At 34.9% G+C, this 144179-nt stretch overlaps 1 protein-coding gene across 1 annotated transcript; it reads left to right on the top strand.

Annotated features, from left to right (window-relative positions):
* Positions 1–84356: 84356 nt before the first annotated feature.
* On the top strand, positions 84357–142327 carry LOC149564901 (transferases/nucleotidyltransferase). The gene is made up of 13 exons (XM_089818440.1): positions 84357–84667; positions 84811–84906; positions 85529–85606; positions 106603–106683; positions 106816–107038; positions 107125–107174; positions 140433–140482; positions 140673–140760; positions 140888–141142; positions 141404–141496; positions 141607–141711; positions 141829–141945; positions 142026–142327. The coding sequence occupies exons 1-13, from the start codon at positions 84590–84592 to the stop codon at positions 142089–142091; spliced, it is 1380 nt and encodes a 459-aa protein (XP_089674566.1). The 5' UTR covers positions 84357–84589; the 3' UTR covers positions 142092–142327.
* Positions 142328–144179: the final 1852 nt, after the last annotated feature.

Here is a 144179-nt window from a genome sequence, read left to right as displayed (position 1 = left end):
CTTTTGGTTGGTCGTAGTACTATGGCTGGGCTTTTGTGCTTCTTATCAACCTTTTGATATGTTTAGACTATGTTTGGGCCTTTGTTGCTTATTATCAACCTTTTTATATGTATTAACTTTTGGGTTTCAAGATCCCTATAAAACCTATTTTTCTAATAAAAAAACATACATCCATCTAATCAACATCATCAATATACAAAACAAGAATAAACAACATTGTAGTGAAGGGAATGCAAAAGAAGAAGAATCGAGAAAATTAAAACAATTGTTCTCATTTCCTCCCAACCTTAATAGAATCAAGGGTCCTAACCATACCCCCAAGCTTGAACTCTTATTTCACCAACAAGATGGTTGGAATTTCCTCATGAGATATTTCTTACCGATAAACCATACACAACATCACATGAAATAAGAGACACCTAAGTTGCTAATGTACCAATAGGATCACTAATCCAAAGACGTGGTATGGAACCTCAACTAAGCAATAAGATATGTTGTGACTTCACAATATGCACCCCTTTTTAACCTAAAAATGGTGATCCTTCTCTTTGCTCTTAGGATCAGGGAATCTATTCTCAAAAATAGGGCATCATTCTAGGTGCCTCAGAGAATGAGGCTCCTTTAGGTTTGGGTCAATTCATCTAATCATTCAAAATTGTTCAAGGTCAAGAAGTTAGGAAACCACTTTTCTTTAAGGTCATTCATGCACTTGTGCAATAGTGAAGATGCAAACCTTTTAGTGGTAGGCTAAGTCCATGTAGCACCATGGTCCTAAGGAGTACACAAGTGCACATGCACACTATGAGCTCCCTTAGGGTGCACTAGGTGGGAACCTACAAGGCTATGCATCTATAAATAGGAGGTAAACCCCCTCCCCATCATTCTCAAGTAGAGATCACCTAAGTGTCACCCCTACCAACCTACATCACACTTTTTCACCTACCAATCTACTCCAACTTTGCTCAAGCACCCAAGGTAAACTTGGGGTATACATGTGCACCCTCACAGGTGTGCATGGTGTAGATGTTGACATTCAGTTGAGTTTTTTTTATTAGTGACACACATAATTATTTAGATAGTAAGTATCTATCAATGTTATCGTATAGTTAACAGTGTTAACTAAGTAATTCAAGCTCTATTAGGTTGTACAGTTGCTGCCAAGTACCAAGAATAGCATACAATTTATGCCAAACATTTTCTATTTGGTTGGTGATTATCAGTGTAAACTAAGCTTCTTAGTGTTTACCAACTTTCTCTGTGCAAACCAAGTTCTACAGTGGTTACTGAGTTCACAATTTCAATGACATGAATCCAGTGTTAACTGAGCCACTCAGCATCAACCAAGTGATTCAATTTATATCAAGCTCGTAGTGATAGCATTGATCGAGCCATGTAGCATGAATCAAGTGATTCAGTTTATATGTCAAGTTTTATAGTGTTTACCAAGTCACTATTGTAGACCGAGTTCAAACTACTAGGAAGTGATTAATATGGACTAAGATTCTATGTCTACTAAGTGCATGATGATGTTGAGCATTGACAGTGGATGTCAAGTATTAGAACCTCACCGAGTTAGTCTTCAAAACCTGAGTTCTTGTAGTTGGGCCAACTTTGTGTGTTTTGTGTAAACTTCTATTGTAGCCAACTTTGATGAATTATAAATTGGATTGGTATATATGTAATGTATTATATCACATCCAAATAAGAAAAAATAGATGTAACAAGAAGATGCAGAGAAAAAGTGCAAAGTAAAAGGCTACAACAGTATAAGGAGCAACAAAGATTTATCTATCACAATAAGGTGATCATTACACTCAAGGTATCTCATTCAGAAAACCAAGTTATAGATCAGAGATCAGCCACTCTTTCATCCTAACAAGTGGATTAGTTAAATCCTCTCACAAGGTAGACTTAACAATCTTTTTTAAATCTCTTTATCGAGTGCATACTTCATTGTATGTTTTTAAATCCTTTTGCAAGGTGGACCTAGCAGTCCTTATCGCTCCTAATAGGGCAGATCATTAGAAGTGATCATTGTAAGCCTTAACAAGCCAAAATTATACTACAATACTAAAGTTTGTGGGTATCATCCCCACCTCAGTTTAACTTTCTATTTGGAAGGTTTCTAGGTCACCATATTGTGTGTCAAAGTGTTATGAATGTTTTAATGGTTTTAGTTTTTCACATATGAAATTAGATCAGATTACACATGAAGGATTAATTGGTAAATAAAGACTGGTTACTAATTCACCCCTCCCCTCTTAGTAACTTAGCATGTCATATATTTCCAACAATTGGTATCAAAGCTTTTTGGTTCTTAGAAAAGAAGTTTAACAACTTGAGCAAAGATCAAAGGAAATGGATGTATTCAGACTTGATAAGGCTATTGACAATGCAAAGTTAGATTTGGAATTGGTTATTGGGAAACTTAAACTCTCTCAATCCTTGAAAAGAAGAAAAGATCTTGCAATAAAGATGAATGACAAAATCTACATTGAAGAAAGAATTGAAGACATCCATTCAGAAAGTAATTCAGATGAAGCCAATGAAGCAATCAGAGAACTATTAGAAAAGAATGGTAACCTTCAAGAAGAAGTTAGAAAACTAAAAAGAGAACAAGAAATTCAATCAGTAAGATTGTGTGAAGTCATGGAAGAGGAAAATAAGATAAAAGAAGAGATGGAAGGAAAGAACAATAAAATTCAACATCTATCCCTTCAATAGGAAGACTATATTGATCATCTCACTAATGCAAATGAAGCAATCATGAATTTAAGATAAGAGAATGAAAGATTACAGGGTGATCTAAACACTAAAAAGCAAACCATTGAGAGGATGATGAAATCTCAAGTAGACACGAATCAATTGAATGATCAAATCCAACATAGACAAAAGGGGAAAGCAAGAAGTGGATATACAGAAGAAGGTGAATCATCCAAGCAAGGAGCTCAAAAAAATCAAAGACCTACTTGCAGTCACTATGGTAAGTTAGGTCATACATCAAACAAATATTGGACAAATGGAAAAACTAAGTTCAATGGAAAATGTTTCAATTTTAATTAGCATGGTCATAGAGCTAATGAATGTAAAGAGAAACCTAAATTTGAAGGCAAATGTCACAAATGAAAGAAGTATGGGAACAAATCTTCTAAATGCAAAACCAAGATATTGAATCTAGCAGAATAGATTGTAAATTCTATATTTGGTTGGGACTACAACACTTGGTGTAGATGTCACTATTGTGGAGAATTTGGACACATTGGAATGAATTGTGAGAAACATCACATAAGGACAAGAGACACCACTAGAAGATGTTTTATTTGTACAGAACTTGGTCATCTTGCCAAGAACTATATGAATACTAGAAGAATTGAAGATGAAAAGAAATCCAAGACTAACAACATCAAAAATTAGATGAGACAGTAATGGATTTCAAAATCTTTTGAGAATGCAAGTTTGAGCAATGAAGCACATGTCACTCAAGAAATGGGTGACTCAAGCATCTCTACTTGATCTCCCACAAGGAGAACTAGAACTAGGATTCTGAAGCAGACATATTACATTAGTTCTAGTTAGCAAAAAGGAAAGATCCATATCAGCATTCAAGATGTAAAAGGATCACCGAGCATTCAAGATGTAAAAGGATCACCGAGCATCCAAGGAAATTCCAGATGTTACTAAGTGAGGTCAGGTTGCAAGACCCTGGTGAGAAAGGTCAAGAGTTACTAAATTGTTCTGTGGACATAGAGTCATGGATGACTTTGTTGAGAAATCAATGCAAGCTGAGTGGAAGATATTCTATCATCAAACAAGTGATTGTACCAAGCATTTATGGTGATTGAAAGGCAAAATTTGATAAAAAGGGAAAATTTGAATTCATTCATCACCATAAATTTTCAAGAGTTATTTGTGCAGAGCAATTTTAGTACATCTAAGCGATCTTTGTGAATTATTGTTGAAGATTTTTGTGTTCTCTCAAACCCTACTAAGTGATGGCATCCTCCAGCAGCAAGACAAAGAAAGGGTCAAAATTTTTGGTTTGAGGCATTGAATGGAAGGCACCTAATTTCAAGCTTAGTCCAGTTGTTGCAGAAACCCTTGATCCCACTAGAGCACAATCTCAATTCCACCAAAGGTACTTCTAATAAATGATATTCATTTGCATTTTCAATGTTCTATCCAAGACATTGAAACCCAAGATATGAATGAATCTTTCAAGAAATTGCATGTGAATGGTGCATTAAAACTAGAGCATCAACATTTGGAAGTAAAGGGTTTAACTCACATTTCACACATGCCACGAGATTTTTAGATTAAGTGTAAAAGATTTATCCTTACCCATGTATATAACAGGTAGTTATGGTTGGAACAACCTATTTTAATAATGAAGAAAATGATCCATTGAAATATAGGGCTTCCAATGCTAGTCAATGTGAAAACCACCAAAATCCTAAGTTGGGTGGAACTGAAGAAGAAAAACATTGTCGAATGGGATGGAAGGGGTATGAAGATCAATTGTGTTACTGATATGGAGCTGAAATTTAGAATACATGTGATTTCACATAAGATATATGGCTCCAATCATCTAAATAGTTTATCTTGTGAAGTAGTGGATCTCACGTTCAAAGTGGTCAAGAAAAACATGTCATTTGACCTTGCCGAGTTGATGTTGAACCAGTTCAACAAAAATATGGAAAGCATCAGAAATTTGAAGAATAACCCTTGTAAGTTCAGTTCATTCTTAACTTGTTTTTATTTTTATTTTTTTTGCACAAAATTTCTTCCCATCAAAAGGTACAGTTGTATGGAGAAAAGATGTACCTGTTGTTTATCAAATCAATGAGTATATGGCAGAAATAGGAGAAAACTATGTTAGTATCATGGAAAACTATTTTGATACATTTAAGGATAAGATGAATAACTGATTCAAGATACCTAAGAAACTTGTAGAAGACTGCAAAGATGATTTTTTTTATGGTTGATTGTGATAAAGTATATATTCAAGCAGTCAGACTAAGAATTGTATGGGTCAAGCCTCTAGGTTATGAGGTTAATATTGATGAAACCAAGGATATTATTGAAGCTTTGTTAAATGAACCTGTTGATCCAAAGGCTACATATTTTTTCACATATGAAGAAGCCAAAGTAAGAATTGAACTAGAGATAAAACTCCCTTAGGCAATCAACAAAGGGAAGAAGAGGATAGAAAAATTGAAACAAACTAGCTCTACTCTCCTGTTGACAGAAGGTAAAGGAGATTACATAGAAGAAGAAGATGCAAAATATGAGGAAAAGTCAGAAGAAGAAGAGCTAGTAAAGAAGAAAGGTAAGGTTATAATAACCAAACCTACAAAGACATCTACTATAGAGTTTACAAGGAGAACATCCAGAAAGAAACTAAAGTTGGGTGAAGAAGCAGAGGATGTGATTTTCAAAAAGCCTCCATCCACCTTCCAAGAAAGATTAAAAGAAATTGATTATGGAGCTAGCATAACAAATTTTAGATCATTAAAGTATGAAATCATAAATGTAGAGGAGAAGTAGCAAGTTGAAGACATGGTCATAGCAAAGCTATGAAAATGGAAATACTCTCCAAACCAACTTGCTTAGTAGATTCCCAATGAATTGATGGAGAAAATTAATCCAAGATGGGAACATGCAAAGAAAAATGCTAAGGACATATATGAGTAGACCCTAAGGCAAATCCTATTGAGCTTGAGTGATAAAGAAGTGAATGAATCTATCAAAAAGAATGAAGAAAAACTTACTTTGAAATTCAACACTATTCTGATATTAATCAATGACATTGAATATGTGGTAAGGAATGCCACCAACACATGGGAGAATATCTACAATCTTCATAAGTAGAGTGATTTTGTTGTCAATGTTAGTGATAAGGAAGATGATGGTAAAAATGACAAGGAAGAGGAAATTTATTATGAAGAAGTGATGAATTATGACAATGATGAGGAAATTGATGATGAAGAAGTGAAAAATTATGACAATTATGAGGAACAAGAATAGGAAGCTACTCAGGAGAATCTCCCTGAGATTCAAAGCATTGAGGAGACTAACCCTAAGAAGATTGTAGCAGCAAATTATAGCCTCACTTCCTCACTCTCCAAGCAAAGCTTCAAAGCCTTCAAGTTCAAAGAAAGCTATTTATGAGTTGGTTGTGTCAAATATTAAAAATCCAAACACTCAACCACTCCTTACACCTGTTCAACTCAGTATTTCATTGACAAAAGTGACTAGCACTTCATCTACCGAGCAGCCAGTACTTCCTCCATCAATTTTGGTCACTCGGTAATAAGGTATTTCTTCAATAAGTGCAATATCTACTTTTACTGTCAGTCCTACTATTTCTACCATTGTTTCCATTCCAAGCATGCATTTAATAAGTACGAAGATAGTTCAGACCAAGTCTCAACCAAGTAAATAGGTTTTCAGCAAAGGCAAAGAAAAGGAAGAAGACATTGATCTTGATGAGGATATAGTTATCCCAAATTGTGATATCACCAATCTAAATCCTAATTAAATGCATACAATAAGAGAGCTATTATAGAAGAAACCTAAGTAGCAGAGGCTTAGACATGAAAGAAATAGAGAGTTTCAAGTGCTTGAAGATGCAAAGAACATTCTTACAGAGGCACTTAGCATAGAGGTTGACACTTCTCAACCAATTTTGGCTCAGTTAGTAGAAGTGGTCTAGAAACTCAATGAAGATTTGAATGGATATGAGAAATTATTGCAGAGAGCAGAGAAGAAATTTGAACATAAAGTATTGGAGCTAATTGCACAAAAGATTGTAATACACCTAGTAGACTTATCTACTATTCAAGGCTCATTGGAAACCTCTTGCAACAATGTAACTTCTCTATTTGGTAAACTCTGTGACACATCTCTTTTCACCAAGGAAATAAAAGAAAAACTTTCTAAGATTGATGAATATTTGAGGCAAGTGCATATTAGTTATCACTTGACTCGAGCTATAGTTATGCTCACTATACAAAGATTAGATTTCTAACTAATATGTAGGAAAAATTGCTAAGGGAAGAAGCCAGGATAAGAGCTATACTTGTAGATATATAGGGCATGATTCTTACTAACATGGATGCATTTTAGAAACATATTACTCATGCTAAAACCCTCATCCATGATAAAAACTTCTCCATTTTTTTATCACATGATAGAATTATCAGTAGAAGTTCAGATTGCATTACACACAAACAAGGTGTTGCAAGAAAACTGGGACAAGACAATGACACTAATTCTAAAGGTACAATCTAATTTCTTGTCACATTTTGGAATAACCATGTAAAATACACCTTTGGCATTTATGTCAAAAAGGGGGAGAAGATATATATAACATGTAGAGCATATTGTAAAAAGGAGAAGATATAATATAAGATGTATTATACAAAGGGGGAGAAGATGTGTTATAAAGATGAAGAAGAAGATAAGACACAAGAAGATGTATATAATGCAATGTAAATTAGATATATATGTATGGGCGAGCACCATTATATACATGTATAGATATTAGACAAATAGAGTACATCTCTTACAAAAGCAATTTTGAAAAATCTCAAAAATAGAGTATGGCACCAAGGTGAAGACACAAGATGGAAACTTAAGATTGTTTGAACTTTTTGAGAATTCAATTTTGATTGGTAGGTGTTTTTGTCACTAATGCCAAAGGGAGAGATTGTTGACATTCAATCAAGTTTGTTTATTAGTAGCACACACACTTATTCAGATAGTAAGTATTTACCAAGCTTATTGTATAGTTAATAGTGTTAATCAAGTAATTTATGCTCTACCAAGTTCTACAGTTGCTACCGAGTACTAGGAATAGTATACAATTTGTGTTGAGTAGTTTCTACCAGGTTGGTGATTATTAATGTAAACTGAGCTTCTTAGTGTTTACCAAATTTCTCTATGCAAATTGATTTCTATAGTGGTTACTAAGTTCACAATTTCAGTGATGTTAATCCAGTGTTGACCAAGCCACTTAGTATCAACCAAGTGATTAAGTTTATACTAAGCTCATAGTAATAGCATTGACTGAGCTATGCAGTTTGAATCAAGTGATTCATTTTATATGCCAAGTTTCATAGTGTTCACCAAGTCACCTGTGCAGACCAAGTTTAGACTACTTGGAATTGATTAGTATGGACTAAGCGTCTACATCTATCGAGTGCATGGTGGGCATTGACAGTGGATGTTGAGTATCAAAACCTCACCGAGTTAGTCTTCAGAACCTGAGTTCCTGCAATTGGGCTAACTTTGTGTATTTTGTGTAAACTTGTATTGTAGCTAACTTTGATGAATTATAAATTGGATAGTATATATGTAATGTATTGTATCACATCCAAATAAGAACAAATAGATGTAACAAGCAGATGCAAAGCAGACGTGAAAAGTAAAAGGCTACAATAGTATAAGGAGTAGTAAATATTTATCTATCATAACAAGGTGATCATTACACTCAAGGTATCTCATTCAACAAACCAAGTTGCAAATAAGAGATCAACCACTATTTCATCCTAATAGGTGGATCAGTTAAATCCTTTCACAAGGTAGACTTAATAGTTATTTGTAAATCTCTTTACTGAATGCATACTTCATTGTATGTTTGTAAATCCTTTTGCAAGGTGGACCTAGCAGTCCTTATTTCTCCTAACAGGTTAGATCATTAGAAGTGATCATTGTAAGCCTTAATAGGCCAACCTTACATTGCAGTACTAAAGCTTGTGGGTATCATCCCTACCCGAGGTTTACTTTCTATTTGGAAGGTTTCTGGGTCTCCATATTGTGTGTCAAAGTGTTATGAATGTTTTAATGGTTTTAGTTTTTCATGCATGCAAATAGATTAGATTACACATGAAGGGTTAATTGGTAAATAAAGATGAAGTTTAATTGGTTACTGATCCACCTTTCCCCTCTCAATAACTTAGCCTATCATATATTTCTAATAGCAGAATGTGCACTACATGCACATTTATAACTTAAGGCACTCCCACTATTACTCGTACCCAAGAAGAAATCACACATGTGCATGTGTGCCTATTGGGCCTTGTTGGGGTTTTTTTGTTAGTTTTTAGCTAGTCAAGTAAAAAAAAAATTATGTCATTTTGGTTTGATAACACCAATAAAATGGCATCTATCTCTTGTAGAGATTAAAATGGCATCCTTATTGTCCCCTATGGCAGAAAATATCACACAAAAACTAGTGACATTCAATTTTTAGGGAACATTGAGGAAGTCATGGTTTGTGGACAAACATTTAGAAATCCATGACATGGAGTTGGGACACATTAACTAGAAAATTTTCATGGTCTTGTGCAACAAACCAGGGGAGAGATCAAAGATGATCTCATCATTGATTCTAAGTGGGTTGGTGAATGCATCTTCTCATCTAGTGTCTATAAATCCTTAGAATTTATCATGGTATTGACCCACCATTATGTGTCAGAGGAGAATTTTTTGAAATGCGTCATTGGGGAGATGGTCCTGGACATATGCCTTAACAACATTGAGAAGGATTTTCGCCTACCTCCTATAGATAAGTTCCATAAAATAACCTACAATATAGAAGATAAGTGGTACTCGAAGCATGAAAAAGAAGAAAAAGGCTTGGTACAAGAGAAATACATTCTTTCTAGACCCTCTGGTAACAAAATAATTAGAAAGGTAAACATGACCTAGGGATATATGATAGATGATGTTAGCTACAATATAGTCCTCCTAAGAAGAATCACAAGACTCCTGACTACAAGTCATATGGAGACATGGATGGTTCACTTTATAGAAACCATAAAGAAGAGGGGTTTATCAATTAACTAGGCTACAATCATCAACAAGAACCTTGATGAGAAACTCACCTTAGTGAAGTCAGACCCTCAGTTCTACATGACTTCATATATTGTGTATCTTTTGGTGGTAAGGCCAATAGACTATCTAAGGTTGGTAAAGAGATAGAGCATGCAAGATGCTAACTCTTGAACATACATAGTGTACCCCTAGTTGGTGTAGAAGAATCTCTCACTCAAGAGCCCATAATACAAACTTGTGAGTGATGGTTTTGGCTTTGTTGTAATCTGGTTCTAAGAAGGGGATTATGCAAAGAGGTTTTCTATTGAAGCTACTACCTGAGTAGCACAAGTGGGTGCTTACTTCATTCAATTCAATACATTCTATTACATCTAGGTGGCTGAAAGTCTCATGTGTCCCAAGAAGCTTCAACAACTATCCCTTACATAGACTTATACTCTTAGAGATTACTAGGTAGTTGGCCTCAGCTTATGACAGAGTGAGGAAGCATCATAAGAAAAAATGGGTGTGTTTGATTACCATTGGAGATTTTAAGGTAAATAAAAAGAAAGATATAGCCACTTATAAAATTTAATGGGATTAGTATCCCTTGGAGATTATCCAATTCCTTGATCCTACTTTGACAATGTTGTTATGGTCTAGCATCTCGTAGGGAAGTAGTTCATAATTGATGCTACTATTGAAGATCATTGGATGAATTACATTGATGACTATGATGTTCAAATTAGGAACTATTGTAGAATGAGTCTACAAATTGTAGAAAGATCCCTCAACTTGAATATACCTTTGAAGGTATAGAACAAGGACAACCCAGATGTGTTGGACCCACTCTACAATAGGGACATAATCATTGAGAGGCCCATAATGAATTTTGAAACAGGCTAGGAAGAGAATTATGATATAGAACATCAGGCCAGGTATGTCATTCAATTAACTAAGGATTTGGCAAAGAAGCCTTTCCACTTGGAGCTAGTTCTCAATACACCAACATTGCAACCTATTGCAAGGTATTGGAAGGGTAAAGGAACTAAGGTTACAATTTTGACATACCAAGAAAAGTCCCTTGTGAGACTAGAGACCATGTACAAGCATGAGTGTGAAGTACCATACTTTTATAGTGATAGGGTCAAGGGGAAGAAGATGAAGAAGGCCATGCAAGAGGAGGAATATCATCTAGAAGAGGGTCAATTTGAAGAATCATAGGCTCAGTCTAAGGAAGTGTATGCTCAACCTAATGAATCCCTAACTCAAATATAAGTCTCCCCATTAGTACAGAAGAGGGATAGAAATTAAATGGTAGTGGTGGGAGTGAAGAGGAAGAAGTTGAAGAAGAAGTGTACTCTATCTCCTCATATTCCAAAAACCATACCTGAAGAGAAGCAAGAAACTATATAAATTACCTTGATAAAGGTATGTCAATCATTCATTTTCAACCTTGGGCCAAATTCATTTTTCTTTCATAAGAGATTTTTTATGTTTGCAAGAAATTATGTGAAATCATATATTTTGCATGGCTTCTTTTATAGCATTTCTTTGTTGCTCCATTAATAACCAAGGAAGGGCACTTATATTAATCTAGTCTCCATGGGTATTTGATTGAATGAGATCTTTCATTGCATGAGTGGATTCATGAATATTAGTACAAATTTTGACAAGTTTTTCTTTGTTACACCTTCCATCCAATATTCTCCATAATATTTCTATTATATTCTTCCCAATATGCATAGCATTAAACAAATGCACAACTTTTAGATCTTCATAATAGGGAAACCTATTTATTATTTGAGATAACCTTTTATTCCATTTGTAAGGTGGTCATTGATGTCTTGACAACCTTCACCATCATCAATTATGTCATCAATAAATAAAACACAATAGAAAAATATAAATTCTAAACATAAACCATTGGGTGGAATGACATTACCTTGACAATTAATCCTATTATATTCCAACTTTTAGATGTGAGGTTTCATCCTTTGTGGTTTTGATGTAGTCTCTTCTTTTGTATTGAAAAGATTTTTTTTGACACTTCAATACTTATGATTCCTAAGGAGGAAGTGCCTACACTCATCAAACACCTTCTTTCCTAAAGCTTTTGAATGGTGAGACTTCATCTTTGGACCACAAATTGGACATGCAAAAAAATTCTTTGTATTAATTCCTATAAGATAATAATGTAATTGTATTAAATATGTTAATTTTTGTAATTATAATTATCATTCACAATTGGAACACTTTAACATACCACTAAAATGTGTTATCCCTATGGCATTATGTATCATCTGTACAAGCATCACATGGAATTGAAATCATCTTTTTCCTACTAGTCTAGAGATGTAATACATAGTAACCATCTTCCATAACCCTAGCAACTTGTGTTGGAAATATTCAAGACTATGCTAACTTACTAAGAGGGGAGGGGTGAATCAGTAACTTCTAAAAACTTTACCAATTTCAATCCAATAAATCAATTAGCATTTAATCCATCACAATTGATCTAATTGCATGCATGAGAAACTAAAAACATGAAACCATCCATAACACTTGAACACAAAGATTTGGTGACCTAGAAACCTTCCCAATAGGAAGTAAAACTGGGGTGGGGATGATACCCACAAACTTTAGTACTACAACATAAAGTTGGCCTATTAAGGCTTATATTGAGCACTTTTGATGATCTGCCCTATTAGGAGCAAATAGGACTACTAGGTCCACCTTGTGAGAGGATTTACAAACACACAATTAAGTATGCACTTGGTAAAGAGATTTTATAGAAGTCTATTAGGTCTACTTTAATAGAGGATTTTGACTAGTTCACTTGTTAGGATGAAATAGTAGATCTTTGATTTGCAACAAAGTTTTCTGATAGAGATTCCTTAGTGTACTGATCACCTTTCTATGATAGATATGTCTCTGCCACTCCTTATACTGTTATGGCCTTTATAATTCTTTATCTGCTTCATTCATAACTTGAACTTTTCACATCCATATTACTATACATATGCTAACATATTTGCATTCACTTTCTTTCTTACATTCACATTGGATATGATACAATACATTACATATATATACCAATCCAAATTACAAAATTACAAAGTTGACCATGATACAAGTTAACACAAATATTACAAAGTCGGCCCACATGAAGATACTCAGGTTCTGAAGACTCACTTTATGAGGTTCTGATACTCAGCATCCACTGCTCAGCATCATTATGCACTTAGTAGATGTAGAAGCTCAGTCCATACTGATCACTTTCAAATAGTCTTGAACTCGATCTGCACTGGTGACTCAGTAGATATTGTGCAACTCAGTAAACACTGAATAACTTGGTTACCATGAAGTAGCTCAGTTAATACTAGCTTCACATAAAATGAAATATGAACTTAGTAGATAATGTAATGCTTGATAAACATTGGCTTCACATCACATGAATTTCAAACTCAGTAACCACTAATAAACTTGGTATACACTGAACTGCATGGTTTGAACTGTTGAACTTCACACTAACTAAATCTTCTTGGTAACTACTAGGATTAGTCCAAAAGACTCGGTAGAAACTGTAGAGCTTGGTGGCTAATGAATTACATGGCAAACACTATAGACTATTCAATGAGCTTGGTAGCTATATCTAATCTTGAATAAGTGTGTATCACTATTAACAAACTTGACTAATATGTCAACAATCTCCCCCTTTGGCATTAGTGACAAAAACACTAATTGGCCCTGTTGGTGTTTTATTTTGATGTTAACAGTGCTAAAACTACTAGGCGACAAAAGGCTTAATACCTAGATATCAGTACATACACAACCTAAAGAATAGCCAATTCTCATTATCACTTGCATATGCAAAGTACTAGGACCCAACTCCAACAAAACCTTAGACGGTTTTCTACTCTTTTGGCTCTATAAAAACCAGGGCGGGTGTACCCAGGGATGGTTCAAAGATGGAACAATTGTATGAGAATTATTCTTAGTTTCATTTTGATTCTCATCTCTAAATCCTCAAACATATACGTAAATCTTACCGAATTGATAAACACATCCCTTGAACAGATATGGCCAAGAAATCTTCTATAGCTCTGCAGATGTTTCCAACAACAATGGCTAAATGAAGCTAAAACAATCCATGCAGGCAAATGCTGGCCAACTTTGAAAATCTTACAGGAAATATAAGTAAAAATTGATTTTATGATGTACTTTGAAAAAGCCAGTCATAATATACTTCTCTTTTGGCTGAAATACTTTCGATCAGTGCCTAATCCATTGGAGATTCAGAGTCAAGTAAATTCTTAGATCTAATTTGTTGCTTTGCAACAAATTTTCATCAGCAATTCTTACCAGAATTTATCATTCAAAAATCCTTATTAACACCCAAGCAACCTCATCACATTCATTAGAGCCTTTATTTAATCCATTGAATCAACAGCAATAACAAATGGATGTACAGCCTTACTATATTGCAATCAATTGCATAAGCTTTTACTCACACAACATCAAGGTAGCTAAGTATTTAAAAGGAGACAAAATTCAGAAAAGAACAGATATGGGGACGGTTCATGATTTGTATTCATTTCCTTTGAAAATGGTATATCCTTTACAATAGACCCAGAAAGACCTTCAGAGAAGAAGCACAGTTCTTTCTACATTCATCTATATCTCAGAAATTTTGACAGAAAAGTATACTATAAATTTCCTTCCCAAAATGTTTGGACCAAAAACAGAACTAAGCACAATACTTAGTAAAAACTAAATTCGGACCATTCTTTAGCCTTGGGATCTCACTTAAATAATGTGAGATGCAACAAGCTTCAGGCTAAAGAAGGTGACAGGTGTCCTTCTTTACAAAAACAAGAATAACAGAAAGGTTAATTACAACAACAATTCTTGGCGGGTCCCTTTTTGTTATGCTTCTTGGTTGTTATGATCTGATCTCACAATCATTCTTCATCTTTAGAGTACATACCCATAAGGTCTGTAAGTGATGTATCATCTTCTGTTACATGCAAACTCACTTTAACCTGGGGATTTTCTATATCATCATTGTTGATTACAAAAGTAACTATTACTCTTACATCTTCTTCGTCATCGTCTCCTGACATCTGCTCACTAAACTGATTTTTCCACCTGTTAAAAGTATCATCATCTGGCCAATCAAAACTTAGGGTTTCTCTTTGTATCTTTATTAAAGAATTGGCATTTTCCTCTAAATCATCGAATTCTTTTCTCATATCATCATAATATAATTGTATTTTTACCAGCTCTTCATTTGTCTTTGCCCAAAACCAATGGCCAGTCTCACTGATGATGTTTGTTATTCTGTTATCGAATAATTCATCCATTTCCTTTTTCCATTTTTCTTTTTCCTTTACCATATCAACAGATTCTAAAACACAAGGAAATAGGGTGAATTTTTTAGCAAGATATTTTGAAAAATAGAGTATCAATTTTCTCTGTAAAGAATCTCTTTTATTCTCAAAATTATCTAATTGATTCAATAAATCAAAAATCCTTTCAACCTGATGATAAGGCATTTGGACTGTAGATATACAAATAATTGTAACATCATTGTTTCTCTGTCTCCATTTCTGTGCAAGAGAATCTAGTCCATCCTTTTCTTTATTTAACTCATCCATGAGGGTTACAATCCTTGTCAACTGATCATAAAAAGTTGACCATTGTATTTTATCCCTCAAATATGTCACACCCTGCCTCCATTTCTCTTCCTGCTGATTTCTAAATTCTATCTACCACTCATGTAATTTGGTTTTTTCTGCTTCAAATTCCTCTGCAGTATAGAATTGGGGTCTTTCAGGGGTGTCAGGTATCTCAATAATAGGGGTCAATCCCACAGATGACTGTGGGGGATATGCAATTCTTAGTGTACTGGATTCTCCCTCTTTCCTCTTTCCAAGTACCTTTTCTAATTGAGATACCCTGTTTTCTAACTCAATTCTCCTTTTTACCTCTTGGTTATAGGCATCCACCACTACTTCATATTTATTATGCATATCAATCATTTCCCTCTCTCCTCTTTCCGCAGTAGCCAAGGCAAATTTAGAATAATCCACATTCATGTGGGCTGCCTGTACATTTGAAGTATCAACTACTCTCCTTACAAAGATACTCCCTGTTAATCCTGAATCATCAGGCTGTGATGAAGTAGTTCTGGATCCTCTTCTCAGGGACCACATAACAAGGGCAGCTTGATCATTGCTGAATGTTGTACCCAAGAATTCCTCTTTATTTGGATCCTGGAGTCCTAAATTATTTGAAACAGAATTAAAAATTAATGCGTCAGCAATGTCCCAATTGGGCAATAATAAAACATTAGCATTTTTTACCATCTGTCTTCCCTCATCAGGGGTTATATTTTGGAACTCTTGCACCATTTGTTCCTTTATTAGATTTTGAATGGAGGTCTCATCCATTTCTGGATGTTCTGTTTTCATATTCTTACACCTTTGCTCAAAAATGTGCATGTTTACCCTCCACGCAAACTGATGGAAAGCCCTAGATCTTACAAAATTGTTATCAGATAAAAAATGCTGACTGGCTTGTTCCAAAATAGGGTCCAATTCCCTTCCTCTGAAATTTGCTATAGTTAATTCAAAACTTGGCACAGGGGGTTCCTGGGGGTTCCCTTCATCAATTTTTGCTTGTGTAACAAAAATTTCTCCTTGTGACCCCATTTGTTCGAATTGTTCATTGGTGAGCTGTTCTTCCTCAATTCTTATTGGGGTTTGAGAAGGTGAGTAACTTTCATCAGGGGATTCTTCCTCCCTTATTATTCTTCTTCTTTTGGGAGAAGGTTCAGGGGGTCTTTCTTCTAGGACAGTGCTGGTGGATTCAACTATCTGTTTTTCTTTATGTACAACGGGCACCTGCTGTCGGACAATAGTATATCCTGTCTTCTTTCATACCACCAGTGGACCTATTCCAATGTTGGGGGTGAAACCCAATTTTCTCATAATTTCTCTGGCTTTATCTGGAAAAGAATTAATAAAATGTTGTTTCTTCTCATTCATTACTTCCATTATCTCAGAGAAAGTACTCATGAGCTTATGTATTTTATCTGCATTGGTTGCAGCATTACTAAGAGGACTGAAATCTTTGTCAAAACAATTAATGAATTCCAAAACTTTCGAATAGACTCTCCATTTTTCTTTCTTTATTTCTTGCTCATGGAGAGAGTATTCATTTCTTATTATATCTTCGGGAAAATAGAATTCATGCTGAACTGGACGAAGCTTGATTCTAAATCTAAGGGCAGAGTTAAAGAAACCTTCTGTATCACAAAAATGAGAGTGAGACACTGCCATCTTATATTGATCCAAAATTTTATGGAGAAAGACCCACCCTTCTTTAGTAATCACAAACTGGTGGGCTATAGTACAAGTAGGAAAGATTGATCCTGTCCCCCTTTTGTGCAAAAAGGCCTCCTCCACTCCTCCCAACTGCCACAAAAATTCAGCTATCCCTACCTTTAAAGGTACCTAATAGGGTAACACATGGGGTGTTCCTTTGAATCCATAGACCCTGATGACAGTTGAGACTGAATATGGGATAATATCTCCCCAATTATGTGAAACTTTTAGATTATGGGTTTTGTCCATAGGCCTAACAAGGTGCATTAATGCCTTAGGGATTCTGGTATTATCACTCAATATGAGGCACCTTAGTTTGGAGGCAAAGTGCCTATCAAATCTAACGAAGCTAGCATTTTTTGCTTCCCAGGTCATGTCTGCACTCCATAATTGGACTGGTAGTGCCTCCCCTTCTTGTTCTCTATTTAAAACCATTTCTTTACCAAAATAAGTGGCCCCTTTAAAAAGAAACATATGCATCAATAAGGAATACTGACCCCAAACCTTTTCCACCTTGCCCTGCGCAATCCCCACCAATCCCTGGTGAATCTCATTTGCCAAGTAAGATGCAAAATCAAAAATTATTTCCACACCAAAAGAGGAGATTTGGGTGATCATATACATGAAGCTCACTGGAATAAAATCTTCTTCGCCCTCTCCGAAGACTCTGCACAGGGTCCTATATATCTCCACTGCCCTGGCATTAAAGCATGATTTCTTGAATGGTTCTTTAGAAGATGATGTTATGGTTGGGAGGCCTCCAATCCGGCCTATGTGGGCTTTCAGTGCACCCTGTCTAACTACATCCCTCTTGGATATATATTCCTTTTCTAAATCTATCAAATTAATGGGCACATGATACATGGTGAGGGGTCCCAGACTGAAAACCTTCCTAATCTCCTCGGGACTGATGGTAACTAAAGCCTCACCATCCATTCTTCTCACTACCTTAGTGGCTTGGTCATAGTTTTTTGCTATCGCTTCAAGCAGGTCAAAATCCATAAACACGCTGGGGACAACAAGCTTCCCAAGATCAAAATTCCATATATTGGCATGAGGGGCATATAACTTCCTTTCCGCAAACCATTTTTTGAATAAACTCAAACCAGTTTAAGAAGTTTGAGCATCCCGGACCCAATTACCCTTATCATACAATCCATCAGCTACCCTTAGCCTAGGGTTGAGTGAGGTTAACCTCTTAACTTGCACCGTTTCTACAGTAGATTCAGGAAGTAACTCAAGCAAATCATCATGCACATTTCTATCCAGGTAGTTTATTGCACCTGTAAATCCCTTCTTAGGAGGCATCTTGGGCTATCTTTTTAAAACTTAAAAGCTCACGAAGATGACGGTAGTTTTACTTACTTGAATTCTATCTCAATTCTCCTCTGTATTCCTGCAGAATTTTCGCGAACAGACAACTTGACAATTTTTTTTTTATCAAACCTTGGCACGCTTTTCTTTCAGTAATGGCTTCTGCACAAGAATGGCTTCAAATCTTTTACTCGCATGAAATGAAACTGATGCAATCTCGCTGTATTATACTCTGTTTTTCCTCACGGACGAAGCTTTCTTGTCTAATTAATATAGAGAGTGGCACTACATTTTTTGTTTAAAACTGCGCCGTCGATCTTCAAAGATCCTACGATCATGCGGTACAAAGAGAACAACTAGGAGTTATATTTGCCATGTCAGTTATTTTACCCAATGAGAACTTGCCATGTACAGAATTTTTTCTTTTGATGGCGCTTATATTTAGACCCACTGACGACGGAGAACACATGTCAGCATGTCGCTACTTCGTTATGCATAAAGAACAAGCACCTTGCCATGGCGAAGCGGCGACAATCGTTGATCAGATCAAGAAATGATCGAAAGATACGCTACAGGGCTTCTTAAGAAAGAAGGTGGCGGGCCCAACTCGCTATGTCGCTATAATTATCTCCCTTGCAACTCTTCATAGCGAGGTAGCGAGCTCCGTTGATCCACTTCAAGCTGACGTTCAAGATTTCTTGTACATTCAGTCAGATAGGTATTAATGAGAATCGGATCTCTGCATAATTGGCACATGTCAAAATTTATCATAGTCATCTGTCATTACACGTCATCAAAGATCTTGCCGATCTTTTGCCATTTTATGGGGCCTCGCTAACTCGCTAACGGTGAAGCACCTGAATTTTTCGATAGCGAGGTAGCAAGCTTCGGCACTTTAAAGGATTCCATGCCGAAAAATGCAAGGGTTACCCAGTAATTACTTCTGTTAATTAAAACTGATTCTGACAACGGTATTTATGACTGGTCATGCCACCTGGTGTAATTATGATACAAGCAAGATGCAATATCATCATTTTCAGATTTTTACGTGGCCTCGCTACTTCGCTAATGGTGAAGTGTCTGAAATTTCCAATAGCGAGGTGGCGGAACGTCAGGAAAAATCAACATTCCGGCTCTGATGTCAGATACTCTAGTGGGTCCCTATCCCCCTTTTTTTTTAATGGTGAATTGCAAAGCGTACCTGCACAATAAAACATTTAATAAGCAAATCTTCGGTCGCCGCATCTTCACTTTATGGTCCCACCGCTTAAAATACTCAATACTCGTTATCTCGCTATACTTAATGAGCATGCAACTCTCAATAGCGAGGTAACGCCAATGGTAGATCTAATCGGATCTGACGGTTGGGAAAAATAGGAAGAAAGGTAACCCGGGAGAAAGGAAAGGAATATGACAGCATATTCGTCTCTTTTGAAAATTCAAAATTTCACGCCCGACAATTTATGAATAGGGATGATATAGGGTTTATATGGCGATTATTTCTTATAGATGGTTTATCCAAAACCCTATGTTTCACTTAGGCATAGAACATTTGACTTTTCTATGATTTAACTAAAAAAAATTTAATACAGAAAAAGTCAGACCAACAGGCCCAAAACTAAATACCTTGTATTCATCACCACATGATACTAGCTCAGTATATTTTTGAGATTTTTCAAAATTGATCTTTGTAAGGTATATACAGAGTAGTTCTCCACCATGGCATATTTCTCCTCCATACTATGTGATCCACTATGTACATATGGCTTTTCTCCCATAAACATGTAACATTTCTTCCATATCTCCCCCTTTTTGACAGTAATTCCAAAGATTTTTTCTAACATATTTACATAGAGACACCAAAATGAGGGTGATTTCCAAGGTTTTATCTCAATTTTCTTGCAAGACTTTGCATGTATGAATTGCAATTTTCACTTATGTTGATAGTTCAATCATGTGGTCTGTAATAGAGAAGTTGTTATCATGGATCAAGGTCTTTGAATATACAATGTGTTTCTACATAGCATCCATGACTGGAAGGATCATATTTTGCATGTCAATTAATGTTGAATGGATCCTTGCTTCTTCTCTTAACAATTCAGCTTGCAAGTCTGACAAACTTATGATCTTCTTAAAATGTGCAGAGCTTGAACTAGGGTCAAGTTGAAGCTATTGAGAACTTACTTTAAGATCTATATCAATTTTGGACAATTTGTCCTTTACTTCCTTTGTATACTCAGTGACATCACATAGTTTCCCAAAAAGTGATGACACATTTGAACCGGACGCCTCAAGATTGACAAAAATTGTTGAAAGCTCAACTTGATAAATGGTTATTTGATGAGCAATGTGCTCCAACACTTTATTGTTGAATTTCTTTTTAGCCTTTTCAACTAGATTTTCTTGACCTTTGGTGTCCTTACTAAATTTTTGGACTACCTCTCCTAGCTGAAACAAAATAGGTTGAGAAGAATCAACCTCAATTCATATTGCATCAGTCAAGATATTCTTGGCATCATCTATTATCTTATACTCTCTGTCTCTCTCCTCTCTTAATCTTTGCTATTTGGCCTTTTTCTGGAGGAGTTCACCAAATATGTACATTTGATCTATTGAAAGATTGTAGATATCCCATTTGGGAATTTTTATTTCCTCATCCAAATCTATATCTTCCTCTATCTCCTTTCCTTTCCCCAAAAATTTTGTACTCAGTTGAGCCTTAGGCTCAACTATCCTTGCACTTATTACCTTTGTACTTAGAATGGAAACAATAGTAGACATACTTAGACTTGCAGTAAAAACTAATACTGTATTGACTAATGGAATACTTATAGAGATGCTTGCAGAATCCAAAATTGATGAAGTCAAAATTGGAGAAATGAAGACTAAAGAACTCAATTCGTTAGATGAAGAAGGAATTTGCAACTTGGTGGATGAAGTGGAAGTCACTTCTGTCAATGATATGTTGAGCTGAGTTGGTGCAAAGAAAACTTGTTGAAGTTGTCTCCATACTTGATGTAGTCAATGGTTTTCTTGGGGAGTGAGGAAGTGAGGCAATGACTACAATAGCTATCTTGACTAGGTAAGTCCTCTCTTCATCTTGCTCTTCTTCCTTGATAGCTTCTAGAGCTTGATCCTCTTCATCTTCTTCATTATCAAAATGAGCCACTTCTTCAACATTTTCCTCCTCATTTTTCTCCTTATCTTCTTCTTCATCAACATCCTTTACTTCAATTCAAAATTCACTTGGTTTATTAAGATGATAAAAAAAATTTCCAAATGTTTGTAGCATTTTTAATGACATGCTCTATGTCCTTGATCAAAACCAAACAAGTATTAAACCTTAGAGTCAATTTTTCTTCATCTTTCTTTAAAGACTCTTTCACCTCAGCATCTGATATGCTTGGTAGTAACTTCCTCAGGGTTTTTGAATAAATTTCTTTGACTACTTGCATAGAAAAATCCCATCTTGGCTTTATCTTCTCTAGCAATTCATTGGAGACTTGAGAAGCAATCTGGTCTGGTGAGTACTTCCACTTACCCATTTTGCTTAGCACCAGTCCCTCAACTTACTTCTGCTCTACCTTTGTTTTAATCTCATATTTCAAATATTTAAATTTTTTTATTCCTACTCCTTCTTCCAATTGCTTCAATCTATCCTAGAAGGTGGGTGGAGGTTTTCTGAATACAATGCCACTTCCTTTCTTCCATGACCTCCTTGTGAAGAGTGCAGTGGATGACTTTGCAGGCTTGGTGATGATTACCTTGCCCTTTTTCTTCAAAGGTTCTTCTTATTTCTTAGATTCTTCCCCATCCTCTTCTTGTTCCTCATCCGCACCTTTTCCCTCGGTTAACAAGAGAGGTGCACTTGATTTCAGTTTGGCTATCCTTCTCTTCCCTTTGTTAACTGCATTCGGGAGCTTTATCTCTAGCTCAATTATGGCCTTAGCTTCATCATAAGTTCCAAAATAAGAGGCCTTAGGATCAATAGGTTCATTGAAAAGGGCTTCAATGATATCCTTGGTCTCATCAATATTCACCTCATAGCAAAGAGGTTTGACCCACGTAACTCTAGGCTTAATGGCCTGGATATATACCTTATCATAGTCCACCATGAAGCACATATCATCATTATAGTCTTCAACTAACTTCTTCAAAATTCTAAATCTATTGTTTATTATCTCTTTGAACACATCGAAGTAGTTATCCATGATGTTGCCATAGTTCTCACCCATTTCTATAATATATTCATTTATTTGGTAAAGCATAGGCACATCTTTTCTCTAGACTACAGTGCCTTTGGAAGGGAAGAACTTGTAGACATAAAAGAATACACAAGTTAATAGTGAACCAAATTTGCACGAGTTATTCTTGGATGTTCTAATACTTTCCATATTTTTGTTGAATTTCCTCAATAATAGGTCAACAAGGTCATAAGATACATTGATCTTCACCACTTTATACACCAAATCCACGGCTTCACATGATACATTGTTAAGACACCTTGAACTATATATCTTATGAGCAATAACATGAATTCCAAATTTCAACTCTGCATCTATAACACTACTTATTTTCATACCTTTGCCATCCCACTCAGCTAGGGTTTTCTTCTCCAACTCTACTTGACCTAGGGTTTTCATTGTTTTGGCTTTGGTAAGCATGGGGAGGCTAGTGATTTGATGAATCATCTTTTTTGTTATCAAAATTGGCTGCTCTAACCATAGTTGTCCATTATGCACTCGGCTAAGGATATACCTAATCCATTTGATTTGAAATTCTTGGGACATATGGGGAATATGTGTTAATCCTTTTTCTTCCAAATGTTGATGCTCGAGTTTTAGGGTTCCATCAATACATAACTAACCTAGGGCATCATCCATCTCTAGAGTACTAATTTCTTGAATCACACATTTAAAATGAGTGCGAATGTCATTAACAAGAAGTACCTTGGAAGGGACTTGGGATTGAGCTCCACTTGGGTCTAGGGTTTCAGCAACCATGGGCATGAAGCTTGAAATCTGGCACTTTCCATTCTATTCATCAAACCAACATGTCAGAACCTTTCTTGACCTTACTGTTACTAGATGCCATTTTCACTTAGTAGCTTGAGAGAACTTTGAAAAAAAATTGCAAGAAATTTTCTCAAGTCTCTTTGATCACACAAAAAATATCTCTTTGTAATAGCACTCTAAAATTCACGGTAAGAAATGAATCTGATTCCATGCCTTTTTTTAAAACTTTTCCATTAATGCTCGGTACAAAGGTTAATAAGTTGACATTATGCTAATAGTCTATCATCCATGATATTATATTGATTACTCGATGACATCTTCATGAATTGGTAACCATACATGCCTTTTTTACTCTCGACCTTGCTCGGTAGAGTCTATGACCTGACCTTACTTGGTAGAGAAGGTAACTTGGTAATAACTAATACTAATCTAGCTCAGTGATCCCTTTGTATCTTGTATATGGATTTGGATCTTTTTCACCTTTCAATTAGAAGTGATTCAGATATCTTCTTTGCTAGCCTAGTTCCAGTTCTTCCTTGATAACTTAATTAGGAATGGTAGAGTTACCAAATTCTTGAGTGACTTGACCATCATTACTCAAACCAATATCCTTGGTAGACTTAGGATTCCATTGTTGTCTCATCTGCTTTTGGATGTTATCAACCTTTACCTTCTTTTCATCTTCAATTTTACCAGTATTCATACAATTTTTGACAAGATGACCAAGTTTTATACAAATGAAACATCTTTTAGTGGTATCACTTTTCCTCATATGATGTTTAACACAATTCATACCAATGTGTCCAAATTCTCAACAATAATGACATCTACACCAGGTATTGTAGTCCCAACCAAATATTTCTTTCACAAATTTCTCTACAGGATTCAATGTCTTTGTTTTACATTCTGATACCTTGTGTCCACATTTCTTAAATTTATGACAATTGCCTTCAAATCTTGGTTTCTCTTTGCATTCATTAGCCCTGTGACCATGTTGATTGCAATTGTAGCATTTTCTATTGAATTTTTCTTTTCCATTACTCCAACATTTGTTTGATGTATGACCTATCTTACCACAATGATTGCAAGTAGGTCTTTGATTCTTTTGAGCACCTTGTTTGGAGCATTCACCTTCTTCTTTGTATCTAATTCCTACTTTTCATTTTTTCCTATAGAGATTTTTCTCATTTAGTTGATCCATGTTTTCTTGAGATTTCATCATTCTTTCATCAATTTTCTTTTCAATGTTTAGGTCATTTCTCAATCTTTCACTGATTTTTTTTTCAGACTTTAGTGTTTGCATTAAGTTAAGTTTGTTATTAGTGACAACACATTTAAATTATGTATGGTTATCAAGCTCTTTGATTAGTCTCTAGTGATTTCTATGTAATTCAATGGTTACCAAGCTTCATAGTTCCTACCGAGCATTTCAGTGGTTACCAAGTGAATGCAAGCAGTGTGAAGTCCAACAGTTCTTACTGAGCAGTTCAGTGGTTACCAATCTTCTTAGTGTCTATCGAGTCATCAGTTCTTGTGAAGTGAAGTTAGTGTTAATTGAGGGATGAGATGATTAGTGTTTACCAAGTGCAGGAATGGTAAACGTGGAATTTAGTTTCTACCAAGTGACATTCTATCTACCGAGTCACCAATGTATACTAAGTTTGAAACTATGTTGAAGTGATCAATATGGATTGAGCTTCTACTTCTACTGAGTGCATGATGATATCAAGTAATGAAAGTGGATGTCATGTATCAAAAAATCACCAAGTTAGTTTTCTAAACCCAAGTTTCTACATTTAGGCCAACTTTGTAATATTGGTGTTAACTTGTGTATTGGTCGACCTTGCAATTATGTGAATTGTGTTGGTATATATGTAATGTATTGTATCATATCCAAGTGTAATAGTTTGATGGAAGAGAATGTGAATGAAATGAAAATCATGCGAATGTGAATCAGTAGTAGAGAAAAGTGTATTGCAAGGCCATATCAGGAGTAGTAGAGTTACGTCTATCACAAAAAGGTGATCAGTATTTCAAGTATCTCAATTAGTAATTTAGTTGTAAGTAAGAGATCTACTGTTTCATCCTAACAAGTGAATCACCTTCAAATTCTTTAACAAGGTAGACTTAATGGTCTTTTCTTTAAATCTCTTTACCGAGTGCATACTTCATTGTATGTTTGTAAAACCTCTAACAAGGTAGACCTAGCAGTCCTAATTGCTCCTAACAGGGTAGATCATCATAAGTGATCATTATAAGCCTTAACAGGCCAACTTTATATTGCAGTATTGAAGTTTTATGGGTATCATCCCCAATCCAGTTTTACTTTCTATTTGGAAGGTTTTTGGGTCACCAAATATTGTGTTCAAAGTGTTATATGTTTTTAGTTTCTCATGCATGAGGTAGGTTAGATCTATTAATGGTAATTGGATTATGCTATTAAGTTCTAAATTTGTTAAAAGTTTTGAGGTTACTAATTCACCCCTCCCCTCTTAGTAACCTAGCTAGTCTTAAATATTTCCAACAATTGGATCAGAGCATTGTGGTTCTCAAGATAAAGTTTGACAACTTGAGCAAAGATCAAGGACAATGGAGATATTCAGACTTGACAAAGCTATTGAAAATGAAAAGCTAGATCTAGAGATGGCCATAGCTCAACTCAAGAAAGCAAAAGAGCATCTTTCTGAATCCCTAAAAAGAAGGAAGGAACTTGCAAATTAGATGAATGACCACCAGTATGTTGAAGAGAAGATTGAAGATTTTCTCCCCTCGAGTAGTTTAGATGAAGCAAATGATGCAATCAAAGAACTCCTAGAAAAGAATGGCTCCCTACAAGAAGAAGTAAGAAAATTGAAAAGAGAACAAGAAATTCAGTCAATAAGATTGTGTGAATTCTCAGAACAGAGAAACAAGGAAAAAGAAGACTTGGAGGTAAGGAACAATGAAATTCAAAATCAATCCCTTTAGCAAGAAAATCTTATCAATCAGCTCTCCAATGCAAATGAAGAAATCATGAGTTTGAGATCTGAAAATGAAAGGTTAAGTAATGACTTAAACATTGAAAAGTAAATCAATGAAAGGATGAAAGTTGATCTAAATTCTGAGAAGCAACTCAATGAAAGAATAATGAAATCCCAAGTAGACATGGATCAATTGATTAGAAAAATGAGCAAAATCTTTATAGGCAAAAGGGTAAGGTAGGACTTAGATACAAAGAAGGTGAATCCTTCAAACAAGTTGCTCAAAGGAATCAAAGACCTACTTTCAATTACTATGGTAAGATAGGTCATACATCAAATAAATGTTGGAGTAATGGAAAGGAAAAATTCAATGGAAAATACTACAATTGTAGTTAGCATGGCCATAAAGCTAATGAATGCAAAGAGAAACCAAAGTTTGAGGGCAAGTGTCACAAATGCAAGAAACAAGGTCACAAGGCATCTGAATGCAGATCTAAACCATTCAATCCAACTGAACAATTTGTAAAGGTAATATTTGGTTGGAACTACAACACTTGGTGTAGATGTCACTACTATGGAGAATATGGACACATTGGCATTAACTGTGTTAGACATCACATGAGAAGAAAGGATACCACCATAAGATGTTACACATGTACTAAACTTGGTTGTATAGCTAAGAATTGCATGAATACAGGTAGAATTGAAGATGAAAAGAAAGAAAAAGCTTATAGCATCAAGAAGCAGATGAGACAGTAGTGGATTCCTAAATCTACTAAGCAAACTAGTTCAAGTGATGATAGTCATGTCACTCAAGAAGTGGGTGACTCCACTATTTCCAATTAAGTTCTTAAGGAATAACTGGAACTATGTTTCCAAGATCACATCTTAAATAGTTCCAATTAAAAGGAAGAAAAGATTCATATTGGTATTCAAGATACAAAAGAATCACCAGTAAGATCAACAATAGATATCAGCAAATTAACTTCTCTAACAAGCAAGGTTAGGGTCATGGACTCTACTGAGCAAAGTTGGGAGTAACATGGTTATGTTTGGTTGTTGAATTACAAGCTTTCACCAATCGATCTATATAGATAGTGGATGATAGGTTGTCACACACTATGTCATTATGGATCTCATCATACCAAGTATTAATGGAAAGCTTTTATCAAAAGGCATGACATCGACTTTATTTTCACTGTGAATTCAGTATATTGAGAACAAAGCAATTTGCAAAGCATCCCAGCGATCTTCAGCAGAATTTGTAGCAAAAGTTTTTTGAAGATTTTTCTCAACTTAACAAGTTATCATGGCATCCAAAAGTAGCAACAAGGTGAATAAAGGATCTAAAATGTTGGCGCAAGGTTTTGAGTGGAAATCTCCTAACTTCAAATGGGTGCCAACAATCACCAAAACCCTCGACCCTAATGGAGCTCAGTTGTAGATACCACCTAAGGTACTTCTTATTAATGACATTCAAACTCATTTTAAATGTGCAGTCCAGGAGATAGGAACCCTTGAAATGGATAATGCCCTAAGTGAACTCTATGTGGATGGAATTCTAAAACCTGAGCATAAACATTTGGAAGAAAAAAGTTTAACTCATATTCCTCACCTACCTCAAAACTTTCAAATCAAATGGATTAGATATATCTTAAGTCAAGTTCATAATGGTCAATTGTGGTTAGAGCAGCCAGTTTTGATTACCAAGAAAATGATTCATTGCATTACTGGTGTCCCTATGCTTACCAAAGCTAAAGTCACTAAAACCCTAGGTCAGGATGAGTTACAAAAGAAAACCCTAGCTGAGTGGGATAGCAAAGGAATGAAAATTAGTAGTGTATCTAACATAGAACTTAAATTTAGCATTCATGTGATAGCACATAAGATTTATAGCTCAAGTCAACTCAATAATGTGTCATGTGAAGCAGTTGACTTAGCTTATAAGGTTGTTAAGAAGAATTTGTCATATGACCTAGTAGATTTGTTGTTAAAGCAACTGAACAAAAATATGGAAAGCATTAGAAATTCAAAGAATAACCCATGTAAATTTGGTTTATCATTGACATGCTTGTTTTTCTATGTTCAAAAGTTTTTCCCCTCTAAAGGCACAATTGTATGGATAAAAAACACACCATTTTTATATCAAATAAATGAGTATATAGTTGAAATGGGTGAAAATTTTGATAGTATCAAGGATAATTATTTTGAAACATTCAAAGAAAAGATGAATAATAGATTCATGATACTAAAGAAGTTGGTTGAAGATTATAAGGATGATGTTTGTTTTATGGTTGATAGTGATAGAGTATACATTTAGGCAGTAAGGCCCAAAATTGTGTGGGTAAAACCTCTTCCATATGAGGTTAACATTGATGAGGCAAAGGAAATCATTGAAGCCTTGGTAAATGAGCCTATAGATCAAAAGGCAGCTCTCTTTGGAACCTATGATGAGGCTAAAGCAAGAATTGAACTTGAGATCAAGCTTCCATAGGCGGTGAACAAAGGAAAGAGGAGGATATCAAAGTTGAAAACAAAAAGTACCCCTCTTATTATTACTAAGGCAAAAGGAAAATATGCAGAGGAATCTAAAAATGAAGAGGAATCAAAAAAGGAAGAACCGGCAAGGAAGAAAGGCAAGGTGATTATCAAAAAGCCACCCAAGCCTTCCACTATAGTATTCACAAGAAGATCCAAGAAGAAAGCAGGAAAAGGTGGTAGTGAAGTTGTGTTTAGTAAGCCTCCTCTCACCTTCTAGGAAAGACTGAAACAAATAGAAGAAGGTGCTGGTATAACCAATTTCAAAGCATTAAAGTATGAGACTAGGTCAAAGGCTAAGAAGAAGCAGATTGAGGAATTGGTACTAACCAAGATGGGAAAATGGAAGTATTCCCTTGATCAAATAGCACCTTAGATTTCTAATGATCTATTAGAAAGATTGAAGCCAAGATGGGACTCAGCCATGCAGATAGCAAAAGACATATATGAACAAACTCTAAGACAGTTGTTACCGAGCATTACCAATGCTGAGGTAAAATAATCTATGAAGAAAAATGAAGACAAGATGACTATTAGATTCCATACTTGTTTAATTTTGGTAAAAGACATAGAGCATGTGGTCAAGGATGTGACAACTATGTGGAAAAATATTTATCACCTACATAAACCAAGTGAAAATCTTATTGAAATCAAAGATGATGATGATGACAGTGACATCGATGAAGAAAATGATGAAGACAATACTCCTTTTGTCACCATTGATGTTAAAGAATATCAAGAGTTGATGATGGATGATGTAGAAGAAAAAGAGGAAGAAGCTAAAGAGGAAGCTAGGCAAGAAGAAGAAGAGAGTGACCCAGTCAAGATAGTTGTGGCTATCATAGCCTCCCTTCCTCACTCTCCAACAAGAATTGCAACATCATCAAGCATGGAGACAGCTTCAACAACTTTGATTGTGACAATCATTGATACATCAAATGTCCAATCACTCCCTACTACCTCTTAGCTCAGCACATCATAGATAGAAGTGTCTACCACTTCATCCACCGAGCTACAAAATCCTTCAATCACTGAGCTAGTCTCAACAATGGATACAGAATGTTCCATGACTTTGAGTTCTTTAGTAGTAAGTATAGTTTTGGATTCTTCAATTTTGGCTACTTCAGTTGTACATGCTTCAATAAGTGCTTCAATTGTAAATACTTATGTCAGTACTTCACTTGTAAATACCTCAATTTTGGGAATTTTTGCAAATACATTAGTTTTGGATTATGCAAGTATTCCAGTAAGTATTCCACTAGTAGGCACTATACAAGTTTTCATTGTTGGCCCTACTATTTCCACTATTGTTTCTATTCCAAAATCTAAAGCATTAATTTCAGAAGTTGAACCAAAGACTCAACCAAGACTTTTGATTAGTGGAAAGGAAATATAGGAAGATATAGATATGGCTGAGTATATTGAAATTCCCAAATTGGATTTTGACAACACCACTATAGATCAAATGAGATTAGTTAGTTAGCTCCTCCAAAAGAAAGCTAAGTAGAAGCAATTAAGAGAAGAGAGAGATAGAGAATTTAGGATTATTGAAAGTGCTAAAAATATTTTAACAGAAGCTATAGGTGTTGATGTTGATTCTTCTCAACACATTTTGTTGCAATTAGAAGAGGCATTCAGAAAATTTAATGAAGATTCTAGTGGCCAAGATAAGTTAATGGAGAAAGCAAAAAATAAGTTTGATAACAAAGTGCTTGAGCACATTGCTCAGCAAATAGCTATCCAACAGGTAGAGCTTTCTTCAATTTTGACAAATCTTGAAACTTCTTAGACAAATGTGACATCTCTTTTTGCTAAGTTATGTGATGTTACCGAGCATACTAAGGAAATTAAGAGAAAATTGGATAAAATTGATGAAGATCTAATGGCTAGTGCAAAGTAGTTGCAACTTGACTCCAATTCAAGCTCTGCACATCATATGAAGATCAGATTCTTATCAGATAAGCAGGCAAAATTATTGAGGGAGGAAGCAAGGATCTGATCTACACTCATAGATATCCAGAACATAATCCTTCTCATCATGGATAATGTAGAAGCACATTGCCTATTCTAAAACATTGATCCATGACAATAATTTTTCAATTGCAGATCATATGATTGAGCTTTCTGCAGATGTACAAGTTGCTCTTCAAACCTGCAAATTTTTGCAAGTAAATTGGGACAAGACCTTAACTCTTATTCTTAAGGTACATTCTAAATTTCTCTCACATTTTGGTGTCTCTATATAAGTAGATTGTGTATAAATCTTTGGCATTATTGTCAAAAAGGGGGAGAGACATGTATATAATCAAAGAGGAGAAATATTTGTATATATCATGAGAGAAAGATTCCATACCAAGAGATAAACTTAGTATGACACAATATGTATATTGTATGGGGGAGATATATGCAAAATGTATATACGTCAGAGTTACAAAGACAAATTTTGAAAAACCTCAAAAATCAACATGCCATACAAAGCTAAGTATCACACTATGTTGTACATAAGTTTTGGCTAATAAGTGTTTTTTTCACTAATGCCAAAGGGGGAGATTTTTGGCACTAAGTTTGTTATTAGTGACAACACTTATTCAAATTATGTATCATTATCGAGCTCTTTGATCAGTCCCCATTGATTTCCATGTAATTGAGTGGTTACCAAGCTTTACAGTTCCTACCAAGCATTTCAGTGGTTACCAAGTGAATTCAGGCAGTGTGAAGTCAAGAAATTCTTACCGAGCAATTCAGTGGTTACCAAGCTTCGTAGTGTCTACCGAGTCATTAGTTCTTGTGAAGTGAAGTTAGTGTTAACTAAGTGATGAGATGATTAGTGTTAACCGAGTGCAGCATGGTAAACATGGAATTTAGTTTCTACCGAGTGATACTGTATCTACTGAGTCACCAATGTATATCAAGTTTGAAACTACATTGAAGTGATTAGTATGGACTGAGCCTCTACTTCTACCGAGTGCATGACGATGTCAAGTAATGATAGTGGATGTCGTGTATCAAAAATTCACCAAGTTAGTTTTTTGAACTCGAGTTTCTACATTTGGGCTGACTTTGTAATATTGGTGTTAACTTGTGTATTGGAGGACCTTGCAATTATGTGAATTGGGTTGGTATATATGTAATGTATTGTATCATACCCATGTGTAATAGTTTGATGGAAGAGAATGTGAATGAAATGAAAAGCATGTGAATGTGAATCAGTAGTAGAGCAAAGTGTATTGCAAGGCCATATCAAGAGTACTAGAGTTACATCTATCACAAAGAGGTGATCAGTATTTCAAGGATCTCAATCAGCAATTCAGTTGTAAGTAAGAGATATATTGTTTCATCCTAACAGGTGAATCAGCTTCAAATCCTTTAATAGGGTAGACATAATGGTCTTTTCTTTAAATCTCTTTACTGAGTGCATACTTCATTGTATGTTTGTAAAACCTCTAACAAGGTGGACCTTAACTACTCCTAATAGGGCAAATCATCAAAAGTGATCATTGTAAGCCTTAACAGGTCAACTTTATGTTGTAATATTGAAGTTTTATGGGTATCATCCCCACTCTAGTTTTACTTTCTATTTGGAAGGTTTTTGGGTCACCAAATATTGTGTTTAAAGTGTTATATGCTTTTAGTTTCTCATGTATGTAGTAGGTTAGATATATTAATGGTAATTGGAGTATGCTATTAAGTTTTGAATTTGTTAAAAGTTTTGAGGTTACTGATTCACCCCTCCCCTCTTAGTAACCTAGCTAGTCTTAAATATTTCCAACTCTCAGATCATTTTTTATTCTTTCATTTATTTTCCTTTTAGAATTTAGATCATTCCTCATTCTTTCATTTTCAAATCTTAGGCTCATGATTTCCTCATTTACATTGGAGAGCTAATCAATAAGGTCTTCTTGTTGAAGGGATTGGTTCTAGATTTCATTATTCCTTCCATCCATCTCTTCTTTCATCTTGTTTCTCTATTCCAAAACTTCACATAACCTTACTAAACTGAATTTATTGTTCTCTTTTCAGCTTTCTTACTTCTTCTTGTAGGGAATCATTCTTCTCTAGGAGTTCTTTGATTGCATCATTTGCTTCATCTGAGCTACTTGAATGGTGAAAGTATTCAATTCTTTCTTCAATGTAGAGATGATCATTCATTTGATTTGCAAGTTCCTTTCTTCTTTTCAAGGATTGGGAAAGTTGCTCCTTAGCTTTCTTGAGTTGGGCAATGGTCATTTCTAGATCCAACTTTTTATTGTCAATAACTTTGTCAAGTCTAAATATCTCTATATCCTTGATCTTTTCTCAAGTTGTTAAACTTTCTCTTGAGAACCACAAAGCTCTAATATCAATTGTTGGAAATATTCAAGACTATGCTAAGTTACTGAGAGGAGAGGGGTGAATCAATAACTTCTAAAAACTTTACCAATTTCAATCCAATAAATTAATTAGAAATTAATTCATCACAACTAATCTAATTGCATGCATGAGAAACTAAAAACATGAAACCATCCATAACACTTGAACACAAAGATTTGGTGACCCAAAAACCTTCCAAATAGAAAGTAAAACTAGGGTGGGGATGATACCCACAAACTTTAGTATTGCAGCATAAAGTTGGCCTATTAATGCTTATATTGATCACTTCTAATGATCTTCCCTATTAGGAGCAAATAGGACTGCTAGGTCCACCTTGTGAGAGGATTTACAAACACACAATGAAGTATGCACTCTATAAAGAGATTTTATAGAAGACTGTTAGGTCTACCTTGTTAGAGGATTTTGACCAATTCACATGTTAGGATGAAATAGTAGATCTTTGATTTGCAACTGGATTTTTTGATAGAGATTCCTTAGTGTACTGATCACCTTTCTATGATAGATAAGTCTTTGCTACTCCTTATACTATTATGGCCTTTATAATTCTTTATCTATTGCATTCATAACTTGAACTTTTCGCATCCACATTACAATACATATGCTCACATATTCACATTCACTTTCTTTCTTACATTCGCATTGGATATGATACAATACATTACATATATATACCAATCCAAATTACAAAATTACAAAGTCAGTCATGATACAAGTTAACACAAATATTACAAAGTCATCCCACATGAAGATACTCAGGTTCTGAAGACTAACTTGTGAGGTTCTAATATTTGGCATCCACTGTCACTACTCAGCATCATTATGCACTTGGTAGACATAGAAGCTCAGTCCATACTAAGCACTTTCAAATAGTCTTGAACTTAGTCTACACTAGTGACTCGGTAGATATTGTACAACTCGATAAACACTGAATAACTTGGTTACCATGAAGTAGCTCAGTTAATACTAGCTTCACATCACATGAACTGCAAACTCGTTAGATACTACAATGCTCAGTAAACATTTGCTTCACATCACATGAACTAAGAGCTCTGTAACCACTAATAAACTTGGCATACACTGAAATGCATAGTTTTAACTACTAAACTGCACACCGACTGAATCTACTCAGTACCTACTAGGAATAGTCCAAAAGACTTGGTAGCAACTATAGAGCTTGGCAGCTACTGTATTACATGGCAAACACTATAGACTGTTCAATGAGCTCAGTAGCTATACAAAATCTTGAATAAGTGTATGTCACTAATAACAAACTTGACTGATATGTCAACATCTTGTCCATAAGAGGCTCAATATATACATTCATATCTTTAACTTGGTACTTTACTAGTTGAACAAACAACAACATTAAATACTTATTATGACCATTTTATTACAAAATTTTCAATTACATGTACATAACTCTTAAATGAAAAAAAAAATACCTAGAACAATCATTTCCAACATAATGTGCTCACTCTTTTTTAACATGCATGGAGTAATGTTATTTTTTATAATAAAAATAGGCCACACTCAATAAACATATCTCATCTCTATTTTTTGCCACTGAAAGCCTAATGTTAAAAGGTTCTTCTTTAAAGTGTTTCTACTATTCCTCTATGTCCTCGAATGCCAAACCATCTATAGTCATTCAAATAAAGCTATCTTAACTTATTTTTTGTGCATGGTAATCCATAAATTGAGCCAAGCTACTACACCTAAATAAATGTTACATACATGAAATAATGGGAATATAACAAATAACATTGCGAGGCACATTTTTTTATATTTGATCTATTTGATATCTACTCATCTAACATTTAGGGTATTCTAGTACAAAATCATGCTATTTATGATACATAATATGATCACTGGAACATGCATCTATTTCTTGATATTCCATTCCAATATCTTTCATAATGGAAGATAATTCTTGGTAATAAAAACTCACCTATCAATTCACAACAACAAAAAAATAATTTTTCATATAAACAATATTAACGGCTTCACTCTTTATTACTTATTTTTTAATGAAGTTACCTATAAAGTGTTGATTTACATATTGATTGAAAAAGGTTATAACTTTAAAATAGTATAAACTTTTAAAAATATGAAATATGAGTCACATTATATGCTTATATTACTATGAGGGGAAAAAATTGTATAGTTTTGAATGAGTTAAGGTGGTCAGAAATGAGAGTTATTTTATTCCAAAAAATGTTGTAGTAGAAAATTCAAATTTAATTATTTAATTGGAATGAAATTAGAAAATAATATGCATCATATCTAGGTATGATTCTACTTCTTATATATATGAATTTTTTTTAAATTATCATTTGATTGAGATCAAGATGGTCAGACATACACTTACTTCTTATTTTTTCCTAAATGTTTTGTACTTTTGCATTAAAATTCCAAAATTTGACCAATTTATTTTTATTTTTTATTAGAATTTGTCTAGTATTTTAGAAACTACATTCAAATTACTACAAATTTTATTCTTACAATTTTTTTATATAAGGCTCATAACTAGTTCAAGATTTTACATCAAGTTGACTAACACTAATGTCCTAATTTTTCATTACCACTTAAGGCCATAGTTTGGCTCACCACGTCCTGCACATACCCTTCCATTACCTCTTTGTTTGAAGTTAGACCATAAACTAGCAGGTGTCTTCCTATATTATGCAACATGATTTGATGGCCTATTCAAACTTTAGTCTATAATTTTTCACAAACTAAGAAAAATGATGTCACAAGTATACTAGTTATCTTAGACCTAGTTATATATGGAGCCTTAAATATTAGTTATGAAATGACATTTTAGTATAATACACCAAATTGAAATACTTAAACATAGAAAAATTGTAAAAAGAACCAAAAACATTGAACCAAAACCACCTTAGATGTGAAAAAATAGATGACTAATTTATAGTAGAAAAATTGATTCAAAGAAAATTGTATGTCAAGAACTATATCAAACTGTAATAGACTAGGGAAAGAAGAATAAAATTATAACTACACATTACAATCAAAAGTATAACATTAAATAGCAAGTTTTATTATGCAATAGGTCTATAAAATATTTAAGAGCTTGGATGTACAAATTCCTATGTTATCTTTGTGTTGAGCCAAAAAGTTATCTAACTCACTAATTCTCTAACCAACCTCATTATTGATAGTTGAATGGATTTTTCTCTTTAGTTCAAAAACTAAAATATAATTTAAATAGACCATTTATAAGTAAAGCAAATGATAGATTGGAAAAAAGTGCTACTATTAACTTAAAAATATTATTAAGAATGATGTTCAAGAAAAGAATAATACATGTATTTTAACAAAGAACAATACACATGATTAATATGTTTTATGGTAAATTTTCTAAGGACTTTATCATAGATTACAATGGACACCAACATTGACATGGTCAAAAATTATATGAGGGAGATATAGGGTATTTCAAAGTGAGGGCCCATGTTTAGGATGGAGAGAGAGAGAGAGAGAGAGAGAGAGAGAGAGAGAGAGAGAGAGAGAGAGAGAGAGAGAGAGAGAGAGAGAGAGAGAGAGTTACCATCAAAATGTAGAAAGCTATCTTAGTTTTTAATGAATGTTTCATCTATCATAGTTAGTATGGTTTGAAACTCGGATTAAAATATTAAGACACAATCTAATCTAAGAATAACATCAAATTTATGTATATTTTGAATTATTAAGTCTCATATCATTGAGGTTAGATAGACTATGTTATAGAAAAAAATCTATAATCAAACAAATGTACATGTGAATAATGTTATTATATTTCTATAATTATATAAGTAGCACCAAACAAGTTGTTTGATGTGTTTTTCAGTGGACCCAATAAGGTCATGTCCATGAGTCAACAATGGTCAAGGGCCCTAAGGGGAAAGGCACTCTTCAATAACTTCCATCAACACTTGGAACTACTCCTCTACAATAATCATCGTTTAGTATTTCACCTTAATAGGTCTAAATGATTATTATTTAGAACATTTGGAACAACTCCTCTACAATAATCATCATTTAGTAGCTATGAGATGATAAAATGAGAGGAAATATTTGAGAGCTTAGATTGACATAATTTTTAGGTGATCATATAAAATGAAATGGATGGGTCATGAGCATAAATAAACTAGAAAGACATTGTGTACAAATGAAGGTAAGAATGGATTATTTTGGTGTACTCAGTATAAACACTCAACATTCAATATGTGCATATCATCATTCAAGATCAAATGGGTATGTGATAATATACACACAATAAAAAATAAAGGATGGTATCATGGAGGTCCCAAGGCTCATACTTGTTGAGGTCCACTTCAATAATGGCCCTTCCTATGAAACTATTGTCTAAAACCTTTCTTATGAGATAAAGCGTTATGAGATCTTATCTTGGAAATGTAAGAGTGTAGTTGAGAGGAGAGGGGTGCAACAATTACAACAACAAAATTCCTAGTCCCTTAGATGTCAATACAAACTTTCATTGATCATGCAATACTATCCAGCTTGGTTAACATTAGAAAATTACAGATACTTGATGAAGAAAGAAATATTATCATTATTAGTCTATTTTAACCTTTAGTAATTTATTTGTAGAACTATAAAGCATAAGAAAATACATGAACATGGATGACACCAAGATTTAACATGAAAACCTAATTTTGGAAAGCCACCTTGTAACTAGTCACAATATTTTTCACTCTTCTAAAGTGAGCCCTGTTAGGAGCCAATCCTATTAAAAGTTACAAAGCATACTATTAAGTATGACTTTCTTAAAGGATTTAGATCACCTTGTTAGGAGTGGCCTTATTAGAGGTCTTCAAACACTTCAATTTTGAAATGTCAGATTGTTAGAGGATTTATAATATGATTGTTAAGTCAACTCTACTAAGAGATTTCTTTACTGCTACAATGGTTAGAAGGTAACAACAATTTGCCCTAATTTATGAAGCAACTTCCTTTACAAATTCAGATCTCTTTTCTTGCTTGATCTCAAGATCTTTATTGATCAAATGTTCTTTGCAACTTATCTTTCACACTTTCCTTCTCTGCCTTCACTCACATATCCATACTTTTTTCATATTCCACTTGTACATTCTATCCTCACAAATTGACCTTTCTTATATATCATAAGCTAGGACAAGTAAGCTTGAATACCCTTCCAAATAACCAATAAACATCTAAATAGTCAACCTCAAATAGCTAAATATTAGACAATTACATTCTGTTGTCACTCAGTCAATACTAGGATTGAACACTCAGTTAATACTAAAATTCTATCAATTCCTGACATCTCAGTTAATACTACAAGCAAGATACCCTTCATTAAAAAACTACTTGGTTAATATTGAACTGTCTTCTTTACCCAACTCAATCAATACTAAGATATACATGGTTAATACTGCAAGCTCTACATTGCTTGATTAATACAAACATTTGTGTAACATCAATAAAAACATACAATTGAAGAATTATTTCCAACAAAATCCCTCTTTGGCATTGATGGAAATACAACAAGTGAACAATAGATAACCACTAGTTCCTTGATTTCTTCCTTCGTTCCTAACATTAGTTCATTGATCCATACTATGTTAGAATAATTTACAGCTGCAAAAACATTCTCTGCCTCTGTTATCGAGTGAGAAATACAATTCTAATTCTTTCTTGTCCAAGACACTGGTATCTTTCCAAGAAAGAATGCTCCTCCACTAGTACTCTTTTTGTCATCAATGCTTCCTACCCAATCCATTGGAAATATGGCAAGGAAGATAAGTGAGTGTTGTCATTTATGGTAACATATATATTTTGGTATTTCATTTTGAAATCACAGATAGAAATTTGTCTAAGTATTGGACAGTTTACAATAGCACAAAGATAGATTATGTGAGTATGGATGATAGAATCTGAGTTAGCACATGCATAGTTGAGGATGAGGACTAATAGCAGATTGTATCATGATGATGTATGTCAATGCACAAATCTATACAAATAATATGATGATAATTATTGGGGAATTAGCAGTACAGGTAATTAACAAATTAGAACAAAGCACGATAGTAAAATGAATTGTACAACTTAAGGAATTATTTTGGTAACAAAATAATTACTTAGCTATGATGGGCCAACATCCTACATGTTAACCCTAAGTTATTTTAATAATTAGCCAAGCATGTAGAAGCTTCAAGACCTATTGATCAAGAGTTTTGATAATTAGAAAGGTATAAGTAAAGATCATATCATGCATACCTAATATAAAGAGAACATGTGATGTAGACCATTGTAAAGGAAGTATCTGTAATATGCAAAATTTGTGTGATGTGAAATCTGATGAATGATCAGAGCAAGTGTGAAGTACAATAGTGACATAGTTTTCTATGTATATGTATACTTTGTGAAGAAACTTATTTGTATATTACATGTTAGGGAAGTGGGCTCTTCTTGCATATATTATAATTTCTCTACCAACTCCTAACAGTGTTGAAGCAACTCCTAACAGGGTTGAGGCTTTTAACAAGACCTAGTCCTCTAACAAGGACTCTAGATAATATATGTATTTGATAGACTCCTAACAAGGTCAATATCCTTAACAGGATTCTTTTGTCTAGTGGATTATCTTGTGGACATCATCCCCACCAGGGTTTTTCCTTGGCCATGGTTTCCCTAGTTAATAAATAATGGTGTTATGAGTTCTCTATGTGTATGGTTTTATTTACTATTCAACATTATTGGTTTACTTTCATATTCATGTTTCAAAATAATTAATTATATCTAGTTGTGGGAAAAAATTTGTCAAATACTGATTCACCCCCCTCTTAGTATTATCTATTTCTAACAATTGGTATTAGAGGACAATTACATAGAAGAGGCTTAACAACTTGAGTAAGATCAATGTTAATAGAGAACAATTAAAGAGAAATATTGAAGAAGCTCTTGAGCAAATTGATCTTCTTACAAAAGATAGAGATAACATGAAGGATAGGTATGAGGATGCAAAAGTTTACATTGGCAAATTTAAAGACAAGATTGATCATCTGAAATCTAGAAAGGAATCAAAAGAGCAAATTAATGACAATGATGAAGTAGGAATTCTCAAGAAAGAAAAAGAGATCTTGAAACATGAGCTGAAAATTGTTGAACTTAAGTTGAGTCTAAAGAAGGATGACAAAAAGAGTGAACTAGGTCTAAAATCTGAGAATGTAGACCTAAAATCCTAGTTGTCTCAAGTAGCATCTGAATTATACTCTATTAAGATGGAACATGTAGAATTAGAAAATTATGATGCTATTGTAAAAGGAGAATTGACACAAACTAAACAACAATAAGAGAAGCTTTATTCTAGTAGTGAGAAAATTGATGAAAACCTATTTTACTAGAGATCTTTATGATAAGATAGGCCTTAGATATCCTATTAGAGAAAAGTAAGCTAAGAAAACTAAAGTTAGGAAAGAACCAAATCCAATTGTCAAAACCCCTAAGCCTAAAGAAACCGGTCAGAGTAGGATAGAATCAATCATATCTGTAGAAGTATCTAAAGAAAATGAACACGTTGATTTGTTTAAGAAACATGAAAAACCTAAGGAAACAAAAAAAATTGATCCATCTGAGAAACATGATGAACCAAAGCAAACAAAATGGTCACCTAAGGAAGTTAGACATGAATTTAGAGCTAGATGTTTTACATGCAATGAAGATGGTCGCATGAAGAGAAATTGCACAAGTAAGTCTTTTAAGCCTATCACTAATTTATATTTTTATAATTGTCATGGTTATGGTCATATAGTAGTAGATTGTAAGAAGTCTAAGTTTGACAGTAGTAATGGAAATAGTAGAATTTTTAGGAACACTAACACTATAGGTAATGAAAGAGGGAGATCACAAAGCAAATCCAATGATGGAGAAAGACCTAATGAAGGAAGGAACTAGATTGTATGTTATAGATGTAACAACCCTAGACATATTGCAAGGAATTGCAAAGCACCTTATAGTCAGAATGGAACCAATTAGAGAAGGAATGCTTATGTATGTCTGTTATGCAATAGCTTTGGACACACAACAATATTTTGTAGAATGGATAGAAGGAATTTCAATAGGAATCCTAATTACAAAGGAACAATAACAAAAATGATAGAAAGAATGGTAATGATAGTGATAACAGTCAGAAGAAAGCACTCAAAGTGCATGTTGATGAATTCAAGGAAGCATTTGTGAAAGCTAGTAATCTAGAAAGTTGTCATACAGTTTTCGAAGACTAGTATTTTGATGCACCTGATGGAAGATTAAAGTCAATAATAGTTTGTGACTCATCTTATTTAAATTAAGCATTTTCAATAGAAGCAAAGTGTTAGTTGATCAGAACTAAAGTTAAAGAGAATTAGACTTTGCACAGTTAGTAGGAGGTAAAGGACATATAAAGGAAGTTATGGTCAAGTGTACATGCATTTTTATTATCACAATAAGTTGTATGGAAGAAAGTAGTCTTATTGGTAGTCAGGAAAATATTTTATGGATGAAGTATAAACACATTTAATAAGAAGTTAAATTTGAAATTATTTAAGGGTAGTGACCAATATTTTTAGTACCATTTATTCGTGTAAAGAGTTTAGAGCATTTTTGAGTCATTTGGCAGTGAATTAAGAGAAAATTGAAGCATCTAAAGTGCAATGTTGAAGAAGCCCTAATACGTGGTAACAAAGGTATTTTATGAAGCTTTCAGTTGGAATTCTCATTATAGTTAGTTAGCATAATGGAAAGCTAGTTTGTATATGATGTTAGTGAGAGACCAAGGTACAAATTTAAGAATAATCTATTTGTTTCTCTTATTGATGATCTTAAGGGAGTGTTTTCTCAAATTCCACCTAATCTACTTCATGTAGAAGATGTTAGATGTTACATTCACTATAAATTTGAGAGAATTGGAAATTAAGACATTCATAAGGATTTAGGTATAATGTGCAATGGAAACCTAAACTTGAAACCTGAGTTTTCATAATTGAATGAGTTGAACTTGCTCAAGTATTTGTTTTATACAAAATTTGATAATCACGAATGGAGTAGGATTATTTTGAGTAGAGTACATGAAGAAATATTTTGGGTAGGAGATATACCTATTGTGATTGGCAATGACCTAATTCATAAGGTCATGGGACTAGGCAATGAAGGTTGTAATCTGATAAATGACAAAAATGTTTGGAAAATTGTTGAAACAAATCTGAAGACCAAATTTGATGGTAGAAATATGAGATTTGACCTAATTAAGGATACTAGAATAAGAGTTTTGAGAAAGGTTATTAGATACAAGATCAATCATAGTTCAAGGGTAAATTTTTTGCTAGTAAGATTTCTACATGCAGCATATGTGAGATTGTTAGAGTGCAATTGTTGGATAAAATTGCAAAACTGAAGAAATATAAGAATGTGGTTTTTAGATTTGAGTCTTTACAAACTATTTTTTTTCCATGCAACCAAGAAATTCCCTAGAATCACAACTTGGGATAGTAATGAGTGCACCATGAAGATGATCACTCAATGTTACAAGGCCAAACTTGAAGATGTCAGAGACAAAGACATAGATAGAATGATGAAGAATTTTAAGTTGGAAATGAAACAAAGATTTAAAAAAATCCCTCCTACTATGGTAGAAAAGTACAAGGATGAAATGTGTTTAATGGTAGAAACTGCCACTTGTATGGAGGCAATGGAACCAAGAGCTAAATTCATAGAACCTATGGGTTATGAAATGCGTAAAGAAATCATTGAAGGTTATGCAAAGATTATACTTCAATTAGAAAGAGACACTAAATGTTCTAGATGAGGAACATATGAAGAAAAGATAAAGGAAGTTCGCTCTGAGATTTATAGCAAGGCAATCAAGAAGAATGTTGAGAAAAGGATAGAATCCATTCTTAAGGAATCAGGTATGACAAGGAATGAGTTTAATAAGATCAAGGGTATAGCCTTGGAAATGAAGGCCAGTAGAAAAAAAAAGGTATTGGTAGCTACTACTATTGCCATTGCAGCACCTTAAGAGGGAGTGAATATAGTAGGATCTACTTCACAGATACCTACTGCACCCAATGGCACACTTGCACAAGTGCAACCTATCAAAGAGTAATTTGGATAGAAGAAGAAACCTAATAAATATTTGGTAATCATAGCATCTACATAGAGAAAATCTAAAATATTGGTGAAGATAAAGAATGAACCTACACTGTCACCTAGAAAAAGGATCGAGAAAACCACTAGTGGTCTGGCAAAGAGGAGGAAAACACTGCAAATTAGTGAATCTAATGAGTCTAAGGAAGAGACTAAAGAAATATCTATGGAACAAGTAGTTGGTGAAGGTAGAAAATCAATGGGTAAGAAATCTTGGAAACCTAAGGCTGAAAATCTGAATATATAGATCATTGAGAATGATAGTTTTTTTCAATTAAATAAATATTATAGTTTGTACAGTAACATACATAGAAGGTAGTTAGAAAATGCTACATTTGTTAGCATGAGTGCTGATGGTATTCCTTTAGGGGAGTATCATAAGCATTAGAGAGCATGTGGCAATATTGACATGTTGCATTCATGACTATGTTTGTCATTGATATCAACCTAGCAGTAAGTTTGTGAAGACTAGCAAAGTAGTAGACAATGATTAAGGTTGTACGTAAAGAGGTTTAATGTTTCAGTGATGTATGACTACGGACATGTTCGACAATATGTCTCAATGATAAGATTCAACACACATTAAATAAGTCAAATATGTACAAAAGATATGCCTAATTTACATAGAGTAGTACAAAGACAAAGCAATTGTTAAGTAGTTCCTGATGATTACATTATATCTTCTAACAAAGATATAATTTGGTGATGTGTAATCAGACATTGATAGAAGATAGTCTGATGGTGATGTCAGCAAGTGCACAAGCCCTAGTATCACATGTATGAGAAGCTATATAGACTATGAGTTGATAGTGCTATTATAATTGTGAATTAATTAATTATCTTATTATAATTAATTGGGAAAGCCTCAAGGCCAACTCAATGAATTATTCTGAAGATATGGTATAAAGGAATGGCTTTTTTGTAATGAAATTTGTATGTAAAGAGTTCAAGAAAGTGTGAATAATAGCAAAGCATTTGGTGAATGTGAGTAAGCAATCTAAGGGATTATTGGATACAAGGTTTGTGATCTAGTATTGAGATTAGAAGGAGAAGAGTTCCAATTGATACGAAAGAGAAATATGAAGGAGTAATATAGTTCAATTCTATTATTTTGCAAAGAATAATACAAAGATCATTTGGACAATAGGTTAATTGGTCTTGCACCTAAAGCTGTTTGGACAATGGATCCATCTGCCTTCAACAACTCCTAATAGGGTTGGAATCTCCTAACAGAGATTCAAATTCTCCTAACATGGATGGATATGTATTGAATGTTGTTATAGACTCCTAATAAGGTCCATCCTCTAACAAGGAATATTTATATTAGTACATCATCTTGTGGGTATCATCCACACTGGGGTTTTCCCTCTAATCAATGGTCTCCCTAGTTAACATATATGGTGCTATTATGCATGAGTATCTTGTCATGGTTTCTAATTATATTGATCATATGGTTAAGTTTTATTAAGGTTGATAATTGATAATAGTCAGATAACTGATTCATCCCCCCCCCCTCCTCTAAGTTATATTGGTGGACTATATATTCTCACAATTAGTATCAAAAAATTAGGTCCTTGAAGAGAAATCTTAACAATATTCGGAGATCTATACTCCTAAGTCAAATAAGAGAAATTTTTGTCACCCAGAAGATGGAGATTCTTGGTGAGTTATCAAATTTGTGTAAAGAACAAAGCATCAAGTTTCTAGATCCGAAAACCTTTTGTTGCATACAAAATAATACGGGCATAAGTAAAGATAGGTCCAGATTTGAAGAAGACATGAAGATCAAGGAAGGTATTGATCTTCTTATGAAAAAAGAGAAAGAAGGTATGGATATTTTTGTTTGTTGGACATGTAAAGAGTTTGGTCATTTTTCTTCTAGATGTCCTAAGAGAGTAAGAAAAATTAGAAAGAGTTCACTTTCTAATGAAGATGAAGAATTTAAAGCTAGTATGGAAAGATTCTTGAATGATTGTGATGATAAAGATAATGAGCCTAAATTGGTTAAGAAAGAGGAAGTGGTAGAAGAGATATCTTTGGTAATTATTGTTGATCCAAAGGTTAACCATGAAAATGTAGAAGTTTTTCTTGAGACTAAAAATTATCTACAGAATAACATACAAATAGTTGATCAAAGAGGAGAAAAAAGATTTGAACCAAGAGAAGAGATAAGAGTTGAGTTAGAAACTCCTACCTCTAATAGAATTCTAACAAAGAATCGCCCTCCAGAGAAGATAATTGGAAGAAAAGATGAAGGAGTGATGACAAGGAACAAAGTTAATGAAGATATATGTTTGATCTCTCAAGTTGAACCTAAGAGTATAAATGAAGCATGTAAAGATGATCATTAGATTCAAGCAATGAAGGAAGAGTTAGATAAGATTGTGAAGAATGAAACATGGGAATTAGTTCCAAGATCTAAAGACAATAATGTTATTGGAACCAAATGGGTATTCAAAACAAGATGAATGAACAAGGTGAAGTTGTGAGAAACAAGGCCAAACTTGTGTGCAAAGGATGTTCACAACAACAAGGAATAGACTATGAGGAGACATATATCGATGTAGCCAGAATGGAAGTAGTGAGAATGTTCATGGCTTATGCAACAAATAAGAAATTCAAAGTGTATCAGATGGATGTCAAATCAGCCTTCCTAAATGGAGAATTTGAAGAAGAGGTATACATTGAGCATCTTGAAAGTTTCCCTCTAACAAAAGAGAAAGATATGGTATGCAGATTGAAGAAAGCTCTATATGGTCTGAAGCAGGAAACTAGAACCTAGTATGCAAGGTTGGACAAGTATTTGACAAAGCTTGGATTTGCTAAAGTTGTGTAAGATAATAACTTGTATTTCAGAGAAATTGAGAATGGTTTTTTGATAATAGTAATATTTTTTAATGACATAATATTTGGAGGTAATGATGAAGCGAGTGAGAAGTTTGTTGAATAAAAGAAGAATGAGTTGAAATGAGTATGATAGGAGAAATTAAGTTTTTCCTAGGTTTGTAGATTATACAGAATAGTGATGGCATCTTTATTTCACAAGAGAAGTATTTGAAGGACTTGTTGAAGAGATTTGACTTAGAAAGTTGTAATCATATTGGTACACCAATGATAATTGGTCACAAGTTATCTAGCAAATATGACACACCTACAGTTGAACAGAAGATGTACAAATCCATGATTAGAGGTTCACAATATCTTACTCACACCAAACTAGATTTAGCAAATGCAATTAGGATTATAGCTAGATTTAAATCTCATCCTAAGGAATATCATTATGCAGTAGTAAAAAGGATATTTAGATATTTTTAAGGAACATATGATTATCAAATATGGTATGATAGATCAAATGATTTCACTCTATGTACTTATACTGATGCGGATTGGGCAAGCCATATGGATGAAAAAAAAAGCACCAATGGTGGAGCATTCTTTCTTGGAGGAAGATTGATTTCTTGGTTGAGAAAGAAACAAAATTTTATCTCATAGAGTATAGCTAAGGTAGAGTATGTAGTAGCAGCAAAAAACTATAATCAAGTTATGTGGATGAAACAGATGCTGAAGGACATTGGGATAGAATTTTTAGAACCTGTTATCATATACTATCATAACACAAGTACAGTAAGTTTTTCTAAGAATCCTATTTTTTATTTGAAGACTAAGCATATATATATTAAGTATCATCTCTTGAGAGAGAAGGAAATAGAAAAAGAGATCAGATTGGAAGATGTGAGTACTAAAGATCAGATTGTAGATATCTTTACGAAGCCCTTACCTAAAGATACATTTGAATACTTGAGAGGTATGCTTGAGGTTATGCCCTTGCCTACTTTAGAGAAAATGATGTAGAGATTGCATCAGTCTAGTGGCACAGAGCACTATTATTTGACTATACTGCATGTTGATGCTTCCTGTATGGGGGAGTATATGTGATGAGCAGAGTCATTAAGGACTCTTGGCACTTGGTATTTGATATTGAATAGTTTCTTTGGACACTTGAGCTAGTTGAAGTCTTGAAATAGTATATTAACATAATGAAGCCTTTGTCATCGATGCCAATTGGGGAGAAGAGTGCATGAAAAACATCTCCTAAGTATGTATGGGGGAGAGATAGTTATTAATGCCAAAGGGAAAGATAAGAGTACCTTTGAATGGGGGAGAAGCTAAGAGTTTTTTAGTGTGAACAACTATTGTCGATCCTAAGAAGTTGTAGAATAGAGTAGTGTTCTAGAGGATTTCAAATTTGATTAATTAATTGGATTTGAAAAGATGAGAACAACAACAACAAAGTATTGTTTGCTATTCTGGGAACTTGGATGTTTTTCATCTATGTTGCTATCAATGCCAAAGGGGGAGATTGTTAGCATGAATGCTAATGGTATTCCTTTGGGGGAGTATCCTAAGCATTGGAGAGCATGTGGCAGTATTAATGTTAGCAATTTTAGCGCCCACCCTTTATTCCCTTATTGCCATCATTGAAATCTAATCAGAGATATTTGTTCATGGCATCAAGGTTGCCCAATGTGTCATGCATGTGGCTAAACCCTAACTAAAACCCTAGCTATCCCCTTCAATGATATAATTTTGTATTACCTTTTTGAAGGGTCAAATTACCCATGCATCACTTAAGTTAGGTCCCCTTGCTAGGTTCATTTGCTTTAAGTGTTGACCTCACATCTTATTCATTTAAATCATTTATGCATCTACCTTTATATATTCCCTAATTTCATTTTTAGTGGGGCCTAGTGGTGGTGATGTAGCATCATACAGGTGTCAACATCCCAAGAGATCTTAATGAATCAAAGCAAGAAATATCTCCAAGGCTCGTGATCAATCATGACCGTTGATCTAAAAGTAGATCAATGCTTGTCATATTCTTGCTTTTCAAAGATGCATGAAGGATAGCCAAAGTGAGAAAGTGATAGTGTGCAACGTATCCAAGGTGGGCCTCCTTTCTCCATGGTTGGTGAAGTTGTTAGACATGGTATAGCTGACAGGGTTTGATTTGTGCTTTACATTATGGGCCAGTTTTCTTCGCGTGATTTCATCCACTATTAGATCAAAGATCATATGAGGGTTGTTGCTTTCTCTCTTTCTCAAGATGCATGGTGCTTAGTGAAAGTGAGAAAGCGATCATTTGACATGTGGACATGTGGGTCCTATTTCCTTTTTGGTTTGTAGGCAAGGTGGAAGGGTTGTCAGATGAGTTGGCAAAAGGTAGTATTTTCATTGGTCAAGGTGCTGGCTAGACAAAGGTCAACCAACTTCAAGTTTTCACCATCAGATGCAAGATGATCTACGACTGTCGTATCCTCACAATTTAAATTTGTGAGAAGTTTAATTTATATGAGAAAATGATGACGCAACACATGTCCTTGTAGGCCCATCATACTTCATTGGGTGTTGTTTTCTCCTCCACCATCAAATTGAAACATATTGATGGTTGTCACTTTGTCGCTATCTGGAGTTTATCATTCCTTATTCCTTACAACATAGCAAGAAGTTGACATGTGCCCCTATAGGCCCAGATGGTGAAGCTAGGATAGAAGGGAGAAAATAAAATGTTTTCACATGGCATACTTTAGAAATGGTCAACATAAGATGTTATATGATGTAGATCATGGCTTTGTACAGAATAAATAGTTAATGAAAAATAAAGGTAGTGAAGCTATGAAACATGGTAGTCAATAGGTCAAATGCACAAAGAGGGAAGACTAGCTAGGTGGCAAAATAGTTAAAAGACATTAGGCTATGTGGCATGCAGGAAATGCTTGACTTGAGCTGGCTGATGACATATCTGATTTGGCACGCCAAAACATGGAAAGAAGCAACGTTTTAATAGCAAATTAGATCCTTTAATCTTTTGCACCCACTTTCATTGTTCTCTCATTTGTTTAATGTAAAGGACATTCCTCTCATCACCTAGGTTATCCATCTACCCAGTCAAAATATTAATGGTCATTGTTTCTATCTTCTCAAGGCTCATGATATGATTTTCCTACGTCTAGATGTGTACCATGATCAGATCTTCTTTAGATTTGCAGTGATTGTTCTCTGCAAACTTGAATGTAGTTGTTAAGTTTTGCCTTAGGGTAGAAGCTATTTGAGTTATGCTTGAAATATAAAAGAAGATTTTGTAACACTTATTAAGGTCGACTCTTCTTTGTTTCTTTGACATTACTTTGGCATGCTTATTGTAAATTCCCTTTGCCTCTAAACTCTATGACATTTTGCCTTATCTTTTTCAGCCATTGATGTAGTGTGTGAGATTCATTTGCCTCTCATCAATGTTTTGTGGTTGTCTATCATTTGCATGACTGTGTCTCTTTTTGGCCTATGAATGATAGATAGTGAAACTCTTCTTCCTTGCATTATTTATCTAGTTATCTGATCTGCATGTGATTGTTAGATTAAACAAGTCTAAATCTTTATATTTTGATGTCATGGTAGTTAACTGTGCATGTATGGGTAGAGATAGGGTTGAACACTCTATTTTGGTGCATCACCATCTTAGATTAGATTAGGTAGTTTCACTTCATGCATTCCTTCTCCCTTTTCCTCTCAGAAGTAATTAGGTACACCCTAATAGCAAACAAAGTCGACCTTCTCTGGAGACTCAATCTCATTATTCAAGTCCCACAAATTTGAGGTTGTTTCCATGTTTCACAAGGTTTCCTTTAGGTAAAAACTTTAGGCAATGGTGCAAACTTTTGTGACAATAGTTTTTGGCATGCCTGGTGGGACAGACAGATTCAGTTTCATAAGTCCGCTAGTAAGCCAATTGAAGATCCATTCACTAAGAATTTGGGTGTTTTTCTTAGTGTCATTAGCCTTTGAAGGCATTTATCTAACACCATGGTGACTCTATCCATCTACTAGTTTCAAACAAACACAGTGCTGGTATGTAAAGATATTTCTTGATCTTTTTTGTGTTTTCAAGTTTTCTATGAAATTACAATTTTTATGAAGCCACAACCATGGACCCACTTCATAGACATAGCTACTATTCCCTCCCATATCATCAAAATTTTATTTCTCAACCCTCATATTGCCAATTTCAATATCAACCCCAAGCTATTTATAGTCCACTTGCTCAAAATTATTACTCTCATCCTACCCCTGTTCCACCAATCCCAACATCCCCATACAAGAAGCTTAAGGATATGATGTTGGAGTTCCAAAATCAAATTGACCGCATGTTCTAGGAGAGTAGGAGAATGGAAACATGGAGTAGGAAAAATGATGAAAAAAATGAGAAATTGATGGACCTTGATGAGGTTGTGACTTGCCTCACAATAGGTGTATCATAGTCATGCACTAGGCCTTGCTTAGGAACAATATATTCAAAGTAAGGACTATTTCTCCCACTATGATGTGCATTTAATCTTATCAACCCAAGGACATATACTTGAAATGGTCGGCGCAGTATGTGCACTAGTTCTCTTAATGAGTCACTAAGCTTATGCTGCAAGAAAGTAAAAATTCAAGGAAAAGAACTTACATTATTGATGCAAGAAACTAACACACTTAACTCTATGAATACTGGAAATACAATGAAAATATAACAAATATTCCAACTTGGCTCATCCACTAAAACTATTCTCACATATGCTGCAGGAACATTCACAAAGTGTGATGCTATAGGAAGGAACTCACAACTTCTAATTAAGAAACTAAAAATTCTTAAAAATAAATCTATTCTATCCTAATCTAATCCACCTTCCAAGTGGGCCCCCTTGGTCGGCTTCTCTAAACTACTAACACAAGATAGAAGCCAAAACTATTTCATTAGATTTCAAAAATTCATCAGATAACACAAAACTATAAAAACACAACTGTAAAAGTTAACAGTCTGTTCTCTTAAACTATTTCTTCTAACTGATTCTGAAACTTAACACACTTGGGTCAATTCTTATATATATATATAGGAAATCAACATTTATTCCATAACAGAAAAGTAAATGACCTAACTTAAAATCTGCAAGAGAGAAAATAGGAAGATAACAACTAAAGGCAAGAAGAAGGAATAATGGCTTAAGGTAGGAATAATAAAGTTTGAACATCCACTTGCCATAGAGTAAATATAGAAAAGGTAATAAGTCTTCATAGTTCCTCCTTACTCATTGCTATGTCTTCTGGAACCGTTACAACTTCCTCCATTGTGATTGCTCCTTGGCATTCTCTTCTCCTTAAATGTTGTTGACACTTGGCTTTTGAATTCCTCCAATCATCTTTTAGTCTTCATTAACAAGTTAGTTATAACATAGAACATTTTTGCAAATAAACATTGATCAAATTAAATTCAAATATAAGAACACACATTCTGATTACTATATGAAATACTACATACTATGTATAATATTACCAAAAGATGGCATAGTTTCTACCCCATAGGTTTATCATAGGTTCGGTAAACATAGGTCCACAAATGTTTTAACAAAGATAAATAGAGTATCAACAAAGTATCTTAAACATCATAAAATAAAGGCAAATTTTGGTCTAATCATCTACCCCTGCCAAACTAATGCTTGTCCTTAAGCATTGCACTTCCTTGTTAGTGACCTGAACTCTCCAATTTCTATTCTTCCCTTTCTGTTGCTCTTAAAAGCATAGTAAAATTCTCTGGTTCTCTCTGACACTTCTCTCTTGTGATCTTCCTACAACTTGTCAAGTCTATCAACATTAATGTCATACAAGGGCCACAGGAACATTGGAGGCTATATTGTTAAGGGACACCACAACTCCAATCTAGGTTGCTTCCCTAATTCTAAATATTTTGGAACTCTGTGAAGTGCTACTTCCAAGTTAATAGGGATGTGTGGTTTTGAATTTTTAAGAGACTTAGGTAGTCTAGCCCACCTACTCTTAGCACTGGTCATGGCTCTTTGAAATGCAAATTAGGGAAAATTTTCGTATTTAGCATAAACCCTAGTTCTAGCAGCAAAGATCTTCTCCCTCACTTCTAGATTCTTCTTTCCATAGGTCAATGTGAACCAATCCCTAAGCATTTCATCTGGCTTGCTACTTTATGCTCGTAAAGGTAAAGGTTATGTTCTTTCCTCATCCTTGTAGTTATTCAACTGCCTGTCATAATTTGCTTCATTGGACATCCATGACATGAGGGCTTTTAGGTGTACAACTCTTATGTAAAGCAAGGGATTTCATTCAGTCTCTGAAGGAATAACAAAATTATGAACATATAATTCACACAATAATTTCTACTGCCATGGTGGCAGAGTCTAATACAGTACATAAATTTTTTGTGCTAATTTAAACTCTGCATTCACATTCTTGAGGGTTAATATTAATTGAAACAAAAGAAATTTCTCTTTCAATCAGAGAGCATAAACTCTAGGTGGTGGCCTACAAGCAAGGGCCTAGTTAGCTAGCTTAAGAGCATGGTTCATGCATTGTTTTTGGCTTTCTAACTATTCTTTTAATTCTGTAATTTCCTCATTTTGACATACTATAATCTTATTCATATTTTTCTTTTCTTCTTTCCACAATGCCTCAGCAAACAAATATTGTCCATAAAATTGAAAGAGGAGTTTCTGTAGTGTGATAGCATTGTTGTCTTCTTCATGATCCTTTTTCCTCTTTCTTTGTTCCTACCATAGATGTTCTATTAAACTAGTGATCCATGTTGATCTATGTGTAACTAAGGTAGTGTTTGGATCAACATATTTAGGAACTATCTCATCCCTACAGCTGGAAGTGCCTGGTAAGTCTACTGGGGTATCATCTAGATTTTCTTTAATTTCTTCCCTACACTCTTCAGTAAGATTATCAAGAGTGCTTGTAATCTCAATATGAGAAGTAGAATGATTGGAAACAATTTGCACAGGGGATTCCCTAATGGATGTTTTAGATAGAATAGGATCCTTAGAAACTTTCCCTCTCATTATAGGGCTTCTCCTTATAGGGGTTTCTTCCTATGTTACAACTTTTAGCCTACTTTTCCCCTTGGGTGTTTCTGTTGCAAGAGCAGTTGTTGCAGGACCCTTCTTTGTTCTCTTTTGTTTTACAATTGTAGGACTCGGTTCTTGCTGAATAGAAATTTCTTTTGGTAGTTTTGTTTCCTCTTAGCTTTGCTATTAGTAGATTTAGGAATTTCTTGTACAGGTGGAGGCACATTTTCTTGAATAGGGGTAGTTTTTTGTTCATTTCCTTGAGTCTTTTCAGTTTTAGCCTCTTGAATGTTTTGTTTGGCAAGCTCACTAATGGGAGCTACATTTCCCTCACTATGTTGTTCACTAGGGCGAGCTTTGGGTTGCAGGGTTTTAAGTCGCACAAATTCATCCCACGTTCAGGGGGATACATCCCTAAGTGACCTCTCTATTAACAACTTAATTAAAGCATGATGAGTAATAAAATTCTTTTTTCCTTTCTGAGTCACCTTTGCACTAATGCAAAGCATATTATACAAGAAATTTGGAATATTCATAGCAAGATTATTACTTACACAACTAAGTAGCTTGAAATGATGTACATGTAGGTATGAAAATCTTCCTTCACATGTAAAATAATTGATTATGTGCATGGCTAATTCATTGTATGGTGGCGGTACTGGCATTCTCTTGCAACCTTGTTTTGTGACATCCAATTGAGGATTAGGCAGCCTGGTAAATTGTGCTCTCGCTGACCTAGCATCATGCATGCTAGGGTAGTGTTCTCCAACTGTAGGTAACCCAATTACCTCAGTGATGTGCTCTTCTATTGTAACTATTGTTAAGCCTCAAATAGAAGCTTCTCCCTCGTAGAATGTCCTGGTAAATTTTGCAACCACTTCTTCATCATATGCAATTAAGCTCAAGAAATACCCTAGCCATCCACATGCATTAAACCTTATGATAGCTTTTACGTCCGAGAGCAACATAGTGTGCTCTACCAGCTCTCTCCTTTGCAACTACCCACCCATTTCCTTAACACTTCCTCTGTTTACTCTGTTTTCTCCCTTTTTGAATTCAAGCTTCAAACTATTGCATTATTCTTTAGACTCATCACACTTCTTTGTTTTAGGAAGCAATTAATTGTCATAACAAATTGTTATGCACAATAATTAAGCTTTGAATGAAGATAAATCATAAATTTGTGTGAGAATCATCTAGAAACAAGGTTCAAATGATTAAAAAAAATTAAACATAGGTCACATCATAGCTTGACACAAAAAAATCATTCAAAAATAGGGAGTACAACACCTCACTTTGCGTACTTATGGAAATATTTTTTTATTAATGAAGGGTAATGCGAAGATTTATAAAATCATCATGGATAAATAGACATGCCTGTTAGATTGTGGTGACTGATCAGGAAAGTACTGTACATACTTCATAAATAGTGGGGTTCGGGGCATCGGCCCGAAAATTTTTTTTTTTTTGGAAGTAGCCGACATCGACATGGTAGCCGACATATTATGGCCGACATATGGCCGACATGTTATAACCCTAAAGCGGTTTAATACTTGTATAAAAAGGGCTTAGGGTTGGGTATTTTTGATATGGTGATACGAAATTGGTTCTTGCGGCGGTATTGAGCTGTAAGGGATTACGGATTGTAATCAAGTTGTAATCACTGGATTGTAATAAGATCGGACTTGCTGTTTGGTGGACGTAGCCCAGGGATTGGGTGAACCACGTTAAATCTTGTTGCCTTGTGTTCATTTCTGTGTGTTCTATTATTTTCTGTTATTGGTTATATTTGCATGTAGTTTTTTATTTCTGTCCGTGGTTTATCCTAACAAGTGGTATCAGAGCCTAGTTGTTTCTCAGTTATCCTCTGCAGGAAAGTCTCACGGTTGAGTGGGAGCAATGGCAGATGATGGTAAGCTGAGGGTTGATAGGTTTAATGGGCAGAACTTCCAGTTATGGAAGATGCAAATGGAAGACTATTTATATCAGAAGGATTTGTGGAAGCCGTTGGAAGGAAAAGCCAAGAATCAGGGAACTATGTCAGAGGCTGAATGGGATCTTTTGGACAGAAAGGCACTTGGAAGCATTCGGTTATGCTTGGCACCATCGGTGGCATTTAATATTACAAAAGCAAAGACGATAGAAGATTTGATGAAAACCCTAGCGACACTGTATGAAAAGCCCTCCGCTTCAAATAAGGTATTTCTCATGAAGCGTTTATTTAATATGAAAATGGCAGAAGGTGGATCTGTTGCAGATCATTTAAATGAGTTTAATACTATTACTAGTCAATTATCTTCTGTGGGTATCAATTTTGATGAAGAAATTAGGGCTCTCTTGATTTTGTGTTCTTTGCCTGAAAGCTGGAATGGCTTGGTAATGGCGGTGAGTAATTATGTTCCTGGATCTAGTACCCTAAAATATGATGATGTGATCGGTGTTATTTTAAGTGAGGAAACTCGTAGAAAATCCTCAGGTGGATCTACATCAGGAAGTGCTTTAAATGCACAAAGCAGGGGCAGAACGACTGAAAGAGGAAGTAACTCTGGAAATCGTGGGAAATCAAGAGGAAAGTCAAAGGGGAGGAGGTCTCAATCGAGAGGACCAAATGATTGCTGGTACTGTGGGAAACCAGGGCACAAAAAGAAAGATTGCTGGACTCGAAAGAAAAATGAAGGAGATAAATCAGATGGAGACAAAGAGGCAAATGTGGTAAGTAACAAATCCGAAGAGGATGCTTTGCTTCTGTCTTTAGAGAGTGTTGATGATTCATGGGTTTTAGATTCTGGTGCTTCTTTTCATGCTACACCTCATAGAGGTTATTTCATTGATTATGTCCAAGGGGATTTTGGGCTTGTTTATTTGGGGGATAATGAACCCTGTCAGATTGTTGGAAAGGGAAAAATTAAGATTAAGTTGCAGAATGGGAATCATTGGCTACTACATGAGGTAAGACATGTTCCAAAACTAAGTAGAAATTTAATTTCAGTAGGGCAACTCGGTGATGAGGGTTGTGTAGTTACTTTTAATGATAAAAATTGGAAGGTTTCAAAAGGTTCCCTTGTAGTAGCAAAAGGTGTGAAAGTAGGCACCTTATATCTTTGTACAGGTCATATTGTTCCTTCTACTTTGATTGTTTCAGAGAAAAATGAATATTCAGGAACAATTACTGCAGATGAGCAGGGAGAACAAATAGCTGCTGTGGATTCTGATACAGTGCTGTGGCACAATAGACTTGGGCACATGAGTGAGAAAGGTATGAAAGTACTTCATTCAAGGAAAGTTTTACCAGGTCTAAAATGTGTGAATATGGATTTCTGTGAAAGTTGTGTGTATGGAAAACAAAAGAGAGTGAGTTTTGTAAAGACAGGGAAGGAAAACAAAAAGGAGAAATTAGAACTTGTGCATACAGATGTATGGGGACCGGCTCAGGTATCTTCCCTTGGTGGCTCTCATTATTATGTTACATTTATTGATGACGCAACTAGAAAAGTATGGGTTTATTTCCTTAAACAGAAATCTGATGTATTTCAAACTTTTAAGAAATGGAAATGCTTGGTTGAAAATGAGACTGGTAAGAAATTAAAATGTCTCAGATCTGATAATGGTGGTGAGTATTGCAGTCATGAATTTGAAGATTATTGCTCCACTAATGGTATTCGTAGACAAAAAACTGTTCCAAGGACTCCACAGGAAAATGGAGTGGCTGAACGCATGAACAGGACTATAATGGAGCGCGCAAGGAGCATGAGGTTGCATGCTGGGTTGCCCTTACACATGTGGGCGGAGGCTGTCAATACTGCAATATATTTGATTAATAGAGGTCCCTCTACTCCTTTGGGCTATGGTATTCCAGAGGAAACATGGACTGGTAAGAAGGTGAGTTATTCTTTTCTCAAGACCTTCGGTTGTGAAGCTTTTGCTCATATAGACTCTGAAAATAGAACCAAGCTAGAAGCTAAATCAAAGAAATGTGTCTTTGTTGGATATGGCATTAATAAATTTGGTTATAGGCTTTGGGATTTTGAAAATCATAAAATTATAAGAAGCCGGGATGTCATATTCAATGAAAAAGTGTTTTACAAAGATCTGTTGCAGCAACATGAGAAGAAAGAAGATGATTATGTAGTGCTGGATGATACTCCAAAAGCTGATGTTCCAGCCATTCCTCATGATGTGCAACAACCGCAACAACAAATACCACATACACCAGTGAATGTTAGACGGTCAACAAGGCCAATTAGACCTCCACAAAGGTTTTCTCCCTCTTTGTATTCTATTTTACTTACTGATGCTGGTGAACCTAAAAGTTATGATGAAGCTGTGCAGGTGGATACTAAGATTCAGTGGGAGTCTGCAATGAAAGATGAAATGGACTCTTTGCTGAAAAATAAGACATGGGATTTGTGCAAGTTGCCTGCAGGTAAAAAGGTTTTACAGAATAAATGGGTTTACAGGTTGAAAGAAGAGGAAGGAGGTAAGAAAAGATTTAAGGCCAGGTTAGTTGTAAAAGGATTTGCACAGCAAAAAGGAATTGATTTTGATGAAATATTTTCTCCTGTTGTTAAAATGACTTCTATTCGTACTGTTTTAAGTCTTGTGGCTACTGAAGATTTGCATTTAGAGCAGATGGATGTTAAAACAGCCTTTCTTCATGGTGATTTGGATGAAGAAATATATATGGCTCAGCCACAGGGTTTTGAGGTCAAAGGTAAGGAGAACTTAGTGTGCAAATTGAAGAAAAGTTTATATGGCCTGAAGCAAGCACCTCGGCAATGGTATCTGAAATTTGACAGTTTTATGCATGAGCATGGATATAATAGGTGTCATTCAGATTACTGTGTTTATTTTAAGAGGTTGGATGATGATAGCTACATTATTTTATGTTTATATGTTGATGATATGCTTATAGCTGGGTCTAACATGGATCATATTAAGGGGCTGAAACGCCAATTAGCACATGCATTTGCTATGAAGGATTTGGGGGCAGCAAAACAAATCCTTGGTATGAAGATTTGCAGAGATAGGAAGAACAGAACATTGACGCTATCTCAAGCTGATTATGTTGAGAAGGTGTTGCAACGTTTCTCTATGGAGAATGCTAAAGCTGTCAGCACACCTTTACCTGGTCATTTGAAATTGACTAAGGAGATGTGTCCCAAGACACAGGAAGAGGAGGATAAGATGTCCAAGGTACCCTATGCTTCAGTTGTAGGAAGTTTGATGTATGCTATGGTATGCACTAGGCCAGATATTGCACATGTAGTGGGAGTCGTTAGCAGGTATATGAGTCATCCAGGTTTTGAGCATTGGAATGCTGTCAAGTGGATTCTCAGATATTTGAGAGGAACATCCAATAAGTGTTTACACTTTGGGGGCTCTACTACTGATTTACAGGGCTATGTTGACTCAGATTTGGCTGGGGATATTGATACCAGGCGGAGTACTACAGGTTATGTCTTTACTGTTGGTGGGGCAGCCGTGAGCTGGGTTTCTAGGCTACAGAAGATTAATGCTCTCTCCACTACAGAGGCAGAGTATGTTGCTGCTACAGAGGCCGCCAAAGAGATGATATGGCTTCAGTTCTTCTTGGAAGAATTGGGACATCCTCAGAAGGATAATTTTTTGTTCACAGATAGTCAGAGTGCCATTCATCTTGCTAAGAATTCAGCTCTGCATTCTAAGACCAAACGCATACAGTTGCGGTACCATTTCATTCGGTCAGTTTTGGAGGATGGACAGTTAAAACTAGAGAAGATACATACCAATGAAAATCCAGCAGATATGTTGACAAAGGTTGTCACAAGGGAGAAGCTGAACTCCTCTTCAGCTTCAGTTGGTCTTTTAGACTAAATGTGAATAAAAGAATAGCAGAGTCCAGGGTGGTTTGATCCAGTGGGAGCCCCATGCGGTAGTTGTATTGCTACAGGATCAGTCTCCAAGTGGGAGATTGTTGTTTAGTGTGGAGCCTGATCAGTCCCCAAGTGGGAGATTGTTAGATTGTGGTGACTGATCAGGAAAGTACTGTACATACTTCATAAATAGTGGGGTTCGGGGCATCGGCCCGAAAATTTTTTTTTTTTTGGAAGTAGCCGACATCGACATGGTAGCTGACATATTATGGCCGACATATGGCCGACATGTTATAACCCTAAAGCGGTTTAATACTTGTATAAAAAGGGCTTAGGGTTGGGTATTTTTGATATGGTGATACGAAATTGGTTCTTGCGGCGGTATTGAGCTGTAAGGGATTACGGATTGTAATCAGGTTGTAATCACTGGATTGTAATAAGATCGGACTTACTGTTTGGTGGACGTAGCCCAGGGATTGGGTGAACCACGTTAAATCTTGTTGCCTTGTGTTCATTTCTGTGTGTTCTATTATTTTCTGTTATTGGTTATATTTGCATGTAGTTTTTTATTTCTGTCCGTGGTTTATCCTAACAATGCCTTTGGATACTATGACCTTCCCTACCCCTTGCTAAATTTAGACAAGTTTCCTCACTTGTCAGACCTAGTACAGGTAAGGGATTGGCATAACGTCACCATCATATAGATTATGCAGTATTAAATATAATTAATGAAATCTATGGACTATAAATGAAATATAATTTGAAAATGTTATACCTGTCAATCTGATTGTCACACATACCAAAAGGTGGAAAAAATAATATCAATGGCAGCATCCATTAGCATTTCGCAGAATTTTATTGAAAACATGGAAAATTTGATGACGTGGAAAGTGGGTGGATGGAAGATAAAGAAATGAGATGAGGTGGATGGGTGGAAGGTAAAGAGATGAGGTGGAAAGAAAAAGTGAATAGAAAAAATGAACTTTATGCGAACATAAAGTCATTATTATAAGCATGTACACAAAAAAACCAATGTTGAAGAGCAGTAGTCAGAAGGTTGACACCTTTGACTGCAGGACGAGTTACTTGAGTCGTATTTGAATCCAGCTGTTGGAACTATTGTAGGAAATCCACTTTTGTTTGTGGTTGTTTGTATAACTTGAGTTAGTGACCATTGACTAAAAATTTGAAAGGTTCCTGATCCATTGTAGTTAGCTGAACAGCTCCATTCTCAAAGACATGACTAATTTCATATGGTCCTAGCCATCTTGTCTACAGCTTCCCTAGCATATCCTTGAATTTGGAATCATATAGGAGTGCCCAGTCACCAATTTGAAATTGTTTACTAATAATATGAGAATCATGCCATTGTTTCCTTTATTTTTGTACTAGTTCAGTATGTTCCAAAGCAACTTTACACATCTCATCCAAAGAGTTAAGATGCAAAAGATGTTCTCTTTGTGCTACAGGAAATTCAATATCCAATGCCAAGGTTGTCCTTAGAGTTTTATGTTCAAATTCAATTGGAAGCATTGCTACCTTTCTATATAGGAGTTCAAGAGGTGTGAATCCTATAACAGTCTTCCAGGTTGTTCTGTAAGCCCAAACAACTTCTTGTAATCTACTGGTCCAATCCTAACGGTGCAAATGGACTATTTTTTTTAGAATATTTTCCAAGTCTTGATTTGTAATCTCTGCTTGTCCATTAGCTTGTGGATGATAAGGATTGGATTTCTGGTGCCTGATGTTATATTGTTTCATCAATTCTGAGATTAGATTAGATATGAATTATTCATATTGATCAATGACTAGCTCTTTGGGTACACCGTAGCAAGTAAAAATCTCTTCATACAGGAATTCAACAACTTTTTCATTAGGGCATACTTCATAGCCTTAACTTCAACCCATTTTGTTAGGTAGTTAGTGCACACCAGAATATAGGACTTCCCATTAGATAGAGGATCAATTAGACCAATGAAGTCCATTCACCATTTGTTAAATGGTGCTAATGCCATCTGAGGATTAAGAGGCATTTCATCTGCTCTAGTTGGTCAGCCCATCTTTTGACACTAGTCACACTTTCTTGTATAGTTGACTGCATCCTTATGAAGTGTAGGCCAATAATAACTAGTTGTCAGGATTTTGAAAGCTATTATTTTTGCTACAAAGTTTCCTTTGCATGGTTCATTATGGCATGCATGTAAAGGATATAGAGCATGTAGTAAAAAATGTTACAGGTATGTGGAAGAACATTTATCACTTGCATAAACAAAGTGACTTTCTAGTAGAATTCAAGGATGATGACAGTGATGATGAGGAAGAAGGAACAAACTTTGAGACAATATAGTTTGACAATGAAGAAGTTAAAGAAGAAAAAGAGGAAGAAGCTATTGAGGAAGACAAAGAAGATGATGAGGAGACTAATCCTATGAAGATAGTAGTAGCAGTCATTGCCTCACTTCCTCAGTCTCCAAGCAAATCAATAGCTACATCAAGTTCGAAGATAGCTTCAACAAGTTTGATTGTGACCACAACAGATACATCGAATGTCCAATCACTCTTTGCTCTCTCACAACTCAGCACATCACTAATGGAAGTGTCTATCACTTCATCTACTGAGATGCAACCTCCCTCTTCTTAAGTTCCCAAGTTAGCATCAACAACAATGAGTACAACATGTTCTATAATTTTTTGTTCTTCAGCAGTAAGTATAGTTTCGAGTTCTACAATTTTGGATTCTACAGTTTTGTTTTCTACAGCTTTGGATACTACTGTAAGTATATCACTTTTGGATTCAGTAAGCATACCAGTCATTATTCCATCTATTGGTACTATATCAACTTTTACAGCTAGTCCTACTATCTCTAATATTGTTTCCATTCTGGATTCTAAGGCATTATGTACAAAGGTAGTTGAACCTAAGGCTCAACCTAGTACAAAATTTTCAAGTGGAAAGGAGATAGAGGAAGATATTGACCTAGATGAGGAGATTGAGATTCCAAAGTGGGATATTGATAATGCCACTGTAGATCAAATGCAAATAGCTAGTCAACTCCTCCAAAAGAAAGCTAAACAGAAGAAATTGAGAGAAGAAAGAAACAGAGAATATAAAATCATAGAAAGTGCTAAGAATATTTTGACTGAGGTAATAGGTGTTGAAGTTGATACTTCTCAACCCATTTTGTTTCAATTGGAAGAAGCAGTTCAGAAGTTTAATGAGGACTCCAATGGTCAAGATAAATTGATTGAGAAAGCAGAGAAGAAATTTGATAACAAAGTGCTTGAGCGCATTGCTAAACAAATTGCTATTTAGCAAGTGGAGCTTTCCTCAATTTTGACCAATCTTGAAAACTCTTGCACAAATGTAACATCACTTTTTGGAAAATTTGTAATGTTACCGAGTTCATAAAGGAAATAAAGAGCAAACTGACAAAATGAAGATTTAAAGGCTAGTGCATAGTAGTTGCAACTTGACCCTAGTTCAAACTCTGCACATCATATGAAAATTAGATTCATGTCAGATATGCAGGCAAAATTGTTGAGAGAGGAAGCAAGGATTCGATCTTCACTAACAAATATTCAGAATATGATCCTTCCCATCATGGACATAATGCAAAAACACATTGTTTACTCAAAAACATTGATCCATGACAAAAACTTCTCAATTGCAGATCACATGATAGAACTCTCTGCAGAAGTCCAAATTGCTCTACATACGTGGAAAGTTTTGCAAGAGAATTGGGATAAGACTTTAGCACTCATACTTAAGGTACATTCTAGGTTTCTTTCTTATATTAGTGTATTTGTGTAAATAAGTTTTGAATAAATCTTTGGCATTATTGTCAAAAGGGGGGAGAGATAGTATGTGTATATATGAAGAAATAGTATGTATATTGTATGGGGGAGAATCATGCAAAGGAAAGGAAAGCATATTGTATATACTTACAAAGAAAATTTTTGAAAAATCTCAAAAATAGTACCGAGTCAGTATCACACTGTGATGTATATAAGTTTTAGTTGATAAGTGTTTTTGTCACTAATGCTAAAGGGGGAGATTGTTTTTTTTTTTTTTTTTTTGAGGGGTAAACGCTTTGACCTGGAGCTACAAACCAGTGAGGCCACAAACGGGGGACCTCATCCCTATGAGATTTAAACCTTGATTGCCAGGATAACAACTCAACAACTTAACCATCACAACATGCCACTATTGGCAAAAAAGGGGGAGATTGTTGACATTAAGTCAAGTTTGTTATTAGTAACAACACTTATTCAGATTCTGTATGGTTACTGAGTTCATTGAACAATCTACAGTGTTTTCCATGTAATTCAATAGCCACTAAGGTTTAAAATTCCTAACAAGCATCCCATTGGTTGCCAAGTGAATTCAGTTAGTGTGAAGTGCAATAGTTCAAACCGAGTAAAATCAGGTAGAGTGAAGTGCAGCAGTTCAACCCGAGCAGTTCAGTGGTTGCCAAGCTTCGCAATTCAAACCAAGCTAGTAGTTCATGTGAAGAAAAGTTAGTGTTAACTGAGCTATATGATAATTAGTGTTTACCAAGTGTAGTCATGGTAAATGAGTAATTCAGTTTCTACCAAGTTACACAATATTTACCGAGTCACCCGTGCAAACCAAGTTTGAGACTACTCTAAGATGATTAGTATGGATCGAGCTTCTACTTCTACCGAATGCATGATGATGTCGAGTAATGACAGTGGATGTCATGTATTAGAACTTCACCAAGTCAGTCTTTAGAACCTAAGTGTCTTCATTTGAGCCGACTTTGTAATATTGGTGTTAACTTGTATATTGGTCGACTTTGTAATTTTGTAAATTGGATATATATATATATATATGTATGTAATGTATTGTATCATATCCATAAAGACATATAGAAGAATGCATGTATGCATGAATAAAAAGTGAAAGAAGCATGTGAATGTCAATCAACATCAAAGTATAGTGTAAGGCCATATCAGCAAAGGAGCAGCAAAGTCATATCTATCACATAAAAGTGATTCGTACCTCAAAGAATCTCTATCAACAAATCAGTTGTAAGTCAGAGATATACTACTTCATTCTAATAGGTGAACCAGTCCAAATCCTCTAACAAGATAGACTTAAGAGTCTTTTGTTAAATCTCTTTACCGAGTACATACTTCATTGTATGTTTGTAAAACCTCTAACAAGGTGGACCTAGTAGTCCTAATTGCTCCTAATAGGGAAGATCATCAAAAGTGATCATTGTAAGCCTTAATAGGCCATCTTTATGCTGCAATATTGAAGTTTTGTGGGTATCATTCCCACCCTAGTTATACTTTCTATTTGGAAGGTTTCTGGGTCACCAAATTATTATGTTAATGTGTCATGAATGTTTATGTTTTTAGTTTCTCATGCATGCAATTAGATCTGATTTAATGAATTAAATGGTTATTGGATTATTGCAATTAAGATCAAAACTTGATAAAGCTTTAAGGTTACTGATTCACCCCTCCCCTCTTAGTAACCTAGCATAGTCTTGAATATTTCCAACAAAGGAATGTGGAAGAGTGATGCAAGAGGTCTTAAAGAGTCATTAATACTTTGTAAGAGCACTAAAGTCTCTTGGATAGGAATGTAAGATGGATGGGATGGGAGTTTGACTTTGGTTTGGGATAGGAAGTCTTAACCCTTGGTTAAAGTTGTGCACATGTTTAGGAAGGTGATTAGGCTTAGCTTAGGAAGGGATTAGGATGCAAGTGTTTTCAGCATTAATGATATAGGTTAATTAGCTAGCTAAGTGAGGTTAGTATGGGTGAATGGGTTGGATTTGGATAATGATAGGGTTTAGGAATGGGTAGGGGCTGGGTATTGATTTATTGAATGATATATTAAATAAAAGGGGAGGTGGGATTAAATTTAATTGGTATAATAAAATTATTTAATTTAATAGAAGAATAGGGATTTAAATAATAATTTTTCTTCAGGTTGTCATTTGATTTTATCAGTTGGACTATAGTTAATTTAATTAATTAATTAACTAGGGGATGATGATTAATTAATTTAATATTTAATATTTAGTCAATAATGTCCTGGGAGATGACTAAATAAGATTACTTAATGATGTAATTAGATTTAGGTGAGTAAGGCCTGAAAACCTAGCCATAGAAACAAAAGGGCCAAAGAGAGGCAATCCCGATCTTATCCATGCTAGTTTTCTAATTAAAAAAAAAAAACCATGATGATGTCTTCCAATTCTTCTGCTTCAAATTCTTTCGAGCATGACATCAACACATACATAAATTTTTCTTTGTTGAATTTGTTGTAATTGGGCAGAGAAAAATTTACCTTGCTCAAATAAAAGAAATCCACTCTTGGTTCAATGTAAGAGTTGAATGCTCTAAGATAGTTAAGGAGTCATTCTCAACCTTGGTCATCAATAATTCCCCTTCATCTAAGCAAAAAAGTAATACTTGCTATCATCTTCGGTCATTCCTTCTCAAAAGCATTATAATTCATAATGTGTAGAATGGGACATCTAAGAACATTTGCTTGAACCAATTCCCATGGTGGATGAACCATATACTCCTCTACATATAAAATTTCTAGGCTATCGTTAATGTCGAGAACCACATTTTCCAATCCCTCCAACCAAGTAGAATAAAAAACATTATGGAATAAATGAATAATATCTCACTAACTAAAATTATCCCTAGCCATACATGCAATGAAGGAGGATATGATAGAGCTACTATTACATCAAGTGAATTCATAGTTAAAAATTCTCTTACTTGGCACCCTTCTAATAGCTACCCTAGTCATATCATTTACAAGATTTAGGATCCTATTTCAACACTCTGGCTTGAAAGAACCCCTAAAAGCCATAGTTTTATTTTTGTGGGAATGAAATAGGATAATAGCAGAGTCCATCTCAAAGACACTAACCTCATAGCTAAGAATGCACTTGGTAGAAAGGGCACATATCAATAGCCAGATGTTGACATGAATGCACACTACCCATCTTTTAAAGCTACCATCTTCTTAAAGTCTTGCAAGCAATCTAGAGGATGCCTTTCAAGACATTTAATGATTTTCATCAAAACTTACCTTGTAATGATTCACAATATAAAAATATTGAGGGGTGTAAGATAGAAAAAATAAATGTGTTACTTCTAATGATTATGCCAACATATTATTAAATGTCCAAATCCGAGATAGGTTAATAAGTGGGCCAAAGAAGAAGAGAGGATTGTATAACAAGACATTAAGGCTAAAAGGGAAAGGCTAAGGCTAAGAGAAACTAACAATAACAAGTCGATAAATAGACTATATGAATGTTTAATTCATTGATAACAAATCCTATTAAAAACAACCTAGAAACTACAAAGTTGAAGAAAAAATAACCTAAAACCGAAACTAACCCTAAAACAATCTAAGCAAGAGCCTATTCTAAACATAGGAAACATGACCAAAATGAAAAGAAATACACAGACCTACTAAATATAAAGATAAAAGAAGAAAGAACCTTCCTAAGGGGATAAAATACAAAAGAAGAACAAATACAATACATTAAGAAGCAACTGATCTAGAGGAAAAATAAGGCCAAAGAGAAGTTCTAAGGTGCCTCTAAGATGAAATCCTCACCATCCACTCCCTTATTTCCTAGCCAATCAACTTCTCTATTCCCATCACAAAATATGTGTTGTATTTTAATATCTTCAATTTTGTCTATAAGAGACAGTACGGTCTCAAGTTTAGAGTTCATTATCCAATTAGGAGTATTTCATTTTCTTACAGCATTTAGAATTATCTAAGAATGTCCTTCTATTACTAATTTCTTATTTCCTAGTTCAATACTCAACGTAAGCCCATATTTTAATGCTTCTAATTCTGCCATATTTTTTAAAGTAATCTCTAATGGTTTTGCTCTTTTGACCATCCAATCTCCTGATTCCAAGGATATAATACATTATATTCTAGCCTTACCCAAATTTCCTCTGGATGCTTCATCAAAATTTAACTTTATCCATCTTGATGGTGGTGGTTCTGTCTACATTCTTTCTATGCTTGAAGACTTTTCATAGGATTTACTAGAGGTGGATTTATGAGGTTATTCCAATTCCTACGCATCTTTGTATCCAATTTTGAAAATGTCCCTTTTTATAAGATGTTCTTCAAAGGTTATTATTCATCACTTATAAAATGCTTGTTTCTACTTTATTGAAGAGGGATTGTATATCCATTTCAGAATCATTGAAAATTCTTCTATTTCTTTCCTTTCATATTTCCCATAATAGAATAGAGGTTGATATATTCTATAATTTACTATAAATTTTGGAGTTTTCTCCCTTTGGCCAACAATTTAGATGACTTCCTAAATTGTCAAAAAATGGTGCCGCCCAAATTAGTTTTTGATGAAGCCAATTCCAACACTTTCTTGTAAAGAAGCATTAGAATAATTAATGTTCAATTATCTCTGAGTTTTCTTTACATAAAGAACATCTTGATGGACCTTCAAATCTCAACTTCATAAATCTATATGCCATCAAGATTCTCTTTTGAATTGTTTCCCATAAGAAAATGTATGCCTTTGGCAAACATGTTGAATCCCAACATGAGTTAAGGGGAATATTAATGTTTTAAAAACTTTGTGAGCTGATTATTTGTTCATAACCTTTCTTTACACTATACTTTTGCATCTCAAAAGTTCCTCATATAAGCTTATCATTTCTATCTTTATGATTTGCTTGCCTTTGACTTAATTAATTCATAAACAAATCTTTTTCTTCAAGAGTGAGATTTATACCTTATAATGATTTACATTCCCACACTTCCTTCCCATTTTCCATTTTAGGTTTTCTGTAGTCCTTAACTTGTTTACCCCATAATCAAATCAACATATTTTTAACATTTACTGGAATATTGAGATTATCCATCAATGGAAGGCCATCCCAAGAATCTTCCCAAAATAAAATTTTCTCACCTTTACCTATATCCCATGTAACATATTTACTTATGAGTTCACGACATTGTAGCATAAAGTTTCATGAGCTTGATCCTTTTGGAGGATTTCTAGTTCTAAATATGGATGTCAGATATGTTGCGTCTAGATATTTATGATAAATAATTTTAGTCCATTTTCTATCTCTTTCCTCATATAGTCGCCAAACAAGTTTGGTTCCTAGTGCTTCATTTTTCCAAATAAATTTTTTAATTCCTAGTCCACCTAATTCTCTGGGTTTACATATATTTTTCCATTTGATCAGAGCTAATTTCTTCTTTTCATATATTCCTTTCCAAAAAAGTGTTTCTTAATCTACTCTCTAGTTTTTTATTGACTTCTTTTGGCATGAGAAGACATGACATTTGGTAAGTAGGAATGGTTGAGAGGATAGCTTTGATTTTAATAGTTCTTACTGCCTTAGTTAGTTACTTCCCTTTCCAATTTTTTATATTTTTATCAATTCTATCCAAGATAGGGTCCCATATTTTTGAATGTTTGCTTTGTTTATCCAAATGTATTCCTAAATACTTAAAAGGAAATGTTCCCCTTTTAAATCCCATGATATTGCCAACTCTGGAGTAGTGTTTAAGAAGAAAATTTCTGATTTTTCAATGTTCACTTTTTGTCCTGATGCTTTTGTATATTCTTGTATAATATTTTTAAAATGATGCACTTCTTCGATCGAGCTCTCCCCCGGAAGTATTGTATCGTCTACAAATTTGTGATGAGCATAATTCAGAATGTTTTCAATTACTATTATCCCTTTAATCTCCCCTTCTTCCAGAGATTTTTTTAATTGTTCTCCCAAAGTCTTCAACCATGATGATAAAAATGAAAGGTGATATAGGATCTCCTTGTCTAATACCTCTAGAGATGCTGAAAAAACCTTTTGGCATTCCATTATTGAGAAGTGATATTTTAGGGGTTGTCATACAATTAAAAATAAGGTTAATCCATTGGTATGAGAATCCAAATACTTCTAAGGTTTTACACATAAATCTCCAATCTACCATATCGTATGCTTTTTGGATATCTAACTTCAAGAGCATACCCAATTTTTTATTACATAGTGTTGAATGAATGGTTTCTTGAATGATGATTCCTTGTTTCTTCTATTGCTTTTCAAAGCTCTTCCCCTATGATATCCTAATATTTTTGAAAGAAGAAGGCTTGGAAACCATCTGGTCTTGGAGATTTGTTCAGATTAAGGCTAAATAGGGCTTTTTTTATTTCCTCTAAAGAAAATGATTTATTAAGTAATTTATTTTCTTCATTTGTAACAAGCCTAGGAATTGTAGATAGCATTTTCTTTTATGTTGTCCTATTGGAGCTATCAATTTTTTTATAATAATCCACAAATATTTATGTTATTTTAGTAGGGTCTTCTTCTATTACTCCACCATAATTTCTAAATTTAGTAATACTATTAATATTTCTATTAATTATTGTGCTATTATGAAAGAACTTTGTGTTTCGATCTCCTTCTTCGAGCCAATTCTCCCTTGATTTTTATATCCATTTTCTTTTATGTTGTCCTATTGGAGCTATCAAATTTTTTATAATAATCCACAAATATTTCTGTTATTTTAGTAGGGTCTTCTTCTATTACTCCACCATAATTTCTAAATTTAGTAATACTATTAATATTTCTATTAATTATTGTGCTATTATGAAAGAACTTTGTGTTTCGATCTCCTTCTTCGAGCCAAGTCTCCCTTGATTTTTGTTTCCAGAAGATTTCTTCCTTTGCTAGTACATTTTATTGTTTTCCTAACAACTCTTTCTCTTTAACATATTTTTTATTATCCATTCCATTCCTAATTATTTCTTCATTAAGTTTTTTTAGTTCTTCTTTATTGTCTAGTTTTTCTTTTTAAAATATTATTAAAGTACATTTTATTCTATTTTAAAATATTTTCTGTAAGAATTTTTAACTTAGACACAAAGCAGGTACATTTTGGATCCTTGGAGTGAACATCCTTGCCACCATTATTTGATATTTTCCATGAAGTTATTATCTAGGAACCACATTTTTTCACACTTGAATGGATTCCTTGTAGTTTTTACAGGCTTTGAGAATTCTATTCTAATAGGAAAATGGTTTGATCCAACATGATGTAAAATAGTTGCCTGGAGAGCAAGCATACTCAAGTCTCCTTTAAAAATAAATCTATCTAATCTTTCTGCTATGTTACAAAAACCAATCCTTATGTTATTCCATGGATATATTACATTATTCGTAAGGCTATCCATTAAGATGATGCTATTAAACCATGCTCTGAAGTCTGATATCACATGTGTCACTTTATGTGAGCCCTCGTATGTTGGAATTCTTTAGAATAAATAGGAGGGGGGGAATGAATTAGTTATCCAAGGTCTAGATGTACAAATAAAAATTTTCAATTCTTAGTAGACCCATATCCATAAAACTTTATTATAGATGCATCCATTAGATCATACAAAACTTAAACTTTGTTGGTTATTGTCCTAGGTCAAAACAACTTTGCAGAAATGTAAACATGAAACATAATAGATTCAATAACACATTTGACACAAGGATTTTACATGGAAACCCAATTTGGGAAAAAACACCAGTAACATGCTATTAATTCTCATTCTTCTGAAGTGATGCCCTATGAAAGGCCAACCCTGTTAAAGGTTACAATACACACTATTAAATGTGACCTAGTTAGAGGATTTTAATCACCCTCTTAGGAGTGAGCCTTATTAGAGGACTTTATACCATTCAATTGGAATGTCACCCAATTAAAGGATTTACAAATGACTATTAGGTCAACCTTAATCCAAAGGATTTACCCTAGCCTGATACAATGATTAGAAAGTAACGGTAAGGCTTGATCTGATATCAAATTACAACTCACTTGTAGATTATAGATCTTTGTTTCAGTCCTCCATTCTACTTGGCTTTCACACATTTCAGCTTTGATAGCTTGTTCACCCTTTAAGCATTCATACTCATAAGCATTCTTGCTTTGCTTTCCAATTGCAGTATCTTCTATCCGGCCACTGAATGAAGCAATACCCTAAATTCTTTGTCTTCCTTAAGTACTCGCACATGACAACCTTTTCTTCTAACCAACTCTCTCTATAAATAGATAATTAAGATATGTTGTCGCTTAACCACAATCATCCATTTTAGAGTTAGGTAGGATTAGGTAGGATACAATGAATCTACCCACTTTTCCATTTGGTTCCTCTAGAAAAATTTTCTACAATCTTCCTTGAATTCACCACAAAATGGTTTACCTTGAATTCTATGCCACCAACTCATCATAGTTATCTTCCACATGCTTCACATAATTCAAGAAAACAAAATAGTTGGCTCAGATTCGTCAAATCTATGATTTAACATGAATACTGGCACTCAACATCAATATGTTGTCACTCCTCTTCTATATTGTTCTTCCACTTGGTCAACACTAGTTTACTCAACAAACACTAAAGTTTACTAATGCTTGACATCAACTAAACTTTACTCAGCATATACTAACAATCACTTGCTTTGCACTAATTTTCATCTTTGCTTGGCAAGGCTTATTTTTCTCTTGGCTTCCACTGATTTTTGCTTGGCTTGCACTGACTGCTCCGCAAGGTTCGATAGACAGATTTCATACTTGATCTTCTTCCAGTCTTATCTTGAGTAATCTTAAATTTCAGAGTTTAAGCAGATAAACAATACATTATAGTATCAATGTCTTACTTGGTCTTAGGGCTTCTTTTATATACCAGATAACTCAACCTTTCTCTATGTGCTATTGTTATCTCCTCTTCTCAAATCCTCTTCATCAATCAACTAAATTTTAGCTTTTAGACCAAAAATCAATTGTCTCACCAACATGTAGCAGGTTTGACATTATTGACAAAATAATAATTGTTCCATTACAGATTATTAACTTCAAAACAATCTTAGATCAACATCGTATTTTTCTTCCAAACTTAAAATGACATTAAAGTCTCCTCCTATAAGGAGATTGTCGTTGCATTGGCTTCCATAAATATGCTTATTTCTTTCCACAATTCTTCCCTTTTTGTAGTTGGAATTGGTCCATAACCATTAATGATTGTTAATTGGAGATTATGTCTGAAATTTTTGACTATCCCCCATCCAATTGTTTTTTACTATAATTTTTGGAAGGTGATTTTCTAAGGATTCCAAAAGATACCTATACCTCTAGATGCTGCATTAGATTCTACTAATTCTATTTCCCAATTTCCTAATTTCTTTTACATTCTGATACCTTCTTCTCTATTTAATTTAGTCTCTTGGAATAATATTAATTTTGAATCAAATAAGATTAAATTGTGCTTGAGTAAGCACTTTTTGCAAGGGGCATTTACTCCCCCTAGCATTCCATATAGTTATCTTAATTTCTCTATGGGAAGGTAACTCCCCTTCCCTACATTCATAAGTTTGTTGATCTTTTTCTAATTTTTTGCTTGTCTTGTAACAGTTCTTAGTTCTTTTAAATATTTCCTTTCATGTTTCATCATTTGTTTACCACATCTTCGAACTTTTAATCCCTCTTGATTGATTGAAATACCTAAGTTATTGATATATTTATGAGCATTAATATTATTACCTTCATTAACCTCCCCTTCAATTTCATCCTCTTCTTCTTCCAATTCATATACTATATGTTTCTCAATTTCAAATTCGTCCAACTCTAGTTCCTTTTCTTCTTCATATTGATATTCCATATTCATGTATTTTCTTTCTTCTATATTATTATTAGTGTCATTTAAAACCCCAAACTCTTCCCAAGTTTGATTGATCTATGATTGGTTGCCCCCTAAAGTGATAGTTGTTGTGATAGTTTCTAATTCTTCTACATATCCTGAGTTGTCATTATAAATAAGGAACATTACTTCCACAAGTATATGATGTCCCTCTGTCTTATCCTTGACCTTCTTTATTTGTTTGTCTTCATTATCACTTTCTTCAAAGGTATATTTCCCACTTATTGGTGGTTTCTAAAATTTATGTAATCTTTTTTCGACTCTTTTCCTAATAGTTATATCTCTCTAATAAGAAGATAAGGTCAAACAGATATTAGGTAATTGAGAATGGTCTAATTCAAGGAATCATAATTCCAACCTCTCTTGCTTGTTTGGCTTTTCCATCATTATTGTATTGCTTTCCTTATCTTTGGAGCTTAGTTCATTCTCATTGTCTATCGCCCAGTCTTTTTGGTTATTATTTTACTTAGTTCGAACTACTTCTTTATAGATCTTATTACTACTCCTTAGCATGCCTTTGGTGTATTCTAGAGATACCTTATCCTCCTTAGTTTACTATTGTTTGTGATTTGAAGGAGGTGTTGATTTCTTTTCTTTATCCAAGCTCTAATAGCTTAATCCTCCATCCAGATCTGGTATATCATCCACTTGACTTAACTATAATTCCCCCTGACTTTCCTAAATTACTAAATCTCTTTCTAGAGTTTCCTTTTTGTTTTGAGGGATCTCTTCTAAGATTACTTCTACTATTCTAATAGAATTTTGATGATCTTCCTCTTCTATATTCTCTCCTTCTCTTTTGTGTTTGACTTCATGAGTCTGATTAATAATATTTTGATGTTCTACATGACTCATTTCTCCTAGCATAATTTGGTCATATATGTCATTCTAGATAAGTAGCCTTTCGTGGGATAATCTATTATAACTCTTTATGCTAGAGATTACGTCTTTTAAGAAACCATTCTCTTTTTGACAAAAATCTAGATATTTTGTGAAGCGTATATTTGTTTTGTCTTGTTTTCTTTCTCTTTTTCTCCCTAGTTTTCTAATTTCCCCTGTTCCTCTTTTCTATTATAATTGTAACTTTTTTTCTATTGAATTAATTATGTCCTCTGCTTTTAAAGCTCTAATTTCTCCTTCTTCCACTAATTCTTCATTATCCCCTAGTGTCAATGTACTTTTGATATTTGATTTTTCCTCCTTCTCAACTTCTTTTACTTTCTCAGGATTTAACCTCTTATCTACAATATATATACTTCCTAATGATGTTTTAAGGTTTGTAGTTTTGTTAATATGTTATATGTTTCTATTATTATATAAAATTATGATGCCAGAGATCTCCCCTTCATATCAAGAAAAGGTTAGATTGTATATAGATCTGTTTGTAATTATCTTTTTACTTCTTGGCTCTTTTTGTCCTATTTATGAATTTATTAGAAATCTAATGTTATTAGATATAATATAATTTGATTCAATACCTATGAGATTACCTAAATCTAGACCTATTTTGTTAAGGATCCATGTATCATTCAATTTAGGAGGAAGATTTCTGCATTCAAACCAATATGATGCTACCAATTTATCTAAAGCTTGTTCATTGCAAATAGGAATCCATTCAACAAATTTTAATCAATGTCCTTTGTACAACAAATATGAAATTGAAATACTCAATCTTGATGCCTTTATTTTGACATTGTGTATAAAACAAACAATTAGTATAAGTAGAAATACTTACATGTTCTTTGCATTGCTCCTTCAACCATCTTACCAGTTTTAGGATCTTTCTAATAGAGTCATTCCAATATGCATACATCCCCAACTCATGACATTCCATGCATCTTGTTTCACAATGTCTATCGCTAATGATTTGGACATCTTTGAAAGAATTATGGACTATATTCGTAGATCCTAATCTAACATTATTTGTAGAAATCGTCGATTTGAAATCTGTTGGCCTGTCTTTAGATTGTGTTCCTGCTAGTTTTCTATGGGGATGAATGTAGGCCTCGGGGTTTCTAACTATGGTAGGGAGATTATTCAATTTCAAAATGGGATTAAGAGACACAAAACTTGGATGAGGGTCAATTGAGATGTTGTTAACATCAGAAATGTTTCAAGGTTTACTAATCTTAGGGTTCTCGCTACCTTTCTTTATTAAAGAATAAGGATTGTAAAGAATTAGAGTAAGATTAGGGTTATGGAAATATTTAGTTTTGGTAAAAATACCAATTACTTCCTTACCTTGACATCTTTCCTATCTTTTGGATCGAAAATGTTGTACACTTGTTCTAGTTTTTTCCTTTGGCCTAGGGTTTTTGTTTACTTTCTTTCGATTTAGCACCACTTGCCATCCCTTATCTAATCTATCTTTTTTCTAAGTTATGTTGATTCAATATTCCCCATGCTTGAGAAACTTCATTGTCTCTGATATTGTGGAGTCTTACTAATGCTAGAAAGTTATTCATGTTGGATTTTTGCGATTGATTCCTAGCTTCTCATGAAAGTATTTTCTTTTCGAGCACCCGATTTTGTTGACCATTATTTTTGTTACTCTATCATCCTAAATGTTAGCCTATTCCTTCTTGTGGATTTTCTGCACTAACAAATCTAATTATGTCATGGGTTGGTACATACCCTGATAGGGGCTTTTCTACTAGTATCTCTAACCAATGTTGTCTATTAGTGTCAATCACTTAGTCATTTACAAGGTAGAGTGAGACAATCATCACTACGATCGAGCTACTCTACATAGGCTGAGTCATGTACATAAGATAGTACATACTGAGTAATTTTATAAAAGTCGAGTAAAGTATGGGCACAAAGCAATTTTCTATATGGACTGAGCTCATTCAAGGACAGAACAAGCCATCAACGACCAAGTGAAATTCCAAGTATATAAGTACCGAGTGATATAGTATGTGTCAAGCATAGTATATGTTGAGCATGAGAAAGCTAATAAAGGCCAAACAACAACAATGTTGAGCATCAGTAACAGTAGAGGCCGAGCAACAAAGAGGTTACACAAAAGTCAAGAATGGAATAGAGCTTTAGACAAAACGAATATCAAGCCAACTTGGAAGGATTCTTTAAGTTTTGAATAGTTTGTTATAGAACATTTAATACTTGTTGAGGTTGTTACAGAACATTTACATGACATAGATCACATATCCCCATGTGTTTGTTCAACGATCAGGATGAAGAGGCAAAACATGGAATCATCTAGAAGAATCTTCATGAAACCTTTATATAGCAATGATCTTAACCCAAATTGTGTGTGCGTGCGTGTGTGTGTGTGTGTGCGCGCGCGCGCGCGCGCGCGTGTGTGTGTGTGTGTGTGTGAGCCGAGAAAGTGGTCATGAGTGTACATTTGAAGATTAAAGAGAATATCAAAAGTCATTCAAGGGTTATGTTATCATCTAACATAATAAGTGACCTAATCATAAGTAGTAAATGTGAAAGGGAAAGACAAGAGCTATCAGATCAGAGGAGAGGATCAATTAGTAATTAGAAGACTCAAAATCAACTTATAGAGAAAACTAAGAGTCAGTTTTAACAGACTTGAATCAAGGTAAATCTCTTAACAGAGTGGTCTTAACAAATCTTTGTAAATATCCTAACAGAGTCCTTACTTAGTTGTAAGTGTCAAATCCTCTAACAAGGTGAAACCTAACAGTTTCTTAAGTCTTTAGCAAGACAAACTCCTCACAAGGTAGATCATGTATTATGATCAAGCATTGTAACCTTAATTGGTTAACTTTATTATTGTAGTGGTGAAGATTTGTGGGTATCATCCCCACCCCAATTTTACCTTTACCTTGGAGGGTTTGTGGGTAACAAATATTGTGTTTGTGTTATTACTTTCATGCATGTGATTAATTTGATTCCCATGTTAGAACAAAGTTTACATTTATAGGTTTGCATGCATAAGTTATTATTAGATATGGATGAATTGGTAAAAAAGTACAAATTGTTTTAGATCCTGATTCCCCCCCCCCCTCTCAATATCTAGTTTACTCCTCCATAAAATCAACAATTGATATTAGAGCATTGGTTCTCTAAAGGAATCTCAAAGGCTTGGAGATTAGGTCTTGGAAGATGGAGGCTTTCAAACTAGATAAGTCTATTGAAAATTAGGAGATTAACATCCAACTCATGTTACAGAAGCTAGAACATGCAAGACAAGATCTGAAGGATTCCCTAAAAAGGATAAAGGAAATTGCCATCCAGATAAAGCAATACTTTTATGAGGAAGTTTAAACTGAAGGACTATTTGAATCAATCAATCCCAATGACAAAGCATCTATTGAACTACTTGAGAGAATAAACTCCTCAATGAAGAGATTAAGACACTGAAAAGAGAACATGAAATGCAATCAGTAAGACTATTTGAAGTGACTGAACAGAGAAAGAAAGCTGAAGAAAACTGAACTATGGAAGAAGATGACAAGAGGTTAATGGCTACCAGATTAGAAGAAAGATTATTAAATGTACAAAAACTCATGGATACACAAATGGATACGATGAATCAACTAATTATTGTAAACTAGGAACTAAATCACAAGGATATGGACTTTGCAAATCTGAAATCACACAATGAGATACTGAAGAATGAGAAGGAATCTATGGAAAAACACAACAAACCAAAGGAAGCAATGAAGTACCTTGAATAATTTATGAAGTCATCATGTTTTTCTAATGGATCAGGCCATTCATGCACTGAGAAAGGAGAATCAACTAGAAATGGAGAAATAGAAATGCAAAGCCAAAGAACAAACCAACTTGCTACAACTGCTAAAAAATTGGTCATACTACAAATATCTATAAAAGAAAATATGGTATGCAACATTATAAACCTAAGTTTATTGGTTATTGCTTTTACTGCAAGAAACAAGGCCATCAAATGCATGATTGAAAAATGCACCTACTAAACCTAGATTTGAAGGATACTGCTACAACTATAAGAAATATGGGCATAGAGCATTTGAATGTAGATCAAGGACAAAACATTATTGAAGAAATTGGAGAAAGAATAATTATGCATCTAACAATGCATGTTCCAAATGTCACAAGTTTGGACATCAAAGCAAGAATTGTAGGATTTAAGTACATTTAGGAAATCAATCGAAGGGCAAAGGAAAAGGGAAAGTGGACATTGAGCAAGCCAGGAATGAAATGAGAAAGACATATATAAAGAAAATAGAAGATGGAATTAATGGAGCCAAGGTCACCCAATCCAATGGCTAAGGTGATCGTGTCATCTCTAACTGAGAAAAAGAGTACAAAACTGCATACTTTAAGTTATATTATACATCAATTCTTTACATAAATATGTGCAAAAGTTCATATCTACATATATAAGATGCAAGAGAATAAATGTTTGTGAAAGGTTACCAAGTATCAATAAGTTGTCTGTGTTGACCGAGCATTACAACATATACTAAGCACTTTAATGGAGATCGAAGGCTATGGAAGAGATTGAGCTATTATGCTAGTTGGCTTCCACTCAACTAAAGACACAACATTAATGGTAAACTTGATTGATCAAATGACAAGGTATATAAAAAATTTTGAATACATTATTTCATACTTTGCATCCAGATTTTTAAGAGCTCAGAGTGATCAAGTGATTAGAGTGAATTTGAGTAATTGTTACAAATTTCAAAGAGTGAATTGATTAGAAGTTTGAATGAATTGTGATCAAGTGTTGCGTATTTAGAGAAGGAAATTCAAAAAACCTTAGTTATGATCATGACAACTCCATTGACCACTGGAATGAGTCAAAATGTTAGTAAAGTTCAATTGGTGAAGAGTGATGCCTATCCTCCACCTGAATTTCATGCTATTCCATAAATTTATGTTAAAGGAGACTCAATGGGTAAGTTATCATTAATACCATCTAAATTCATCATGTTTCACGATGTTAGAAGTTGCTAGATGTGTAAAATTGGAGAAGTAGGAAACTATGATATTAGAGAAGCATATGAGAAGCTATGTGATGAAGGAACTTTGAAGGACGAGTTCGAAATTGTTGAGAGAATTTTTTTGAGAAATTTTAGAATGGAATCGATCAAAGTTGTTCTAAGTAGAATACATGACATGAAGTACTGGCTATAGGATGGACCAGTTGAGATCACAAAGAAAATGATGCATAAGGTTACTGGTTATCCAACCCTAGATAGGAAGAAAACCATACTATGCTTGAGCTGGGGAGAAGTTGAGGCTAACATAGGAGCCAAGTGGAATGATGAGGTTTGTCAATTACAAGCATTTTTTATCCACTTATAGAATTTTCAATGAGAGTCATTACTCACAAATTCTATCAATCGAGCAAATTGAATAGTGTGTCGTGTATGGCTATGGACCAAGCATGGATGATAGTGATGAAAGATCATGAGTATGATCTCGCCAAGCTGCAAATGTTACAACTAGTAGAAAACCTACCATCAATAAGAAAGGCAAAGAATTCAACATGTAAGTTTGGTTCCCTAATTGTTTGTACATTCTTTTATATTCAAAAGTATTTTCCTGGTATAGGAAATGTTGTATGGGAACAAGATAAACCAATAACAAGGCAAATGAATGAGTTTATTACTCAATTGGGAGACAATTTTGATAGTGCAATGAACACATATTTTGATGAATTCAAGATGAGAATGAGAATTCCATAGGAATTGATCACAAGATACTACATTGACATTTGTTTTCTTGTTGATATGGACAACACATTTGTGCAAGCTGTAAAACCAAGGAAGGCATGGTTACAAATTTTTGGTTATGAAATTGAGAGTGATGATGTAAGTGTGGAAATTAATGCATTACTAAAAGAAGAAATAGATGGCAAGGTAGAACCATTTGGGAGATACGAAGAAGCAAAGGCAATGATAACAATGAAGATCAAGATTGCTTCCAAAGAGAAGAAAAGAAAGAAGATGATCAAAGATCTAGAAGCAAAATTAGGCACCTTTGGAAAAAGGAAAGGAACCATTGAAATTAACTCAAGGTCTTAGAAAAGATGAAGAACATGAGAGTGGTGATGAGGAAGAAGAAGTAGAAGAGGAAGAAACTAACAAGGGTAAAGCCCTAGTTGTGCCACCGAGAAAGAAGGCTCAAAGATCAAAGAAGAAGAAGGCAATAACACCTCCACAACCCACTAAGCTAAGAACCAAGGCAACTGCTATTGCCAACCAATTTGTGAAGATGAAGGTCGCAAAGGCTATCAAGTCAAGAAAAACTCAAACTAGGAGAAGGAGATTAGTCAAAGGACCACCTCAAAGGAAACAAAAGTCCATTGATGGGGTATGCTTAGATATAAAAAGTTTTCCAAGATTATCTAGCTTTAGATTTGTGAAATACAACACACTAGAGAATGGTGATAAGAATAGAATTGAAGAAGCTATGATAGAAATGATTTTTAAGATAGATCCAAATGAAATGGAGAATAAGATACCTCAAGATATTATTGAAAGATTAAAAGGAAGATGATAGCAAGCTAAAGTAGTAGAAAATCATATAAGAACTGACACACAAGTCAGAGTGATGCCTGATCTATCACAAGAGGAGAAGGATGTATTTTTTGAGCAATACAGGAATAGGTTTGTCCCAAAATTTAGAATGTTTTTGATATTACAAAATAAAGAGGAAGTTGTACGAAAATAGAATGAATTATTGTCGAAAAGCATTTTTGGGCTTACAGTAAAGAAGGTAAAAACTGCGAATATTAACAACGAGCCTAGTAGTGGAGAAAGCTCAGGTGTACTGAGTCTGCAAGGCAACATGTCTCCTATACATGTCAATTTACCTAACACTCCATAATTCGAGCAGTCAAGGCTTACAAATGAAGAAGAAGATGGTGAAGATAGAGAAGATGATAAAAATGTTAACACTGTTTCAGCACCTCAAATTGAGGAAAACAAAGAAATGAACAAGGCTGAACCAAGTGTTATTGTTGTTATCTCAAGCATAGATGCACAAGCAAGACTGAGTGGTGACACTCCCTCACATACACCTAAGGCAATGTCGAGTAGCAACACCCCTTCACCAAACAGGAAGAGAAAAGCAACAGTTTACATTTCACTATATAATGAAGTTAGTCTAGATGAACATATTGAGATGCCACAATTTGATTTGGAAAATCTCACCTTGCAACAAAACTTTTTGCTACAAGAAAATTTGAAGAAGAAAAAGAGCCAAGAAGAGTTTAGAAGAGAGCTAAGCAACAAAAAATGCTACAAGATGTAAAACACATTTTTGTTGAAGCTTTTGACATACATGATGTAGATGAAGAGACATCTATTATTGTTCAACTTGTACATGTCATTGATCAAGTAAATGCAAGAAATTTTGATCCAATGACAAGCTAATGGATTGGTCAACAAGAAGAATTGAGACCAAGGTTATGGATAAAGTTTTCATAACTATAGCAGAGCATAAATTCTATTACAGGATAAAACACAGGTAATAATGAACCTTATTTAGAGGATACAATAGGTATACACAATTTTGTCTGATGTGCCAAGATTCACAGATACTATTCATGCACATGTTGAAGAACACAGGTTGAGATGAAAGCATCCATCAATGTTATCTTAGAGTCAATAGGATCTAGCATAGATCATTACAATTTTTTGCTGAATTCTTATGGTAAAATGACTTAGCTTTAGGCAAATGACAACACCATGAGATCTAAATTGATCTCAATTCAAGTAATTTGTTGATATCTCATTTGGAGGTCATACAGCGAGAACTGAAAACAACTAAAGATCTTATCTCAGAAGATCATAACTTACTAGTGGATGAGAGTTTGATAGATTTAGCTACAAGACTACAACTGCAAAATCAAATTTTGGAGGCAGCAAGAACCACATGGAATCATGCACATGCCATGATCACTAGAGTTCACAAGGAATTCATTAAAACATATGGATTACCTTAACTCTTTCAACCCTAGTAACAGTGACATCAAGTGTTAAAAAATAAGGGGGAAATGTATACAAGGTATTGAATAAAGTTTGGAACTACAAGGGGAAATATAATGTATACAAAAGGAGCAACATGTACATGTATTGAATAAAGGCTGCAATAAATTTTTGTATTCATTTTTCACAAGTCATAAGACTTAGGGGGAGAGATCAAAATTTTGTATTGATATGACAAAGAATAAATATGACAAAGTATTTTTCCCACTAATATCAAGGGGGAAAATTGTTGGTATCTCTAACTGCTGTTGTCTATTAGTGTTAATCACTTAGTCATTACAAGGCATAGTCAAACAGTCATCACTGTGACCGAGCTACTCTACATAGGCCAAGTCATGTACATAAGATATTATGTACCCAGTAATTCTATAGAAACTGAGTAAAGTACGGTCACAAAGCAATTTTCTATATGGACCAAGCTCATTCATCGACCGAACAAGTCATCAAAGACCGAGTGAAATTCAAAGCATATAAGTATAGAGTGATATAGTATATGGCAATCACAATATTTGCTGAGCATCAGAAAGGTAATAAAGGTTGAAAAACAACAATGTCAAGCATCAACAATAGTAGAGGTCGAGCAATACAAAGGTTACACAAAAGTCAAAAATGGAACAGAGTTTTAGGCAAAATGAATATCAAGTCAACTTGGAAGGATTATTTAAGTTTTGAAGAGGTTGTTATAGAACATTTAATACTTGTTTCAAAGTTGTTACAAAACATTTACATGACATGGATCACATATCCCCATGTGTTTGTTCAATGATCAAGATGAAGAGGCAAAACATGGAACCATCTCGAAGAGTCTTCATAAAACCTTTATCTAGGGATGATCTTAACCTAGATCATGTGTGTGTGAGAGCTGAGAAAGTGGTCGTGAGTGTACATGTGAAGATCATAGAGAAGATCAAAAGTCATTCAAGGGTCTTGCTTATCATCTGGCAGAACAACTGACCTATTCATAAGCAGTGAATGTGAAAGTGAAAGACAAGAGTTATTAGATCAGAGGAGAGGAATAGTTAGTAAGGAGAAGACTCAAAATCAGCTTACAGAGCAAACCGAGAGTCAAGTACTGTGTCAGTTTTAACAAATTTGAATTAGGGTAAATCTCTTAATAAGGTGGTCTTAACAGATATTTGTAAATCTCCTAACAGAGTCCTTACTTAGTTGTAAGTGTCAAATCCTCTAACAAGGTGAAACCTAATAGTTTCTTAAGTCTTTAACATGATAGACTCCTCATTATGGTCAAGCATTGTAATCTTAACTGGTTAACTTTATTATTGTAGTAGTGAAGATTTGTGGGTGTCATCCCCACCCCAATTTTACCTTCACCTTGGAGGGTTTCTGGGTAACAAATACTGTGTTATGTGATATTACTTTCATGCATGTGATTAATTTGATTTACATGTTACAAAAAAGTTTACATTTATAGGTTTGCATGCATAGTTTATTATTGGATGTGGAGGAATTGGTAGAAAAGTAGAAATTGTTTTAGATCCTGATTCACCCCCCTCTCAGTATCTTGTTTACTCCATAAAATCAACATTGTCATCATTTGTTCTAGACTTTTCCTACCTATTAATTTCTACTTGGTTTGTTGTTGGTTTGGTATCTTTCGTTTTGTTTGGTTGTCATGAGACGCTTTTTTCCAATTCCCCTTTCCGTCCCTCTAGTTTTGATGGTGAAAGAACTTGCAAGTTGTCGAATTTGTTTGCAATCAGGATGGTGGAATTAATTATGTACTTGATTTTTGCGAAATGCGTTTCTTTTGCATTCAGGTGCAAATTTTATAACAGAGCCATTTTTGTAAAACAATCAATGTCTACATATTGATCACACATGACAAATATTTTATATTTTATAAAATTGTTAATTAGTTCAATTATCAAAATTGTCACATCTAAAGTTGTCTATCGACTATTTCCTTGCACCTCCTATGACACAAGTGCTAGTATATTTTCTTATCAAATAAAAATAAATGATTTTCTTACTTAAGATAAAACATAACATGTTCTAATAGATTATGCTTCTAAAATTTAGACAAAACACAACATACATAACCATTGCACCTTCTTCCTATATTTTCTTATGAAATAAAGATAATGATTTTCCTACTTATACACTAGATAAAACACACTGCATGTTCAAATAGATTAGAAACACACCTTACATGACCATTGCACCTCCTTGCTCAACTGTAAATTTATTAAAAAGAAAATAAAATGAAAGCCGATGAAACCTGTATGGGACAGCCTCGTCCTTTGCCCTGAATACTTTTAAGATCTCTAAATTGATTAAATATTCTTCGAGATTTAATCGTACCAAATTGTGGAGTAATTTTTTCCCCCGGCTAATGAATTTGGTCTTCCTTTGCCCCGATTGAATCCGTTGCCGAAGAAAAATTTATGTACAGACCTGTCACGACATTTAATTTCCAAGGGCATCAAGTTGATTGTATGGATCGTTTGAATTATTGAAACTTTAGACTCAGTACTGTGGTGGGGCTTCAATCTGTTTCCTAAACAACAGAGTTGATTACAATGGGTCCAGCTATGAATTTTCAGGTAGTAATATTAGCAGGTGGTACGTCAAAAAAGCTCTTCCCTCTTGTCTCGAAGGTCAGTGCTGCAAACCCTAGCTTCAAAATCCCGATGCAAGATTACTCAGAACCCTAGCAATAATTATGTAACATAAACCCTAGTTTGTACCTTTAAACCCTAACATTGATTAATATATAAAAAACCGGAGTGTGTGCTTGCAGGATGTTCCCAAACCTTTACTGCCAGTGGCAAATCGACCCGTGCTGTCATATGTTCTAGAGCTTTTGGAGGCCAGCAATCTCAAGGATCTCATTGTGGTTAGTTAAAATTAATTTTATTTGTTTTTTGAATTCTCAAAACTTCCTTGTGGTGAAACCTTGTATATGTAAATAGGAAATGCTCCAACATTGTCTAGGATGAGTTTGTACCATATTCTTAATATTTGCGAAATTCGTCATGCTGGAACATAACTAATAAGATTATCCGTAATTTAGTAAAATCACTGCTGGAATCATGTGATATTTTATGCCGTTGGGCAACTTTGATCCCTTGTTATGCGCGTTGAGCGTTTTCCGTTACGGTTGCTCTGCGATATCTTTGGATGTTGGGTACTTCTGTTTTATTAAATACTCCTTTTAAAGTAACTTTTGGCTCAGTCGTCACCTTTTGTGCTAGTGTTGTATCTCCTGTCATATTCATGTGCTACTTGGACCCAGCTCAATTCCAACATTTTATTATGTCTCCTGGGTTTTGAATTTAGACGTCTATTTTGGAAGTCCCAATTCTTGTATCACTTGAGCTCATACCATTTGACACAACCGATGTGACTGGATGTTGTTTATTCAATTCTCGCTATACACCATTTCTTTTTTCCCAAAAGCCCTCTGAAGTTTTGATATCATGTGGTGGGTAACACATTCATATTTTATGTTGATGAAGGTGGTGGCAGGTCAAGATGCAGCAGTCCGAGTTGGTGGCTGGATTTCTGAAGCCTATCATGATCGCCTTCATGTTGAGGTTAGTGAAAGCCTTAAATTGATTTTTTTTAGATATGTAATTTATAACTTGCTTCATTGATTGGTATATAGTAAATGCTCAAAAAAATTACCATCTTATTTTATGCACTGGGCAATGGGCAACAAAGTTTACAAAAGAGTTCAGCGTCATAGCCATGCCTGATAGATACAACTCTATTAAATTTGGTTCGGAACTAGCATTTGTCATTATTTGGATGAACGTTACTGCACTAACAGAGGGTGTTTTCCCAGTGTGGCCTGAACCTTGCTTGTCATCATTGCAATCGCCCTACCAGAGCACTACATCATGACCTGCAGGAATTTATTTTGACATGTTAATTATCGTGATAGATCATTTCTAGGTTGTTATTTTACCCTAAATTAAGAATTGATAGTTATACCCTTGAACCGGGTTTTAACTACAACTGCAGTTTAATAGCTCCGAACTTAATTAAGAAAAATAAATTGGAATTTGTATTTTTAAGGATAATATACAAGAAGAATTGGAAATGTCTGTCTTGAATGTGGATTTTGTTTCAGCTGTACCTACATTTGTCAACTAGATAAGAAAAAGCTAGCTTATTTAATTTTCTAGTATGACATGGAATTAGTCTTCAAATACAGAAATGATGCATAATTTTAACACGAGTATATGCAAATGGATTTCTTCATAATTTTTCCCACTAGGACACAGGTTGGTAAGCGATAGAGGTGGGCAGAGAAATCCTCCGGTCATGCCACAAACAATGAATAGAGATATAGTTTCATAAATTTAGATACATCCCAAATACATATGGGGTACTTAATGAGACCTTAGGCGTCCTCATCCACAAGCTACTGCCATTAGCTTTATAGTACAATATTTCTAATCATTAATTACAATATTTATAATACATTATCTCCTACTTATCAATAAATTTCAATGTTATGACTTGCCTTCCTCATCATACATAAGGAATCAAATTGAAGAAATATCACTTCCCTTATTACATACAATATCTGGTACAAATACATATGTGAACCACTTCAGCATGAGGAATACTTCTATGCAAAGTAAATCGTCATTCCTTCCATAATCCTTCTGATCCTTTCTGAATTTCTGGGAAATCGGTGATTACCTTTATATCACCAAAGAACATTTTCCAAACATCTTGACTATCTGTGAGCGTACTTTATAATACAATTTTATGTATGTATGTATGTATGTTAGTATCAAGAGAATACCATATACAATACTACAAATCTTTCTCAAATATGAAAAGGTTCCCTGTCATTAAATAATAACTTGCTCCTCATAATTTTCTGTTATAGACAGATACTAACTTTACCTTCATCAGTTTGTAAAAGGAAACAAAGTAAGTGATTAGTAACTTGACCTTCATAATTGTTTCTGTGTAATAAATTTTTGGTGAATTTCCAGCATGTAACATTGCCGATTCGTAAAGTGTCCTCTTCAGTTTTTCTTCCCTTCCTGTGAATTAGTGATTTGTTGCCACTTTGCATCTATCATATATCCTTAGTATCTTGAGTTTTGCGCAACAATGATTATGGCTAAATCACAGTTTCTTCAATTCTGTTATGTTTAGTAACTTGCGAAGTGGTGAACTTTATGGGACCCATCTTATAATTATGCTGTGATCACAGATTTGCAAGACCATGTAAATACCGAGATATGACTCTTTGCAAATTAGTGAGACATTTATTACAGTCATTTTCAAACCCGGGTTTGCTGAAGTGGCAATATAAAATGGCACGTTTGCATTAAATCTTCCATGTGTCAAATGGGGCCATGAGTACTCTTTGTTGCTACTAATTTTCAAGACCCTGCGAAATGGTGATGTACTCATCCCTTTCTCTATTTTGCCACAAAACATGTTTCATTTGTAACTTGTTTTAGCAAAAGGGTGACAAATTGCTATTTCACACTGTTAAGTTCTAAACCAGAATAGCAAAATCAGAGAGCAGATAATGTATACAAAGCATAAGAGTAAATAGACACAGAGATTTACCTTAGGAAAACCCTCCTATTTGAGGGAAAAGCCCAGCCACACCCGAAAAGTGGTTCCTTTATTTAATGATAAAAACAATACAATGATCTCAAGCATATGATTGAGAACTCTTATCAACTAATCAATAAATACTTTTTCACAGTTCAAATACACTAACTCTGCAATATACAACACGTATATTGATTTCAATGACTAACAGATACTACTCACAGTGAAATTATTTTGATAGCATAAAATTGTTTATCCTCGAACCATATATCAAATGGTTCTATATGCTCTCTATCACAGACACTTACAGAAAATAAGATACATTCTTCAGATACGGGACTCACTAACTCTGCATCACTAAAGTCCCCTCCAAATCAAAACTTGGCAAGAATTCAAATTATGACAATTACGATCTTTCTGTGTCATAAGAAACTTAAGCATAAAGGAAATAACGAGTCCCACATACGAACTGAACAGATCAGCTGCTACTCATCACTTCATATAATATCTTTTTTGCAAGAAGTACTGCCCAAGTACTTCCATTAACTGCAAATAGGCTGCCACATGTACAACAAATCGTTTTCCCAAGATACGACGCTCAATTAAGGCGTACAGGTACAGGTCAAAAGACAATCACAACTTTAAAAATCCACATGTCTTTCTGAGCAATTAATTATACCTTTTTATTTACATTTTTCCCCACGTAACCTTTTCATTCCATAATTACTAGAAATAAATGATAGTGACACTTATTCTACCCTACCTAATGACACATCAGTTAATCATGAAAAAGATAAATGAAAACTAATTGATATTATTAATGCATACCTTCTAATAATTATATTTGTCAAATGTGCATTCACTTTTTGCATTCATTTATTGCATCGATCAATCAAGATCAAACAGAAGACTGCATAAAGTTGTGCTTGACTGGTGTGTGCAACTCATTAGGAGCTACACTGTAAAATCTGGAGTCGTTTCTTTTTCCTATGCCATGTTTACTGCGAAGAGTCCAGAACTGCTAGGACTGATTTCCAAAATTGATAAAAAGTAAGCCACCGTTGCTGGTTTTCAACTTGTTTTTGGTAGTGAGCTGCCATTTCTGATTTTCAGTCCACCCCTAGGGTTGATCGCCATTTCTGGTTTTCAATCAGCCCCCTATTTTTTTCCTTTTTGGGAAGCAAACCACGATCTCTGGTTTTCAGTTTACCTTCTTCATTCCTTCTCCTGTTTAGATTATGCAGAGCTGTTCACCATGGAAGAAACATCCTCCATAGTAAAATGCTCAATTGTATAGTATAGTTCTGCAATGAACTCCCTGGATTCTGGTTTATGGTATAATTTCAACCTATGTCCATTAACCAGCATTGTCTTCTTTTCTCCATCAATTGGTATTAGTTGAACTGCACCGTGCTGAAACACCTGATCAATCTCATACGGTCCCAACCAATGAGCATGAAATTTTCCCATAGACTCTTGAAACCTTGAAACCATGGTGTAGTGCCTAATCCCTTGGTTGGAATTTTTGTTCTGTATGTTTTTATCATGTCATGATTTCCTTTTCTGTTGGATTATTGCTGTATTTAGTAGAGCGTCTGATCTCATTTCTGTTACAAGATTCAAGAATTGATAGATTAACGGATTTCCAGATGATTGATTGATTAACAGAGGAACAGATGTGTTCTTTATAAAGAATTACAAGGATGTTGTTTCTAAAAGAAACAACGTAGACTGAAGACAAAATTAGAAACAAAACTGAAGACAGGATAGGAAACATTCCTATCTGGATTGAAGAGAAAAGAGACAGGATAGGAAACATTCTTATCTAGACTGAAAGACAGACTACAGACAAGTAGTTGACCATTATAGAAAGTATTTAACTAAGGAGATAATATCTTAATAAAGATATTAAAAATATTATCTTAATACCCTCCCTTAATGGTCAACGTACGGATGTCAGAACATTCTGGGATAACTGAGACCCTTCCTAGATCTACAAAATACTGAAACCAAGAAGCTTTGCTAGAAGAGTGTTATGACTCAAAACAGATTGCCATTACAAAACTTCATTTGTGGAAAAAACGGTGAAACCCATAATCTCATGCAACCTTGCGTATATAGACAACATGAAATGATTTTTAAGGAGAAAATCAACAAACCCAGAATCTATGTCGGGAGGCACCGAATCTATGTACCAGGCAGAATATTTCACATGATCTGTAGGTATGCTAGCCATAAAAGCATGGTAGATAGATTCTTCCTTCTTTGAGTGTTGGGCAGCATTGGCTTGCTTCTTAATTGAGTCTGACTTCTAATGTTGCTGATACAGATGCTCATAATATGTGAATATCTCAAATGGCACAAACTTCGAGGTGAGAAAATGAAAAACCTAGAAAAATCGGAGTACTCAGAAGAGAGCATGAAAAACCCAGAAATAATATGTTTTCGGAATGTGGATTTGCTGGCTCGAAAATTGAGGCGCACAAATCGAGGCACCTAGAAAAATTTGACGCAACCCATTTGAGATCTCGAAAAACCCACCAAGAATCTGTAATCAGAAAAAAATCCAGAGCCCAAAAATTAGGGTTTCAAAAAAAAAGGCCCTGGCTGAAAAAAGCTTAAAAAAACACAGATTTCTTGATAATAATGGCGGATTTGTTAAATAAAACGCTGTTGGCTTCCACCAATGAAGTCGTTTTTGGATTGTGAAGTAAAAAACGACACTGTTTGTGCAAGAAAGACACCATAAACTACTCTTTAGAAAAGACTATGCCCAGATTTTCAAGAAATTTCGAAAGAAAACAGACCCAAAGAATTTCAAAAATTTTAGTCATGAAATTATAAGAGTTTTCAAAAAATTCCTTATAATGGCTCTGATACCATGTTACAAGATTCAAGAATTGGCAGATTAATGGATTTCCGGATGATTGATTGATTAACAGAGGAACAAATGTGTTTCTTATAAAGAATTACAAGGACGTTGTTTCTAAAAGGAACAACGTAGACTGAAGACGAAATTAGAAACAATACTGAAGATTGGATAGGAAACATTCCTATCTGGACTGAAGACAAAAGAGACAAGATAGGAAACATTCCTATCTAGACTGAAAGATGGACTACAAACAATTAGTTGACCATTATAGAAAGTATTTAACTAAGGAGATAATATTTTAATAAAGTTATTAAAGATATTATCTTAATAATTTCATCCAATCTATTCAAATGTTGTATTTTGGTCTTAAAGATGAGATAGCCAATGAAGAACGACTTCCACAAATGAGAGCACAAGGAAAGAATTGTTATATTCATCAAAAATGAAGATTATAATATGAGTAAAACAATGCATAAGGATGTGCTTTATAAAAAGCAAGAGCATCCCTAATCTAAAGTGAGCTTAAAGAAACTAAAATTAGCTCAACTAAGTGAAGCTAAGATTAAAAAAAACATGCAGCCTGAATATAGAATGCAATAACAATACACACACACACACATGTTTATGTGTATCTATCTATCTATCTATCTATATGATATGCACACCTAATGCTGTCCATAAAATATGGCCTCCAGATTGCTGTCATCAAAATGCATGCCTCTGTCCCCATCCCCAAAATGTTGTGGAACACATTAATTTTTTTATCGAAGGATATAGAGAAATATTTCTTGCATCTGTCATTTCCTAAAGTCTTTCAAGCATTGAATCGATTTCTTCATAAATTGCTCCTAAAGACGGCTGTCTGGATTTGCAAATTTGAACACCTTACCCATGAGCTTCATAAAGTCTACTATAAATTTAACATTAGCCCAAAACTGGTCGTCAAGGACCATATCTCCCACCTCAACTACAAAATTTGATGTAAATTGTCTCCAAGCCGCCTGTTGAGTTTTAGAGGATTGCTTGCAAATGTATTTGCATTGCCTATGATGTATGTACTTTTCAAAGGCAATGATCTCTTGCATTTATATGGAGAATAATCTGAGAAAAGACATGTCCCATGGAGGGACATGTCTATTCATTATTAATTTGATTAACATAATGACATGTATAATTGTGTGTGTGTGTGTACATATATACATCTCATATATATACATATCTTCACTAGTTGTTATTTGATTGAAGCTACAAAACATCAACACTCCCTCTTAGCGAGGGAGGATATATACATGATATGATATTACCTTAGCATAATATCAAGAATGACAAGTTTTAAGGATATCTTTGATCAGAAGATATCCACTATTTAGATATCATCTCATGATATCAAGAGTAATGGCCTCCTGAATGTCAAGTCGCATAACATTCACCAAGTACTCCAATAGTTATAAGGTAACGAACTCCTAAAATATGCGTCCCCTGATATTCACCAAATACCTACAACATATCTATAAAACCAACTCATATACTGTCAATGCAATTACATCTATCACTTATTTGTTGATTTACAAGATATAATCTATCATAATCTGCTTAGATATCATAAGATGTCCATCACAATAGAAGGCCATGGTTTGTTTAAGGAACTTAATCCACCATGCAAGATATAATCTATTATGATCTGTTTTAGACATCATAAAATGTCTATCACAATAGAAGGCTATGGTCTTTTTAAGGAACTTAATCCACTATGCAAGTTATAATCTATTATGATATGTTTCAGACATCAAAAAAAGTCCAACACAATAGAAGATTAAGTTATTGAAAGATTGTCAACTTTCAATAACTTCTACAGATACAAGTGATAATCATTTGGAAGTCGTCATTTTGTTATGATGTACACAAAGGGTAGGCCTATTAAAAACATGCAATCACACACATGGATTTTCAATCGCCCTCTGAATATCAATCTTCTGAGCTCTTATCCAATGTTGCCTTTGATGAAGTGTTCGACTCCGTCTGAATTTGATATCAATCATCCTTTTCCTGTAAGGACATCCTTGGAGAGAAAGGAAAGTTCAAGGCAAATAGCTCTTATAGTACGTATAGAAATACAAATAAGAGGTCGACCGCAAAAATAATAAGGACAATACTGAAGATATAATAACAAAAAATACTTTTCTCGTTTTTTTCAAACAAACAGTCAAAAACATCCTTTTTCATAATGTTCCTCGATCTCTATAACCTTTTTCATATAGAGAAAGTCTTCTTTAGCGAGAATGCTAATGAAGTTCTTTAGGTGCCATAAGTCTCAAGAAACACATCTCAGAAGTGATATCCTTAATGATAACACATATGATATACTTATCTCATTATATATATGTTTATATTTTTGAGGCTTCTTAAATATTTTATTAGCTGACATCACTATGCTTTCGGTGTATGAGTGATTTGTCCATTTATGTCTCAAGCAATATATAATATAATTATTAACAACTTATATTAGCTTCCTGCCAAAACCGGGGTCGAGGCAATAAAAGAGCCCCATAGATCAGGAATATATAGTCCAGACAAAAGGAATTCTAGGGCTAGGAATCCACGACCCCCAGCCAATGAAATTTCCAATGCTAAATTGCTCTGCTTGGGCGGTTTCATTTAGTACAGGATAGCCAGGCCATTTCACACGCCTAAGATGTATCTGCACCAGCCCTACTATTCTCAAACTCAATAAACAAGGTAACCACATAATTGTCTGTGGAATTCCACTGCAATCAATTGGCGGGATCAATCAAATTCCCAAGAGCAGATTGCATAACAACAATGAGAGAAAGAAGGTTGCCATGTTCTTCCCATATAAGTGGTAAGACTTCCTTGGACAGGGACTAAATCATAAGCTGCTGTGATTATGGAGGCATGTATGATAATGCCGCTATTTGGTTGCAAACTGTCCCTCCTTGGTCAATCAGGACGAGAATGTTGATTTTCTGAATGACGGCGGCGGAGTTGCCTAAGATGAAATGGATGGTGCCTTAGATGTAGCATTCTCTGACAAATTTTGCAGTTGCTACATGTACGGAGGGTGGAGAAGCAATCATGTGATTAAAGAATGAATGGCCTATGTTCATTTGCTGGAATTCAAATTAATGTTGACCATGTCGGGATGCAATTGAATTACTTCATTTATTCATGCCCAGAAATATATAACCTCTTATAAGTAAATTACAAATATTTCCACAGACTATAGGGTACACTCAGATATTTTATCTGCAGTATTTTCTGAGGCCCGACTACAAAGGACTCACTCTAGTGCCTTTTGGTGACTTTTCTACTGGTTTGATTCTATATGCTGACTCCATATTTTCCATTGTAGGTGCAAATCTTCCTACCATGTCTTTGGTTGCTTTCTTACATTCATAGTTTGGCTCTGATACCATGTTGAGTTTTAGAGGATCACTGCAAATGTATTTGCACTACCTACGTTGTATATACTTTCCAAAGGCAACTATCTATTGCATTTATATGGAGAATAAGCCGAGAAGAGACATGTCCCATGATGGGACATGTTTATTCATTATTATATGATTAACATAATGACATTTATAACTATTTGTGTGTGTATATATATACACATAATATCTCTTAAATCATTTTATAATAATAATATTTGTATATATATATATATAACTTCACTATTAGTTAACCGACTGAAGCTACAGAACATCAACACTGCCCATGCATCACTAACTGTTGTGGAACATAAAGCTCCTTTGATTTCAAATAAGAATTCAAACTATGTATCTGGAGGTTTGAGAAGTGCTACCTTAGTAGACTTTTGTCAAATGGCCTGTGAGCTGTGATGGTATCTGTAGTTTTCAGTCCTCTTCAATGAGATTAAAGATCCGCTAGAACTTGCCAATATCTTAAGTGCGGTATGAAACAAATGTGCACAACATGGTGTCGAAAATATGTCCGTACTTTTTTTTGCCTCAACATCCCTATTGTTTTACAAACAAGGGCAACATCTATAACAGCTTAGATTGTGTGATGGCTGCACTTCCTCGTGTTGCCACATGGCTGGTTCAGAAGGAACTTTGCATTATTTTCTTGCCTGGAAAAAACAAGGCCCTTCATTTCATGTTACCATGATATTAAGTAGTGTAAGATTTCTAGCATTTGTTCAGGGATCCACAATCATATTGCATTCTTTTGCCGACCTCACTCTTTTTCATTGGTGCAGTTTGTTGCTTTAATTATTTTGTTATTGAGTAGTGTACTCTTTTCATACTTAGGTGGTTTAGATGTAGTGGGTCCATTATTTAATGCTCAAAACATCTCCCTATTGAAAGTGAGTGAGCAACATTAAACATTATCCCATTATCATAAAAGAAATGTACAATCGATGCATCAATTGCTTCTTGACCTTGCACATCAAATATTCTTCCAATGGGCTTTGACCTACCAATGTGTAGTCTTTTGTGACAACATTGTAATGCTACATCTTTTGTTGTCACTTGAACATTTCTATAAGGCACATCCACTTCCAATTGTGTAGGTTGATTATGAGTTGTAATACTTCTCCATCATTGAGGCACAAGAATTCAAGGTTGACACTTTCCCATCAACTCTATTTTGATCCCTAACAATCTCATATCGTTCTACCTTGTTTAGACAATGATTAACACCTTTTCCATGAAGGAAATGAGCCCTTATCTCATTGAAGTACCTTACCATGATTCATAAATCTAACGTGATAATGGCTGTTCCACTTGACCCCCTCAGCCCTGGAACATGATCACAGTACTTCCACATTGGTTACAATTCTTGTTTTATCACAGAAGACAGTTGAAATGAAGAAAAATATTAATGTAGAAACAATGGTAGTTGGACATTAAATTTCACTGTTTTTTAAAAGTGTAAATTTAATAACATTTTAGTTTTATTGATTCCGATGATTGATATTCATATACAGAGATTGATTTGCCTTGTTAAATGAGGCTCTAAAACATTAAAATGCATTTAAGAGTTTAAATTAGAAAGACATGAGAATTCATCGAAGCGTGAAACTATGTTCCTGAATGAAGGGGTTGTGCTTGGTTAAGCATTAAGGAGTAGTTTTAACTAAAATTGGAGCATACCATTATGAAATGAACATGTTTTGAGGTTCACAAAAGTTTTTAGTATGGTGTATGAACACAACCCATAAAAGGCAGACATGTTTTACAAAGTCAAAGTTTCCTATCACATTGATATGTGTATACTACAGGGAAGGTGGGTACACGTTTTAGAGGAATGCAAGTCTATTCATTGCCACCCGACCTTAAATAGCACAATTTTTCGAAAATCCTAGATCAAGTTTATCAAACCCACATAGGTCAACTTGCCTGCTAGTTGCACAAAGAAATCTTGAAATATTATCTTGCGTCTGCTCCTGTATGGCATCGAAACTTGTCCAAACTGGTGATTCGATGAGTAAACTTAAAACTGCATTTGGTCTTGTGGCATGATAATTGTAAATGCAAATCACATTGGTGGTATTGCTGTGTTGTAGGGTTTTTGATTCTTTTTTTCTTTTTCCATTTTACAGAACATAACAAAAATATATTTTGTATTTATTAATTGGAAAATTAAGAAAATGTGGGTAGGACATATCTATTCATTTTTTAAACCAAAATACATAGAAATGTAATAAGCTAAAAAATAAAACACAAAAGAACAGAAGACACAATCACTTATCTTGGTAAATCATCCACTTGAGGGTGAAAAATGCAGCCCCACAAAAATAGGTCCTTTACTGCATGCATATTTGTAAATTTTCTGCAAATTCTGAACAACCAAACTGATATAATGCCTTCATGTCTTGCTGAAGATGGTCTTTAAATATATCAGACTTGTATATTAAGTGTTGCTTGGAGTATGATAATTATTCTGAATTATGTTTTTATCCTTGCTATAAATTGCAGAAGGCTGCAATGCTAAAGGAGCAGACTTATTGTTACTTGTGTGTCCTTTATCCACATTCTTACCCCTTTATTTATATGGCACCCAGGAGGCATGTCCTTAGAAAGGACATGACTCTTTCCAGGTCAGCCCTCTATATAAACTCACAATTATCTTGCCAAGATCGGCATCTCAAGGATTAACAATTAGTTAGTAAATATACTAACTATAACTATGCAAATAGAACATTATTAAATGTTCCCAAGGAAGACTCCGATTAAGTTTAATAATATAAAGTATTGAGAGGCCAATCCATATAAGGATATTCATGCTTTACTAGATTTGTACGATCTGCAGTTCAGATCAGTTATGATATCAGAGTTACAAAACTAACACTTCCTCGTAACTTGATAATCATACTGAGAGATAACATATTTAGCATCATCAATTAAGATGAATAAGCATAGATTGATACTCTATATCTATCTGAATCTGCTAAGCATGTGGTATCATTGAACACATGATACTATGTCATATTACTATACCTGTGATATGACTTATCACTTATACTTGTGATAATAGTATTGCATGGAATGCAATATCCAAGTTGTGACTCATAGGTACTGGCAGGCCTATATCACAATATGTTCCTAAGTTAAGATCTACTAGTCCACAAGATAAAATCTAGAGAATGATTAAATTCTTCCTTTATCCAAGTTGTGATTCATAGGCATTGAAATGTCTACATCACAATGTGATCTTGAACTCATTCAGATCTGACAGTAGTTCTCTATTGTTCAGTACATTATCTTAGAGATCGTCATCTCTCATAATGTCTTCTATACAAGTGTTCATTATCTCAGAGATCGTCACGTTTTAGATAATGAATACAAATGGTGAAGCCCATAACAATCAATAGCCTGACAATTTGAACACACAATTATTTTATTAATAATTTAAAGAATACAAATGTATTATAATTCAACCATACCAAGTCTTTTTCTGAAGTGCTCTATCTTCACTCGAGAGAGAGGTTTGCTAAGAATATCTGCTGTTTGATCTACAATGCAAATGTATCCTAACTTGACAGTTTTCCTGTCTACCATGTCTCTTACATAATGGTAAGGAATTTCATTATGCTTGGACCTGTCATGAAAAACTAGATTCACAGAAAGCTTGATGGAACTCTCACTATCACAGTGAATAATAGTGGCATTCATTGGTTGACCAAATAATCCCACAAGTAACTTTCTAAGCCAAACTGCTTTCCGAGAGGCCATTGCTACTGCAATGTATTGAGCTTCTGTGGAACTCTGTGCTACTGATGTGTGCTTTTTGCATATCCATGATATCATCGCTAAGCCTAAACTGAAACAACATCCTAAAGTGCCTTTCCTCTCAGTAACACTTCCAACCCAATCTGAGGCCGTGAACCCATGTAAGTCCAAGTTAACTTTCTCATACTTGAGCCCAAGGTTAAGAGTGCCTTGTTAGTATCTCAGAATGTGTTTGACTGCAACTAGGTGAATCTCTTTTGGCTCACACATAAACTGACTTAAGGCATTAACAACATTGGAAATATCAGGTCTTGTATTTACCAAGTATATAAGAGACTCAATCATCTGTCTATAAAGAGTAGAATCTATGGAGGGTGATTCTGCTGCTGTTTCCTAAAGTTTGTGTAGATTAGTCTCCATAGGAGAAGACATAGGTCTGCAGTTGTACCTTCCAAATCTCTTCAAAATGTCTAATGTATACTTTCCTTGATTAAGTATGGTGCTGTTAGAGTTTTGCCATACTTCCAATGCTAGGAAGTAATGAAGGAGTCCTAAATCCTTCATTTCTTGCATTGATCTATAAGATGATCATCACCTGTTATTAGTAAATCATCAACATATAGTATCACAATTATCATACCATCTCTATCCTTTTTATAATAGAGATTTGGATTTGCTTCATCCTTGGAGAATCCTAAATTGGTGAGATACATATCAATTCTTTCATGTCGTGCCCTTGGAGCCTGTTTAAACCTATAGAGAGCTTTTTTGAGCCTACAAACAAAGACTTTAGGTTATGAGTTTCAAATCCTTCAGGTTGTTCCAAATATACCTCTTGTGTAATCTTTCCATTAAAAAATACTGTTTTCACATCCATCTGATGTACTTTCCATCCCTTCGATGTTGCAATAGCTAGGACTGCTCTTACAGAGGTGTATCTGGCAACTGGAGCAAAGCTTTCTTCATAATCAATTCCCTCCTTCTGAGAAAATCCTCTGGCTACGAATCTGGCTTTATATTTTTCAATGCTATCGTCAGCAACATGCTTGATTTTAAATATCCACTTAGAAGAAACAACAGATTTTCCTTCAGGCCTTGGAATAATTTTCCAAACATCATGCTTAATAATGGATTGGTATTCTTCCGTCATAGCATCCTTCCAAGCTGTATGTTTAATAGCATCTGAAACATTGGTTGATTTTGATTTAGATAAATCACTCATGTTTGCCGCATAACTAGAAAATCTTTTGGGTCTTTTGCTTTCTCTAAAGGTTCTAGATGGTGCAGTGAAGTCGTGTGCTTCCTCTACAATCTTAATAGTCCAAAGTGGTATTTTCTTAGGATTTTGAGTTTCCTCAAGATTAAAATTTTGAATTTCACCTTCAATTTTTTGAATGTTCTTCCTTTGAAACTCAGATTCATGATTTTCTTCAGAACTAGGTATATGTGTAGGATCTTCAGAACTTATGGCTCTTTTGAATGCTAAATCTTCTTCAAATATTACATCCTTACTAAGTTCAATGTTTTTCTGACCAGTTATGAAAACTCTGTATGCTTTAGATGTTTCACTATACCTGACAAAAATACCTTTCCTCTCGGAGGGTTCTAACTTAGTTCTCTTTTCCTTTGGAACATGTATGTATACTGGGCACCCAAATATCCTAAGATGACTTAAATTTGGTTTAACCTTAGAAAAGACTTGTTTAGGAGTTTTATCTCTGAGGTGGGAGTGATGACTTCTGTTTTGAACATAGACAGCAGTACAAGAGGCATCTGCCCAAAGATATTATTCTAAATTTTGATCAAATATCATAACACTTGCTGCTTCTATAATTGTTCTATTCTTCCTTTCTACTACCCCATTTTGTTATGGGTTATAAGGAACAATATACTCCCTCTTAATTCTTGTTTCTTTACACAAATCTTTAAACAAATCAGAAGTATATTCCCCTCCATTATCAGTTCTAAGAGTTTTAACATTGTGTCCTGATAGGTTTTCAGTTAAGGATTTGAATTCTTTAAATCTCTTAAGAATTTCTTCTGTTTCTTTAAATTTTAAGAAGTAAATCCAAGTTTTCCTAGAGAAATCATCTATAAAAAGTATATAGTACCAGAATCCTCCAAGAGAAGGAACAGACATAGGTCCACATAAATTTGAGTGGACTAATTTTAAAACATTGTTAGTTTTTCTAGTGCTATCTTGAAATGGACTTTTGGTGTTCTTACTTAGAGCGCATCCTTTGCATATGCTTGAATGATCTTTATTCAACTTAGGTAAACCAGTAACCATCTTCTCCATAGTCAATAAGGCTTTGAGGTTTAGATGTCCTAACTTTCTATGCCACATTTCGTTTATTTCAGCATCTTCATGAATTAAGGATTGAATAGGTTCTATATATAATTCATACAAGTATCCCTTTCTTTGATCAATCAACTTTGATTTCTTAAATGAAGAGTTCTTAGACTAGGTCATTATTTTATGTCCATGAATGCAACATTATGTCCATCATCTTCAAGTGCTATAACAGAGATTAGATTCCTCTTTATACCTGGTACATAGAGTACTCTTTTGAGATGGAGAGAAATACCCGACTTAAGTTTCAAGGTGCAGTTCCCAATTCCTTTGATTGAATGAGTGAATTATCACCTATGGTAACTTCGTCATTAACTTCTTTTGATATTGAGTCTAGTACTTCTTTGTATCCTGTAATGTGTTGAGATGATCCATTATCAATTACCCATGCTTTGCTTGATACTTCATTTGATAGTGCAAAATACAATTCACGTTTCTCAGGATCATAGTTTTCCTCTTTCCTAGTAACGTTTGTATAGTTTACTTGCTGCTTTGTATTCTCAGGGCAATTAGATCAATAGTGTCCAAATCTTTCACATTTGATGCATTTTATTTTGGATAAATCTCTCTTGGGTTTGTCATTTCTTTGATTACCCTTCTTCTTCTTGAAGTGATTTTTCTTACCTTTATAGGAATTTGTGTTGAGAACATGAAGTTCTTCATCTTCAGTTTTCAGTTTTCCTTCTTTCTTGAGTTGCCTGGATTCTTCTTCAATGCAATCTCCTTCAAGTCAATTGAAGTTTGGAAGTTTGTCTCTAGCGCTTACTCCTTGTGAGAATATTTCCCATGAATATGGTAATCCATCTATTGCCATTAATTTTAATTCTTCATCATCAATTATGTACCCAATGCTTGTAAGTTCATCTCTTAGACTAGCCACCCTTAGGAAGTATGAATTCATAGATTCTCCCTTCCTTATTTTTATATGATTTAATTGCCTTTTTAATGATAGGGTTTTGGTCTTATTATTAACCTCATATGCATTGATTAGTGCACTCATCATTTTGAATGCCGTTTGATGTTTCATTAGCATAGGTACTATATTATTTTTTACTCCATCTAATATGATTCTCATGGCTTTCCTGTTTCCTTTGATCCAGGTAGTTTTATTAGGTTCAATATTAGGTTGCTTGGATTCCTTATCAATGAATTGTGATACATCATTTTCGTCAAGAGCCATCATAATTCTGAATTTCCACGCAATGAAATGGTCTTTACCATCAAATCTATCTTCGGGTCTGATTGCATTGGCTTTTGCAGTCATTGTAGGTAGAAGAATGATGCTAGATATGAATTAAGTCTGATTACTAATTTGCAGAGCCAAGGTTCGACTACCAGAGCTCTGATACCATGTAAAGTTTCTGCAAATTCTGAACAACCAAACTGATATAATGCCTTTATGTCTTGCTGAAGTTGGTCTTTAAATATATCAGACCTGTATATTAAGTGTTGCTTGGAGTATGATAATTATTTTGAATTATGTTTTTATCCTTGCTATAAATTGCAGAAGGCAGCAATGCTAAAGGAGCAGACTTATTGTTATTCGTGTGTCCTTTATCCACATTCTTACCCCTTTATTTATATAGCACCCAAGAGGCATGTCCTTCCATGTCCTTAGAAAGGACATGACTTTTCCAGGTCGGCCCTCTACATAAACTCACAATTATCTTGTCAAGATCGGTGTCTCAAGGATTAACAATTAGTTAGTAAATATACTAACTATAACTATGCAAATAGAACATTATTAAATGTTCCCAAGGAAGACGTCGATTAGGTTTAATAATATAAAGTATTAAGAGGCCAATCCATATAAGGATATTCATGCTTTACTAGATCTGTATGATCTGTAGTTCAAATCAGTTATGATATCAGAGTTACAGAATCAACAATATTCTCATGCTTGTGATTGATAACCCCTGACCAGTCAATCAATAAGCCTTCTTCATAGTTCAATCACTTTAATTATGCAGATACAGAATATAAAATCTTTGTAAGTATCTCACAGATACAATCAACAATGAGAATGACACACACACACACACAAAATCTATTGCTCATCAACCATATACAAGGACGATGCTGTAGCAAATATTGCAATATTACAGAAGATAACCTTGTTCTTCAGATATGGAAATTTCAGAACATCATACATACTGAAGTTTCCATCAATACTAAAGAAAAATGTTCAACAACCAATCCTCTGTATGAAATCAGTATTCTATCCAACTGATATATCATATATTCTTCAGTCACAAAATACAATGTTTATTTCTAAGCTAAAGTTCTTCTGGAAACTCCTAATCAAATCACCATATACACTACATCATCTCCCATACAAGGCTTGGTTCAAAAAATGATTAAGAGCCTGTAGCTGAAGAGGCATCATTGTTATCATTAGATAGACAAACGCAGTTACAAAGAGAATATGATAGGGATCCTCGAGCAGCGCCACATCCACGTGAATATAAAGAGAAATCCGTAACCTTATGCATGCCATATTCACCCGGGCTAAATGCTTAATGACACTTGTATGTAGTCTTCATGAACATTGAACAGTAACAATTACAGATGATTTAATACGAGTGCGGAATGACTAAGGCAATATATCTTCCAATAGCTGACAGGAAACATTAGAATAATTCCCGATTCCAATGATGTGCATATAGAGAATGAGCATGGCAGCATATAAAGTCATGAAAGGGTCTCTGCTGAAGACATGAACCAACACCCAATGAAACATAAGAGAGATCCAAAAAAAGTAAATAACATCCACACGGGTGATTGAACCAAGGAGTGGAGACAATAGACCAGCATAGAAGATAAACTCTGAGAAAACTGTCAATGCAGGTAAGAATGATCCCTGCTGCAGCTACCACAACATTAACAATAACTTAGAAGCAGTATTGTCTTTGCACACATTTTCAGTACAGTAAATTCATCCTAGTCCTCAAGATGCATGCTCCTTGCAACACTGGCTTACTGGAGATTGAAAATGTTTTATTCTCTACACTGTTCTTTACTATGCGCAATTCAAAGGAATAACGTAAAGCAATAGATATGTTACTGTGCATTTTGGGTCTTTTTGCTTGCACTTTTGACCCCATTTGTATTAGTAATACACATAGCTACTACTATCTCCTGCATTGGCATGAACAAAATAAATACTTTAGAGTGCCATATTTGAGAGGTTCCCTGCCCATGAAGGTGATGAAAGCCAACACCCTTTTCTTAAATCAAGTTGTAGAGAGTCAAACCTATTTTGGGAAAACCTTAAATTTGACATTCTATGTTAGTCTAAGCTGAATTTTCTCTTAAAAGTACGAACTTGAACACTTTTCAAATTAAAGAACTAGTTTTGCTTCAAATGAGCGTCATATGGGTTCTTATTGTGCGCCCTAGTGCCACTTATATCTTTGTGATCTTTGTTTTACGAAGGGAGGGAATCACTTCCATTTTCTTGCCTTCAAACAAAGATGTGTGGACATGGATGTGGATATTGTATCAGATACAAATACAACCATTTTGCTTCAAGTGAGTGTCATATGGGTTCTTATGGTGCTCCCTAGTGTCACTTATATCATTGTGATCTTTGTTTTAAAAGGGGAGTGAATGACTTCCATTTTCTTGCCTTCAAACAAAGTTGCATGGACATGGATGTGGATACAGAATCAAATACAAATACAACCACCTTTCAAATTCTCAATGTGGATATGACAAGATACCACATTCATTAAAAAAAACCCATGTATATATATATATATATATATATATAAAACATGATTTTCGAAGTTATTTGAAGATATTATCATTACTTCATTAGCAACGTAGATATATAATTGCTAACTAAAAATATATTAGAAACTTAATATCTAAACATAAGGATTAATAATTCAAACATTAAAGTATATGTTGTGCATCAAAATTAAAGAACTAGTTTTGCTTTAAATGAGTGTCATATGGGTTCTTATGGTGCTCCTTAGCATCACTTGTTATCTTTTTGATCTTTGTTTTAAGAAGGGAGTGAATCACTTCCATTTTGTGGCCTTTGAAGAAAGTTGCGGGGACATGGATGTGGGTATGGTATCAGATACAAACACGATCATTTTTCAAGATTCCTAATGCAGATACTACAAGTTATGACATTTATTAAAAAAAATACCCCTATATACATGACTTTCTAAGTTATTGAAGATTTATTCATTACTTAATAAGCAACGTAGACATATTGCTAACTTCAAATATATAAATTTTTTAAAACCTAAACATAAAGAATAATGATTTTAACTTTAAAAAAATATATTGTCACAATTAATTCTTTTGAGTCTTATTTTTATTTTTAATTATAATAAATAATACAAATAAAAATTATACTAATATATAATTAATACTAAAAATAAATAAATCTGTCCTAATCAAATATAATGTATATCCATTATTAATTTTAACAAAGCTTATAATATATATATTTTAAAATTTACAAAATATATATTTTAAAATTTACAAAATCGTATTATTGATTTTATAAATATTTTATTTTATGGCATTGATTTAATAAATGTCAATAGAATAGCTTTTCTTTTATTATGTCTTCCAATCCCTAGTGATAAAATTTTAGGGTGAAATAGTATTGTATTATTTTCAAAACTTGTCAGTAGTAAAAGAAGACAAAAAATGCACAAAGAATTTATTCCTTGTAACGCCTTGAAATTGCATGCCTAAAATTGCTAAGAAATGCGTAGAAACTTTAAAAGTGAAAATTGTCATATGGTTTGTGTGAAGTTGTAAACCAAAAACAATGCAGAATAAATTTATACAGGATTGTCATACGGTTTGTTAGGATTTAGGATTTATTTATTAGTAAAAAAATTAAGCTTTTTCCACTATAAAGAGTTAACTGAAGATTCATTTTTCATTTTCAGAAATCAGATCCCTGCTATTCTGACACTGGTAAAAGAATGTATTTGGAAATGTGTGGGTTTTATTTCCAAGCCATATAAGTTCCATACCCATATCAGGTAAGATGATATGCATGCAAAGAGAAGGGCGTGCCATATCCTTCAACTTTGCTTTTGAATGATCTCATCAGTCTGTGGAACTCTTGCAAATGAGACGTCATCCATTTCTTCTATACTTTTGTCCACTCATTGTGTGTTGGTCTATAACTAAAAACAAAATATGCTACCCAAGGGCTTAGGGGAATCATGTTGAACTTTGAAGGCAAAGAGTTAAATTGTGCTTGAGTTTTATTTTGAAGGCCAAGATTTTGTGCCCACTCATTGAATTTTGACTAGAACATCTTTTATCTTAATGGAGGTTGTTACTAAGTTGAATGTGCTTTTGGGCCATGAGTGGAAAATTCCAGATTATACCAATTGGACTGAGGACAGTACTTCCAGGGGACCACAAAAGGCATTGAACTGTTAATGTTGTAGCTTCAGTCCGATTGAATTGATCTAGAGTCAATCCCCAATGGTTATTGGTTGAACATTATTGCATTTGATTAATCTTCAGTTGGATGCATGCGCACAGCCGCCGTGTGTGCCCGCACACATGCAGATATATATATGATTAACATAGAGACATGTCTCTTCTGCTCCTATATGTATGTATTTGGATCTGCACCTGGAACAGACATAAATAATCGGTAGTGTTATTACATTTGCAGTGATCCTGTCTATATATATATATATATATATATATATGTATATAGTGTTGGTCATTGTTGTTGTTGTTAATAATGTCTAATGGAAATTAACTTACCATAACCAATATTGATTAACATAGAGACATGTCTCTTCTGCTCCTATATATATGTATTTGGATCTGCACTTGGAACAAACAGAAATAATCGGTAGTGTTATTACATTTGCAGTGATCCTGTTTATCAACATGAATTTCATCGTCTTTCAAATAAATTTGTAGACGATTACACTGGATAAATTCTCTTAAACTGTTTCTGCAAAATATGTTACCTTATTCATTTAACATTAACTTTTGAAAAAATGATGTCTTAGAATTCTCAATGTTGAATTTTTTTTATTGAGCTTACTCTGTACTATTCTTTATGTACAAACTATAATTTTATGCCCTAGCAAGGGTCCTCTAAAACAATGAATAAGCAAACATCCTACTTATCAAACATCAAACATCCTGCTATCAATTTTTAAAATTTAAACATTGAATAGGTGATCAGGCATCCATCACTTCTCCGATGTTTAGGCTTGGACAGTTACACTTCTAAGTTCTAACTGATGACCATGTTGTTTACATTCTTACATTTATAATAGAAAGATTTTGAGTGTCCCAGAGCTTTTTAGTGAAGAATTTATTAAATGTTATTTTCTCCAAGAAGCTCCATTGTTTGAGCGTGTCAGAATAATCCGATTTATGAATTGCACATGATGTAAATTTCATGCTTCAACAATGAGAAAAGGGAATGTCACAAAATAATGTAGCATGGATTGATTTGTTATTCCAATTTTCATCCGCCTTCATTTGTGTTCATTGTGAATGGACATGCTCACAATATAATGCAAGGTTTTTATTTGTGCATTTGAGCAGGTAGCTGCTGTTCCAGAGGATGTTGGTACAGCAGGTGCCCTTCGAGCTGTGTCACACCACCTTACTGCAGATGATATCTTGGTCTGCCCTATATTTCTCCTTACAGTTTTCACTTTTTTTGGTTGCATTATATGTGTCTGAGGCCTGCAAGCTTATATATTGTTGAGATCTTTAATGAGGGAAATGTCCTCCTTTTTCAAAATTACTATTTAGGTGGTAAGTGGCGATCTTGTTTGTGATGTGCAACCTGGAGCAGTTGCAGCCACCCACAGGAGGCAAGGAGCAAATGTAACTGCTCTTTTGTGCACTCGTCCAGCTGCTGGGCCATCTGAAGCTGGATCTTCTGTAGGTGGAAAAGATAAAGCCAAGAAGTTGGGACTTGTTAATATTATTGGGCTGGACTCAACTCATCAATATTTACTGTTTGTAGCTTCAGGTAGGCTGCTAAGATGTAACACTGCTGGACTGTTTTGAAGCATGACACTGCATATGACATTTCTAATTTTGTGTCACTTGCTTTAGGTGAGAAAGACTTACGCATCCAGCACTCTATTCTTCGTACTACAGGCCAGGTGAGTACTGCTGTCAATCATATCATTTCATGAAAGTGTATTATAATTTGTTCAATGTTTTATGGTGTGGCTAGGTATGGAGGAAACCTAAATTTCTTAATTGAAATAAATAATATCTGAGTGTATCTGGACAAAGTCTTGTGCTCTAGGACATTGAATCTGAAAAGTGTACAATATAAAGGTACGAAGGGGCACAAGATACCATACCTTTCTAAAGATGATGGACCAGAATTTGAGAAGAAGAAGCAATGTTATAATTGTAAAGAAAATGGGAACATGGACATGTGTGCAACTAGAAGGAAGATCAAGAGAAAACTCAATGCTTCAAATGCAAAGATCCATGGGCACCTGGGCATACATGTAACCTAAATGACCTCAAGAAAAAAATTGGGTTTTAGATGTAGGGAAAATGGGAACTGGGTCATAGGTTTGGAAAAAGGAGCCAAGCTGATAATATTGTAGCAATTCTCCAAGAATTAGGAGGTGAAGTAAACCCAAGCAAGAGACAAAGGTTGATGAAAATGATGAAGTCAATGGAACTCTGGCCTACATTTCAAAAGCATCCAATATCATCCTTTTAGGATTCAAGGAGTAATTAAAGGAAACATTCGAAAAAGGTAACAGCCCTAGTTGATAGCAGAACTACTCATAATTTCATTATTGATAACCTAGTTGCAAGTTTAGGATTAGAAGCAGATGACTTCAAATGATTTAATGTAACATTCACTGATGGATCCACCACTCCTAGCAGGACGAAAATCTCCCAACTCAACATCTCGTTGGGAAGGCATCCAATTAAAGATCAAATTCTATATTGTGAATATGGGAGACACCAATGTTATCCTAGGCACACCATGGCTACTCTCCTTAGGTCACTTTGTTTTTTATCTCTCAAAATTAGAGATATGTGTTTTTTCATGAAGGAAAGAAGGTTACTTTACATGGAATACCTTCTCATCAAAGAAGATGGAGAAAACCCTTAGACAGGTCCAAATTGAGTGGGTGGCCAAATGTTTGATTTTAGATAAGTCAACTCAACATGGAAAATCAACCCACATAGACATACAACTCATAATAAATAGACATTAGAAGGTCTTCAGTGATATACCTTCGGGTCTCCCCCCAAAAGGGGCTTTGAAAGTTTGAACAATCCATTAAACTAGAATAGGGGACGAAATCAGTTGCTATCACTGCCTACTGCCATCCTCGCAAATATTAGGAGGAAATTGAGAAAACCATAAAAGAGTTGTTAGAGATGTGGCACATTAATCCAAATTCCAGCCACATTAAACCAAGTTCCAGCCCCTTTGTTTCATTGGTTGTAATATCAAAGAAAGCAGATGGCAGAATGAGAATTTGCATTGATTATAGACCATTGAATAAGAAATGATATAAAATAAGTACCCTATTGCTCGAGTTGAACTTATTGACGAATTCCATGGAGCAGTCTATTTATCAAAAATTAACCTAAGATTAGGGTATCACCTAATCAGATTAAGGGAAGAGGATGTACTAAATATAAATTTCAGATGCCACTATAGACATTTTGAGTTCCTCATCCTACCTTTTGGACTTACTAATTCATCTCCCACTAACTAATGAACTTATTGACGAACTCCATGGAGCAGTCTATTTATCAAAAATTGACCTAAGATTAGGGTATCACCTAATCAGATTAAGGGAAGAGGATGTACTAAAGATAAATTTCAGATGCCACTATAGACATTTTGAGTTCCTCGTCCTACCTTTTGGACTTACTAATGCACCTCCCACTTTTTAGTCATGCATGAACCAGTTTTTCAAAGGAAAGCTAGGGAATTTTTTGCTGGTTTTTTTTGATGACATCTTATCTATAGCAAAATTTGGGAAGAGCATTCAAGGCATCTAGAGGAACTACTAAGCATACTAGAGAAACATTCCTCATATGCTGATTTATCCAAGTGTAAAGTTGTTATAGAGGAAATTTTGTATTTAGGGCACAAAATTAGTGCTCAAGGCAATAGCCAGAGAAAAGTTTGATGCAATTCACAGCTGGCCAATACTCAAGACTCTAACACATCTCGGTATTTTTGGGCTATGTAACCACTACAAAAGATTTGTAAAGGATTTCTCAAAATTAATCGCCTCACTCATGAACTTAACTTAGAATCTAGCAGTTTCTTGGAACGAGGAAGCGCAAAAAGCCTTCAAAAACCTTAAGGAAGTTAGGAGTTCTTGCACAGTGCTAGCTATAGTTAATTTCACTACACCAGTTGAGTTGTGTTGTGATGCTTTAGGAGAAGGCATTGGAGCTATGTTGATGCAACATAAACACCCCATAGCCTTTGAAAATAGAAAGACATAGAACATATTGACTTTATGACAAGAAGATACTAGCTATCATACATGCCCTTGAGAGATTCAGACAATACTTGATTTGTGGAAGATTAATTGTAAAAACAAATCACAACTGTCTAAGATATTTCCAAACCAAAAGGACTTAAACGACAAACAACAAAAATGGGTGAGAAAACTATAAGCATATGATTTCCGACATTGAATACATGAAAGGTAAGAACATTGTTGTAGCTGATGCTCTATCCCATAGACCTCATCTTGGTACCATATCAACAATGGCCACATAGTGGAAATCATTCCCAGTTCCTGAGCATGCTAACGATCAATTCTCAAGTGACCTAATAATAGATGGAAGGTTGCAAGATGAGAAGTACCTAGTCATTGATGATCTTGTTATCTTCAAGGATAGGATATCCATCAGTCGAGGATCAAGGCTCAAGAAAGAGACTTTGAAGACTTACCATGACGATCCATTATTTAGGCACCAAGTGTACTTCAAGACCTACAAGCAAATAAATAAGAGAAAGGCTCACATGGACGGGATTCAAAAAGGTCTTAAAGTATACAAGTGAGTGTATGGTATGCCAAAGGAACAAAGAATAGCACACATATCCAACATGTTTACTTCAAGTACTACCCATACCTAACCAGAAGTGGGAAAGTGTCTCTATGGATTTCATCATAGGACTGCCCAAAGTACAAGGCAAAGATGGTAGCTTGGCTCACCAAGTATATGCACTTTATGGCTATATTAACATACCTCAGAGCCCTTGTAGCTGAGATGTTTTTTAAAGAATTTTTAGACTCCATGGCCTGCCCCAAAACATTGTTAGTGATCAAGATCCCAAACTCAGCTTATTTTGGCAAGAAGTGTTTAAATTAGCAGGAATGGAATTAAACCCCACTACTAGTTATCCCCCATTGATGGATGGGTAAACTAAGATTGTTAACAAATGGTTGGAAGTGTACTTAAGAAATTATGTTATAGGGCAACAAGGTGGATGGGTGAAATGGATACTGAAACAATACCACTCACTATATGTCAATAGGAATGAGCTCTTTTTGAGCCCCATGTGGATATGAGTCAACATCCTTTGTTTGAAAGTTGTGTACTAGGAGCCGTAGGTTTCATACAATAGAATGTGGACATGAACTGAATCTACATCAAGTACAAAATCAGCAAAAGATATATGCTGATAAGAAAAGAACTAGGTACGCATTTGACGTTAGGGACATGGTCTTTTTGAGATTTTAGCCATATACACAATCAGAGTTGGTGGAGCTGGAAAACTCGAGCCCCAATTTTATTGTACGTGATTGAGCTCCATTTTTTGCAAAATAGGGACTCCTGGAGACTTGATGAAGTATTGTCATTGATGTTTAGTAAGAATGTATGAGCAACAACATCGCTACATTATTACTAAGACAAATGAGAAACAAGAGTTGTAAAAAATCTAAGAGTGGTTTGGTTTGATCTTAATGAAGATTATGAACAAGCAATAAAATCAGGTTTATGGAGCTCCTTAAACTGGCTGGAAAGGAATCATTTGCAGTTGGATATAGATACAAGATACATTGTGAAAGAACTATTGATAATAATATGTGGCAGTTCATCATTTGTGCACATCTATTATAAACTTCACTCTACAAAATAATTAATGACTATTATTACATACAAGATGGTAACGTAAAAAATGGTTTGAATGACAGTGAAGCATATCTGGAACATACTCATCATACACAAAAACTATTGTTGAAATGTATGGAGCATGACGACATATATAAACAGTTAATCTCGATTAGTTGCAGTAATAGACACAGAAAGAACGATGTACTTGATCAGTGATTCATATTTGAAAGTAGTGTATCAATTGAACAACTGCACCTATACAGCGACTCATAAACTTGTGTGGGCAAGTATTTCCAGACCAATAGAAAACGAGAAAAGAAAAAACTTGGCCCTTTAGCATTAACAAATTGAGCAATCAAGATGATAAACACTCTACAACAAAAGAAGATCCTGTCATTAATAAAATATAAGAACCACTCAAAGTGAGCGGAGATGGTGATCGAGGCAGAAGAATAGAACACGTGGAAGGTGCTTACGAATTATGAAAGGCTCGCAGAGTTTATTCCAAACTAGGGAGAAAGGTAGAATACGACTAAGGTAGTCTTATCAAAGCATATCGAGTGGTAAAGGCCTCTTGTTTATCATATGTGAAAGATGACTATAGAGCATATTGGCCCATAGACAAGCGGTGTTAATACACATGGAATAGAAGCGGTAACATTTGGAGTCTCAAAAATGATTTGTATATGATGCACAAACGACACAAGGAGGCACTTCGTCCTATGCGCAAGCCTGGGAGCCTTTGAATATTGGGTGTCTTTGGACAATTAAAATGCTTGAATAAACATATTATATATTCACTGTGGATCACCTAGAGCTGCGAAGGTATTCATATGAGCGTCTCCTATTCAATTAATTCCAAATGTTTGAAGGCTTGAAGAAAGTAATTTCGGCAAAGGTTATATAACAAAGTCTTGCCCAAACAATTTATTAAATCTTTGTTTCAAGATAAAATCATTATTTGAAAATTAATATTATAAATCATTAAATACAATGAAAAGGTGCAATTAAAATGAAAAGGTATTACATTGAGGAGACATGACCTTTTATAAGTCTCTATTGCCAAGAGACGTATCTCTTGTTTGGAATGAAAACATACAAATAAGAGGTCTATTTTTGTAGAGCAAGGAAGCATAACAAGACATTCGACAAGAAGTATTCATATATCTATTTGTATGGAGGGATAAGGAGTAAGAAAGATGACTTTCTAATATAAATTTATTTGTTATATTTTAATGATAAATAAAAGCCTTTTTGCTTTTTGCTTATTTAAAAGGCATGGAGATTTAAATTGCAATTGATTTGTACTTTATAATCATCTTTAAATTCGGTAAACAATTTAAATGTCAGATAAGTGGATAGGGTCATTTATAGCATTTTAAACTCGATCATCATAGATATGGTGAAATATTGAATTGTTTCCGTATCTATGTCTAGTTTGTCTCCCTTCCTTAGGAGTTAAAGTGCAATCTGGACTAGTTTAAAATTGCACATATATACTTGATCCATCGCGTCTTGATTATTAAATTGTTTATAGTTTAAATGCATAGAACTTTATAAAGTCGTACTTGATAATCTTTATTGTAGTTGACTCTGTTGCTCGAATAAGCAGAGGCACTAGTCTTTTTAAAAATCATTGGAATATAGTTATCAGATTTATTATTGAAGTCAGAAATCTATATCTTCCTTCTTGCAAGCATCAACTCAATTATTGATAACCTTATGTAGACATTTAACCATTTCAAGCAAGCACATAAATTCATATTGATCGAGTCTGAGGACTTGGCCAACCGGAGAACTCATAAAGGTTAAATTCGCTATAGAAAAGCTTTGGATGAGGTGATTAGGTTTGGAGTGAAGGTTTACCCGCCTAGGTGTAGCGAACCTTGAAGTGTAGGGGAATTGAAGTCATTCCCGTTCGTTGGCCAAAATTGATTGTGGAATCCTATTGGAGATTATGCAAGCTCTTGGATATCCAATTTGTGGTTTTGGGAACCAACAATACATACAAAATTATAAGGAAAATAGGGAAAGTGGTCTATGTATTGGAGCTTCCTAGAAATAGAATTCATATTGTATTTCATGTATCACGCCTCAAAAAGCTATTGGGGCAACATGTCATTTTGTTCCCTGAGTTATCACTATTCGACAATGAAGGAAAATTGTCTAAGAAATAAGACTATTGAGGAATACTAGTCAAATGAAAAGGCTTACCAATGGAGGATGCAACTTGGTAAGGACTTGAAATATTTGATCATCCAAACATAAAATTGCTCTAGACAAGCAATCTTGGGGAGGAAGGACTATCATATACCCCTCATAATACACTAAATTGATTAACATATGATTGATGATTAATATTTAGTAGATCAATACTTATCATTTGATATGCTTACCAAGTTTCTTGATTAGTGCCTATTAAAATATTATAATGTTTCTTTAATGGTCATCTTATAGTCTTTAGTTTATTAAGTAGTTTCTATTTTCGTCTCTAGTTCATGATTATTTCTTTTAGAAACATTTTCTTTGTAAATCTATACAAAGAGTTTTCATTTGCTCTGATTAGTGCCTATTAAAATATTATAATGTTTCTTTAATGGTCATCTTAGTCTTTAGTTTATTAAGTAGTTTCTATTTTTGTCTCTAGTTTATGATTATTTCTTTTAGAAACATTTTCTTTGTAAATCTATACAAAGAGTTTTCATCTGCTCTGTTAGTACAACAACTAAAACGACATCCATTTACCATAACAGGGTATCAAAGCGGGTCGATGGGATTTCATAATATTTGGCGATTTTTAAAGAAAAATTGGAGCCTCTTTTGATTTGGAATTTTTTTTCTTGAAAATTTGTTTTTGGTTTCTTAAAATAAAACCATTAGAAGTATTTTATGAGATTTATGGTATATATTCGATTTTTTTTGCCGAAAAACATAGGCATAGTTGAGGGTTTTGATTGTGCAATGTCTTGGTTTGGGCAAAAGTTTATTCTTTAAAATTTGCATGTGAGTTGTATGCTCTTGCATGTTTCTTGTAGGTTTTGTTTTACCATGCAGAGTCTCGTGTTTTGCCGCATGAAGATTTTTTTGATGGGTTTTCATAATTTTTTCCCTTAAAAACTTTTATGATGAACTTTCATATTTTTTTCCCTTTAAAAATTATTTGATGGGTTTTCATAAATTTTTCCCTCAATTTTTTTAATGATTTTGTAATTCGGAAAGTTGCGGGGCTTTCTTTGTGGGTTTATAAATTTCTCCTCAAATATTATCTAGTGTTTTAGCTTTTTTCTTAAAAATTATCTGTTGGGTTTTACTGTTTTTTCCTCAAAAAGAAAGTTTTTAATTCTATTATTTGTGTCTCAAATTTTGTTTGGTTTTGATTGATTTATCACCTCAAAAATCATGTTGGGTTTTGAGTTCACCTCAAAAATTATGTTTTTCATTGATTTTTCTCCTAAAAAATATGGCTTTTTGTAGTCTTTTTTGGGGCATCATGCTCATCTGCAAAGTTTGGAGGGTTTGCCAATTTTTTGTCATATTCGTGCTAGCTGGTCTCAATATTTGTCTCTATCTATAGGGAAGAGCAGCTCTATTATAGCTTTGTGATGATTTTTGGTAAGATGTTTTGTTGATTTTGTGAGGGTTGATGTCAGACTCATCTCAATGGTAGAGTCAGTGGCAGGCTCTTCTCTTGCTGCAAAGCATTTTGAAGGAGACACCCCTTTGTGTTCTTTTCTGGAAGGATTTTTGCTATTCTTGGTCATTGACATTTTGCAAATCCAAGGAGGGTCTCAACAACAACAAAATGTTTTTGCAGAATTTGTGACCAAAAGACATTAGTTAGACAATGACCATTAAGGGAGGGTATTAGAATATTATAATGTTTCTTTAATGTTCATCTTAGTGTACAATTTGTGAAGTAGTTTCTATTTTTGTTTTTAATTCAGGATTATTTCTTTTAGGAACATTGTCCTTGTAAATCTATGCAAGGAGTTTTCATCTCCTCTATTTAATACAACAACTACAACATCATCAATTCATTATAACAATGCCAACTAATATATGCTATTTACATATTTAATAATTTTAATATATTATATTTTTATTGATCACTAATTCTTTGAGCAACCTATAATTGACTGAAATATTAACTAAATATAATTCGATTATTTAATGTTAACTAGACACTAATTACATCTTTTATATATTCCCCTATTATTGTAATAATAATTATGAAGCATGTGATTTAATTAAGCCATCACAACTTTGAGTCTCTTATGTGTTAAGTGCTGTGCCTAGAGAAAGGGGTACAATTTGAGAAGGGAGAAAGTCCCCACGAGAAATGAAGTGCCTCTTCCCCAACCAAAAGGACAATATAAACGTGTGGAGTGCTTTCCCCAAACACATCAATGAAGGAATCATAGGGGTCAATGATAATGTTATGTCATCTACTTCTAAACACAACCATAGATATCATGGATGGTAAGACTTTATGATGGATGACAAGAAAGTGGTACTTAGGGCTATGCCAGATGGGGGTCCTCGGGTAGTTTCAACCAGGAGAATAGAAGCACTTTTAGACACCGTGATGTTGATTGGGCAGTGTAGTGTTTTGTTTCCATCCAACATGCTTCCACCAACAAACTGGAATGCCATGTAGATATACATACAATATTAGATAAGCACAACATAGGCTTTGGCAATATTCCTTAAAGGATGGCCACCAAATAGGGGTTCAAGCATGTGATTGAGTTAGAAGGCACAAAATCAGTAATTACTACACTCTATCATCACCCTCAACATTTTAAGGTAGAAATAGAAAGGACAATCAACGAGCTTCATAGTATGGGGCATACATGACACAACTCGAGTCCCTTGGCCTCATCAATGGTCCTAGCAAAGAAACAAATGAGACTATGTGTATGTGTGTAGACTACATGGCACTCAATAAGAGGACTATTAAAAACATATATCTTATACCTAGGATCGATGAGTTGATTGATGAGCAGCACAAGGCCGTGTACTTTTCTAAGATTGATCTAAGCTCTTGATATCATCAGATACAATTTAGAAAGGAAGACATTCATAAAACAACCTTCAGTTGCCACTACAGGCATTTTGAGTACCCCATCATGCCTTTTCGACTCGCAAATACACCACCATTCTAGTCTTGCATTAATCATGTATTCCGTGCTCAATTGAGGGAACTTGTTTTAGTTTTTTCGATGATATTTTGATCTACAAAAGGACTTGGAGTGATCACCTGCATCATTTGGATGTGGTATTGGGAATCATGGAGATTTAGTCACTTATGCAAAAGTTTCCAAGTGTGAATTTCAAATAACAGAGATATTGTATCTTGAGTGCATTATTGGATCAGTGGGGCTCATCAAGAAAAAATACATGTGATCTTAGATTGCCCACCACCTAAGACCGTATTGGAGTTGAGAGGTTTTTTTGGTTTGTGCTCTTGATATAGGAGGCTTGTCAAAGGTTTCTTGTAGATAGCTTCTCCATTGACAAATCTGACTAAAAGAGGCATTCCTATGGTCTGAGGAGGCACATATAACTTTTGGCAGACTTAAGGGGCAACAAGTTCCTCTTTAGTGTTAGCATTGCTAGATTTCTTGCAACCATTTGTTTTGGAGTGTGATGCGTCCAAACTAGGGATGGGCAATATTGACGTAGAATCGGCTTCCAATTGCATTTGAGAGTAGGAAATTGAGAGATTCAAAGAGGTTGTGTTCAACATATGATAAGGAGATGCTAGCAATTATGTATGCCCTAGCCAAGTTAAGATATTACTTGGTGGGATCTAAATTTGTGGTGAGGACAAATCACAACCAGCTCAAGTATTTTTTGGAGCAAGACCTAAATGAGCAACAACAAAAATGGGTGAATGAAGTACAAGCTTATAATATTGATGTAGAATATTTTAAAGGTGAAACCGAAACCGACATTGTGCTCTCTCATAGAAATTTCCTTTGATTGGAAATGTCAGTTTTTTCCGAGTATGTGAAGAGCTCTTTTGTTTCAGATTTGTTTGATGGAAAGGGACAAAATGATATATATTCAGTAATTGACCATGTCATTTATTAGAAGATTATTATTTTCTTGATATCCGATTCAAAAGTAAAGGCCAAAATATTTAGGGCTTTGCATGATGCACCCATAACAGGTCATTAGTGCTTCTACAACACCTATCCTCAGATTCAAGAGAGATTTACATGGAAAGGGTTAAAGGATGATATCCTGTAGCATATTCGAGAGTTTTTGACTTGTCAATAGAACAAATCAGAACACATGTTTCCTGCGGGCCTCCTACAACCATTTCTTACTCTTGAGCAGAAGTGTGTGAGGCTCTCAATGGATTTCATTATTGGACTCCCACGTGTGCAAGGGAAGGATTACATTTTTGTTGTGGTTGATAGAATCAAAAAATATGCTCACTTCTTTTCTTTCACCACATACATCTCAACACAGCAGATTGCAAAATTGTTCTTCAAAGAGGTCTTCAGGTTGCACGAATTGTCCAAAACCATTGTTTGCAATAGGGACATTGGATTCATGAGTGTGTTTCGGCAAGAGTTGTTCTAACTAGTGTGAACTGAGTTGACACCCAACACTAGCTACCATCCTCAAACAAATGGGCAAATAGAAGTGTTGAACAAATGTTTAAAAATTTATAGGGCACCTTCACAGTTATGTAATGGGTCAGAAATGTACATGGCTGAGATGGCTTTATTTAGATGAGTATGTCTACAATACCACCTATCTCATGACCATAAACTCCTTTTAGAGCCTTTATGGGACGATGCACTTTAATTCATGGATTTGGCTTTTGATAGCAAAGTTCCCCAAGCTAAGGAAACAATTCAGAATTGCGAGGATATTCTTCTTGCCTTAAAGGACAACATTCACAACACACAAAATCAACAAAAAATGCATGCAGATGGACATTGTGTTGAAAGTATGCCTGCAACCCTATATACAAGCATCATAAAGGAAACCAGTGCATAAAAGTTGAACTCGTGTTTCTATGGACCATACAAAATTCTCAAGAGAATAAGGGAAGTTGCGTATAAGCTTGAATTGCCAGAAGGAAGTAAGATCCATAATGTATTTCATGATTGCTCTCTGCAAAAAGGCATTGGGCCTATATGTATTGTGCCATCACTGGAGCTTCCACCCTTAAATGAAGAAGGGAATTTAGTCTTGGTTTTAGAAGGTAATGCTGATCGGAGAGAAAGGAGACTGAGAAATAAAGTTGTTCGAGAATACCTGATTAAATGGAAGGACCTAACTATTGAGGACGCAACTTGAAAGGGAAGAAAATTTTCAACATTCTAATTTGGAAATGTTGGAGGAACAACAATGCCAGGAAGGGAGGACTATCATATCCCCTTCCAAATCTTAACTAGTAGTTAAGGCTTTCTATTCTTTTCATTCTAGAGGCTAGAAAAAAATATGATTAAAGGGAACAGATGAATAAATAAATGATGGACAAATGATTATATTATTAAACAAAACATATTTATTTATTCTCTAGGTATGTTCCTATTTTTCAGTAATGGCATGGGAGCAAATTTAAATGGTGGTCGATTATTTCTTCTTGGCTTGGCGGTAAGAAACAAAATTAGAAGTTTCCATTTGGAATGAGCAGTTGAAGGAAAGAATTAGAAAAATCTGTTTTTTGGGTTGACGAGTGTTGATAGGAAAGATTGCATTAGAAGAAGGGGTATCTTTTGGCACTATGTTTATTATATTTTTCTCTCAATAAGTTTTATTCCAGGATGCAAACCATGTGAAGAAATTGCTTTTGTAAGGAACCCCAAAAGTCTGCATCACATCACTACAGCAATCACGGTCGTGAATTATATACAACGCAGGTTGGAAGCCAAACAGTTCAAACGTACAAGGCGTAGAGAGTAATCTAAATAGTCAAAGACATTTAGAGCCAGATTTAGTTGCCATCATGAGTTGGAAGTAATACCCTAGACTCAACATGGTAGAACGCAGCTACGAGTTGAGAAGTGCAGCCCATTAAGAAAATGCAGTCAACAATCACAAGCATTGTAATATTTATATTTATCCAATGTTTTGTTCATGCATGCAATGTACTTCATGATTGATTAATGATCAATGTAACATATATAAAGGTTGCAGCCTATGAGAAAATACAACCAACAATCATAGGTATTGTAGTATTTATCTTTATCCAATGTTTTGTTCATGCATCTAGTGTACTTCACGATTGATCAATGATCAAGGTTAAAGATGAGGGTGCACAGAAAACAACCTTAAGTTGTCATTCTGGGTAATATGAATTTTTGGTCTTTGCCATTTTGGTTGACCAATGCACCAATCATTTTACAATTGAGGAAACTTCAGTTTTCTTTGATAACATTTTGATATAAAGTAAGACATGAGACTATCACTTGATGCACATAGGTGTTTGGCATGCTTCAGCAACATTTATTCTATGCTAAGGCATCCAAATGTGAGTTTGGTTTGATTGAAATATATGTTTGGGACACAATACGAATTAGTGCCCAACGAGTTAGCATGGATGAGGAGAAGATCAATGTGATTCACAATTGGTCTACACCAAGTACTTGTTATGGTAAATTGATGTTAATAGAGGAGATGAAAGCTCCCTATATAGATTTACAAAGACAGATGTTTCGAAAAGAAACAATCGTGATTTAAAGATTAAACTGGAAACTACCTAATAAACTAAAAACTAACTAAGATGGCCATCAAAGAAACATTACAATATTCTAATACCCTCTTTTGATGGTCTTCTAACTACCATGCAAAAGAATACACATCTTGGAGTCACAAATACTTCAGAACATTTTGTTGCTGCTGAGACCTTCCTTGGATTTGTGAAATGTTAATGACCAAGAAGCTAAAATTTGTCCAAAAGAGAATAGAGAAGGGTGCTCCCTTTCGAAAGCTTTGGGAAAAGAGGAAAGAGCTTACCATTGAGATGAGTTTGCCGTTAACCCTCCTAGAATCAGTAAAAAATCTGACCAGAAATTATCACAAACCATCAGCGTGATAGTGGATAACTAAGTTGCTCATCATTGGAAACAAAGATACATGTTGAGAACAATTGTCATGATTTTGAGGAGAAATCGACAAACGCTTCAAATTTTGCAGATGAGCAGGAGGCCCCGAAACATATGACAACATACTAGTATTTGAAGTTTACAAAGGATTGCTTTTTTCTGAAAAATTGGTAAAATCACAAAATAGGAACACCTGTCATAAAATCCCATCTGAACTCCGCTTATTATAGAAACTAGAAATTATTTTTGAGGAGGAAAAATGATGAAAATGAGGTAAAAGATCAAAACCCAACACAAAAATTGAGGTAAAAAATTGATCAAAATCCATCAACAAAAATCTGAGACGTGGATTTGAGAATACAAAGCTTTGTTTTTGAGGGAAAAAACTAGTATAACTCAACAAATGATTTTCTATGGAAAAATTATTAAGACCCACCAGAGAAACCTTCATGCGGCAAAACACGAGACTTTGCATGGCAAACCAACACCTGCAAGGACATGCTGACTCATAAAAAACACATGCAAGTACATTACCTGAAAAAATCAAAGGCTTTTGCTCAAACAAGGAAATCGCGATAAAATATCTTGACTAGGCTCATGATGTTTAGCAAAAATCTTCGAAGACAAATGACAAATTTCATAAAATACCTTTAAAGACTTTTACGAAATTCCATCAACAGGTTGTGATGCCATGTTATAGTAAATCTACATTGTTAAACAAAGGAGATGAAAGCTCCTTTATAGATTTACAAAGACAATGTTTCGAAAAGAAACAATTGTGAGCTAAAGACAAAAATAGAAACTACCTAATAAACTAAAAGACTAACATGACAATTAAAGAAACATTACTTTGTGAGGGGATTTATGTCTTTGTGGCTGCAATAGAATGTTTGTGAAGGGGTTCTCATGACTTGCAACCCCATTGATAGATTTGATGAAAACTGGGGCCTTCTTTTGGTGCATAACATAGAGAGCTTTTGATAGGCTCAAGGAGGTAACGAGTTTATGTTCTATTTTGGCTATTTCAGATTTCACACTTATTTTAGTCTTAGAATGTGATGGCTCAAGAGAGGCATTGAAGTTGTTTTGATGCAAATTAGACACCTTATAGCATCTGAGATTAGGAAGCTCAAGAAAATGGAAAGGAGCTTCTCTGCTTATGACAAAGAGATGTTGGCAATCATGAGATGTGCCCAAACTAGTAGTTGGAAGACACTCCAAACTCTTTGCATACAAATGTGACTTGAGGTCTAAATCAAATAGTGATTTGTACTACATGACTGAGTGGAGGTAGCCATACAACTATGGCTCTAACCTTACTTCGTCCGCATATGTTAGTTGTACAGTAATAGTAATTGGGGCTGTCTGGAGCATCAAGTTGTACGGTGATTGTTAGAATATATAGTCCACTCATATAATTGAGGGGGGGTAGGGGGTTGAATTAGTTATCCAGCTAATATCACAATTAACAACCTTAAACAATCTTAACCATATGAGTAATATAAACTGAAACCACAACAAGATACTCATACACAATAACACCAGATATGTTAACTAGGGAAACCCTTGATCAGAGGGAAAACCTCAATGGTGATGGTACCCACAAGATGATGTACCCATATAAATTTTCCTTGTTAGAGGATAGACCCTGTTAGGAGTTTGTTACAACATTCTGTACATATGAGTTCCTGTTAGGAGACTTTGAATACCTGTTAGGAGATTCCAACCTTGTTAGGGGTTGTAGAAGACAGTTGGACCCACTACCCAAACAGCTTCAAGGGCAAGACCAATGAACCCACTATTCAAATGATCTCTGTATTATTCCTTACACAATAATAGAACTGAAATGTACGTTGTTCCTTTGTCTCTGTCCTATCAGTTGGACTTTTGCTCTATCAGATCTTGTAACTAGATCTCACATCTCGCATCCAATAATCCCTTGGATCGCTTACACACATTCAGTAAGCACTTTGCTCCTTTTCGCACTTCACACTTCTTCAATGATCTCAATACACATCATACATATTACAACCAAAGAAAACATCTTTCCTTTATACCATATCTTCATAATAATTCCTTGAGTCAGCCTTGAGGCTTTCCCAATTAATTAAAATAAGATAATTAATTAATTACAATTACAATAGCACTGTCGGCTCACAGTCTATACAAAACTTCACTCGTGCAATACTAAGGCTTGCACACTCGCTGACGTCATCATTTGACTATCCTCTATCATTGCCTGATTGCGCATCTCTTCATTACATCCTAGATGTAAGATAGCCAACAAACATTAGGAACTGCTTTCCTAATACTTTCTCTGAACTGCTCTCTGTAAATCAGGTACAACTTCTGTACATCTTTGACTTGGACTCTGTGTACTTAACCACATCATCAGGACACTGTGCCGTACATGTCCATAACTGCGCATGACTAGACAATCAAACCATTGTCCATGCCATCAAGATCTCTGTCTGCTACTCTGCCAATCTGTACGGAAACAATGCTATGTTGACATCAGTGACAAACACTGTCATGAATGCAACATATCAATACTCTCCAATGCTCAGGATACTCCCCAAAGTAGTATCATCAACATTTATGCTAACAATCTCCCCCTTTGTCATTGATGACAACATAGATGGAAAACATCTAAGTTCCAAGAATACCAAGTAGTACTTTGCTGTTACTTCTATCCTCATCTCATGCATACTCTCTTCCATGCTTTGGGAAATGTTTTTCATGCATATTCTCCCGCATTGACATCAATGTCAAAGCTCACAATCTTAATGTACCATTTGTTAACTACCAATTGTTAATCAGCTGCTCCAAGTCATCAACCAGCTCGAGTGTCTAAAGATACTATTCAATACCAAATACCAAGAGTCCTCAATGACTTAGTACATATCAGATACTCCCCCATTCGGGAAGCATCATCATTCACTCCAGTCAAATAATAGTGCTTTGTACCATTGGACTGATGCACTCTCTACCTCACCTACTAAGAAGTAGGCATGGGCATAACTCCAAGCATACCTCTCAAGTACTCAAATGTATTTTTAGGCAAAGGCTTCGTAAAGATATTTGCAATCTGATCCTTAGTACTTACATACTCCAATTTGATCTCCTTTTCTGCTGCTTTCTCTCAGCACATGATACTTAATAGATATATGCTTAGTCTTAGAATGCAATACAGGATTCTTAGACATACTCACTGTACTTGTGTTATCACAGTAAATGATAACAGGTTCTTCAATCTCAATTCTGATATCCTTCAACATCTGCTTCTCCACATAACTTGATTATAGTTGTTTGTTGCTGCAACATACTCTGCCTCAATAGTACTTTGCGAAATACAATCTTGCTTCTTGCTTAACGAAGAAACCAATCTTCCTCTAAGAAAGAATGCTCCACCATTGGTTCTCTTTCTGTCATCCATACTGCCTGCCCAATCAGCATCAGTATATGCACAAAGCGTGAAAACACTTGATCTGTCATACCGAATCCCATAGTCAGATGTCCCTTTCAGATATCTGAATATTCTGTTCACTGCTGCAAAATGATATTCCTTAGGATCAACTTGAAATCTAGCTACAATCCCAACTGCATTTGCTATATCTGGTCTGGTGCGAGTTAGATACTGCAAACCTCCAATCATGGATCTACACTTCTTCTGCTCCACTGTAGGTGTCTCATCTTTGTTGGATAACTTGTGACTAGTTATCATAGGTGTGCCAACAGGTTTATAACTTTCTAGATCAAACCTTTTCAACAAATCTTTTAAGTACTTAGCTTGTGAAATGAATATATCATCATTATTCTGCACAATCTGCAAACCTAGGAAAAGCTTCATTTCTCCTATCATGCACATGTCAAATTCATTCTTTATCTCCTCAGCAAATTTATCACTAGCTTCATCATTACCTCCAAAAATGATGTCATCAACAAATATTACAATAATCAGTAATCCATCTTCAATTTCTTTTAGATATTGTTTACTGTTTGCCGTACCTTTAACAAATCCAAGCTTTGCCAAGTAACTGTCTAACCTCGCATACCAGGTTCTAGGTGCTTGCTTCAGACCATAAAGAGCTTTCTTTAATCTGCATACCATGTCTTTATCTTCTGATAAAGGAAAACCTTCAGGCTGCTCAATATAAACCTCTTCTTCTAGTTCTTCATTCAGAATGGCTGATTTAACATCCATTTGGTAAACTTTGAATTTCTTGTTCGCCGCATAAGCCAAGAACATCCTTACTGCTTCCATTCTTGCTACTGGAGCATATGTTTCCTCATAATCAATGCCTTCTTGCTGTGAATAACTTTTACAAACAAGTCTGGCCTTGTTTCTCACAACTTCTCCTTGCTCATTCATCTTATTCCTCAAAACCCATTTTGTTTCCATCACATTCTTGTCTTTTGGTCTAGGAACTAACTCCCATGTATCATTCTTTACTAACTGATCCAATTCTTCTTTCATTGTTTGGGTCCAATGATTATGTTTGACAGCTTCCTCTGCGCACTTGGGTTCAACTTGAGATATCAAACACATCTCCTCATTTACTCTGTTCCTTGTCATTATGCCTTTATCTTTACTTCCTATTATCTGCTTAGGCGGGTGATTCCTTGTCAAATTTCTGTTAGGGGTAGGAGTTGACATCTCAACTCTTATCTCTTCTCTAGGTTTAGAGCTTTGTTCTCGTCTTTGCTCAAAAGTTAGCACATCATTCTGCAGGTCATTGTTAGTCTTAAACAAAACTTTAACATTCTGTCTAACAATTCCAGAGTTATTCTCTTCTTCATCTGAATTATAACCTACCATATTTTCTTTAGTTCCAAACTTCTCATCAATCCTTACATTTGCGCATTCAACTATTGTCTTAGTTCTATAGTTGAAACATCTATAAGCCTTACTTTTCAATAAATAGCCAAGAAACATACCTTCATCGCTTCTTGGATCAAACTTACCAATGCCATCGTCTTTGTTAATATAACATTTGCTCCCAAATATCCTGAAATATTTGACTGATGGTGAATGTCCAAACCATAGTTCATAAGGTGTCTTGTCCATACTTTTTTTGATATGTACTCTGTTAAGAGTATATACTGCTGTATTAATTGCTTCTCTCCAGAATGTCTTAGAAACATCATTCTCAAATAGCATTGCTCTAGTTGCTTTTGCTATAGACTCATTTCTTCTCTCAACAATCCCATTTTGCTTAGGTGTTCTAGGTGTAGATAGCTATCTTTTGATTCCATTTTCTTCACAAAATATGTTAAATTCTCTAGAAGTGAATTCTCCTCCTCTATCAGATCTCAAACACTTAATCTTAATACCAAATTCATTCTCAACTCTATTCTTAAATATCCTAAACTTCTCAAAAGCTTCAGATTTCTCTTTAAGAAATGCTACCCACATCATTCTAGTGAAATCATCAACAAAAATCATAAAATACCTTTCACCATAGAATCCTCTTGTTCTAGAAGGACCTCTTAGATCTGTGTGAACGATCTCTAGCTTCTCTGTGGTAGTGAACTTCTTGCTAGGGAATGATACTTTCTTCTACTTAGCCAAAATACATTCCTTACACACGACATTAGTAGGCTTAAAAATCTTAGGCAAGTCTCTGATTGCAAAAGTGCTACTAACCTTCAAAATATTATCAAAGTTTATGTGACATAATCTTTTATGCCACAACTAACTGTTATCCACTTTAGCTACCAAACATGTCATCTCAGTAGGATTCAACTGAAATACATTACCTCTGGATCTAGTGCCAGTTCCGATCATCTTACCATCTCTGTCTTTGATAGTGGAGGTCTTCTCAGTGGACTGCAATAGATAACCCTTGTCCACTAATTGTCGAACACTCAACAAGTTATGCTTCAATCCATCAACAAAATAAACATCATCAGTGTTAGTTTTACCATCAAGAGTAATGGATCCAATTCTTGTTATATGACAGGCTGCATTGTTACCAAGTCTAACAATACCTCCATCATGATTCTTGAACTTAACAAACTTATTCATATCACTAGTCATGTCATGTGAACCACCACTGCCAATTATCCAGTCATACTTCTTTTCCACTTGGGTAACTAGAGCTCTTTCTTCTCTAATTTCTCTGTCAAGATCATCCTCCTTGATAGCCACAAATCCTAATTCATCGTCACTTTCACTTTGACCTTTCTCATTAGATTCTTCATCTCCGTTTGCATACAAACAATCTCTATCTCTATCTCTTCTAGGGTTAAAATTTCCCTTATACTTTTTCTCTCTTTTAGGACATTTAGATGCATAATGACCAAATTCATTATAAGTCCAACATTTAAAAATTTTCTTACTATCTTTTTGTCTTTTCACCAGAAGGGCTATTTCGTGTTCAATCTTCTTGTCTTCATCAGCTCTGTTGCTACCAGCAAAATCTTTGTGAGTGCTTGCATTGCTTGTCAAATTAGGTCGAATTTTTAGGGTACTTAAAGCTGTTTTGACTCTTGCAAGTTCTCAAGGCTGTCTCAGATCTACTTTTGCTGATTCTAATCTTCCAAGTAATGTTTCCCTAGTGAAATCCATAGTGCAGGGCATCACTAGTCATATCATCTGAGCTATTGGCTTGAATGGGAGTGTCAAACTTTTCAAGATCTTCCATATGACTTCATCATCTTCCTTGGTTCCACCATGAGACCGAATTCTTGCAACCATTTTTGATATTTTATCAATATAACTTCTTATAGATTCATCTTCCATCATTCTAGCATCTTGAAATGCACATATCCAATTCTGTAATCTCATTCTTTTTGCATGATCATCACATTCAAAAGTAGATTATAATGCTTTCCAAATTTCATGAGATGTTACAACTGACTTTACTTGACTGAATTCATTCTCTGGAAGAACTATTAGTAGGGCTTCTCTTGCTCTCATGTTATACATGAATGGATCTCTCTCTTCTTCTCTATATCCTTCAAGCTTTTCTTCTTCACTGATTGTCTTCTGACTTTTTGTCAAGATCCAATATCCTGGACCCATGCACAACATGTGAGTCTTCATCTTCTCCTTCCAACTATTATAGTTGGCCCCATCGAATCTTGGACTATCTTTCCTGAACATATTCACCATTGATCTCACAATGTTGTTAAGCTTTTTCTTCAAGGACTTGAAGCTATGATAGCAATTGTTAGAATGTATAGTCCACTGACATAATTGCAGAGGGGGTGACTCAATTATCCAACTAATATCACAATTAGCAACCTTAAACAATCTTAACCATATGAGTAATATAAATTGAAACCACAACAAGATACTCATACACGATAACACCAGATATGTTAACTAGGGAAACCCTTGATCAGAGGGAAAACCGCAGTGGGGATGGTATCCACAAAATGATGTACTAATATAAATATTCCTTGTTAGAGGATATACCCTATTAGGAGTCTGTTACAACATTCAGTACATATGAGTCCTTGTTAGGGAACTTTGAATTCCTTTTAAGAGATTTCAACCCTGTTAGGAGTTGTGGAAGACAACTGGAGCCACTGACCAAACAGCTTCAAGGGCAAGACCAATGAACCCACTGTCCATATGATCTCTGTATTATTCCTTGTAGAATAATAGAATTGAAATGTACTTTGTTCCTCTGTCTCTATCTTTTCAACCAAACTTCTGCCCCTTTAGATCTTGTAACCAGATCTCAAATCTCGCATCCAATAATCCATTGGATTGCTTACACGCATTGAGTAAGCACTCTGCTCCTTTTCACACTTAACACTTCTTCAACGATCTCAATACACATCATACGTGTTACAACCAAGGAAAACATCTTTCCTTTATACCATATCTTCATAATAATTCTTTGAGTCAGCCTTGAGGCTTTCCCAATTAATTAAAATAAGATAATTAATTAATTACAATTACAATAGCACTGTCAGCTCACAGTCTATACAAAACTTCACATGTGCGATACTAAGGCTTGCCCACTCGCTAACATCATCATCGAACTGTCCTCTGTCAACGCCTGACTGTGGATCTCTTCATTACATCCCAAATGTAAGATAGCCAACAAACATCAGGAATTGCTTTCCCAATAATCTATCTCTGAACTGCCCTCTGTAAATCAGGTACAACTTCTGTACATCTTCGACTCAGACTTTGTGCACTTAACCACGTCATTAGGACACTGTGCCGTACACATCCATAATTGCGCACGACCAGACAATCAAACCATTGCCCGTACCATCAAGATCTCTATTTGCTACTCTGCCAGTCTTTACAGAAACAATGCTATGTTGACATCAATGACAAACATAGTCATGAATGCAACATATCAATACTCTCCAATGCTTAGGATACTCCCCAAAGTAGTATCATCAACATTCATGCTAATAGTGATAAGTGATGTTGTATGAAGTAAAGGCATATAGTGGAGTCTGGGAATTGAATGTTATTCTTATGATGTTGTTTGGGATTGCACTGTCACTTACCTCCCTTTGTATCTTGGTGTACGAATTGGAGGCCGTATGACTTCAATGTGTCTCCTTCAACGGTGAGTACGAATGTCATATTTGCACCAAGAAACAATTGTGGAGATTTGCACAAGCAATAGAAACTTACACTTAATAGTGATAACACAAGAACACCAGATAGAAGTTCACCAAAAAATACCAGCAACACCATAAGTAATTTAGATTCAAATAACAACACTTTAGATAACAATATTTCTGAACACAAAGTAGAGCAAAATAGGGTGAGGAGTTACTCCCAGCGAAACTGCCATTACCAAAAAATGAGGGTCTTTCACCTCCAAATTGGTATAGGATAGAACTCCAACTAGAATTTGCATTAGCAATTAAGTATCAATGCTCGCATACTTACAACTATAACAAACTTGGTCATATATATATGGCTTCACGGAAACATTTCGAAGGATTACAAATACGCCAACTCAACCAACATACTAAACAAATAAATTTATAAGGGCCCAAGAGATAATAAAACTAATGTCGGGGACAAATACTATTACATTAATTTATTTAGTAATTTTGGGGACATTCCAATTCTTCTGACACTTCTCTAGGACACCAATGATTTCGGTGGGCTTGAGAATTAGTTTCCCTTCTTCATTAATAGGTGACAATTCCTTTAACACTGTGACATGCTGCTCGATGATCTTCTTGAGACATGACACATGAAAAAATTGCAAATCCAACTTTCCTCAAGAAATTCTAGTTCGTAGGCAACTTCTCCTACCCTCAGAACCACTTTGTAGGGTTCATAGAAGTGTGATCTCAAGTTCTTGCCACAGGCCTTCAAAGAGGATTGTCTGTATGGTTGAAGCTAGAGGTATACCAGATCGCCAACCTCAGAACTTTTCTCAATCCATTGTTGGTCGACATATATCTTCTACATGTTTTGAGCCCTCAGCAAGTTATCCTAGAGGTATCTCAAGATATCCAAACTCTCTTGTAACCAATCTTTGACCCTTGGTGCGTGATTGCCAATCAGTGCCAGATCCACAAATGACAAAGGTTCATAACTGTACAATGCTTTGAAGGGCACCATACCTATTGACATGTGATTGGTGGTGTTGTAACAATGTTCACCCAATTGTATGCAAGGAGCCCATGCTTTATGCTATGTTGAAACATGGTTCTTGAGATACAACTCCAACCATTTGTTCACAATTTATATTTGAGGGTGGTAGCTCATGCTTGGCAATAACTCTGTTCCCTATCTTAATACCTCCATCCAAAAGGTGCTATGGAAACGACTATCCCTATCACTCACTATGTTTTGTGAAAGACCATGCCCCACGGAAGAACAAACCGACCACTTGAGTTGCCAGGTATCCAAAGGAGATCACAAAGAAATGGGCATTACTTGGTCCAACGATCTACTATGACGAAGATGCAATCCTTTCCTTGCACTTTGGGAAGCCCGACAATAAAATCCATCGAGATGCTATCCCACTTTTGGTTGGGGATTGGCAGTGGTTGAAGCAGATATGCAAATAAGATGTGCTCAGATTTGTTCTATTGGCAAGTGGAAAATTCTTGCATGTACTGTAGTACGTCATTCTTAAGGTCCTTCCACAAAAACCTTTCCTGGATTTGTTTGTAGGTCTTTAGGTATCTCCGGTGTCCACCCAAGGGTGAGTCATGCATTTCTTTTAGAATTCTTTCATCTTGAACTTGACTACCAAATAGATTTTGCCCTTGTAATAAATGATGTCGTCAAACACATTGTACCTAATAATGCATCAAATGACACACAAATGTGTTCTTGGAGTATTCAACCAACAAATGTGCCTTCCAATCTGCCAAAATCTAGGATAGAGTATATGGTAGGGCTTTTTGACAACACATTGAACACCGCATTGTTTTTGCCTTTTACATAATGTCAAAATCAAATGCACGGGATTTTCTCACCCACTTTTGTTGTTGTTGAGATCCTTTGCTTTGAGAAATATGTCAGGCTGTTGTGGTCTATCCATTTGACAAACTTGGTTTTGACGAGGTTTTGTCAAAACTTTGTCAATGCATGCATAATGGCAAACATCTCCTTGTCGTAGAGGGAATACAATTTCTGCGCCTGAGAGCTTTTGACTCTTGAACGCAATGGGGTGAGATTCTTGCATTAACACTGCCCTATGCCTTCTCCCAACATGTCACACTCTAGGATGAAGGGACGAGTGAAGTCAAGTAGTGTCAAAACTAGACAGGTAGTCATGACTTTCTCCAGTTTGTTAAAAGTGTGATGTGCCTACTCATCCCAACGGAAGGATCCCTTCTTCGTTAGATTTGCCAATGATGCATTGAGCTGTGAGAACCCCTTTACAAACATTTTGTAGTAACTGCACAACCCAAAGAATCCATGTATATTCGAGAGAGTTTTGGGAGGCGACCAATCTAAAATAGCTTGGGTCTTCTCTTGGTGCACTTGAACCCCTCGGGCACTGATGATGCGTCCCAAGTACAATGCCTTTGCAATTCCAAACTCACATTTGAATTTTTCACAAACAGTGACTATGTCTCCATAATTCCTACCACTTTGTCCAAATGTCACAGATGTTCCTCCCATGCCTTATTGTAAATGAGTATGCCATAAAAGAACACCAACAAGAACTTGTGCAATTGCTTATTGAAGATGTGGTACATGCAGGACTAGAAAGTGGTCGAGGCATTGGTCAACCCCAATGACACGAGCAACAACTCATAGTGTTCCTAATGGCAACAAAAATCTATCTTCTCTATGTCTTGCTCCCTCATGCATATCAGATGGTAGCCAGATCAAAGATTTATTTTGGAAAAATAGACCGCACCATTTAATTCGTCCAACAATTCGTTGATCCTGGGGTGGGGTATTTATTTTTGATGGTCTTCTTGTTCAACACACAGTAGTCCACACACATTTAGAAGGATCCATCCTTCTTTTGTAGCAATATCGATAACGCGAAGGGGCTAGAACTGGGCTTGATCCATCCTTTGTCGAGGAGTTCTTGGATCGTTTTCCCTATCTTGTCCTTGAACTTCTTAGGATGCCGGAAGGGTGTGGTGATGGCAGTCTTGACTTCGTCCAACTCTATGGTGTTCTCAGAGCCACAGTGTGGAGGTATACCCAGTAGGATGTTAGAGAAGACCATGCTATGGTTATCCTACACTGTTTGAAGCTCATCATCTTGGTGGTAAGTTTTCTGCCCTTGAAAAGGCTTTGTGGAAACCAAGCAATGTGCTGTCCAAACAAAATCATCATGTCTAAGGATTGCCTCCCTCTGTTATGCCGGGATTTCCTTTAGGCCTTCATTTTCCATTGCCCTCAGTACAACCCTTTTACCATCCATTTTGAAGGACTCCATCCTTTTGAAGCTCTAAGTGTACTCATCAAGAGTTTCCATCCACTGTATGCCCAATATAACCTCCATTTCATCCATATCTAATACAAAAAAATCATTAGTTACCGTGTCGTTCCCCATGGTAATGCTTAGTCGTAGAAACAAATGGGTACATGACAAGAGGCTTCCTCCGCCCACCTTGACATCGAACCTTTTGTGTGCCTCTGTATGCGAACCCCTTTGGTACACAAGTGACGAGTTGATGAAGTTGAGTGTGGCCCCATTGTTGAGCATGACCATGACTTAGTGTCCTTGGAGTGCACCCCAAAATCGGAATATAGTGCACCTCAAAGTACCAGCAAGTGTTGCGATGACTCCTCGCCATTCTAATGTGGCAAGCCTCTCTACACGATTTATGTTAGCCTCCTTGGAACCTCGTTGACCTATTTCTTTGGTTTTAGGTTCCTCATGCTTCCTACCGTTAGACATAACCTCAATGTAGTGGATTTCCTTTTTGCCCAGGCATCGGTGCCATTTGGTTCCCATGGCTCCTTACAGTTAAAACAAAGCTTTCTTCTCCTGAGCTGTTGTTTGGTGGCCTCAAGCAGTGATGACTTCTTTGACTAGGGTTTGTTACTTTTCCTTCGAAGCAAGGGGTGGCTTGGGATGTGAATAACTCTTGGGAGAAGAAGAGGAGGATGTCGCTATGTCACGTGCCTTTTGAATTGCTTTGGTGAGCATGATGGGGTTGAATTCCCTCACCCAACTTTTTAGAGGTTCCATTAGTCCGCCCATGAATAACTCAATCAATTGCCTCTTTGAGATATCTATTACTGACACAAACAACCTCATGATTTTGTAATGTAACTGTTAACTTATCTAGATTGCTTTAGTTTTGCCAACTCCTTGAAATTAAGTTTTGGATCCTTCTTGTCAAAGTGGTTGATCAACTTTTTTGTGAACTTAATGTACGAAGTCACTTGATTATGGTCGAGAGTGACCATTCCATGATGCCACTATTCATGTGCGATTCCTTCCAGGTGAAGTGCTGCAAATTTTATGGTTGCATCTTTAGGCATGAGGTTGAGCTTGAAGTAGGTATCTGCTTTTTGTACCCAAGCTTGTACTGATGCTGCTCTTGTCCCATCAAAGGATGAAGAATTAACCTTGCCAATCTTCTAATTAAATCATCGTTGTAGTATCCTTGACCTTTTCCCCTAGAGTGCTTCATCTAGAGCTCAACATGATCTTTGAAGGATGTATCTCCCTTAAGATTCACATTCCTCCAATCTTGACTCAACTGTTCTTGCAACTCTTGGAAAGTCGACCCTTGTTACGCTTGAGGTGCTTATATCTTTTTGGGAAATGTCTACATCAACGGTAAAGAGGTTTAGCAATGGGGATTTGACCTCCTAGTCGCTAAAGTATGGCTCAATCCATTGGGATCTCCACTTGTTCTCTTGATGCCAACTGCTGCAAAGTATCTTCCATGAGTTTCCGTTGTTCTCCTCTGACCATAGTTTTCGCTGAGCTGAGCTTAGCTTCTAGTTAGCTCCCTCAATAGTGCCACGACTTCTATTGAAGGGTCGTGGAGCTCTCACATTCTGTTGATAGAATGGTATCTCCTTGTAGTGTATACTTTGAGTGCCTTATGCATCCACAACCCAATAAGATGACAAAAGCGTCAGTGATGATATCACTAAGATGTTCCCAAAATTGGCAGTTGGAAGACAACCCAAATTCGTGTGTACAAATGTGAGATGAGGTCTAAAACATACGATGAAGGAAATGTTGGCCATATGGTGTAAGTGATTTGGACTACATGTGGGAGTGGAGGTAGCCGTAAGGCTGTGACTCCAACCATATTCCGTACACGTACAATTGATCGTACAACGATAGTAATTGGGTCGTGTTGACACAAAAGTCTTCATCCTTGCTCGAGGTATGACCCTCAAAACGACTTTGTGTAACATGGAAACAACCTCCAAGTGTGGGACTTGTGCTTTGAGGTCGAATCTTCGGAGGAGGCCGGCTTCCTTACAATCAGAATGCACCTATACTACCACTTGGAGGGAAAAGGGAGAAGGAGAACTGAAATTGAAAGCAGGAAGGGAAAGGGGGGTGATGCATCGAGATTGAACTATGGTTAGAACTCTATCTATAACTGCACAAAACATCAATGAAAACCCAAAATACACTAGTGTTGACTCTATTCTATTTCCCAAGGAATCACATGCAGGTTTGGAATTGATTGAAGTGCTGAAAGGAAAGAGATTTCACTATACAACAGCTGCTAGCAAACTTAACACAACATATGAATCAAGAAAAATAGAAAAGAAACACTCACTACAAGGCAATAAACATGCACAAGATAGCAAAATGGCAAGAGAAGGTAAGAAACAATGATTTCATTAATGGAAAGGCAAAAGTTGTAGAGCATAATGCTGCTGCAAAATACAAATAGAGAAGAACCCGGAAAATATATTTTCAACTTGCCTTAATAGAGCAGGCATAAGTCTGATGTTTACATGAAGCGCAAACCCCAACCCAAGGTGGAGTTAAGTTGTAGAGAAGCCATAAATGAATATCAAAATTAAATCTGACTTTGAAATCAATTTGATGTAGTGAAGTGACAAAAAATAACAAAAACAATACATCCAGCCATAAGAGATCAAATCCCATGAGATTCGATCATTAAAATCAATAAAGAATAATGGAGATGTATTGGCGCCGTGGAACAGGGCCCCAGATGTCATTCTGCAATAAAGGAACCGTCCTTGTCACGTGGCAAGGTTGCATCAGAGTAATTCATGCCGTTGTCAAAAAACACTGGTTGGGATAACACACAATGTTAACTCGCCTTAAAAATGCAAATTTGACATGCGCAAAAAAGATCAGATCTGCCCCCAAAATGATGATCGTCGATGTAGATCTCCTTGTTTGAAATAGATGGCTCAGATGCTGCAAGAAAATCCCCAACGCATAATTAAAACACAGCCATTGATCAAGATTTTCTTCATATCAAATGGTCGGCTAAGATGAAGCAAGGAATCTCCCAAAGATGCATCCAAATCTAACAGTCGTCGCATCTTCGCAAAAAGCCAAGGAAGTAATGTGAAAATGCAAGAGCCGTTAGATCAAAGGCAACCCAACCAAAGAAGGAACCGCCACATGGCACAAATTTGTTGGTTGGCATATTTCTCGATGCATGGTTGAAGAGGCAGCATGGGATTTCTCCATTTTGCGAAAGCAAGAAAAGTCACTTTCCAAAATAGCGAATTTCTCTATTTCACTATTTTGGAAAGGCAAAAAGGGAAGCCTTTCGAAATAGTGAAATTCACTATTTCGAAAAGGGCATGAAAGTGCCTCTCCGAAATAGCGAAAACAGTTAATACGAAATGTTAACCCTTGCAAATGCACATGTTAATCAACAACTCAGCAAAAGAGGAAATCGAGTTCACTCTATCAAGGAACAAACCGAGCCAACTCGATCAATGAAGAAATCAAGCCAACTCGACGAAAGAAGGGACTGAGCTAACATGAAATGTTAGCTGCCAACCAAATCGCATGCTAGTCCACAACAAAGAATCCAGCCCATTGAAGATTTCTCTAATCGGTTATTAGTGATGGGTTGAATGGGGGGCAAAAGTGGCCAATGGGTTGTATGAAGTATCAAGTCGTACAATGATAAGTGATGTATGCAATGTGCAAGGTCGTAGTGATGTTTGGGAATGTACAATCACTTGCCCCCCTCTGTATCGTGGTGTGGGAATTGGAGGTCGTACAACTTCTATATGCCTCCTTTGATGGTGTGTAGAGGTGTTGTATTTTGTAGGTATGGTATACACCCAATGCCAATAGTTATATAGAATTAATGTTGCACCAAGCAACGTTTGTGGAGATTTGCACAGACAATACAAATTTACTCTCAATAGTGATAGCACAATGATAGACACTAGATAGAAAGTCGCAAAAGAATACCAACAACGCCAAAAGTAATTTAGATTCAAACAACGGCAACACTTCAGATAACAAGACTTTCGAACAAAGAGTAGAGTAGAATAGGGTGAGGAGTTACCCCAATCTGAAATTGCCAATACCAAATAGGGAAGGTCTTTTACCTCCGAAAAGGTATACAATAGAACAACAAGAATTTGCAGTAGCAAATAAATATTGAAGTTTGCATACCTACAAATACAACAAACTCGGCCTTATATATGGCTTTGGTGAAACATCCTGAAGGATTACAAATGATGCTGACTCCGCCAACACGCTAATCAAATAAAAATAAAAGGGCCCAAAAAGATAATAAAATTAATGTCGGAGCCAAATATTATTAAACTAATTTATCTAATAATATCGGGGACATCACACATCATTCATGCACTATTCAAACTTAGGCAATATCTGGTTTGTAGGAAGCTTGTGGTGAAAATGGATCATAATAGCTTGAGCTTCTATCTCAATCAGCAAGATTTGAATGAACAAAAATGGTTAGGCAAATTAGAAGCCTTTGATTTTGACCTTGAATATGTTAAAAGAAAGAACATTGTGGTGGCTTATGGACTCTCTAGAAAACCTTGTTTTTGCACTATGACTGATATATCCGCCAATTGAAAGGTTTCTATAATAGCTGAATATGCCAAGAACACTTTATTGACATTTTGGATGAGAAATTACAAGATGATAGGTACAAAGTGGTTGGTGAACTCATATCTTATAATGGTAGGGTGTAACTTGTATCGGATTCAAAGCTAAAGGAAACTGTTCCGAGGGCATTTCATGGCACACCACCTGCTGGTTATCCAGGGTGCTACAAGGCATACGAGCAGGTAAGGGAACACTAACTTGTGGAAGGGGATTCAAAATGTGCTGAGACATGTATTTCCATTTAGCTTGTTGCAGCCCCTAGTTAATCCGAATCAGAAATGGAAGGCATCTCCATGGATTTCATCACGAGACTTGCAAAGTAAAGAAATGTATCTATGTGGTTGTTGACAGGCTTGCTGACTGATCTCATTTTCATGCAATATTTTCAAAGTAAAACATTCCACCAGTGGCTGATCTAATTTTTAGAGGGATTTTTAGATTTATGGAGTATCAAGGAAAATTGTGAATTTTAGGGACAACAGATATATCAGCTTTTTCTGGTGAAATCTCTTTCGATTAATTGGCATAGAATTGACCCCAAGAACTAGCTATCATCACCAAATGAGCAAACAAAAATTGTGAACCAGTAGATAGAAGGTTGATTGAGGAACTGTGTTATCAAACAACAAATAACATGGGTCAAGTGGCTGGACCTTGGCGCTTATTGGTACGAATTCACTCACTACATATGTATAGGTATGACTCCTTTTATACCACTTTATGGTTACAATGCCATGTTATTCATGCATTTGATTATTTCAGATAGTAGAGTACCAGGGGCTAAAGGTTTAATTCAACAAAGCTTAGATATTGTGAAAGCAAGAAGAAAAATTGCAGCAGTACCAAAACCAACAAAAAGTGTACTGGTTGCCATTGAACTATAAATGTTTTTGAGGTGGGAGATAAGGTATTCTTTAGATTGACATCCCTATAGACAATCTTCCCTCAAGGGAAGTGGAGTTGAGAAGTTAAAGCCACAACCTTATGGATCTTATATTGTCATGAGGAGGATTTGCGAGGTTGCATATGAGTTGGAACCTCCAGTAAACAGCAGAATCATAATGTTATCTATGTATCATGTTTAGAAAACTCTTGGAGAACAAGTTACATCATCACTCTACCTGCCACCACTTAATGATGAAGGTAAGTTGGTTTTGGAGCCCAAATCAATCATCGATGAAGGAGAAAATTTGAGAAATAAGGTTATTTCATAATACTTGGTGAGATGGAAGAATCTTCTGCTCGAGGATGCTACAGGGTAAAGAATTGAGATTTTGGACACGAGAGTTTTTAAATTGCTCGAGGGAAAGCAGTTTGAGGGAGGGAGGATTGTCAAATCTCCATTCTAGTTGGTAAGACCAAACAATCTTAAAAGGTGCTCTTTTAACACCTCATTAAATAATATATATTTAAATAAAGAATACAAAATACAATTAATAATAAATAAAGTGAAATTTAAGCTTATATTTTGGGCCCTAGGCACCCACAGACATGTATAAAGGTGATTTGCAGGCTGAGGGCAACTATCTACAGTTTATATATGAATTTTGGGATTAATTCCTGAAGTGGCACTAATTGGACAAAAATATACCTCAAGGCTGGACAAAAATATAACCTTATACTACCAAAATTGCTTGAGTTTTGATTCAACACAGCTAATACTGCAGTTAACCTAGCAAATTGTATTTCTAGGCTGATCTCCATGACTGTAGTGTGATGGGGGTATGTCCACCTATTTTCCAATATGCAGACAACTCCCCTAATCCTAGCTGAATGTTGTTTTATCTAACCAAAATTCAAATAGGGCATATCTTGGGAAGGTGCCAACAACCATTGAAGAGTGTGGAAGGTTGGCAATTTAGATATGCCAGGACAGCTAACAAGACAAGGAGCCAACTGTAAGAACAGCAAAGAAGGTGACTCATTTACTAACCGTCCAGCCCAGCCCAGCCCAAGGAGACAATCAATGACCGCCACAGTCTAGTTTGGCACCAGATCTGATGCGAAATTGGACCCTATTTTGGGCGTGTCATTATCATGGTATTTTCATCACTCAGAAGTGCTTCAGAAAAAAGAAACCTCAAATCCCATGGGAAGTTCGCTCATTAATAGGAAAGCAGAGGGAATTAAGACTCAGAACATGTATCTGCAAACACAAGCCGCTTTTCTCCACAAACCAGGTGTTATCTAGGTCAACATTTTGCAGTTTATTTCCAGGTGTTCATTTTTAATCTCCAATATTAAATTTTTGCTAAGTTTTAATGAAGTTCCTTAGAGTTTGTTTACTTCCTGGCGCTATATTGGTCTGATTTATTGTACACAACATAAATGTATTAGGTATCTTACAGAGTACTAGGGCAATGTCTAGCAATGCCACCTATTTTATGATAAAAATAGAAGTGAGATGGGACATTTTCATAATTCAGAGCTTGAATTTATCATGTTTATTCTTATTTTGTCCTTGGTTGCACTTTTGTAATCCGAGGTGCCTTAAATTCGGTACTTCCTGTCAACATATTTATAATTAACACTACCTTGTTAGTACTTAAAGTGCTTTCAACATTTATAATTTTATACCATTATCTTGTAGAGTTTGTTTACTTCCTGGCGCTATATTGGTCTGATTTATTGTACACAACATAAATGTATTAGGTATCTTACAGAGTACTAGGGCAATGTCTAGCAATGCCACCTATTTTATGATAAAAATAGAAGTGAGATGGGACATTTTCATAATTCAGAGCTTGAATTTATCATGTTTATTCTTATTTTGTCCTTGGTTGCACTTTTGTAATCCGAGGTGCCTTAAATTCGGTACTTCCTGTCAACATATTTATAATTAACACTACCTTGTTAGTACTTAAAGTGCTTTCAACATTTATAATTTTATACCATTATCTTGTCTAGACTTGGTGCTTGGTTAAGTATTTTAAGATGCCTATAATTGTACATTTGTCCCTTAAAACTGATTGTTTTTATTGAGTCATGAACATTAATGCCTAATTTTTTTTTGTTTTGTGACAAGAAATACAACCTGAATTCTTCTTTTTTATATGTGGAAAGATGGCAGACAGGAGAGATGCCGCAGTTTTCTCTATTTGTATGGCACTAACTTAACTTTGTGTAGATGTTTCTTGATGAGCCCAACCATTCCTACATATTTATGCAATATTGTTTATCATTTATCTGTTAAGCCACGATGTCAACCTTTACATAAATATTACTCTCATTCTTTCTGGAAGACAGAATAATTTGAAATCACCGCAAACATAAATCTGGTAACCAACATTCTTGATGTTTAAGGTGTGTGGGAATCCAAATAATCAAAATTGCTCTTAAGCTACAAAAATGACCTCATTTTTAATATGTTATTTAGCCACAACATGTTAGTCAACTCTATTATAGTATCATACCAACTTCTGTTAATCCTACAGGTCTTCCTGATTGTTGGTGATATTGTTTTTATATACAAATATTGTCAATACTACCATATGTTTTTGCATCTGTTGTCATATTCAATTCAATAGTCTTTGGTTTGCTAAGCATATTTTTTTTTTCTTCATCATGGGATGCATTTCTTCACATTCTACGTTTCATATGCTTTTGCAAAAGTGAGTTTTCACATTCTATAGATGCCAATTTATAATTTGGTTTTACTGTTGACTATTTATCTTTGAAAATGTAGTTGTTTTTCAGATATATTACATTGAGTAATGCACTTATCTGCTTAATAATGATACAGATGGAAATTCGGTCTGACCTTGTTGACGCACATTTATATGCTTTTAGGAGGTATGCTTCCTAGTTTTGTTGTGTTGACTCATTACAATGTGTTACTGAACACCTATTGCAAGCCTTCGGGTTCACCAATCTCGAGCTAGACAATTCTTCTAACTTGAGCATATTATTTGTTCTTTGATCTAATTGCTCATTTTTCTTATGAAACTCTTTATCGCTATAGCTGAGGGTTTGAACTTGGCAGAACTGTATTGCAGGAAACATTGGAACAAATGCCTGCAATTCGTAGTATCAAGGATGAGCTAGTACCATATCTTGTTAGGTCGCAGCTGGTATGTGAATCCAGGTTTCTTTCCTGCCAATTTGTTTATAATGTTCTGCTTTATCTATTATATCCAGGAATGTATGATTGCTTGATGGACCATGCTCTCTAACTTTAAACAGGCTATTTGTGTTTAGAGGTGTGGATCATCATCAAGCAATAAGATACAGAGCGAGGAAATGAGAAATGAAACTGATGCTTTGCCGAAAAATGATTCATGGCCATTTAATCAACCAGTGGCTGGGGTCTTAGGATCACATCCTTTTTCTTTGGATGTCATTGGTCAGAAGTCTGATGGAGGTGCCCTAAAATGTTGTGCGTATATTGCTAACAAAGATAAATACTGTGCACGACTAAATTCTATTCAGGCCTTTGGGGACATAAATAGAGATGTAGGTGTTTTTTTAATTTGATTTAATGTTAGCTTTCTTTTTAACCAGGGCATAGCTTATTTATGGACTAAAATAATACTTGGTGTAGAATCAGGTGTTCCAGTTGAATTATTTAATTTGACCACCACTCAACTTCTTGTTCTCAAAAATATCAAGTGTAGATGGTTGGTTTAGATAGAATATGTAATTGTGCACAAGTCACGTAATGTTATGAGAACTTCTGTTTAAGTAGAATCTGAGAAATTCCTATTCATCTGTTAGGTCGTGGGAGAGGCTACTCATCTTACAGGTTACACAGTATCCGCGCACAACAACATTGTTCATCCCTCAGCAGAATATGGTGCTAAAACTACAGTGAGCTGCTATTTTCCTGTTTTACGTGTCTTGGAATTTATATTCCACTGCATATTTAAGGTGAAGAATTACTGAACTTGATTAAAATGAATGAAACTCGGATTGTTCAGATTGGGCCACACTGTATGCTTGGAGAGGGGTCTCAAATGGGTGACAAATGTAGTGTCAAACGGTCTATTGTAGGGCGCCATTGCAGAATTGGTTCAAATGTAAAGGTATAATTTGGTTACCAGACTATCATGTTTTACTAAACCGGTTTATGGATGCTTTTTTGTGGGACAATGCAAGCGTTGTTTTCCTGTTGAATTAATTAATTTTCCTTCGTTACACAGATTGTTAATTCAGTTGTAATGAACCATGTAACAATTGATGATGGGTGCCTCGTTCAAGGATCCGTAGTCTGCAGTAATGTACACCTTCAAGAACGAGTCACGATAAAGGATTGCCAGGTTTGGAGCATATGCCTATTTAGTCTGTTTTAAGGGAAATTGATAGAATACTATGGTTCTGAAGTTGTGGTTTTCTACAGATAGGAGCGGGATATTTCATTGCATCTGGTATGGAACACCGGTCTGAGGCCTTAGCGAAAAAATAGAAAACATGATGCACTTGAGCTAGTTCATTGCCAGCAATTGTCCTGAATGTTGGAGCAATTTAGCCAACGGGGTTCAATTACCTCAGATGTGATAATTACTTATCCCGTTGTTTGATGGTGGAGAGAAAATACCGAGATATAAAAGCTTAAACTTGTTCTGTTTACAACGATTTATTATTTTAATTTTATAAAAATTTGAAAATATGTGAGCTATCTGAGATGACTGTTTAAGGAAATACTTTTCTTTGGCAACTTTCAATGGGAACTTTTAGCATATGTGGTACTGCAATCTGATTCAGGTGAGAATCATTTCATTTTTTGAAAGGAAAAACTAATGAGACTTCAATTAATCACAAATAGTTTTTTCTTTAATATTAGAATAAGGTTTACAAATATGGTTCAGAGAACGTAAATCAGCACAAACGACACGAAATGTCAAGTCCTCCGCAGCCTAACAAACCAACATCCAAACTACCATGCAAGGCTCCCCTTTTGAAATAGATTTCATAATAAGCAATAGAAGTAATACTAAAATATAAAAGGAGGAAAATTTAAGTAAAATAAAAATTTAAAATAACAAAATTAAAATATAATGTAATTAAAATTTAATTAAGTATATTGAATGGTCAAAGGGTATGAAATGAAAAATTGTGACTCCTCAAATATGATATATGAAAATGAGTTCATTTGAAAAGGGGGGATGGGAGAAGGAATAAAAAATGGAGCAAATAAAGCATATCAATTAAGGAAGGATTAATAAAAAGGAGGATTAATAAAAAGGAATGAAAAGTAAAAAAATAAATGAGAGAAATTATAAAGAGAGAGGATCAATGGAAATGAATGAGAAGTAAATAAGGAAATGACTTTTAAAGGGGTGAAATAATGACGATTTGTATTCTTTCAAAGTGTGTCCATTGTAAAAGGTTTTGATTCTTTCAAAGGGTGCTAAATGTAACATGTTTTCTTTTAGAGGGTAGAGATGATGAGGTGTGACCTCTCCTTCACACTAGAAGATATAAAGAATGTTCCATTTGAAGAACACATTCAAGGGAAAGCAATTCGAAAAAAATGTTTCATTTGGACAAAAGGCATTAACGGGAAAATAATCTATTATTCTCAAAAGATAGCAATAGAAGGTGGCAACCCAATTCTTATGCAAGGTGGTAATTTGGCTAATAATTTAAGATTATTAGCAATGTAAATCACCAAATTTTTATAAAAAAATAGTTCTAAAATATTTAAAATTGTTCAATATTTTATTTTATTAAAAAATTTAATTTCAAAGATTCGCCACAATAGTCGATACATATTTGATTCACATAAATATTATATATTATTAGAGAAATTAAAATTAATTCACCAATAGTTATCATAATTATTAGTTACTTTAGGGATATATCACCAATATTTAGTTTTCGCTATTTATTTAAAATATAATATAATGATCCTCATAATATTCCATGAGGTAAAATATGTTTAATTTTGATCTGTAATTTTTCATGGTGATTAACGAGCTTGAATGAATTGGATTCTCATTTTGAGCCCTTAAGCTTGGGTGAGGAAGATAGTTTCCATACAATCTTACAAAAATCATTTCATTTTTCTACAAGCACGTATATATAGGATTTGTAGGAAATAACTTCCCTCAGTTAAGTAGACGATTACAAGTTGATTTTCTTGTGGGCCAAAGAGTTTGAATTGTCTTGGATAGGTGTTCCATACTCTTGAATTTAATTGTGGAGAACAATTGCTTGTTAACCTATGGTAACAAATATACAAGAATCATTATATGAGCATTTATTTCCTAAATTTCTTACCTTGATAAACAATTTTTTTGGAATTTTATTATTTTTGAGCAAAATATGTGCATGCTCTTTTAAGGGGCTCTTTTGTAGAAGGCCATTGTAATATCATGTTCTAAAAGATGAATCAAAGCACCAAAGCAATATCACATAGACAATAACATGCCATGAAAATCATAGCTAAAAATTTGTTGAATTATAGTCATCAGAAGCATCCTAATTTTTATCCTTGACCTTTTTAACACGAGGAATCAAATTGTTCTTGTGAACCATGTCCAACACAATA

This window comes from Cupressus sempervirens, chromosome 3 (assembly GCF_028749045.1).
Source record: "Cupressus sempervirens isolate cs-2001-9-10 chromosome 3, ASM2874904v1, whole genome shotgun sequence".
NCBI classification, from domain to species: domain Eukaryota; kingdom Viridiplantae; phylum Streptophyta; class Pinopsida; order Cupressales; family Cupressaceae; genus Cupressus; species Cupressus sempervirens.
This window is presented reverse-complemented; position numbering and strand designations above follow the sequence as displayed.

Bases quoted from the DNA above. Each gene is read 5' to 3' on its own strand.
- LOC149564901 (XM_089818440.1), top strand. From the start codon at position 84,590: ATGGGTCCAGCTATGAATTTTCAGGTAGTAATATTAGCAGGTGGTACG. The intron at 107,175-140,432 runs GTGAGTACTGCT...ATAATGATACAG, and splicing joins TTCTTCGTACTACAGGCCAG to ATGGAAATTCGGTCTGACCT. The intron at 141,143-141,403 runs GTAGGTGTTTTT...TTCATCTGTTAG, and splicing joins TTGGGGACATAAATAGAGAT to GTCGTGGGAGAGGCTACTCA.